The sequence below is a fragment of the Diorhabda sublineata genome, chromosome 5 (genome assembly GCF_026230105.1).
Source record: "Diorhabda sublineata isolate icDioSubl1.1 chromosome 5, icDioSubl1.1, whole genome shotgun sequence".
NCBI classification, from domain to species: Eukaryota; Metazoa; Arthropoda; class Insecta; order Coleoptera; family Chrysomelidae; genus Diorhabda; species Diorhabda sublineata.
Window position 1 is genome coordinate 24328851 of NC_079478.1, and position 144179 is coordinate 24473029.

Sequence of the window (144179 nt, forward strand, 5' to 3'; positions counted from 1 at the left end):
AAACAAATGACAACTATTATATATTTATATATAAGTTTCAGAAAAAAATGTATTCATTTGAAATATTTACTAGTCATCTCAAATTATGAGATTTTCTTCTGACAAAAACTGACAACAAATTTCTTGTATGACTATATCATTTTTATTGACATCAACCATTATACAGTGCTTTTCAGATAAAAGTATCCACCTTTAATAACTTTTGTAATACTGGTATTTAGAAAAAATCCAAAAACACGTCAATTTATGTTTGAAGGGGCAAGCATTATGGCTTATTTAAACTTACTGGAAAAGCCACCCCCTCACCCCTAGCAGCATCCCCTTTATTTTTTTAAATTACTTGTCATATTTTTTATGTAAAATTTGGATACTCCTCTTTGAGCTGATTTCAAAAATGTATAATACTTGTAGGTTAAAGTGGTTAGTTTATGAGATAAACAATTTTTCTTTTAAGAGCACAAATTTTACTTATTATTTACTTTCACCTTATTTGCCTGTACTAAAATGGGTTGTACAACAGTTCAAACTCTTTAATCTTTTTAACTGTGCTATTTATTCTACTTAAAAAATCCAAACAACAAAAAACTCTACTTTTTATTAAAGTTTGACATTGTCAACTAGAATTTGTAGTCACTATTGATAGTGTAATTTGATACATTATTTATTTTGTTTCTCTGAAATGGTTTACTCTTTGCAAGAAAGAATTGAAATTGTAGGTTTATACTATCAAAATAATAATTGTGCAAGAGCTGCTGCTAGAATATTTAACGAATTACATGACGGAAGACATGCAACTCATAAGTATGTAATTCAACTGATGGAGAAATTTACCACAACAGGGTCTGTTTGCAATAAAGTGCATAAGCGAGAGGGACTCGTAAATAACGAAGCAATCCAAGTGGCAATTTTAGGGCAAGTCAGCTTAGAGGCTCAACAACCCCAATCGTTGTCAACAATAAGTAGAGCGATCGGTGTTTCATCTTCTACAGTTTTCCGAGTTCTACATAAATTCAAGTACCACCCATACAAAGTTAAGTTGGTGCACGAGTTGAATGAAGATGATTTTGATCGTAGTCTAGAGTTTTGAGAATCAATGACGCAAATTATCAATAACAATCCACAATTGTTAAACAATATTTGCTTTTCTGATGAATGCTCATGGTCATTAAATGGCTTAGTAAGTAGGCATAATTGTAGATATTGGGCTGAAAGTGATCCACATATTATGCGTGAATTCCATACACAACATCCCCAAAAGTTAAACGTTTGGTGTGGTATCCTAGGTGACCACATTGTCGGACCTTTCTTCATTAACGGAAATTTAAATGATGAATCATATCTTGAGTTACTCAGGGAAGGGGTTGACCCACGTATTACAACAATAATAGAAAATGATGATAACTTTTCCGAAGATTTACTGGTATTTCAACAAGACGGAGCTCCCCTACACTATGCTATGCCTGTCCGACAATTTTTAAACGAAACATTCCCCGCTCGTTGGATAGGTAGAAGGGGGCAGATGATGGAGTGGCCACCTAGGTCACCGGATTTAACACCCCTAGACTTCTTTTTATGGGAGTATTTAAAAACAAAAGTTTATGCTACCCAACCAGAATCTCTGGATGATTTACGAGAGAGGATAGAAAATGAATGTCGACAATTAAATCCAGCCGTATTAAGCAATGTCAGAGATGCATTTCAAAATAGATTATACCATTGTGTGGAAGTGAATGGTACTCATTTTGAACACTTATTGTAACTTCATAATAAATAGCACAGTTAAAAAGATTAAAGAGTTTAAACTGTTGTACAACCCATTTTAGTACAGGCAAATAAGGTGAAAGTAAATAATAAGTAAAATTTGTGCTCTTAAAAGAAAAATTGTTTATCTCATAAACTAACCACTTTAACCTACAAGTATTATACATTTTTGAAATCAGCTCAAAGAGGAGTATCCAAATTTTACATAAAAAATATGAAAAGTAATTTAAAAAAATAAAGGGGATGCTGCTAGGGGTGAGGGGGTGGCTTTTCCAGTAAGTTTAAATATGCCATAATGCTTGCCCCTTCTAACATAAATTGACGTGTTTTTGGGTTTTTTCTAAATACCAGTATTACAAAAGTTATTAAAGGTGGATACTTTTATCTGAAAAGCACTGTATATTAGTCTGTAAAAAACCCAGTGTTGCAGAATTAACTATAATTTTATAAAAAATTTCTAGATAACCACCCATTCGATTTGACTAATTTTATCACAGATTTCAATTCGATGATTATTGTAATTTTTATTGAGAAATAATTAGAAATTCAGATGTTTTCCTTGTGGCAGTGATAAAGGTGGTTATAAAACCTATATTTGTTGAATCAAATTATAGCCCTATTATAACTGAACATTTTTTGTGTTTGTTTCACAGTTATATGATAATGACAACGGATTTTCCAGAGGCGCATATTTAATCGAGACATACTTTACAAGAATGAATCACAGTCAATGGTGCGATTTAGTTCTATATATATATATATATATATATATATATATATATATATATATATATATATATATATATATATATATATATATATATATATATAGTGAAGAGAAAGTTGTACTTTGTCCGTATATCTGATGGTACTGTTTTATCTAATTAGTTCATAACATGTATAATGGACTTTATCGAAAAAGTAACAATAGGACGAGAAACAGAACAAATTATACTTAAAAAAGGCCATACTATAATAGAAGTAGATTCTGTACATTCATCATTAGAACATTACTTCAAAGTGTTATGCCCGCCGAATAATATGTAAGCAGAATGAGACAGGCGAGATCTACATAGCCTTATGTGATAAACAATGTGGATTACTCTACTTTTCTTTAAACTTTGAGAGCCTTCCAAAACATTTTTTGGTAGTCTCTTCCAAACTCAATCATAGCGGTAAATGGCTCCAACGTGGACCAATTCATAATACCAATCCTCCAAAGAAATTGTACAAGGAAATCGAAAAGTCAAAGTGAAATGAATTGCTGTGACATTTAAAAAAAATAAATTCTACAATATTCGTGTGAAATAATTAATAACCATTATTATTATGCTTGAGGAAGATTGTCGATTCTGTTATTCATAAACTTCATTGAATTTCTTGATTTATTTCATAAAAATAAGAAATGATTTCATTGTAATACTTTCTCATGCTTCTTTAGTTTCCAAAAGCAGCTTTGTGCAAGTAAAAAACATCCAAAATTCGCTAAGTGCTCACCAAATAATAAAATATTTTCCATACAAAACATCCGATTTTTAATTAGAATAATGCTTTGAAAAATAAAACATCAATAATTTTTTTAATTCCTCATTCCTTATTTGTATATTGGAAATTAAATAATTTGGTAATAACGTTATTTGTGTACCCTTAAAATAATGGTACGTAGCGGCTTTTGGAGGCGCAACGACGATTTATTTTTACTTGAACTTATCTATATTACCCAGCAATGCAGCTCTGGTTTTCGTTTATGTTCGATATATTATTGTCAACATACGTACAAGAACTTCAGATTGTGAAATGCTGCTCTTACCGGCAATTACATCAAATTATTTCCTCACGAAGCAACAGTGCTAATCATTTTCTTTAGGTGCTCTCAGAAATTAACCAATTTAATAACTAAATCATATTTTTTATAGTTTTCCAAATGTATCTACTATTCGAATTGAATGAATCAATTCATATTAGACTAATTTTAAACTCAAATCTATTTTTATTCATACACCACTCGTTTTAATAAAATCTCCATTTATTGTTCTTTTCGGTTTTAAATTTTTGTCAGCTTTTCCTGTTCGGTATTTCATATACTATAAATTGGTTCTCTTTTCCAGTTACTAATATAAATATCACAAATTTAATAATTTTAAAACTCCTCATGTCAACCGACCATTAAACTTTTTTTACACTTTTACATCAATAAATCATTCCAAAATCTGAAATCGCAGATAACGTTAAACAATATTACAATATGTAGTATAGTATAATAGTATAAAAAGAGTGGGACATTCCTTGCATTTTATAATGAACAGTTGAATTGTAATCAGTCTCGCCGCAACCACGGTTCAAAAAGCACGCCGTGACTGTTTATACCTTTCGCCGAGAGCGATGTGCGCGATTCTAAAATACAAAATTAGGTTATAACTTAACTTATCTATACTCGAGTGATATCATGCCATTTAAAAGTGAAACCTAGAATATGAATGCGTAACTCTTAACAAATTTGACATAGAAATGCCTGAAAACAACCTTCTACAAAAAGCAAATAAAATGGAGGATTGCGGATTGGTAATGAAAGAAATAAAACCAAACAATACGATAATGAAGAGAATGTTGAAGAGTGAAATAGAAGTTATACCAGTTGTGGAAGAAACGGAAGAAAACGACTGTGATATAGAACCTGTAGAAGCAGTACATAAAGAAATTAAAGAACCTTTAGAACGTAAATTGCCGTCGCCGGCTGGGTCTCTGCGTAAAGCTTCTAGAACGCACCATTCCGATATATCTAATCACAGTTTCAACTCCATTCCTTCCCATCAAAGTAGTCCTAATTTCAAAAGAAATAACAGTATTAGATCTTTGAAAAATTACTACCATTTAATGAATGATTTGGGTCAAAAACCTCCAAGCAGTGAGTCAGGAATTGTTTCAAAATCATCTGATGCAGCATCGCTGAGGTCATGGTCATCTGTATGTATGGGGTCTACGGATGGAAAGAAAATGATTGTGAGAAGAGTACCAACATCACCCGTAGAGTTGTTTAATATTGTTAATCCTCCAACGTAAGTTAATATCTATTACTTGAGTTAGTTAAAAAAAAAATACTTATGAATCTACCCACCAGTCACAACAAGACTTAAAATAATAATATGTACAAGATTTTTGTAAAAACTTACATTAAGTAACTGTGATATATAAAAATGCGCGTTATAAGGTTTGTTATCGGAATTTACACGGTATGATTTGATTACTACAAGGTTTCGTAAGTACGTTGTAACAAATCTACATATTCGAAAAGTTGACTGACACAAATTTGTTTGTATCATCGATTCAATAATTATTTATGGACTAGTTTACAAATGTAATATGTTTACTCATATGACGCTTATCAGTTGACGGTTTAGATCAATCCGAATATTTGTGAAAAAAATAGTTATTCTTTTTTCAATTTAATTTGTTCCAGTTAATAGCTTTTCGTTGAATTTTGCAACAGTTGAATTATAATGCTTTCTTCTCAATTTCTAAAAAATTCTTATTGCTAACAACTATTAAACAATCCAAACAAGATCATTTGAATGTTGAACATAGTACTATTATTCAATACCGTTATGGAAAGTGCGAATCCATCTGTACAATATATTGGGAAACGTTTTGCATTTCGAAGTTTTGTTTTAGATATGCGTTTCCCGATTGTTTTATTAAATTCACAGTATTTTTTTTTCAATTTTTGGTACTTACGTATGTTTTCTTGTGCTTTTTTCTTATCGGGTTTTCTTATATAAACGGAAAATTTTAAGCTTGTGACGTAGCTAAGTACATTTTAAAATTATCTATTATTTTTGAAATTCAAAGTATTTCCCAGGTGAAATTGGAAACTTTCATTCTTAAAGTGTGCATGAATATTTAAGTTTTAAAATTTCTGATAAAATTTTTGGTTGCAAAAACGCTTTTACCATCAAAATTAATTGTAAAAAATTCGAATTAAACGTATAAAAGGTGCAACAAATGATATCTTTAAATATTATTTTAGTATACACATTCAAGAATAGAGGCATATTTCGTATAGTTTTCCTTTCAGTTGTGAAACTGTCGACGTTAATTTATCCCCGCTCAATTTTAGTGATTAACAATACGCATTAAATTATATTGAACGTGGAAAAGCATAGCAGTGAAGCGATCATGGTGCACATCGGTTTTTTCTCAATAAAGTGAGCCCCTGTTCTTGTGGAAGACGATAAATTGTTCACACATGTACATGACCCGCTTAATGGTAAACATATTTGTTAGTTAGTCAAATTGTCTATATTATGTATTGATGATAAACTTGATTAAATATAAGTTCTTTCTCTTCTACGTTCAAATCGATAAATAACTCGTAATTTCTTCAAAATTAGAAAGTTCACTGAATTACATGGTGCTTTTATGAATTACATGCTTAGTAATTTTTTCAGAACGAATTTATTCGATTGAAAACGGTTGTTTATCAGTAGAGAAATTTTGTGCGCATTACGACATACTATACATATCGAACCAAAAGTCAATGTGTCAACGTCAGAAAATAATAGTTTGAACAGTTGGAGGAAGTTTATCGTTTATGTACTATAAATGAGCAGTATAATATAGCTATAGCTATAGCTATAAATGATTTTATAGTTTATAGCTTTTTCGTTCTTATGAATGTAAACAATTTCTAAAAATTCTCTTTTTCCTGTATTAGATTCGGTTCCAAGTATTTTTGAATCTTTATAATTGAATTTGTTTTTTTTTGATACGTTAATGCAGTTTTATTTTTTTATCGTATGTATGACCTTTTAGACTATTTTCTAAATACTGAGATGTCTTCTCTATGTAGACAGTGTCACAATTAGTACGTTACTAGATATATAATATTATTTCTTTTATTTTTTGATGTTAGGTTTTAGTTCAGTGAAATATTTGGATAATGTATTATGTCCTTTATCGAAATAATTTGACAGTTGTTGGGAAAGTCCTTGTACATATGGTAAGGAGAAATGTTTTATGTCTGATGTTTCGTTTCTGTTTTGTTTTTTAATTGATTATAGTATATCTGTTTATTCTTTTCTTGAATATATGTTTATGATTTTTTCCGGATAATTTTTTTCTTTTAATGCAGTTTTTACTTTTTGAATAGTTAAGCATCTAAATTCAGGATCTGGATTTATTATCACTGATCTTTTTTGTGACATTGGATGACACGAATCGAAGTTCAAATATCTTAGTACCTAGATGGTTTCGTGTATCATTCTGGATTTCTACTATTCACAATTACAACTCCTCTGAAGAGCGTGATGTTAATCGACCCTTTTGTCCATCTTTATATTTTTTTTCAAATTTTTTTATTAAAACTTTTTGAGCTCATACGTTGATTTCGATTTTATTTTATCTTGACGTTTCGCTTCTGACCAGAGTTATAATGAAAAAATGTTATATAAACTCGACAAAATGTGAAATATAATTTTTGTTAGAATCGTTTTTTAAAAATGTCAAAAAGTAATATCAGAAAATGACAGATAAGAGTAATATTAGATATCAGATAGATATCTTGGGTGTTTGTTACTGAATCATGGAAAAACTGCAGAAGGGATTTGGATAATGTTGGGCACACAGATAGTTCTTAGACTACTTATCTTCTTCTATTTCAATTTTTAGAAAATTCCGCCGTAAGGATACTTCTGATAGCATCAGAAATACCCGATAATGAAATTTACTGTTGAAATTCTATTTAAATCTGATCTTGATAAACATTTAATTTTCCATAGAGGTCGATTCAATCCCAATTGACTACAATCACTGTAGAAATACACCAAAAATCAAAAACATTCCTTTAGGGTGTGTTTTAGTAAGATATCAATCCATAACTTCATTATTATGCGAATTTTTCACAAAAGTTATCGAGAAAAAGTGGAGGCAATGACATGCTTCTTATCTCTACAATATACTGATAACTACAAATTGGATGGTTGGACCGCAGCTGCGTCACAAAGCAAATACACGATTTTTAATTATTATTTATAGTATTAAATAATATTTCAATCATTTATGTTATTGTTCTACAAGCAATGTGTTAATTGCATGATCAGAATTGGTGGTTCATGAATGTTTGGGGTGGTATCGTAGAGTACCATGTAATTTGACCACATATAACGGCTGCGTGAATTGTGCTGTGTAAATTTTCCATCTAATATGGACACACAAAAACCACTTGTTTCTTAATCTTCTTGATTTTAGGTCTTTTCTGTTTCATAATTAGTTTTTTAAATAATTTTTGAGAGATAGATAAAATTGACGTTTCGACTTTTCTTTCTTTAGCAAAATATATTTTTTTAAAATTTTTTTAAGATACAGCAAAAAAATAAATAGAAACCTTAATTTTCACACCTCTACGATTAACTCCTATTTTTTCATCGCGATTTTTTTTGTTATTTTCAATAATTTCCTTTAATTATGATTTTTTTCACAATTCAATATGATCTTACGCCTTAGCCGGTAGATAACCAATCAATTATTAATCGATCAGTTATCCCCGCCAGATGTCTACCACTGTCATCCAGAAACGTCATGAAGTTGAGATGAAAACGAAGCCGTTCTCCTGTCTTACTCACTATACAGTCTTCAGCCATTTTTTTGGTTTTATTTGTGAAACGATCGTAGCAGTGATTGTTATACGTATTAATTTTTTTTGCAACTATCATGTTAATTTTACTCTCAACGTAAATTTCTGTGATATTTATTGGTTCGAATGTAAATGATAATCATTTTTATAGGCTAGGTCGTTATAAGTAAAGTTAAAATTTATAGGTTAGGTGAGGTTATTTCTTTCAAAATCTAAAAGATATGGATAAATTACACTAAGGTGATTAAAATCAGTTTTGGGCCATCTATGTAGTTTCTAACAATAGACATTTTTTTTAGTTTTTCTCAGTCAAAACTTCTCAAAACTAGCAAATTCATAATTTATATTGTGTCCTTCACGATAGACATAAATCGCTAATGAACGAATTTTTCAGTGCAATAATTATTTATTCACAATTTATTTACAACTGATAAAGACACTTTTAGTTCTCAGTTAATTAAGCGATCTCATGTAACACGTGTTGTGAGCTCCCGCATTCATCCGCCGAAGTTTTCTCTAAACAACTGTTGGATATTGGTGATGGGGAAGTTGCTGTATATGAAAATACTGGATGCATAAAATTACAGACGGACTTCTGCACAATCATCATCATATATAGGAAAACTATAAGTGGCTGACAGAAAGAGCGATTTTTGCAGCAAATAATGTGGACGTTAATGGATTAAATTTAAAGATACAACAGTTGTTGCCTGGGGACTTGGTGTCATACAAATTCATCGATGCAGTTTGCGATACCAACGAAAGTGTTAATTATCCAATAGAGTTTTTAAATTCATTGGATTCGCCAGGCATGAGGCATGTCACCATACCATTTACAATTGAAGGTTGGATCTCCGATCATTCTGCTTCGCAAATTAAACTTACCACGGCTGTGTATTGGCACACGATTAGTCATTAAATAATTAATGAAAAACCTTATTGAAGTCATCATTTTGAATGGAAAATTCCAAGGCGAAAATGTGCTGCTGCCACGAATCCCTATAATTCCTACATGTTAACTAACAGTTATAAAAGGTTATCTACGTGACTCACCACTATCAGTATCTTATCTGTAAATGGACACAAGTGATCAATTTGCTCAAGCGGTCACCCGTTAGATATTTTCACCAAAAAAATTATTTTCGATGTTGTATTTTTTTTTGGTTCGAAGAAAGAATTTTGCCAAGAAGATGTTTTATAGATGTTGATAATTTTAAATGATGGTATTTCTATGATGTGTTTCAAAGAGTAAATTATCCAGTCAGTTTGAGTTCAAAGTTTGCAAAGGGGCCGTTCATAAAATACGTTCGCACTTAAGGGGGGGGGGGGTGGTCTCTTGCTGAGTGTGACAAATAGTGACAAGGGGGGACGGCGGTTGTATGACAATGTGACGTTCGCTGCTCATTAAAATATTTTCAATAAGTATTTTTTTGATTGTTTTTATTTTTAAATTTTCATCATGACAAAAAGTCATTTATTTTCTATTTTATAGTAAATATATCGACTTTCAAACGTATCCAGTTTTATTACTATAAATTATAACTTAATATATTTATTTTTGTTTATTTTTCGACATGAGCGCTGGCTCTGCGGGTTTAGCCTTTTGACTTGGCTCTAGGGGCATTGTGATCGGTCACAATAAATGGTTTTTTTTGTTTTTCCGATACTTAAAAGAGTAACGTTTCCACGCACTCTGTGCTCTCACCGTAGTAACAAATGACAATACTGTTTCTCATGGTTTTATTATTATATAATTTCTTCATTCGTCATTTAGTGGTGAACTAATTCGGACGCTTTTTTTATATTTCTCAATTTAATACTTTTTATTACGTGAACTACTTCACCAAAATTTATAACTCTTGAATTCAATAGTCGAAATATTTATATATATATATATATATATATATATATATATATATATATATATATATATATATATATGTATATATATATAAAAAATGACATCGATAAGAGGTTAACTTTATCAAAACTTATTTAACACGGATAAAAAATCAATGATCGTTCAAGAAAATATTAACAAGATTTGGAATGATCTGAAACAAGAATACAAAAGTGATGGCAAGCAATTTGAAGTGAATATTCAAAATATCATTGAATCTTTAAATCAAAAGATAACTCAAAACAAAGTAAAAAATTTACAAGTCTTAAGGTAAGTCAAAAACTTTTTTTTGTACCTAGTTTATATATTTACTGTTATCGGGGTTATATCAATATTATTCGCGGTATATATTATTTCATTATCCTGAATAATTTCTATATATGTAGATATATACTGTAAACTAGCCTGTATAAGCCTCTATTTTATTGAATCAATTTTATTAATCCATATTTATAATCAATTTTTTGTTTTTCTAGCCACAAAATACAGTCAAAGATGGGCCTAAAGCGTCAACGAGTAAAGAAGATCTTCCATCACAAAAACCAGTCTCTACTGAAAATATCTTGCCTTGTCAAGAACAAATGTGCAGTTCAACTACACCCGACTAAGATGAGAGCAAAAAAAATTTCAGTTATGGAATCAAGTTTAAATTCATTACTTTTGCAAAGAGATTCTGGAGTGTCTACAGCTGGACTTGATAAAGAAATAAAAAAACTAAAAGACAAAATAGAAACTGAAAAAAAAATCTCTCAAGCGTAAACAATTAGCTCAACAAATATCATCGAAATCGCGTGCAATAGTAAAAAGGAAGCTTGAGGATGTTTGTCTTGAGCATCCGGATGTAGCAGAAAAATTAAAAATAGGAAGCAATCCAGGTCGGCCGAGCTTAGAAGAGGATCAACCAGCTTTATTGCAAACGATCATAAAAATTGCTATCTTTGATAGCTCTGCTGACGAAAGACGTAGAACTGAGACAGTAAGAAGCTGTAAAAATTTAGATCAGTTACACGAACAATTAAAAACTTTAGGTTTTTCCAGTGAAATTAATTCGTGCTCAAAATGACTTGAAGAGAAAACATATTGACACTGAGTTTGCTACAGCTTCAATTAGATATTTAGAGAGTCTTGCTTCTTTTCTTGGACCTAATGAAGTATTTTTTTTTCAAAACAAGCACCATTATTGATGCATATGCAATATAGGTTTTCTCTTCCAGACCATGACTGGGTAGTGGCTGCTGGACATAAATTGATACCATCTGTATACGCGGGTACTGTTATTGAACCGAATGGTTTTGGAAATCCTTCAAAAGTAACTTATTCAGGACCAACATTTATAGCTATTCGAAATGGCAAACATTATAGTTCGACAGCCAAGACACATTCTGATGATTTCAAAAAAATTTGTGAACTGGAGTCATTTAAAAGTTTGGCCTACAACAACATTGCATCGCCAAACCCTGTAGTGATCATTTCTGCTGATGGGGGTCCTGACGAAAATCCTCGCTATGAAAAAGTAATATTCTATGCTATCCACCATTTTCGTGATTTTAATTTAGATGCTTTATTTGTTGTTACAAATGCACCAGGCAGGTTTGTTTACAATCGTGTGGAAAGGAGAATGGCTCCATTAAGTCATGAGCTTGCTGGCTTGATTTTGCCTTACGAGCATTATGGGTCGCATTTAGATTCTTACGGTAAAACTGTAGATAAAGATTTGGAGAAAAAAAACTTTAAATATGCAGGGACAACTTTAGCTAGTGTTTGGAAGTCATTAAAAGTCGATGGTTATGATGTAGATGCAGAGTATATTGCACCAAAGGAAGATAATAGTGATGATGCACAAATATTAATTAATGATTGGTACTGTAAACATGTTCGTGAATCACAATACTTATTACAAATTTTGAAATGCTCAGACAAAGACTGCTGCGGCCAAACTAGAGGTAGTTTGAGAAGTTTACTTTCAAACGGATTTTTGCCTCCACCAATTAAATTACAACAAACTTAAAACGGATTAAAGGTATCTCAAGTGAATTCTGCAGATGGTAAATATCTTAATTTATTTGCTCGCCTTGCAGTGAAACTTCAGCGTGAAGCTGAAGATTTTCAACAAATTCCTTACGATTGGTTTTGTCCGTCAATTCACGATAAATTATCAAGCAGAGCATGCGAAGAATGTAGTCTATATCACACATCTAATAAAACTCTACTACAGCATTTAAAAAATTTACATCCAAAACGAAAAAGAAAATATGAAGTAGTTTGACGCATACAACCAACTCGCATCGCAGCTGGACGAGCTCGAGAACTATTATGCGTATTAGGAGATGAAAAAGATGGCACGGAAAATGCAGAATGGATAGATGATTATAAAGTGGAAGGTGCGTTCACAGAATCCTTGGACTTCTGATTAATAAAAATATCATTTATTTATTTGTTATGAAAGATATTTATTATATTTTATTATAAAAACTGAATGAATATTTAAATTTTCAAAATTTGTGTACTAAAGTGTACTAAAGGGGGGAGGTTAGTTAGTTTGTCACGATATTTATAGCGGGGGATCACAGAAAGCGTGACATAGCGTGACAATGGGGGGAGGGGGTCAGAAAAAACTGATTTTAGCGTGAAGTATTTTATGAACGGCCCCAAAGCAGTATTTGGGAATTTCAATTAACCTATAAATGTTATGTTGGATAATATTTTGTCGAACTAGCTAATAATCAGTTATTGATAACTTGATAATAACTTTGCATCGTTTTCTCACAAATGCTGCGCAATTAGTTTTAGAAAAATTAGAAGCAAGTTACAAAAAAATTTTTCTACACCTTAGAAATGGTTTTAATTCTGTCATATTTGTTTGTACTATTACCTATCTCAATTGTTTCATTTGAAAATTCACGGTAATATTTTGTTTCTCCATTCAAATAAACAAACAAGAACTATTTCCAATTTGATAGCGCGGCTGAGTGATAGCACTCCGTAAGGATAAGAAGTTGATAAATGATTATAAATACGAACGCTGATACACTTCAGGTCTGAAACTATTTTTCATACAAAGATAACAGTTAACCTTTTGATAAGCATCTCACAAATTACAGCTCCAAGTGAAGCGATATTCTCTTGCCTTTGAAGCTATTTTCAAAAATTCCCATAAAATGAAATTCCCCAAACAGTTCATATACTTTCAAGGTAAAGGATATTCGACGGTTTGTTGTTCGTTTTGTTTAACAATGGAAGTATAACATCTGGATGTGCAAGGAATGAAAAAGGAAGATAATAAAGTTTCGTTTAGTTATATATGATCTCCTAGGTATTTGTGGGTAGCTATGATTTAATAACCTTTAGTCCAACCACTACTTTTAATCTTACTAATATATAAATATATATCTATATTGAAAACTAACTAGAAAAATCACATCAAATCTCCATTCATTCAAACATGAATATAATATGAAAATCATAATTACTCAAGTTTATGATATTATAAATTCTATTGTTGTTACCTCTCACAGCAAGCAATTGATGATTAAACATTATTTTTATCCATAAAAATGACTTGCTATTGAAAATTGGAATTGATAAAGCGTTACTTGTGAAACAACTGTCTATAGTTCAAAGCAACATCTAATATGCGTGATTTATACAAAAAATCTCCAGAAACACCCAATAATGCATGCTGAAGTTAATGCGAAACAAAAAGTAATTTAAACATCTCTTAAATAATAATAACAATACGGAAAAATGTTTTACATCAACTTCATATATATTTTAAAAACTAAATTTCAACAATCTTAAATCTAATATTCATATATTTGTATTTTTATATATATTGAACAAAATGTCTTCCAAATAAACTCCTATTTAATTATTTTCTTTGAAATTATGAAATTGATGTAATTTATTTTTTAAATAAAAACTTTCAAAAATCCTGACTGTTTGTTTAATGCAGGATAAGACCAATAAATTTGTTCAAGGTTATCACATTTAACAAGTGTAATTCTATGAATATAACGTGTGGTATTGCATTATTACTTCTGATTCAACGGAAATATTAAAGTATTATGATACATTATTTGATTAACACAAAATCGTATCATTACAATACGAGGGTTGCTACTCAAGTTTTGAGATAGACAAACAGAAACAAATATTTATAATTATATATGACTTCATTGTTTTTTTTAAATATTTTCCTTTCAGATAAATATACTTTTGCATGCGCTTGAACCAATTGTAGAAGCGCATTAACCGCTTCTTCAGGTGCAATTTATTTTTAATATGAAGGAATACGAAGAAATCATTAGATGCCAAGCAAGGACTGGACTGTACGGCGGGTGATCCATCAATCCGATAATTGTTCAAACAGGTTTTTGTTTGAACTAATGTGTGTGAGAGCTCGATTTGTCGTGGTGGAGAATGATTCTTCTGCGATTGATTCCATGATTTTTTCGAACTCTTGTGGCAAACAAATGTTGATGTACCATTTAGAATTTATCTTGCAATATGAGTTCACGCATAGCGTCGATGTTTTCTGTCAAAACAGCCGAGTTTGTACATATATTTATGATAATAAATGTTCTTGATTTTAGGTCTCTCTGTTTTAAAATTAATCATATGTAATTTTGAAAAAATGTAACAAGACATCAATCATTTGATGACATAAGTAAAAAAAGCAAATTATTATGTCATACTTAGTTGGATCCATATGGAAAATTTTTTATTAGTCGTTTTAGGAAAAAAAGTTATTCCTGATAAAAAGTTCAGCATGGTCCAAAAGTTAAAATGTAACCATCAGATATCAATTTTTTAAAGCAGTATACGAGGTTTGTAAAAAAATTTCAATTTTGTGCAAGAGTAAAGTTTCTTTATTTTTCACAATTCAGAAAAATGTTATGAAGTGAAGTTTACTACTGTTTAAGTAACCCCATAAAAAGTCAAGGGGAGTCAAATCAGCAGACTTAGGAGGCCAAAAAATATCTGAATACCTGTGAATCACCTTCCCATTAAACATGTTTTCAAGGAGTACTTCAACGTTTAATGTACTATGGATGGAAGCACCGTCTTGTTGAAACCAAACTGTCATACTTTCTTAACGGAAGGTCGTGCAAAAAAACACTTACTTGTTTTTCTAATAATTGTCATATTTTGCGACATTTAAGGAATGTCGAAAAAAAAAACAATTAACACAAGTTCTATTTTTTCTTCACGATTTAGTAAATTTGCCATTTTCATTGTAATTTTATAAACAATAATTCACTGGGTCATTCACTGTCACATACTTCATGTCAGGGTATCATAGATTGCATTGAATTTTATCCCGCCAGTATAATTAATACGGAATGATTAGTAAATAATCACAAAACCTGAGTTTTCATAACAAATGGCTGTAATTGCACATTTGAATATAACTTTTAATTAAAAACAACTTTACTTTGTAACACTTTTTGCATTGTAAAAAATAAAGATAATTTACTCTTCCACAAAATTCAAATTTTTTGACAATCCTCGTATACTGCTTTAAAAAAATTAAAATCTGATGATTGCATTTAAATTTTTGGACCATGCAGTATTTTTTATCAAGAATAACTTTTTTTCATAAAACCACTAATAAAAAAGTTTTCCATATGGTTCCAACTTAAGTAGACACACTGTGTGTTTTTTAAATAGGAAGTTTTTTTTTAATTTTTATGATATAGCTTGTTGAACTTTATATTGGCGAAATTTTTCTTTCATGAAAAACGACTGAGTAACATTTTAGATTATGAAACATCCATCACGTTTTCCGATCCATTGAATTTTGCAAAAATTCGTTTTACTCTGCTTCTAGCAATTGGAGGTCTTTCAAAATATGTTTCGTTAAATAAAGCAAATACTTTTTCATGACTTCGAAGGTGAACCTGCACAAGTATGCAGGTATACCGAAAATTTGAAAAGTGCACTTGCATTTGCTAATCCTAAAGCCAACCATTAATTTGTATTTGATTATTATTGAATACCTAGGTGTATTAAAAAATGTGTGTTCTTGTATCCGTGCACTCTTTGGCGGTAGATGAATTCAGGTTTTGTTATTCACAATTTATTTTTTTTCCACATATTCCATTCATCTTCATATAGAATCCTGCTATTCTAATGCAGTTGACGTATATTTTACATCTCAAATATCGTGATAAAAATTAATTTAAGTGGGTGTATTCGGATATCAGAGAAGACATTCAAGAAATCTCGGTCTAACCCGATCTCAAAGAACTCTTTCATTTATGAACTGGTTAACCGCAAAATGAGTGGATTTTTTCAATATTAGTTGTTCCTCGAGTCTGCAAGGTATAAGTTAATATTTAATATTATGTCTGTTAACATTTGATAAAAATTTTCATCTGGTAATTCCGAATACATAACTCGATCAAAAATGGACCTTCAATGCTATAGTCATTTATTTTAACCCAAATATTCAACTTTTCTGGATACTGAGTATGTACTTACTTGTAGCTAAAAGCTTGGAATGGAATATAATCAGTACCGACAGTTATGTTGATTGATAATTCCGTTGAGATAGAAACTGTTTATAAAAAAAAAATTGAATAGGAAAAGTGGATTTTGTAGTCTAAGTATAAGCTGTATTACCAATCGTCTTCATTAAGTTCTATATTCTAATTTATAGATATTGCACATAACTAGTTTTTACTGATGTAGATTATTAAACGTTCTCCAAGAAACAATCAATTTCAGTTTAGCTCCATAATGAACAAGCATTCAATGGAAAAAGAAGGCAAATTGTCCTGAAAATGCTTCTAATTGTATGCCTATGCAGATAATCCTATGTCCTACATTTCTCAACATAAGGAATTACTGGACATCTCATTAGGTGGAGAAGCTCGGAATATTTTTTTGTCAATTCGAGGGCTAAAATATTCTTTAATCATAATTTAATTAAAACTTATCTTTAAAATGTAGGTTTGAATCACTAGTCTACTATTATTAGTTTCTAATGCTGTTGAATGCAGAGAAAAGAATAAGAAAATTTATATTTCATAAAAGTTAATTTTAGAAGTTTGTAGCGTTATATGAGCTAGGCAACATTGGACCTTTTTTCTATAAAACGAACGTTCAATCAGCATAAATACCTACAATTTATGAAATTTTGAATTTTCTAGAAATATTTGACAGAATATTGCAAGATCAACATGACAACAGCCCTGGTCTTTCTACACAAATGGTTACTGATTTTTTTTGTATAGAGTAAGGTCAAGCAAAAACTAAACTAAATAATATCAAATTGTTGAACTTTGAGCACATTAAACAGGATGTTGACTATCTGTTGACATAAGACAAATTCTTAATGCAGTAGCAACAAAAACAATTTCTTTGTAAGATTTCATATCTGAATTGTTTCAACATTATTATAATCTGCTGGTCTTCTGTCTCAAATTTGCATTGTATAAAAGACGGGGCGAAATTGATTTCAACTAAATTTTAACTGAGATCCTAAGTCCAATAGATCATTTCTCAGGTGATTGCAGATATCAACTCAGAACGAATTTTTATTACAGTTTCCGAAGGCCGCGTTCGTTTTTCGATTAAAATTTCAGTTATAAAACTCAACCCTCCTAAACTATTATTTTTTATTACTTTAGATTCGGCGTCTATTTTACCATAATATTTCTATAGCTTTTCTGTGTTCATGTATCTCTATAATATAAAGTATAATAATAAATTATAGGTGTTTAATGATTAATATTGAGCAGTTATTGGCATTTTGCCCACTCACATGGATAAAGTTTAATACCAGTAAGCTACTCTTTGGTTTAAACTCAAAAAAGAATAACAGCCGCATGTATCAGTTGCCAATATTTATCAGAATTAATCCCAATAACTGTATAAGGGGAATCAGTAGTTTTCAAATTCAAAAAAACACATAAATAAACAAAAAACTTATCAGTTGATTGATTTCACTTATATACAATGTTCAAAAGGGTTCTATGATATAACTTTATTCCCGGGTAACAGTGAACGTGATTTGGATTAGTTTCCTATCACATAGGTCATAGATCATGATCAAGATAATCGTATCATAGTTTCCGAAAAGCCGAATTTAATTCCTTCTTCTATTTTCTGTTGTTTGAACGCTTTGTTCATATTTTAAATTCAATGTATTAGCTAAGACATTATGCAGTACTCACATAATAGAAAAAGAATGAAATATGCCCGAATAGCACAATCGTCAATTTGATATACGTTGGAGTGTGTGTTAGCTTTGCATCTTCAAAGTTCTTCTTGAGGCGTTTGTATGCACTTGATTTTGTCTCATTCGTCATTCAAAAAATATTGAAAAAACATATATAATTATGTTTTAATAACTACTCATAGAAGCATGTAGTTTAAGTAGTAATGTGCCAGTTTCCTAGATATGTCATCGAACGAAGAAAGAAAAATGGTTTCCGTAAAATCGAGCTATTAACTAAGCAATTCCGTTTAGATTTTATTTACTATCTTCACCTAACATTCTAATTTAAATTTAAACTAGTATGCAATACTATTATAGTCATAGCTGGATTCTATTCAAAACTGAAAAGATATATTTGTCGTCCATTTATTAATAACGTGCTTTGAAATTACAAACTAATGACCGGCTGTTAATACGAGTGTAGTTCGCTGTTGGCAAAAGTAATGTAAAAAATTTGTAACTTGTACGAATTGATGTACATACAAATTAATTATTCATATTAAAATGCGTTTTTGATCAATCAACTTAATATAATCCACTTCAATCAGAGTGTTTCTACTATAAATTAATAATGTATAAGAAAAAATCAAAACTATTCCCAATTAATCTTATGAAGTTGGCTCATGTAAAAAAGGCGTTTGGCCGAGTGACGAGGAATAGGCCTTTTCACAACAGTTTATCGCGCAATAGTCAGCTCAAAAACTTTAATAATTTTCTCATTAACAAGCATATAACCAGTATAACAAGCTAAATAATTTACGGTGTAAATATGAAAAAAATGGACTGAACTTAATATACATTGTACTTAAAGCCAAATAGAATAAATTCATCATTTTGGTTACTGTATATATTTATGATAAATCCTGGAACAGACGGAATTTGATTTATAAATTATCATTCATAGATGTGAAAATGCGATCTTTACCTTCAAACCCATTCCAATGATAGGTACGACTTCATATTTTTCAAATGGGGTGTACCGGCTTATGACATATTTTATTCGTTTCTGAGAAATGTTTAGATTAATGAAAACTGTTTTATAAATTACTGGTCAAGGAGTTAAAATCCGAACACAAAAGGAAGTAACTCCCTAATTTCATGAGAAATATATTTGATGTAAACATAAGGTAAATTATCCTGAAATTCTATGGTTCTAATTTTTTACCTTTTCTGTTAACCCTTTCCCAAAACACTAAAATTTACTTTGTAACTATATTTACTATTCTTCTTGAAGTGACGGAAAAAAATTCTGATCATAATCACTACTCTACCATTAATTGTTGGTTTCTAATGAAATATGTTCTTTCTTAATACGGGGAAAAATGTGAAGATTATAGCATATCTTTCTATAAATCTGTTTCCCCACCCAACTAAAAAACATCAAATTATTGGTCTCCGAGTACTTTAAATGAGATATTGACTACCTGTTACCACAACCCACATTCTTTTAAAATTGGTGACCAAAGAATGTTTTTGTATATTAATAGTTTCTACATTTTTTTATTATAATGATTTGCCAATCTCCGTTTTTTTAATTTCTATTCTGAACAAACATTTCAACAAAATTTTAGTCATGTACAAATCTTGATAAAAATCAGAAAAATAGATCAATAACAAAAATAAGCCACAATCTTCAATTCTATAAATACTCTTATCATTCTGACCTTTTCAGTCAAAACCAGTGGCAGTTTATTAACAGTGTACATAAAGGTTGCACAACACTGTTTATAAAACAGTTGATTTGATTTGAAGGTCAGTAGGAATAAATTCAATTGTGTGATAATTTAAACTCATTATGTATTGTAGATTTTAACTCTCTGTGTGATACAACTGTAGCATCAGGATTGTTTCAGTATCACTATAAAAAGCATATAAAACTAATGCGTACTAGCATTTTCCACATTTTTTTTGTATAATTTAATCATTTGTTCCTTTAAATCATTGGTCCTCAAACTTTTTTTATTAATAGACCAATTTCAAAATTTGGCTGATCTAAGCTATATTACTACCAATTTCAAAATTTCCCAAAAGAGTGGAGATTAGATCTATGGAAACTTGCGTTGTGGCCCAGTTTCAATGACGAATTTACAGTTTTCGAAAAAACTATAGGTTAGAATTGATTCCTTGATAGAGTTTTGTTTGATGATAAAGTCAAGTAAACAAATTTTCAAATAAATTTTGATTGATTGCATAGAATCAAACATGTTCATGCAAGATGGCAAACACATATACCATAAGTCATATTAATTTGCATGTCTGAACAAGTGGTCTGAACAAGCGTTGCGGGCGGGACGGGAATATGAAATATGCAAGTTATTACAAGTATATTTGTAACGATTTATCCTATTTTCTAGATATTGTAGAGTCAGAAATGATTATATATAATATATAATAATTTTTGGTACAATTTACACAGAGTATAGAGTGAATAAATTATCGGTTAATTATTAACAAGATATCAAAAACTTGAGTAAAATGCATTATAATTTAATCAATTGAAGTTTCAAGCTTATTTATATAGTTAAGTATCTAAGATATGTAGAATGATATTTAATGTTACTCTTGTCTTTCACATTGTGACATTACTTTTTGACATTTTTAAAAAATAATTACAAAAATAATCTTATTTTATATATTATATTTATTATTCTTATATTATATTTATTATTATTATATTATATTTATTATTATTATATTATATTTATTATTATATATTTATTTTATATGTATAAAACTATTAGTTAAGAATTTCAGCGTTTTAATTTTCGTTGTTTCTTCTAAAAAATTTCATTCAATTTTATTCATAGATTTAAAAAATCAATATTCAAATTGACGCTTGATAGAAATATTAAGGTTATAGATTGTGGTTATTATAAAAATCGCTGTTAATTTTTATTAGTTAGAGTATCAATGCCATCAGTTTTTAGTCGAATTTTTCAAGGAAAAATTAGACTATTACGGTAGGCATGACTAGAAGAAAAATAAGGGGGCACATCATTTTTCCCATGTTTTGAGACCTACTGAATACGATTATGATTAAACAGATATATATCTATATATCTGTTTAAGCTACAATTCTTATTTTTGTCTCTCGAGTAATTGCTATGGGTCCGATTTGGTTCAAAATTAGCATACATGGCTTTTTTGGCGGCGGATTGATGTTATTAGAGTTTGGTTGAAAACAAATGAATATTTCGAGGGGTCGCATTACAAAAAAAGTGGTTTTTGACCTTTGCTCACCTCTGCAGGTCAAACGAAAAGCGACTGTAAAATGAAATTTCACATTTAGGTTCAATTAGTTGCGAGATGATTTTCTGTCTAAGGTCGAAACTTTCTATCTCCACCCCTCTCCATTTTATAGTCATTTTTGTTACATTTTCTTATTTTTTGGCCAGAAAAAGTTTAACTAGAGTGTTCGAACTTCGCATGCAAGTAGGGGTGATATTGAAGAATTGTCTTTCTCAAGTTCAAAGTTTTCTTCTTCAGTTTTTCTAGCACAAAGCGCCTGAAATGATTTTGATCGTTGTAATTGTTGAACTGGACCGCCTCCTATTTAATGAATAATACGAGTATGATCGTTACTAGGGTGATTTTTTTTACTTCCCATTTTTGAAATTTCTTGTCATAATGACAATTTTTTCTTTGTTGTCAATTGGAATTGAACAAGAGGGTTCTATTGAAATTATGAATTTTCATTCGAGAGAGAGAGAGAGTTATTTTCCATATAAAGAAATAACATTGGGAATTGATATCATTTCCAAGAAATTCATTTTATGGAAAGATTTGTTTGTGTATTAGTTAAATTCTTCATTCGACGAAAAATTCGACTTTCGTGATGGAGCTCAGCTGCTCACGGCTTTTTAAAACTTTGGCTAATGAACACCTGTCAGGATATAATCTGCTATCGATTGTGTGAGAGGTATCCGATTGGTGAGTGACCCTTTCGACTGACTAATGTTCTACTTGTCATAATTTAAACAAGTAATTTCATATCCTATGTTAGACAATTTATTGGATGGTTTATACATAATTCGTTTCAAAAGATATGAAGGCTATGAGTTTTCGTAAAAACGTTTGTTTTTACGAAAATTATTTGCTTGATTAAATTAATCTTAGTATCACGTAGATTATATGAATAATAATTTATATGTCTTCCAGAACTTACTATTTTCTATATCAGTCATTTGAAATTTTCTCTTAACTTCTAATAAAGTTAGTGGCAAGAAAAGGCAGCGATTTTTAAGTATTGTCCTTTCCTATATGAATTGTACATAAGGATCGAAACTATTGAGGGAAAATAGTAAATTATCAATTTCATTATATAGAAGGGATAAAATTATATCATCCACATACTTTTCAATGAAGAATAATTTGAAGGGTGAAACAGATATTACAAAATTCAATATATAATCCACGGCATAATCTGATGATATAGGGGATATTTAAGATCCTATTGGTGTTCCAAAGATTAGATCCTGATAGGTATTCATAGCGTCATATCTATTGTGAAAGACATAATATGAATTAGAAATTTGTCAAAGTTTTGACAACTGAGAAAAACTACAAAAATGTCTATTCTTAGAAACGACATAGTTTCCTAAAATGATCAATGCATTAATAAGATTTAAATAACCTTAATGTAATCTATGCCTATCTTTTAGATTTTGGAAAAACAAATAAATTTAAAAAAAATGAATGTCATCAATCACCAACTAACTTAAAGAGAAAGAGAGGGAGCAAGTATTTTAATATTTAGAAAATATAAAAACAGATAAAAATGAAATAAAAAATTATTATATCACGTCTCTTATTTCTTGGTATTATAGATTTCAATTAAGTAATATATTTTTATAACTTAATCTAATATCTTACTTATTAAAATAATTTGATAGGAGTTGAGATAGTTCTTGTTCATATGGTGAGGGTGTTTGATGTTTAGGATTTGTTCTGTTTCTCAATTGATTAGAGGATTCATTCATCTCTTGAATATTTTATTATTTATTATTTTATTATTTTTTCGGGATAATAATTTTCCCTGAATACAGTTTTAGCTTTTCCAATAGAATCTAAATTCGAAATATTATAGTTGAAGTTGAATCAGATAAACTGGTAATTGGTTAGTTAAGTTTGCTCAAGAAAGTTTCCTCAAATCTTCTCTTACTGAATGTGCTATAACACTTGACATGGATAAATTAAACACAACAGCAACTATATCTTATGAAATAAATACATATTTCGAATTTTTTAAATTTTTTCTTTGGAAACAACAGAAAATAACTACAAAAATCTTTATTTTAGAAACAACAATAACCAAAGTTTAATATAGGCATATCTCTTAGATTTTGAAATAACAAATTTAATAAAGATTCAACGTAATTCGTAACGATTTTTAATTGTACAGATTTCAATTTTAAAAAACAAACTAACAAAATATAACAAACTAAATATGAATGAATATTATATTTTATAACAAAATTGAAGTACAATTTTCTGTTGATTAATGTAAATAATTTTTAATTTTTTAAAACTTTTCACTAATATAATCTAATTATTATGGTTGACATATTATATATTGGTGATTGATCTTTTACGTTTAAAATGTTTTTATTCTTGAATTCAATTCGGAGGTGTATTTTCATACTGTCATTTGATATTCTTTTGTCTTTTCAAATAAAATGATATGTATTCAATATTAATTTTGACATTATAATTTTACCTCCAAGAAAATATATATTGTCTCGATTCTATCAATAATATTTATTGAATTTATCTTTCGTTCTCAAGGTTGTCTCATATTATTTTTATATTGAAAGTGAAATGTTTTATCTTATCTTTATTTCTTCTAAATATTGATTGATTAACTGGTAACACCCACAAATAGTTATAAAAAAATTCAAAATGTTCTGTATGTTATTGTGCAAAAGGAATCATTTGTATCTATCCAACACCAGCCATTGATTTTAGGAGATTTTACTGTTCATTACTCATTGAAGGTATCGGTTGCCAATAGCTACAATTATTGTAAGATACTACTGAATTTGTTGTGAACGTGGCTTCGTTGGTGAACAACACATTGGTTACAAATATTTTATCTGATATAGTGAAAAATATCCACATTCGAACTCGTCACCTTGCAATGGGTGTACAAATTCTCGTTTGTTTTGAGACATCGGCTGATGCTTTCTTGATGAATATCCAATTTATAATGGTATCGGTGTAACACACTCGAAAAATTTTGTGCGTGAAATGAAGTTTCCTTGCGACTTAGAATTTGAATTTTGTCGTTGAAAAGATCTCCAAGGAAAACATTGCGTGATCCAATAAGAATAAGAATAGACGAATTGGTTCGAAGGATAGGTTCGAATGATTGGTTCGAATGATTGGTTCGAATGATTGGTTCGAATGATTGGTTCGAATGATTGGTTCGAATGATTGGTTCGAATGATTGGTTCGAATGATTGGTTTGAATGATTGGTTGGAATGACTCTACGAGTTGCCAGCAAAAAAATAATATATGATAAGACACGCGAGCCGCGGAGATGATTATAGAGTTTATCATATGAGAAAAAAGGCGTTTGTGCAAAATTCCAGAAATCTAAAGAAAATCAATTCCAAAAAAATCCGGAAGTAATCAATAAATAGTGAAAATCAGAAAATAACTTGAATTTAAGAATTTATGGAACAAAACAAACATATGAAATTTTTGAAGCAGACAGATAAGTCAATTTGAGATATGTGAATGTGATAAAATCATAGAATGATGAGAAAACTCTATAAATTTGTATCAGAAACATGACAAAATTTCCTCAGGCCACTCCTTTCCGAGGTATCACCCTCCAAATGTGGTGACTGAAACTTTTTTCTAAAATTTCAGTAACGCTAGAAACTTGAAATTCTGTAACTCTCGTGTACTCGCAAAGGAATAATTACAGGTATTTTTTTTATGTTGCAGCTATTAGTTTTGGGAACAAAATTTAGAAATAAAAAATATTTTGGAATAAAACAAGGATTTTGAGTTATAATTGTATTTCGCATTTTGAAAAAAAGTTTTGATATGAAATTAAGAGTAGCTTATTTCACCCCCTTATAATGTAACAGGAATATTAAAATATTACCCGTGGTTACTCCTTTGCGAGTGCACGGAAATTTCAGAATTTCAAGTTCCTAGCTTCACTGAAATTTTAGATAAAAAATAAAAACTCAATTTTAGTTACTACCTTTTGAGGTTGATATCTCGAAAGAGGTGCGCATCTCTTCAATTACTAATTTCACTATTACGAACGGAAATAAATTATATATCCGGGAAAATATGAAGTCCCTATTTTATTTTGAATTGTATTCAATTTTCTCCTTCCCGAGCTTTATCAATTCTGTCCTTATAATGCTGTCGACGAACGTGAAATATTAAAAATGAACTCACGATATTGCTTGTCTAAAAATAAATATAATGAAGGCGGATGTAGGTATCTGATACATATGATCATTACTGGAACTCAACAAAACAAAAAATTTAACACGTTTTGTCATTAACTAATGTTGAACTTTTCAATTAATTAGGATTTATCTATTTATAGAAAGCGAGAATCATGAATCATACTTCGATGTCACCACTGTAGGGGTATATTATATACTTTTCGTTTCATTCGGTAATGAAACATGTACTATAAATTTGCTATCTTCGGTTTCAATAACTAACCAAAGAACAATGAGATTGTAGATCATTTGTGTGAATGGACAATGAATTAATTCAATGACCCTTGCTAGCGCTCACGACGCATGGAGTATTGAATAATGTTGGAACGTTTCCTTCCTAAATTGTGTCCTAAATAATAATTTTCCATAATCCGTATCAAAAATGTTATCTTTATATATACATAACATAAAGTTTATTTCTTTTCATAATTGATGCATAATCCAAAAGGTAGAATAACTATTGTTGAAATAAAAAGATCAATATACCAATAATCTAACAAAATCGTAAACAAAGGTATATATTATTTGGTTTCCTTAGACTTCTCTGCACAAAAAGGTTATTTTTGGATTCGATTTTCCAATGCATTTGATTTCCAAGTTATACAATAATTTTACTGAGTAAAATCTTTACAGTGAAACTTTAAATAGATGTTGCAATTAATGGAAGATTGTATAATATGAACTTCGGAGATATTTGGAAAAAAAAAGATCTCAATTAACTCTATGGAATGGAGGAATGGTATAGGATCTCAATTACTTAAGTTTGAAAACAGTATATATTGAGAAGTAATCAGATCTAGCAATTATGGTAAATTATAAATCACTGTTGACCAGCCTGTTTCATGATTTAATAAAAAATAATTGTATAATATCCAGGAACTTGAATTTAGTAACGGACTAGCATAATTCCGAATAAGCTGTTTGTTTATATGTATATTTATCTCTGGGATTACCATTCCACCTTTTGTTCCTCCATCAAACTTTACTAAACTCACGTGGATTAACCGTTAAGTTATATTATTCAATATCATAGTGAACCGTATAGTGAACTGATAATGTGAGTTCACAATCAATTTAAGTAAATTTGGTAAGGCTGATGTGTCCTCATATACTTAGTTTTTTTCTTATTTTCTCCATTTTTTGCCTCACCTTGTATTAGTATTTCAATATATTAATATATACTTTCATTTTTATATATTTATTTTTATGAATCAACTGAAATTGATGCTGTAATAGTTGGTATAAAAATGAATTATGTACCCCTCAAATTAAACAGGCTCAAGGAATATTCAGTAAAAGAGTTCCGGTTGAGAACTAATTATTTCATGCTTCTTAAGCTTCTAAAAACATAATATTGATAACTAGAGAGAACCATATCAAAGTAGCTAGAAAATTATCGAAAACTCACATTATCATATCATATAAGGCTCATTTAAAGAGAAAATGTTGAACATTGATGCATTGAATGTGTAAAATTCCACATTGTAGATATATGGAATGAGTTGGCAACAGTCAGCGCTCAATTAAAGTTGACATCGATAAAATTAGTGAAAATGCTGAGTCCCTGCTTAAATTCCTACATTTCTGGAAATGATTAATACAATAGTTGTTTATATATCACACCCAAATTATCTTATCGAACAACTAACATATTAACATGAGATATTTATGAACGAATTTTATTACAACGTGCGGTTTCCGGTATTAGTAAATTTAATTAATGTCGGGATGTCTTTTCATGTCAAATGCTACATGATATTTTAAAATTGTATAATGACTCCAATTGCAAAAAAGAGAGGTATTTCAAATCTTTTCGCTGTCATATATTCTAAGATATAATTTATTATTTGCACAACAATAATTTACAAACTGTGTTTGGAACCACATCGATATATTCACATCAAATATTTTTTTGGTTGTAATTTTTTTATTTCTATAAACCTGAACCACTATAAGTTCATTTAATTTCGATGGAGCCTATATCGAGTATATGAAAAATAATGTGTATTTTGTATGTGTAATAAAATATATAATTCTTACTTCAATAATGGTTCCAAATCACTTAAAAAAAGAAGAATTGTAATGTTTTTAGCGAATTCTATTCTATCTATTCTATCCAAAGTACTTTTAAAATTCATCTTTCGTTGATTTGAGATGAATATATTTACGAATTTGTTTGTGATTTTCTAGAAACTTAGAATAAAGATTTTGAAGTTAAATAATGCTATTAATTAGGAAGAGAATAATTACATCATAATGTCATTACAAATAAATGTTTTTTCACGTTTATAATGTAATTTATCCTGTGTTAGTTTTCACGAGAACATTCTTGATCAAAGCCAAATCATTATTCTCAGAACACGATTAGGAGTTTGCTCCGAGACAAATACTTTTTTTATAATCATGACACACTTATCGGACGTAAGCTGAAGGTGTAACTGAGTTCAGCGTCGTAGTTGAAAATTTTAAATCATATAGGTAAAAATTCTAGGACCAAATGAATAACCCAAGGACATTAAAACTATCCAAAGTTAAGGACTCTTCAGTTATCAATTTCTTATTTGTTTCACAATAATACATTATATTATTAGTTAAAGGTTACGTGGACATACATTATGAAAGCTGAAGATTTCCTGCCCTTCTAGCTTAGGATATCAGCAATGAAATAAACAAATTGAATACAAACGAACAAGTGGAATAAAACGATTATTTCCTGTTGAGGATACAACAAAATGTTTGACCTTGTGCGATAATACGACCTCCCATTTACTCATATAATTTAGGTGAAAGATTAAATACTTGGTTCAATTGCATGATTACCTAAGCAAAAAAAGGAGATCTTATACAAGGGCAAATATGATGATGATTCAATGTTCCTGTCAATGTCAAATGAACATTGAATCATTTTTAAACGTCATTTCTAACATTTCTACTCCATCTATTTTTACACCTTCACCATATATAAAATCAGTTACTCATAAACTTTCTGGAATCTTTAAACAACAAAATATTAAAATAGCATACAGTCGAACACTTAATATTCAATCCATTTTTACTAAAGTGAAAGATAAAATACCAATCAATAAATTGCCTAACATAGTATATGAAATACATTGTTTAAATTGTGACAAAAAGTACATTGGTCAGTCGAAAAGGTCGCTGATCAGTCGGCTACAAGAGTGACAGCAGATTATATCCCGATAGATGTTCTTTAGCGACTCATGTCTATCACGAAGGACACAATATGAATTATGAATCTGCCAAAGTTTTGACAACTAAAAAAAACTACAAGAAACGTTTGTTTTTATAAACAACATGTATTGCCCAAAGTGATCAATACATCAATGAGAAGACTGATTTGAATAACCTCAGTGTATTTAATGCATATCTTCTAGATTTTCATTAAACAAATTCTATAAAAATTCAACACCATAAACTAACAACCGACCTCTTATAACCTATAAATTTCAACTTCACTTATAACGACCTAACCTATAAAATTTATTGTCATTTATATTCTAGCCAATGAATATTCAACTACATTCATAACGACCTAACCTATTGAAATTTAATGTTATCCATAAATTTACCAATCAATATTAAACATCATTCACTAAAACTTATCCTTATCTAACCTATATAAATTCAACGTCATTCAACATCAAACTAATCAAGAATTAATAAAATTTCCTATAGTAACCAGAATAAATATTTCAATTAATCAATATTTCTATCAAAGTCAATTTGAATATTGAATTTTGAATTTCATGAGATTAAAAAATTTTACAAGCTCTAATAATATCAAAATCTTTCTTAATTTTAGATCTCTGTTGTGAGATATAATACGGGAATTGTCAGTGTCAATAACATATTTTGATAAAGACTTAAAGAAAAGTCGAAGTCAATTTTATATACCGGTGTATTAAATTTTCTTCTGGCTGCTTTATTGAAAGTTAGTGAGTACTATACTCCGTTAGTAAAGTCTTAGATAAGAAAGATAAAAAAGAAAATATATTTTGATTGTAAAGACACATCATGAAATTGCCGGATATCAACTACCATCTAATTTTTAAGTACTGAAATTATTATCAAAGTACAAGGCAAAGATATTATGTATGTAACAGGCGTTTTTGTAGTTGTTTTCTGTTGTCATAACTGAAAAAAGTGTGTAAAGTATTTTTAGGTTATTCTAATAAAATATTGGAGTATAAATTTCGAGGAATATGTTTTTCACCTGTTTGATTAAATTCATGTTACGTGGGTGATATAAATGATTGATATATCTTTCAGCACTTTCGTTTCCTATACGAGTCAATTAAAATTAAAACTTTTCCTATTAATTCATTAATTAATTAATTACGATGATTGCCACTTAAGTTTTGAGATATGGCAACACTGATGTGAATAAATAAAATCAGATATTTTCATCATAAAATTTGATATTTTTAATGGTGAACGTACACAGCACGTGTTGTCATACGAGTGTTATTTGAGATACTTGAAACATTCATCTTTGTCAAAAAATGGAATTAAATCGCGAAAATTTTCCTTGGATGAGTTTCTATGACTTTCGACGTGGAATGAACCAACAGCCGATTAAATTGCTTCGAATTTGGTGATAAAGCACTATATTAAACACCGTGTTTCGCTGGTTTTTCTATTTCAATCGTAGTCGCACTTCGCTATAGAATTAATTTCGTCCAAAATCCGTGGTTGTGCCAGAAAACATACATCCATATTGCATGATCGACATGTGACATATGTGAGGTTAAGGCACACTTGGGCATTGGTTTCACTTGCATACATTCAATATTGCATGAATGATTGGTTGTTTTGAAAAAATGTGTTTGTGTTGGATACCGCATAATTTGACAATCGCATAAAAAATATCGTATCGAGTGGTGCAAAGAAATGCTTGAAAAATTCACTGGCGCTGCTTCAAAAGACGTCTATAATATTATGAAAGGTGAAGAATCATGGATTTATGCATATGAACACCTGAAGAAGAGGTTGATGCATGCAAATCATATGTTTTGAAGATCCTCAACCTGAATGAGAAAAATAATTTGCAAAAGTATATTGATTTTAATGGAGAATATTTTGAAAAAACATGAAGCCATATACAATTATAAATATTTGATTTTATTTGTCATCATTAATATCACTTTTTACTAATGTTCCCTTAAATATATGTTTAATGGATGTTTACAACACAAATGGAGTGATGTAAGTGAAAATTACAAACTTAAAAAAGCAAATTAATTAGAACTAATACCATTCATTCTTAATAATACATATTTTTCTTATTAAAGTATTACCCCCTATATAGCAGATTATTAAATGGATGAAATTTTGGACATTGTTATATTTGATTTACCTTTCAAATTATTCTTTATTAAAAATATGTAATTATGATATAATTTTATTTGCTATTTTACTTCAATAATTTCGATTTTTATTTACAATACACTATAGAAAAAATGAATACTGAACGATCTTTTTCTTCCTTGATACCAAATTCATAAGGAATGGTGACAATAAAATTTCAATTGACTAGCATAGAAAACCTATAGTATATGGATTATCATTCATATTGCCCTAATAAAGAATAGAGCTCTTAAAATTTCAAATCCAATCTTTCATGCAAAGAGCCTAAAAATACTATACAAACTGTTAATGCAAACTAATATCTTTCATATCCTTTAAAATGATTTCTATATAATATACTCGTATATGACAGTCCCTTTGACATCATACCAGTCTTACTGTCTGACACTTATTCTGACAGTTTTATCTTACCTACACACCTCTACCCCTATATATAAAATCAGTGACTCCTAAACTTTGCGGAATCGTTAAACAACATAAGATAAATATTAAGATATTGTACAAGTCTAAATCATTAATATCCAGTTTTAGTAAAATAAAAGATAAAACACCAACTAATAAATAAAATAGAATAGAATAGAATAAATGAAACTATAATAGTCAATTTGACTAACATAGTTCATGAAATTCCTTGTTCAGATAATGATAAAAAATACGTTGGTCAGTCTAAGAGGTCACTTACCAGTTGGATACCCTCTTACAAAAATGATAGCAAATTATTTCCCTGCCAAAGTTTTAACAACATCTATAATAAAAAAAAAGATACAAATAATCTTAATAAATATTTATAAAAACCGCAACGCCATAACCAACTAACCTTACCTAATTAATAAAAATTAACTTTACTTACGACCTAAACTAATCAAGCCTATAAGAATTTAACCAATGAATATTCAACTTCATTTATAATGACTTAACCTAATTTTGAATAGCAACCAGAATCAATCTTTATTTATGACATGTGTTAATATGAATATTGATTTTTGAAATATTTGAATTTGATAGTATTGTTAAAAGATGTCAAAATCCTCTTCCAATTATTGTAAGTAATTTTTAATATTGTTATAAAAATTACATATATTAAAATGAAATGACGTTCCCCAGCAATGTTTGTTCAGTGCCTTGTTTTGTGATGTGATTTAGTACTCGTAGTATGAGTCGACATGTATCTTGCTAATGTAAGTTTAGGTGAGAAACATTCTAATCTTAGGGGTTATCATCCTTCGTCCTGTGAATGAGACTTTTTATTCGAAGGAATTTCTTACACCTTTATACTAACTATGTACATTCTCCTGTTCGCTACAATCTGATCTGATCTTATCTAATATGTTTTCTTCTTGTATTGTCCTGTCTCCTATATGAACCAAAGTTTCATACGCTCCATATCTACACAGTAGTCAATATATCAACCAATCTTTTCGTATGAGCATCGTCATCATGCAGTGGTAACGTAGGTCAATAAAGGACGAGATTTGCTCTCTGGTGTTGATAGATTAACGAATCTAACTTACATTCCCTTCATACTTAAATACTTCGTCACCTTTTACATTAAGTTCTTTAGGTGTGATTGCTTCAAGTGTTTTCGATGTTCTTGGCCACATCGAGTGTCTTATTAATTTTTCTACATCACCAAGTGACAAAAATTATTAAGTACATATTTATTTATGCAGCTCCATACATACATGTAAACTTTATATACTTACTAACTTATATAGTATAGGAATGATTTATTTTGGTTTACATTTATATAACTTATTCATTTATACTCTTCATTCAACTTACATAATTACCGACTTACTTACGTACAATTCCCAATTTATAGTCACCGTCGTTTATTTCTACGATTGTTATTCTCACTGTGCAACTGATGAATTCACATATGCTTAAGTCCTAAAGAAAATTTTTTATTTCCGAGAAACATTTCCGCATGCACTTAGATTTGATTATTGAAAATATTTTATTGAGGAGAGAAGGTTCAAAGTCTACAAAAGTATGTGATTCAGTAACAATGTTCTATAGAATTTATATATTTCCCAACCCATGTGTACTATTTTGAAAATTATTGTGTGGATCACGATTATTCAAACTTTATTAATAATTTATATCAAGTGAACATTATCACTGGCGAATAGCGTATCAGGACTATGTTAGTATGTTTGTATTTTATATATTATAGAATCAATCATTAGAATAGTCGTTAATGAATCACTATTTTTTACAATGAGCGGAAATGTGAGCTTTATGCTAACAACAATTTCCTCTATTAATAACAATTTCTCACAAATAATTACAAATATAATTTACACCAGTCATAATAAATTGGTTTACTCATGACAATTATTTATCATGCTCATGAGTTCGTTCAATATTTATCATCATGGTTAAAAACAGATAACTTTACATACTTATCGTGATTTTTTGTGTAAATATGAAAGGAGATGTTACAGTATGAAATTATTTTTCGAATAATTATGCTAACAAACGTGATGTTGACGTAAATTTGTCAAAATCTGAATTGTGCAAATAAGTAGATTTATTTGTAAATTTTAGTGTGGGTTCAATCTACACGAAATATGTATGAGAGCGAAATCATTTTCTTCTTTTCCAAAGATACAATCCACATTATTTCTTAAGGTAGGAAAAAACAACGAAACTTGATAAATATATTAAACAATTTCATTCCAAATTTTGATAAATAGTTGTCGAGAAAAAATTACATTACATATGGTCAAATGTTGCAAATTGAGAGAACATTTATATTTAAGTTTGTAATGCAATTACGTTTATAATTAAGATTTACCTCAGTCTATTATTAAAAGGTATTTAGTTGAAAAATACTCCTCCCGTATCTTACAAAAATAATTTTCAGTATTTATCTATGATTGAACATTACCATGAAGCATATCCTCAAAGATCAGAATCTCTGCGAGAATATTAATCTTACACATATTGAAGAAGAAATCCTTGCAATTGAACTGTTACACACATAAGCAAACCTTGTTACATAAAATGAAATCAATATAAAAAAATTTATTTAATATCGCACCTATATTCTTTCCAAGTATTCTTTTCATATTTTTAGTTAGTTTAACTATTTATTTAATTGCTTCTTCCATTTTGTTTACTTCATTACTTGTTAAGATGATACGTTTTGCCTTCATCGTGTTCTATCAATCTACATCTCTTGCCTAGACTCACTACTATGATATAAAACAAAGTTTGGGTGCTGGACTTAGTAAGTATACGGCGACAATTCATCATTTTTTTCTTCATGTCTGTTCCGAATTCACTGACCAAATCGCCCAAATAAATTGTTTTATTATATTTTATCTTTTATTTATTTATTTTTATAATATTTAGTACACAGGGGGGCACTGGTTCTAGATCGTCTATAATTAAAATATGATTTCCACGCCTAATAAGACTTGATATTTAAGAGCAGTTTGTTTTGCTCTTCCTGTTCCATAATCAAGTAATTTGTTTTGAAAAACATTGTTAAAGTGGATGTAATTCCGAAATAACTACCGCTATTATAAAACGACCTTCAGAAAATATAAATTATATTTCTTCTCTTCACTTTCAAACTAAGGTAGTTGTGATAGCGTGCTCAAATATAAAAATATATCTGGAATCTGGATAAATAAATGTAGAGAAAATAGAACAGAACTGAAACAATCAATATAAAGTACTAAAAATGGAAAGGCGTAAAAAGGCGATAAAAAAATAACCAAGACGTTGAAAAAATTGAGAGAAGTGAAGAATTAATGTAGGATTCATATGAAAAAATAGATGATAATGCTATAATTATAGACAAATATAAGTTCATGCTACCACAATAAAAAATGATTGTTGTGGGGTAGTGGCAATCAAATAATACCAGAGTGTATTTTCTTTCTATTGACAATAGAACTTTACAACTTCACTATGACTAATTTTTTCAAAGATGTTTGCTGTGGCAATAAAATATCAAAGTACTCCCTTTAATATTTATTTCGACTTCTTTAAGGTATTAATTTATTAAGAATTGTTATTGAAAGTTGTTTTTTGAACCATATTTTTTTTATAAAATTGAATAACACAATTTACGGTCGAGTAATTCTCCAATATTTTCTATATAAATATTCGAAAAGTACACTCTGATATTTTATTGCCACAAACCCTACAACTATCATCTTTATTACCAATTTCGTTATACAAAACATAAATCGAAAGAAATTATATTCTGGAAATTTTAAGTGAATAATGTCACATAAAATTTCAGTGAAAAACAAATGAATAAATTAAATTATAATAACTTTAACTCAAGTTTTCTATATCTTTTATTGGATAAAATTTATTTCGTTTTATATAAATCATTTCCTTGATAGCTAATTTTTGGTAATTGTCATCTTGTCCCAAATTTATGTGTTTTCACTCTCATAGGAATCATTGACGATGTAGCTCAATGGCCACAACATTGTCATAACATAAGATATGCTGATATACGTACTATACATAGAACTGCTATAGTCTCAAGAGCAAACTATCAAGGCTGCAGAACTCTTTTACATAACTCGGGGTTCTGAATAGAGACGTCTTTTCAGACGCATATTTCGAAGGACATAGAGAAAGTTGAAAAAACGAGTAAAGTCTTCTTAAATCTAATGCCCAGAGCAGGAGGCCTCTAAATAGCAAAAAGAAAGAATTCTAGGGAGCGTCGTTCATTCTTCATTCTGTACGGGTTTCCATCTTGGCATACAGCATCAATGAGCAAAACTCTTCTGACCAAACTAAAACGAGTACAGCGAGTTGTTGCGCATTGGAGTATGTAATACTTGACACAAGGATGGGAGTTAATTCTGAAGTCCCCTCTATAAAACTTCAGATACTTTGACGCAAAAAATACTTTTGGGGGCCTAAACATACTGCCAAATTGAATTTAATTATCAAATTAGAAGAATAATGTGATACTGTAAGGCGCTGGACTTATTCTAAATATAGAAATATGGCAAAAGAGACCACACGGAGAGCCAAATTATTTTGATCCTAAGCGCTTTCAGGCCATAGTTGTTTTAATAAATACCTACATGATGAAGGCAGATCGAGGATAAGTGAACGAGTTTCCTGTAAACTTGTGGACTAAACACAACATACTCCTTTCGAGTAGTTCCACTGGAACCAAATTAGAGAAGCCTATGCCCAAGAGAGGCGTAGATTTTTCACTGCGGAGGATATTATAAGTTCAACGACGTCTGAGGAAACATAAAACTATGCATAAGAATTATACTTACCCGAAATGGAAACTCGAACTTCATTTAATAAAATTCGTTAATCGAAGAGTCCGGTACACAGTGGTGAATAATACGAGAGCGATTTTCTTGTGCTTTTTGAGCTATCGATCGACTACGCAAAACTAAATGGCAACGACAATATCTGAGCTAAATTTTTTCTCTTTTTAATTATTACTGCTTTTTTCATAGATAATATTTCTGACGTTTAGACCTTATTTTGGTCTTTATTAAAATTAATTCGTATAATTATCTAAATCAAGGACCACGAAATTTTATGACGCCTGAGATTAATGAAAAAATAACCATCCTAACACCCTCTCTCTTAATGTTTTAAAGTGGAATCTGAAACGTGGAAAATTACTAATTTCTAACTAAATCCCTCAAATTTTATCAAAACATTAAACTTATTTGAACAATATCGTGTAACTATAATTTCAATCAAACCTAAATTTTCCTATGAAATAGTCATGAAGGCGAAAAACACTTTCACAAATATTACCAATATTTTTATAGGGTATGGATAATTTTTCACAAGACCTAAAGAAACTTATTTTCTAGAGTAAATATTATGAATACTTTTCAAGATAGTTCATTGCTGAAAAATTGGTAAAAACCACAGAATGAGTTAAATTTAACTTAACTAAGGATATAATGAGAGGCATTATTTCTTTTCCCGCAAACTTTATCGTGATTTAACAATTTATATCATATTGTTGCATTTGATGCTGTTAGCTATCTACATAATTTTCTTGCAATGCATTTTAGAACGGTTTAATACTCGTACATATTTGAGGTTTCACCATTAGAATCACTTCATTATCTATTATATGGTTCTGGCAGAACCTCAAGCTTAGAAATGTGGAAGTCACTGAACTTGGATTAACACTAGGTCAAGTTATTAGTAAATTAATAGATTCCAAAAATTATTTCGACATGAACTTGCTATAGAAAGTGTAAAGAGTTATATTATTGTGTGTGTTCAAATCAGAAATGTGAAAAAAAGAAGAATGGTTGGTGGGATATAATTAATTATCGAGCCTATGGTAATTGATCTCAAAGTAATTAATGAATTTTCTTTTGTGGTACAAAGTCATACCTACGTAATTTATTAGCATACAAATATTGACAAATTCAGCAAGGTTGATTAAATTCACAGGAAATTTTCAATAAAATATCTGAAAATTAATTCAGTACATATCTAGCTCCAAAGAATGTCAGAAGCTTTGAAAAGTAATATTTTTTACATTCTACCTAAAAGTAAATCCATTGGGAAGAAAGACGAAAATATATTTCTATTCCCAACACACACGTAAGTAGTATAGCAATCAATCATACTTTTATACTTAGATTTTTTATAAGAATAACAAAAATTCCTCTTCTTTTATATGATGATTCAATTCAATATGTTTTTTAAGATCAATTTATTAAAAGTTCATATTAATGTGTACTATTTTCTGAACAAAACATTCTAAGCTATAAGAGGAACTTCTCTTATGCACAGTCCTAGAGATTTCACGAAAAAAATTGTTTCGCTCACAAGATTCATTAAAAATGTAAAAAGTGTTCGATAAAATATGAATAAAAGAATAAAGAGCTACGGATTTTCTTTGGGTAAAGACAAACTGTAAAACCATTACACTATGTACTTAAGCACCATGGTCATATTTCTAGAAGTACATCGAACACTTATTTGATCGTTTAGATTTTTCCCATTTCAGCAAAAAAAATTTGAGAGCTGATAATAAAGTTTCTTCAATCCATTATTGAAATATCACCTCTAAAGTATGAATCAAGACAGATTTTAATTTTTTTCTCAAATCCATGTAGATAGATAACGATACCGCAAAGCAGTATCCATAAGAGAATGGTCTGAAATAAATGGATTTAGGAGTTTATATAATATTTTCATTGTATGAGGATAAGTCAACAACCAAATGAGACAAATAAAACAGTACAGAAATCTGGAACACTTTTAAAAATCACATTTCCAAAATAATCGAAAAATACATTAAAACGACTCCAAGATACAAAAAACAACAATTGATGACGACGAAATCCTAGAGTTGATAGAGCAAAGAAGATGACAGAAAAATCTTAGGGAAACATATAAACAGATACAGAAAATAATTAAACAAAAAATAAGAGTGGCCCAAGAAAATTGGATGAAAGATAAATGCAAGTGGAAGAGTTACAAGACAAACATGGCACGTTTAATATGTTTAAAAAAGTCAGAGAAGTAGCTGGCCTATACAACAAAAAGACTCCTCATACTTTAAGGGATTCAAAACGAAAGTTAATCATAGATGAAGAAGAAATTCTAATAACATGGTATGTGTATATCAAAGAATTGTATAATGACTCTAGATCAGAAGAGCAAATGGCATTTGATGAAGACGAAGGACCAGAAATACTAAAATCAGAAGTGATACATGCTACAAAGTTGGCAAAAAACAAGAAAGCTGTTGGACCCGACAACATTCCAGCAGAGATGCTAAAGCTTATAAATGAAAAAAACATAGGAATATCAAACTCTTCAATCATGTTTATTCAGCCGCTGAAATTCCAGAACACTGGTTAAAATCCGAATTCATAACTTTGCCAAAATAAAAAAAAATCTTAAGAATCATCCACGCTAGAATCAGAAAAAAGTGCGAAGATCATGACAAAACTAAATTCGGCTTCAAAAATGGGTTGAGAACACGAGAAGCACTTTTTGCACTGAATATATTACTACAATGCCGAAACTAACTGAAAGATGTATTTGCAGTCTTTATCGATTACAAAAAGACATTCGATCGAGAACAACACGACAAGTTAATAAATATATTAAGGGAAAAAGGAGTTGATAGTTCCGACGAAAGAATAATCGAAAAATTATATTGGTGCAAAAGAGCGGGCGTTCGAATAAACGGAAAATCGACAGAAGAATGCAAAATCTTAAGAGGAGTCACACAAGGTTGCATACTTGCATACTCTCACCTCTTCTGTTTAATTTGATAAGATCTTTAAGCAAGCTAGCTAAAACTTATCATATGGGGTAATGATTAACAGTAAACTTATAAATACAATTAGATACGTAGACGATACAGTTGTACTGTTCTGAAAACAAAATATATGGTATTTAATCGCTTGCCGTACCATGACACACAACAACAGGTAAACGGACAAAAGATTCAAAGAGTGTCCAGTTTCAAATATCTTGGTTGGTACATTACTGAACAACTGGATCTCGATAAGGAAATAAAATGTAGAATTGAGGTAGCTGGTACAACATTTAAAATTTCAACTCCGAAAACGGATGATCAAATGTTACATATGATCAGTTCTCTTATATGGTGTCGAAGCATGGACTTTAAAAATATCTATCATTAATCGCTTAGAGGCTATTGAAATGTGGTTATATAGACGTGGACAGCTATGCAAATAACAGTAACAGAGCAAATGCGGTTCGTCAGATGGTGGATAACATCAAATATAGGAAAATAGCTTATTCGGGACACAAAATATATGGTAACCGGTTTAGTATCCTCCAACAAGCCTCTTGGTTTAAGAATATTAGAGGATGGACTGAGATAAGAGAAGCAGGACAATTATTTAGACTAGCTCAAGATAGAGTTTTGCCATTTACATTCATTGCAACCACTTTTTTCTTCAAATTAACATTTATATTATTATTAATTACTTACAGTCATCTTTTTTTTCAATCCAATTGCAAATTTTATATCTATTGTTGACGAAAAACACGATGGTGTTTTTTGAAAGAAATATCGTTGTTGCTGACGTGGCAAAACTTGATTACCGACGTTGGCTTAGCGAATAGGTGGGTGTTCTGTTTATGGAAAAAGATGCTGTTTGTACTTGTTCGACATTCCAATTGTATTATTAATAATAATAAGGGTTACCTCGGCTTATTGAGTTCCTCCACACTTGCCTCAGGTTTAGCACAATTGCCCGTACTTATTTTTTATATTATTTTTTTAAATAGAATACTTCTATCACTGATCGTTTTTGCAGATTTCTACTGATTGATAAGCGTTTTCTGATATCCGGACAATACGGGTTTATTGTGCGGAATTCAAACTGACAATAATTACGTGAATATATACAATTTAAATCAAACGTAAAAACGCCCTTCTCTAATAATACAAAAAAATATATGCCTCTACACCACGTCTATAAAACTCACAAAAATTATCTGATACATGGCGTTGTTAGCAATAACGTATCTTAAATTTGCGACTTAATTGATCTCATCTATTATCTACTGCTGGAGAAAGATATGAACTACAATCATGGCAGTACCTGCAAGTTGAATCATAGGTACCGGCAATGTTTCATGTTGCATCGAATCCGTTTAGAAGAAATTTAAACAGTACAAAAATCAAACAAACAAATTAACGAAAACTTGTTCGGGAAGTGAGTAATAAACAAGTAAATCAGTTATTATATAAACCTAGCGATTGTTTAATTTTTTATGAAATTACTTAAACGTCTTTGGGGACTAATTGAAAGAAAAAGGATTTGTTTAAATTTGTGAAAGATTAAAAAAAATTTGTTAGAACCTTCTTAATTTTTTAGTGTGTTTTTCTCTCAACGAGTCCCATCCTCTTAATTTGTAGACTCGTATATTCTCATAATCATGTAAACATCGCATTTTGAGTGAAATGTCATAATTGATTAATATATAAATATTCTATTTGTAAAATAGATCCTCATTTTATTGTTTTGATTGTATTTCAAAAGATCATTTAGTGTGTCATGTCACAAATCGTCTTTAATTTGGTTTTGTGTTTATTCTCATAAATGACGGCCACCTTGGATCTACATCGTTATGAAAAGTGATTTGGAGAGTTTCCTCTAGAGTAAGACCTCTTCTTAAAATAGAAGTTACTTTGCGTTGTAGCGTTGTATTTAATTAACCCAAATAAAACGAGAAAAGAGATAGAGATTTCATTTTGATAAAAATTGAATATAATAAGATAATTAAAACAACGAAAGCAGTATTTCGAAAGCTAATTTCGAATTTCGGACCAATATATAAATTTTACAAGAAGGAATCACTATAAAACAAATGGATTTATCTCTCAACGCAACCAAAATCTCCAAGACGTGCTTCGTACTTTCCATGAAACGAACAAATATGTGAAGATATGTAAAGATACAAAATTATTTTTTGGCGTATAAATTATCCGAAGGTTTCAAAAAGATGGGAGAAAAATACTTTAAACTCAATGGCTTTCGTCGTTAAGAAGATCGAATATTATCAGGTGAATATGGATGCAAAACATAATACTGCGTGCATCATTTTTATCGATATCCATTGTAGTTCAACACAATAGAACTTTTATAGCCTTGAATTAAGAAAAAAGTGGTAAGGACCAATGTTAATTTTCAATTAAATGACGTCAAAAATCTGCTTACTGTTGACGTCAAAAAATGTGAATACGTACCTTCCCTCAGAATGTCTATGGTGAAAGTATGCATCAATTTTCATAGTATTTACTAGTTATGGGATATATTATTCCACTATAGATAAAAAACTACGGAAAATTACATAAGTGAAGTGTGTATTCCATATCCAAAATCTATTAACACAAAAAGTGACTCAAAAAAACCTTTCGAATTATAACGATTTCCAAACCAATGCTGTTAACAGTAAGAAACATACTTCCTACGTCACCTATATTACAGTAGCTAACGTTCCATGCTAGTAAAAATAAAGTTCCTGGCACACATACGCAAAACAGGGCTTTTTATGGATTAAGGTGTGATTATTTGCATATAGATTACCACAACTAACAACATCTTTTTGAGAATAAATACGTTCAAAAATATACTATTGTTATCATAACTCTCGAAACAAATGTTAAACTTTAAAATCCATATATATTTTCCAATTTAATGTTCTTTGATCCTCATGTGTTACGATAATATAATAAATATTCCAACAAAGCACCTTTGTGTTCACATAATACGTTCTATAAAAATCTGAAAGAAAAAGCATAGTGTTAGGACCATATTGGAAAAATCGGAAATTATAAGTTTATTACCAATTTTGAGTTTATATGAGAATCGTTATTAGGGGCTGATACAAAAGTAATTTGATATATGAGAGAATGTAAACGTTAAAACTGTTAAAAGCTTTGTACATCCAGAGAAGCTCGAATATATAATATCCGCATTGTAATATATTGAACTTTTGAATTTGGAAAATCTTTTTGTTTTTCACGTTTTTCAAGTTCAATCTAAATTTAAAATTCAAGGAGAATTGAGAATTCTTTGAAATTTTAGCCAAACATACTATTCAAATCAATGCGAACCATTACTAAGCTGGAATTTCTGAAACTGCTGGTGCTGCACAGTTTCTACACTAACACTAAATCAACATACAACTACACTGTGTGAATTTACCTTCATTGTCTAAAGACGATAACTTGGTTATCGCAACGCGCATCAGGCAATGTGATTGTCAGTATGCGAATCATATCAGAGCATCAATTAGTGAGTTTCAGTGATTGTAATAATTTCTGTTAAAATTCGAATATTGGGATCTTTTGAGATCCATTTTAAGCTGCTGCCGAAGGTTTCTCAAGTGGAAGAAGATAAATGTTAATATTCTTCACTGCGAGCGTCGAAATCTACAGATAATTTTGTGATAAATATGTCTGATTATCACACGGAAGTGAAATTGGCTTTTCTGCGGTGATGGCTGTGGAGATAAGATATAAGTTTCGACCAAAATTACGTCGACAAAAAAATAAGAATTGCTGTTTGTAGTATAAGATATATTACTATTGGTACAACAACTGGGTGCAGAGTTTGAGATATGTTTGAGAGTTTACGGATAAAATAAAAACCACAGAAAAATCCTGAATCCTCAAATTAAGATGGATGTTTTTATAACATAATATTAGTGGAAAATCTTATATACTTAATATGCTAAATATGAGTGAAACAACATTCTATAACATAAACAATGAAAAAATGTCACACTAAAAAGAAAATAAATCATTTATCGGTCGAATTAAAAATTAGCGAGAAGGGAAACAAATAACAACGTTACAAGAATATCAAATGTATTCAGATATCTATCAAAGATCGGTCATCGATTTATTTTTCCACATTTAGGAAGCGTACAAGCATTTATTAATTATAGTTTGTTTGTAAATCGAAAAAAATAAGAATAAAGATATTCATATTTTAATGAAGAGTTGGTTGCGAATCTTTGAACAGAGCCGATCGATCTGGAAAGAAGACTGTCATCACATAATAAACATAGCTCCAATTCAAATATTTTAAAACATGTTCTCCGAGCTTTTATGGACGTTGCATACTATATTCGAAAAGTTAATTAGCATAAGATATTAATGTACCGACAGTTGATGAAGGATCACTAGATCTACTAAATTGAAAAGACAGGCTACATATCGAGTTAACACTCGCTATTCGATCAAGACTATTTAAAGAGAAAATTGAATAGGACAAAATCTTCAGTTATGTGAAAGTTCACAGATAACTTAATGACACCGATGTGTTGTGTTTTGAGAATCTTATTAATAATTTAGAATAAAATAATATTTGTGATTGGTCGATTTCGATCATTTTTAATAAAAATTTCTTTAGACAGAAATTGTATTTCTAACTTAGATAGTCAAATATAACAATTATATTTCTAATTCGTACTGTATATGATGAGTTAGATTATTTGGATGAATTTAGAGAGTGAAGACAAAACTATATTGGGAAATATCCCAAGGAGATAGTCTCTTATGTATGTGACTAATACAAACACACGTACATATATGTGATTGTTGAAGAGTGACCATTTATGATTAAGTTATAATTGATGGAAAGATTATTTCTCGTTAATACGCAATTCTTCACTGAAATCGAGTGTGAATTCATAAGAATAATTCTATTTAAAATTGGTTTCATTCACGTAATATGTTCTCTTTGTAGACCTCCAGAAGTATACAATAATGTAAATAATGATACAGATAATGACAGCGACGATGAAGATATTGAAGAATTTGTCAAACCAAGAAGGCAGCAATGGTCAAATAAGTTACAGTTTGTTCTTGCTTCTGTTGGCTATAGCGTTGGACTTGGGTCAATTTGGAGATTTCCTTATTTATGCTACAAAAGTGGAGGAGGTAGTATATTTCAGAGTACCATATTATGATAAAATTTGAAATCACTTTTAGGGAACCATGGGCTATTATTAATTCACAGCTAATATGATTTGAGTAGAGTTATATCTTACTCATAATACGAGAATTGCCAATTAAGTTTTGAGATAGACAAATAAAGACAACTATTTATAATTGGATATAGCTTTATTGTGTTTCAAAATATTCTCCATCGAAATCAATACACTTTTGCATGCGTTTGAATCAATTGTCGAAGCATTTTTTCCATTCCGATTGAGGTACCTCCAAAGGATGTAATTTGAACGCCTCTCTTGAGGTGTAGAAAACCGTTGACCTCGTAATTCATTTTTATTTTTTGTTTGACTGTTCAAAAATGTTTTTGTCTAAATTGATGTATGCGAGCTCGCATTGTCGTCTTCTGTGTTTGGTTTCCGTGATTTATTTGAACAAAAATCGACACGAGCTTTTTTTTTGAGCGATTGTCAAATTTTGCGATATCCAACGCGGACAAATCTCTTCGACAGCCAAAAGTTTAGTAAATATTAGATGTATGCGATTGGAACTAATGCCTAAATATGCCTCAATCTCTCACATGACGATCTTGCAAGGTCAGTTTACGCACAACAATAATTGACATTAGTGTTGCCATATCTCAAAACTTAAGTAGTAACCTTCGTATGGATGTGTACATTATTTTTTATACCCAATCTTTTGTTCATATTTTCATTCATATTTTATTCTTATATTATGGAGTGAATAATCAAAAATCTTTTTTTTTTGTTTGAATTGAACTAATTACCTGATGTAGTATGTACACTGATTTTGGAAATACGAAATAACTATTAATTTAATGTTTTAGCGGTTTTCCTTATTCCATATGCGATTATAATGGTTTTTATTGGCGGACCAATGCTGTACATGGAGTTAGCCGTAGGTCAGTTTACAGGAAGGGGTCCGATTGGAGCTCTTGGATATTTATGTCCATTACTTAAAGGTTCGTTTACATATAAAAGCTAATTAATTTGCAATACAAATAAATTTACAAAGTAACACGATAGGTATTGTTCTGGCTTGAGGTTATTAAAAAATTATATCTTGAATATATTTTATAAGACATTTATCTTCATATTATACAGTGCTGTTTGAATTAATTGGGACAAACATGTTTTTCTAGTTTGTGTAAGGCTGCAATTGCTAGAGGTTGTGTGTAGAATTCACCTTGATTATAAAAAATTAGAATTTTAAGAACGTTACAAAAGATTAAGGGAATGTGAACATCTGCTACGACATCATATCCAACAGACTGTTAAACATCTTTCTAAACGGAGATTTAGGGTTTTTTCACAAGATATCGTACTAGAAGTTTAGTTGTTATTCAACGCATGATGTATTCTCTAAATTATAGTAACTGATGAATAAAAGCTAGGGTTTAAGTAAATTTTTTTTTCATTTGTATCAATTAATTCAAACATTCATCATCGTAGTCACTCCGGTTTTAAGATCACCTAATTATACACTTGTTAATATTTTGGTACCATATTTTTCCGTTTTAGACGTTTAAATGTTTAAATAACCTTGTATATAATTACTTTGCACGTAACTAAGTGAAAAAGTATTTCTTATTGTAGGAACTGGTATTGGTAGTGTTGTGATTTCATTTCTTTTGTCAACATATTACAGCGTGATAATAGCATACGGCATTTTCTATTTCTTCACCTCGTTTAGAGTGAATCAACCATGGGCAGATTGTGGACATCGATGGAACACTCAGTTTTGTTGGGATCAAAGTAAACATTATCGCAATGAGACAAAACCTCTATATACTCAATCGCCAGCCGAAGAGTTTTACGAGTAAGTTGTAATAAAGTAAGGTTTCTATGTTAAAATTCATGTACCTAACATACTATATATTACTACCCTACATCAACTCCATCGAATATTAACAAGACACGAAGAGTCGCTCTCTTAGAAATAAGCTGGGCTTACAAAAGCGTGCTAACACGACCAGACGTTCGCAGTTATCAGTGTTTATACGAGATTCTTGCAGAGTTGTGGCGCGATTAGAACGAATATATATTTATTTAACGGGTTGAATGAAAGCTTTGTGTGCATTAAAAAACCAAAGGGGAAAATTTTAAGTTATTCATTTGGTGGATCTTAACATTTCGAAATATAAATAATAATTTGCGAGATTTATAGTTATAAAAATTCACAAAACAATTTATACAGGTTTTTCCAAATTAGCAAAATGCTACAGTGAAATACAGGTTACGTAAACAAATGAATTCAATAATGTTTCCCCAATTAAAATAAACAGATTTTTAAAAATGTTATAAAATATATAATTTGATGTTGGTTTTATCAATTTTTTGAAAGAATAAATATGTTTTATATTTTGGGTTTGCAAATTTAAGTTCAAAATAAATACGCAGCATGATATAGAGTCTTGAAAAACATTTATGAAGAAACTATCCACAAGAATGTATAAAAGGCACATTTTTATATAACTCTTCCAAGTTTTGCTCCGATATTTCTGTGACAATTTATTGAATTTTTTAACAAAGAGTGTTTCTAATTGTTTGATATATTCTACGATATTACTTGGCCGTTAAATCAGGCATCCAAAGTTTTTAAATTTAGAATATGCTTTATGTTTTAAAAATTTTCATCATATTTTCATCATTAATTATTATAAAGGTAGTAGTTGTAGAATACATTTTTTTAATAGATAGCCAGTAATATAAACAATAGCATTGCCGTCCGTATGTAAAAGATTTCTATAGTTGCATGTAAAAACTTTTAAAGAATTATAACTCGTTATCATTGGTACAACGATATTTACATATATTTTTTAGAGTTATTTGGAGCAGAACTGTATTAATATCTTTTATGCAATTTACACTTTCAACCTTATTAAAATATTTCAAAGTAAATAATTTTTTGAAGGTATTATAAAACCGATTTGGGGCTGGATTTCTCGAATTTCCACAACAATTTCTTGCCCATCCAAAGAAATTATTTAGGCTCTACCGACTTAGGTTCCTTGTTCCATAAAGTTAAAACAGAACTTACCAACCATTTATAAAATGCATAGTATTATTTATACATTCTTTTACGTATGTCACTTTCCTATCGTTCTGTTTTACCTCTATAATTTATTTGCCTTTAAGTTATTCAACAAACATCTTATTTCTTCAAAAAATTCCAATTGTTTGTCGAGATAGACGACAGCAGCAGTTTGTAGTCAGGATGTTTGTAGTCACATTGGTGTATTCGTAGGGATGCCAACAGTATTTTATTTATATATTGTTTCATTTTTTTCTTAGAAATACTTTCGAGTCCAAGATTGTGAATCCACTATCCATATACCTAGTCATAATTTTTGGAATTTATATGGTTTGTTCTAAAAAAATTAAAAACGTCGTGATTTTTGTTCATGGCTATTAATGCTATCTCGATACTGAATTTTATTTTTTTATTGCCTTTTGAATTTTTACAATTCATAGGGATTAAAGACATAATAAGTTCATAACGTATAAACAAACATTCAAAACAATAAAACTGGAATTTATAGGAACAACATTTGAAAAAAAGCAAGAGCTGAATGGAAATAATTTTTTTCTCGTAAATCGGCACGAATCCGCGTAGGAGAGTAAAGAGTAGGAGGTGGGTTTCCTAGCGATTTTCATTATGAATGTTTTTCATTGTAAAAAAAATTTAAGAGTTTATTAAAGTTCAAGCTGCATGAACTTAAATTATTCATTAATTCTGGTTCATCAAAATAGTTGTGGTAATTTTAAAAAAAAGGAAATTTTCCATGGAGGGTCTTTTTAATAACATATTCTATGGGGAAATTTTTGATTAACAAATAAACTGATGATGATAACAGAAACTAAGAAGCATAGCTTAACTAGAAACATATGGGGAGATCGAAATTTCAGATATTGGTCCTATATTCACCAAATGCATAGATTCGCCCGACTGTGCTGCTTGGCAGACATCTTCGAGACTCGAAAAAGTGTGACATCCGATATCCAAGTGAGATAGGCATTACAAGGGGAGGTACATAGAATGACTCTTTTTATCTTTTCAATATTCGGTGATTCCAATTAGACTGCCTGACGCACCTTTCGATAACCTACTTTCTGAGCTAAACTATCTAAGCATACTAAATTTTCTCGACAATGTATTTTCTCCAGCGGGTAAATCTACTTCGGCGGAAAATTTTTAATTCCTATCTAATAAAGTCCCTTTTTGTCCGATTAAATTATTTGCAATTTTTCAAATTGTTCCACAATATACTGTTATACACATTTATTATCAATTTTTCATTCGATATTTATACTTATTGCATTATTATAACTGACATGCTTGCAAATATCCGACTGTTCCGTCCGTCCATACTCGTACATTGTAGCTAGATTAATAGATCGCCTAGTCCACTCAGTACCTCTTTTTTCCATTTCCAGTATTTTTTCTTAAGTATCACAATTGGATTTATGGATTTAAAACTAATTTCAAACCTACTTTTTTGAAACTATTTACTATACTTTTTTTATGAACAGGATTGAAAGATTGGTTTAGTGTTAGTATGTTTAGTATAAATATTTTTTGAAAACGATTCAATGTGTTGGTAGTATACTACCTATCTAAGTGAAGATATGCAATTGAAAAGATAGCTTCCATTAATGAGGAAGTTTTTTTCCATTTGTATACATTACGGGAAATTAATAATTAAGATGAAGGCTAAGGCGACATATTAGCTATTTTTTACTATAATTTATAGATTCATAATTACATATTGCTCGTAAATCTACAAATATTGAATCCTCACATAGTTATTGCATATTATTTAATATTTATGAATCATCGCTAACTCAATTACTTTTCGTTTTTAGCATTAAAGTTCTTCAGATAAGCAAAGGGATTGAAGATTCAAACTTTCTTAGATGGGAACTGGTAGCATGCTTGATCTGCGCTTGGGTTTTGATTTATTTTGCTATTTGGAAAAGTATAAAATCTTCAGCTAAAGTTCGTTATTTCACTGCAACATTTCCCTTTGTTATCATAATTATTCTACTCATTAAATCTTTAACCCTGGAAGGAGCTGATCTGGGTATGAGATATTTCTTCAAACCTAAATTCGAGTTACTCCTTAATGCAAAGGTAAGTCATTTCAAATTTTTCACCTAACTATATTGTTACCTATATCATTTAGTAATATTGATCATGAGATAAAACTAGTCACGAGTAAATCATCTATCATATTCCAAGATAATACACCAATTTTTGTTTTTTCAGTGAAAATTATTTCCATTGACATTAGAATTATTTTGTTTCATTTCATTGGAGTGAGTAAAAAAACTTGGCAACGATTTATTTATCATAAAAATAGTCTCTCGTGAGAACTATGTTCATCTTTCAAGTTGATTATGACAAATGCTGGTAAATTGAAATTGTGGACTCTTTCAGTACATTTCTACAATTTTATTTCAATAATATTCCATTGCTGACAGTAACAACATATTTCGAATTCACGAATTGATGGTATTTTTATTGGTAATATCCAAAGCTGTCGAATCTTTTTTTTTATCAAAAATAAGGGAGCAAGAAACTCCTATCTTCTGATTTGAACCTATAAAAGTAGATGCGATTCATGGAAGAGGGGCTGCAACTTTGGAGAAACTAGCTGAAGATGAAGTTTTTTATTATTGTGAACCAGCTGTTAAAGTTGATATAAAACATTGATTCTGGATATAATTTTATAACGATGCACCTTATCCTGTTATATGTAGAAGATTATTAATTAAGTTAATCAAGTTTTCCTTCGAAAACCCTGATTATGAAAGAGATTCTCGTGAAAATAGTATCTGAAAATGTGATAGCTTTTTTAAAAAATAGAACTTATTTAATTCACATTTGTGATAGTAGTAGTAATAATTAATGTTCCAAAATTCAATCCACCTGAACCAGAAATAAGTGCGATATAAATAGTAACCTATCTGAGCAGTGATGGAACCACTACCTAGAAAATGGAAATTGCCGTTTTAAGTGAAATTGCAATGATTATGGTATTCTAATAGTTAATACTATAGCATCATAAACTTTGGTTTAACCCTTATCGTTCTATACAGGCAAACAGGTAACAAAATTCAAAAGTTTGATTGACTTTCTTTTTACTATGGAATACCATAGTATCTCTTATAACCTTACGTCCCGGGCAGGAGACGTAGGAAGTGATATTCAACCTCAGTTAAAGTATATATATAGCTGGTTCTCAGATGGAGTAAACAATTAATATTAAATTAGACACCACCAGCTTTTCAACGAACGACGTTAACAATTGGTAAAAAACGGAAAAGCTGGTAATACCTTATGAATTAATAATAAAAATCAAATAATCTAAAATTATCCCCGGACACGATTATTCAAATTAATATTTATTGCTAAGTACAGTAAAAAAAGTTTCAGCATTAAATAAATTTATTAAAAAAATAGTAACTTCGCATTAACTGTGTATTCAAAATAACACAACGTCTATATATTAAACATAAGGTTGGTACTTATCTATCCGGGATAGTTGCAGCCCTCAACTGGATTCCAAGATGTTGGAGTGATTTGAATTTGTAGTTTGGTCGTTGGATCCTTTGTGGTTGAAACTTCCAACCGGGCAGCTGTAGAACTGCGGCAAAAAATAAAGTGAGGAAGGAAATTGCCGAAGAAGGAACAAGTAGAAAGAACTGACTTGAACCAAACGAGCTTATGCTCTAACATGGAAAAAAACTAGATTTATATTTTTCAAAAAATAATCAAATAGGAATATGTTCAATTCTATACATTCTAAATAAATAGAAAATATGAATTTATATGAAAACTATCATACTTTGTCTAAAAACAAAAGGAAATCTATAAAGATATCCGGAATTTTTGTGAGCAAAATGATAAAAAAAATAAGAAAAAACTCACAAGCGAATATAAAGAATAAAATTACCACAAATTTACTAAAACTCACTCCAGAAGGGAAGGGCGTATCGGAGATGCGACTCAATAATGGCATAGTAACTGTTAGGGAGGTAGATAAGTTCAGTTCTTTGAAAACTGATCTCAGCGCAAAACAGCAGGAATTTTATTTTTTAGATGAGGCGGCAATATGCAACTTCCATTTCAAGCGCTAAGAGTTTTAAAAATTCAACCACGTGGTGGTGTTATTTAATAATTATTATATATATATATATATATATATATATATATATATATATATAATTATATAAAAATTATTTAATAAAAAAGGCTAAATCTTTTTTCATTATAAAACTTTAGTTATAGAAACGTTGATACACAGAAGATTAGAATCGTGCCATGATTTAAGGGGGATTATGTCACTAGATTTGAAGTGTCATGATATCAGGGTTGCTCCTAGAGAAACTAGTATTGTCTGCAAAAAGACATATTTTACCACTGATGTCGAGAGAGGCGATGTCGTTTATAAACAAAAGGAACAAAATAGGGCCTAGTATTGAGCCTCGGGGCACTCCACATTCTATTGGCTTACAAGAAGACATCGTTGTATCAACCCTTACAAACTGACTTCTATTGGTAAGGTGTGATTTAAACCATGCGCGAGGTGTTCACCTGCAATTTGTTAATTAAAATATCATGAGTAACACAATCCCAAAGCATTAGAAAAATCACAAACAATTGTTGCAGTGGAGTGATGGCTGTTTATGTTGGAGTAGACATTATTTTGGAAGGAGAATATAGTATCATTTGTGCATTTAATAAATGCACTTAATATCCCAAATTGATGGGTAGTATTTCATATTTAAACAGAAATGATAAAAGCCTTTTTTAACCTATCTTTCTATGATCATAGATAACGTGGGTAGGAGTGCAATTGGGCGAAAATTGGATGCTTGATTTTTATCTCCTCCTCTATGCAGTGGTATAATTATAGCCGTCTTCAGTCCCATTTTGCAATGAAATGTAATTGAAGTGGTAAGGTGATTTAATGTGGAATCGGGAAGACTCGAAAACATTTTTAATGTAAGTCCATCAGTTCCAGAAGAGTATTTATTTTTGATGTCATCAATTGTCTGTAAGTCTGCTAAGAATACGGACATAAGAAGGAGTTATAGAATTTGATAAATTTTTGGCTACATTCACAAAGTAATTATTAAGGTTATCAGGTGAAGTAGAGATTAAACTCCATAAAGAAGCCTTATTTCTAAGATAATTCACAATGGACCATGTTTCTTTAGAAACATTAGGAGAACTGGCGAGTCTCCTATTTCAATAAATATCCTTTTATTGTCTTATGATCCATTTTTCTGTATAGTTTCACGTAATTTTTGAAGAAGACACTCTCCGAGAATTTCCTTAGGTGAGATAAAGATCGCATGTTCTTTGAAGATATAAGTAAATCTTTAGTGTACCAGTGTTTATTTTGCTTATTTTGAATACGCATGAGGGGAAAAGAAGTGGATACCAGAGTAGTCAGTGTTTTCATGAATCTAGAAAATTTGAAGTCCACATCATCAAAGAGAATGTTCTAGTCAGTTGTTTGACAACGGTGCTTGAAGTTTTGAAAGATTTTCTCCGAAAAGATTCGGCATAATTTGGGAGAAGCATTTTTTAGTACTGGATTTTACCGAAAATTTTGTTAATATTGCTTCATAATCGGAGAGACTTGAATTGAAGACAGTATAGTCGGTGGATTCTGAATCATACAACACGACATAGTCTATAGTACTGGAACTGGTTTTGGTTAATCTGGTTGATGCCGTTATATGTATGATCATACCAAATGAATCAAAAATTGGTTGAAGATATTCTTGACCAGCACACACACTGGAATAATCGTAATATAGAATTAATTTGCTTTTTATAGGTGAGGACTCCAGGGAGGAAATTTGTGACCGAAAGTATGCACGTTAGCATCTGTGGTCTGTGGTCTGTAAATACAAACAATATAGAGGTCATAAGTCTTGTGGTAGAAGATAGAAAATCGAATACTTTCTCAGATATTAAACCATTGAACTGTGTTATTTCGGAAAAATCGTTGTTTGTGAACATGCATAGTACCTCCATGAGATGAATTAGTTCTATTGAGTCTGGCTACTGTGGTTTAGTTCTTGACAAAAACAGACTCATTATTCTTCCATAAATGTATATTATACTAATATCAGGTATGCTGAACATGTCACAGAACCTATAGCGAACTCCATATTATACGAATGTTGGAAAATAAGGTCAAGGCAAGAACAGCGGAACAATATTATTGAACTTCTGGACGCTACGGCGTACCTGCAGTAAAACTAATGAAATTTGTGAAGCTATTGAAATAGACAGAAAAAGATGAGGATGGTATCAGTTGGAATGACATTTTAAGATTTATTAATTGAACAAACAATATTCGAAATAATATAAAATAACAATTCTTACCTGTCGGTCTTCTGTGATTCAATTATTTATTTCAAAAAATAATAGGACATTTTGATTATTCGGTGAATTATACAGAAGTTTTTGATCATATACTGCCCTCTAACGATTTTTATATTAAAATCAAACTTATCTTTATTCATGTTACTTTATTACCTATGAAAATATTGTAAAATATGAACAAGTTTGAATCGTCTTTTTTTGACTTTCAGGTTTGGGTGAACGCCGCTAGTCAAACTTTCAACTCTATGGGTTGTGCCTTTGGATCAATGATCTGCTTCGCAAGTTATAATAAGTACAATAATAGTATTTTACCAGATACTGTAGCAGTGTGGGTTGTAAATAGTATAACTAGTTTAATTGTGGGCATTTTTGCCTTCGCAACGATTGGAAATATAGCTACAGAACAAGGAACATCCATCGAAGATGTTGTAGATGACGGTATGAAATATTTTTGTATGATACCTAACAAATCTTCAGGAAGAACAGTAATATTCAATCATTTGGTTCTATTCATAAGCTGACATTGCTATGATTTTTCAAACTATAGGTATTATTCATTACTGGTGTTTCTATTGTCAATTGAGAACGAAATATTATAAAGAGATTATAAGAGCGGTATTTGAGACGGTAAAAATCAACCACATATCCTAGATAAAAAAAAATTATTTGGAGCAACTTTATAATCACTAGACGGCATAATATATTTAGAATATCTTCAGTTATTCATTTGTCTATATTCATGGTTTGTAAAGAATAACATGAGTGTAATTTTCTTGCATGTGCGTGTGCAGTAGTGAATCCATACAGCATCGAAACAAAGGTCTGCTCTAAGCTATAATTTGAAATCGCATCTCCTGAGATCAGTTGTGGTGAAGCTTTATCCATTCTTTCACTGTGAAGAAATTCGTGTTCCTCTGTATACAAAACAGTGTTAATCCTAATCTATTAAACAGTAAAGTTGAAAGTTTATCGTAATATCAACACAATAGCACGCCATAAACCATAACTATTGTTCATCCTGTTTATTGTTCTGTTGATCCTGCTTAAAATAATTATAACAGTAGATTGAATATCCGTTTATTAATGGAAATGACGGTTAAAGTCAAAATAGTAACCTACTATCTATTATATCAATGTTCAAAAACGATAAATGGTTAGAAAACTATTTAAACTTCATATGATGAAAAAATAGTTTGTTTCAATTGGAGTACTTCGTTTATTTTATAAGTTCATCAATTATTATGGGCTCCAGAATAATGTTGCTATGCAATAAATTTGTTTCGTCCAAACAAAAAAAAAACAATTGTGAATTCTTGGGAATCTGTTCAATAAATGAGATAATTAAAATAATCAATTAACCGTGTATGGTGTAAAAACATATTTAAGAGATATCCAATCAGCGTTTATGTAGAAATGAATCCATTTTAAATAGTACTTAAAATTAAAAATCAACTCTTTCAATAATTATTCACTTAATGTTTTGAAACTTTCCAAATTTGCTAGAGCTTTCTAAAATTAGTATTTTTATATTTCATACATATAGGACCAGGACTCATATTCGTCGTGTATCCGCAAGCTATAGCTAAGATGCCAGCAGCTCAATTATGGGCAGTGTTCTTCTTCTTTATGCTGATATGTTTAGCTCTAAATAGCCAAGTAATTGATCAAATGATTCTAGATAAATTAGCTGTATAAAGTTTCATTAAGATTTTTTGTAGTTTGCCATAGTGGAAGTTGTAGTGACATCCATACAAGATGGTTTTCCTGGTTGGATATCTAGGAACCTGATGTGTCATGAAATTCTGGTTCTGATTATCTGTGTTGTTTCCTTACTATGCGGAATTCCCAATGTCACAAGAGTAAGTAATTCTTAATATTCATATCAATGAAACTAAATGTACGCACATGATTCAAGCTGAAGGCCAATTTGATGAATTATTCAATATCAATTTAGAATCTATTCTGAGACCATTTCATCTCAGAATTTACTATTAATTTGACTACAGAGTAAATCAAAAAATTATAATATAATGATCCAGATCTCTTTCAAATAATACTCATAATTTTAGCACATAACTGTTAAGGATGAAGTTGAAGGAACCAGAGTAATAGCTGAAACATGTAACATAACTCGCTTCAATTTAAATATGTAGAATAAGCATACTGTTGTATGTTATAAAATATTGATAAAATATTTTTCTTATTCAAGTGAAATCTTAGCAGAAACAGAATTTCAAACATCCAGTTCATTGATGCGACTCTTGAAATTAAACGACTATTATAACCAGCTTTGTATAATTATCAATTACTAAGGAATGTTATTATTGGTATCTTTTCCTATCTAGTGAGGTTAAATTTTTCATTACTTATTTCCTTCGATACTCAGTACTTTTGTGCATGAAATAATTTGGTAATATAATCATTACAGTTCTAAAATGAATGCAAGTTTTTTTAAAGTCTCTCAGTAGACCCCCTTTTATGAAATTGTGTTTGCAATATCGGTCCTGACACCTAACCTATATACTACGAAAAGGAGAAGGCAGATGTTCTAGCAACACACACACGCGCGCGTGATTAGTCCCGTCCCTCTAAGCATCCCCCCCGCGGATAAATCCGCGGGTGGATGCGAAGAATATCATTTCACCATTCCCTGTCATTTCGACAGGTCCTCTTCCTCTTTCATGTCGCAGCTTCGCGCCTAGACTCCTTCCTATCCCCTGAGATTTATGTAAGATTCTGGGAAGTCTAATTTATAGCCTGTTGGCTGTACACTTTTGTCTCCTTATTACGTCTTAATGTGTGCGTGTGTGTGTGTTCCCCTTCTTTACAATTGTCCCCGATGTATAACTGGCTTATGAAGTGTTCTCTTGTCCCTCTTGGTAAAAAAATTTGTTGTGTTGTTGTTTTTTTTTTGTGTTTTTGTAAATTTTTTTACTAACCTAACTTAACCTAGTGATCCTGCTGTTCTCCGTAGCTGCCTCCAGCTTGATTGGTGTTCATTTAGGTACCCTCTGTAGTTGACCGGGTGCTTTGTTCCGCAGTTATTGCGCTTTGGCCCTGTCCTGCTGTAGTCCGCCGCCCTGCGCGCTACTGCGCATCTTACGCAGTGCACATTCATATTGCACGTGCTTTGCCCTTGGTGAAATCCTTGGCATCTGTAACATTGTAGAGGTATGTCGTGCCTTTCTGCTCAACCACACTTATTTTTGTGTGGCATAGATACCTAAGCTGTTTACGACGCGGAGGGATTTACTGCTAGTACTTTTACGACTAGCTTCCTTTCCTTCTCTTTGTTCAGTAGGTACGTATAGCATTCAATATCTTTATGCTCGCTCAGGAGAATCTTCATTTTGTTGAAATCCTCTTTTGTCGTTGTGGTTCTTTTCCTAGTGTGAATTCCCATTTTACACTGGGCATCGATTTTCGAAGTTTTGGTAGGTTGGCCTCCATCCATTGAATTGTTTCTAGCAAGCTGTTAAATATTTCGATGTCCGCCATCAATTTCCTATTTTTCTCATTTGCTTTATTTTCCTAATAAATTCTTCCATTTTCTTTATTTTTTCCTCTTGTTGTCGTATTCTTACTTCTAAGTTTTTGTTCATAGGGTTTATCCCTATTACCTAGTACCTTAAAATAAAAGATAAAGCTGTACTGAGAAGTACAGCTATTTCTAAAAATGGGTAAATCTGCACAATACAATTTGTGTTAGTAATTTCTTTCTACGTATTTTTATTCATAATATAATGAAAGGTTGTGTCTAAGCACAGCTACCTGCAAAAGGAAAAAGTTTTATCAGGGTCTTACCATACCACCTGAGTCAGTTTTCACTACAATTCACTGATACATGTGCTCAATCGATAAAATCTTTGAATCAACTTTTTCTGATAAGGACATGAAAAAGGGGCCAAACCCCAACTCCTAGGGTGGTCGGATAAGCGCATCCTATGGTAGGATGGCCTATGTAGCTATTTTTTTACAGAAAAATTATTTTTGTATTAATGATATATCGTCGCCTTAGAGTATAAATAAGGTGATTTTGAAGAAAAGAGAAAAATTCATAGAAAACAAACAAACATGAAAGTAGTTGTTGTATTTAGCAAAACTTTAAATGAAAATGTCTACTTTTTATAAACTATTTTGTGACAGGGTTTTTTTGACGTATGTGTGTGTGTCTACCAATAGAACTGGAGAATAAAAACGAGTAAATTTTTTAACTAACAATCAGATAATCTCTTACCAAAACAAAATACCTAGAATCAAAGTAGATTAGTAGAAATTTGAAAAAAAAAACAGGATAACGAACTTTCATAGTTAATATCAATAGATACTTTAGCTCGCAGTGCATACGAGACCCCAAATCCATACATACATACATAGTTATGATTCAAAAATACATTTTTTCTACGACCGTGCGATTTAACCCACTTTCCCGCACGCATTTTAGTTTTGAAAGTGTCACTTTCCCGCACTAGTGCGGGGAAGTGACATTCTTCAAAGGAGAAACAACTATCAAACCACCCGGGTTTGATATCAGTTGCTATGACAACCCAAGCGTGTAATTGTTACTAAAACGTCAAAGTTGTTCAAAACGTCTTGGAAGTGACCGAATAAGAACAATGTTCTTCTAAATTAAACCACATTAAACCGAATCCGATACAATAATATTAATGGATTCATCCGACGAAGAACTTCCCGAAGCCATTTTGAAGGCTGCAAATGAAGCTAATTCCGAGCTGTTACCTGCCAAATCCAGACTAAGGTATGAGACGCAATACGACCATTTTGTTACATGGTGTAAGGAGAAAGGGGCCAAAACTTATAAGGAAGAGGTATTTCTGGCGTATTTTTCAGACCTAAGTAAGGTTTTGAAATCTAATGCATTATGGTCCCGCTATTCGATGGTAAAAAGTTTAGTAAAAATAAATCAAAATTTGGATATAGGAAACTTCCATAAGCTAACGTCGTTTCTTAAACAAAAAAATATTGGTTTTCGAGCACAGAAAGCACAAGTTTTTACCAAAGAAGATATATCCAGGGTTATGATAGCTCCAGATGAGGTATACCTGATGATTAAAGTGAGTACCATTTTTGCACTGGCTGGCGCTCTCCGCAGATCCGAGCTTGTAAATATCACTGTCGACAACATTCAAGATAAAGGCAACCTAATTGTTGTGAAAATTTCTGATTCCAAAAATCATTCGTCAAGATTATTTGTTTTATCTGAAGAAATAAATGATGGAACCTATTTGAAAGTACGCAGATTTACGACCACCTACCATTTTTTATTCATTATAAGAATGGAAAATGCTCAGTTAAATGTATTGGCGTAAACACTTTTGGTAAGATGCCAGCAGTGATTGCCGCATATTTACGCCTACCTAATCCGGAACGTTATACAGGACACAGTTTCAGACGTTCTTCGACAACGTTCCTAGGAGACTCCGGCGAAGAAATAACCAACCTAAAGCGCCTGGGTGGCTGGAAGTCTACTACTGTCGCTGAGGGCTATTTGGAGGACACCGAGAATCAGAAGAAAAAAATATCAAATAAAATTCTCTGTACTACAAATGACTTAAAACCGTTGCCGTCACCGTCATCGTCATCTTTATGCGACCTGCAACCGATGCCATCCTCACCAACGTCATCTACCTTCCAGTTGAAACCAAATAACTCCACTGGGCCGGCAATTCTTACTAGTCTACAGAATGCAACAAATTGTGTTTTCAATATTAATATTTATAATAATTAGTAGTTTTTAGTTATATTTTTGTAGTTTTGTATAAATTTTGTATATTATTATGTTTGTTGGAATAAAATAATTTTAGAAAAATGGGTTGGTATACTTTTTTGTACATACGGTCGTAGAAAAAATAATGTTCCTAACTCATGCGTAAAGTGTCTTTCCCGCACTTGACCGCTTGCCCGAACTCCGCTCCGCGTCGTTCGGGACAACTGCAATCGCGTGCGGGAAAGTATCACTTTCCGCACTTGTTAGGGAAATAACTATTTTACTTAAATATCTATAACCTTACCAAAATAAAATTGCACAGATATTAAAGGTACTTACCTATGTTCAATAATTAGCACGAATTGTGTATACAACTCGAAATAAACAAAGAAACAGTCAATTATTGAGAGCAATAAGGGACAGCAACAAAGACAAGTACAAAATGACAGTGGCGCTGGATTTAGTTGAGAAGTTTGAATAATACGGATTTAGTGGTTTTACTCATCACACATTTTCATACGTTCTGTCTTGATTTGAAGTAACCGTTTTTCTCAGACGATAAGGTGTCTCTTTTTCATTCGAATAGTATAATAAGTAATTTGAGACCATACCACAGACCATAACTATTAGGTTATTAAATAGGCATCATTTGGTCAAGGTTAGGCGAAATCAGTCATAATATGAATGTGATGAAATCACTCATTATAATAATATAAAATAAACATTGACCTCATTTGAGAAGTAATTTATTAATATAATTATTACAGGTAGGTACTAGCCACATTATAATATAATTATGCTAAAAATGGTACATTTACCTAAAATTAAGAGAGAAATTATTACAAAACAGAAAAATTATTTTTAAGTGAAGAGAATCTATTCGTCATTCTCAGAACCATTGAAATTGTCAATTTCACGTTCAAGATTTAATTCCTTTCTATGAATTGAATGACTGGTACCAAGTATGAAATTGGTAAAAGCTATTCACACAGCGTGTGTATGTGAGGAAGTATTGTAACATCCTTGTCAGATTACCAAATTATTTTCTTCCCTGCTTTACTAATATTCTTAATAAATGTTACATTCTACTTATACATTGCTCCTGGCACGTTTGGAACTGGCATTTTATTAATTGTTTATCCAGACATGGACACTATATACAGAAATTCTTTTTTTCACATATGTACAATATAAAAAAAATGTTGCTATATACTGATTCCGGTTCGGTCCGGAACATGTATTCGAGAAAAGAGATATTTCTCGAATTTGTTTCAGCCAACAATGTCGTGCCAATTTCCCAATTTCCTTCCCTACTATTAAGTCCATGCTTAGCAGTGACATTTGTTGTGAAATGCGGACTCGAATTTTGTAAGATTGATTGTACATACACAATTCTCTGCTGTAGTATATCAACTAAACTTCTGAAGATGGGACGCTATGATATCTAGTATCATATGCTTCATTTTGTCTTCTTAGGCATCTGCATATTCATTGTCATTATTGTTTGCATTAAGGTTTCCATATAATGAGCACTGATATATTTTTGGCTTAAAAAACATCGTTGTAGCTGGTCCAAAATGTTCGGCGATATACGGTTTCAGAAACATACTTCTTATTCTTCAAAACTTACATTGCTTAAATCTAATAAATACATTTTTCTACATCCGTTATAATCACGTTTTTTTTTCATTCATTTGCATTCATAAACAATTCACTTTCTGAATCGGTCAAAAAGCATGGAAAAAAGTAATGTAGCGGTTTTGCGTTTAAAAAAAAGTGCCGTAACGTGTCATTTTTTAACGCAATTATAAAATTGTTTTATAAAAATAATGGGCTGTGAATGCTTTCTTTTTCATATCAGTTCGTTTCTCCGATAAACTCTCACACTTTTATTTCTTGAACTGCACACCAGAATATGTTGTTGAATCGGCAAATACAGCGACTGTGAATCTTCTCTCTGAGAAATCCAGGGAACTGTATTTAAAGGAATATAATTCTTTTATGGAGTGGCGTACTAAAAGGGCATAAACAGCTTCACAGAAAAAGTGCTACTGGCTTACTTTGAAACTAAATCCAAAATGTGGAAGTCTTCGGTCGACTCGTTAAATGTTGCTAATTCAAGTACCAGTAGGAATGTAACTTCTTCTTCACTTGAAATTAATGGTTCACAGTTGTACTTTTTATATTACTAGCACAAACTGATAATTGATAAAAGTTTTGTCGAATTTCCTCAAGTCTAGACACGTAGAAAAATTTTTGTATAAAGCTCGTGAGTAAAGTAACTTTTTTTCACTCTTAGGAATTGCCGCCAGTCAAACCGTCCTACTCCTGAAAAAATGTATTACTTCATACACTTGTTGCATAAATAACTATTTAGCATTCGATACAATTGGATGTAAATATTCTCTCTCAATGGATTTCCGGCTGTAATGAGACTGCGCTAGAAAAATTATCAATATGAGATTAAATTTTTCCAATAAGTTTGCTTGATGTTTTTTTAGCAGGTGGTTGTCGGCCAAGGATGTCTGGTTTGTCTGAACCTGGATGGATAAAGTTGTTGCAGGTCCTTATTTTTCGACCTCTCCTAAATAAATAATAGGATCTGTTACTTACCTTTAATTTCTTTACACCTGATTGTGCTTTTTGCATTATGGGATAGATAACTACAACTGTCTACAATTATGGAGCTTTCGAATTTTGAATAAAAATTTAGACGGATATTCTCGATTTTCCGAACTTCGTAACTTGGATTTGGAGCAATCTATGATTCGCAATTTTTTCCCGTCTCTTATATTTCTCTTTCAATATTTGATATCCAACTTTCTTCACTACGTTTTGACCTACGTGTTCTTCTCACTTAAGAAGTAGTATGCTTCTCAACATTTGTGGAAGATCATTTGCTGAAGCGTTTCGCTCGGTTTTTTCTATAATTCTTTTTTCCTACATAAAACCTTCATTAAAAAAATAAGAATCTTGAAATTTACGACTTTTAAATCTGGGGACAGAAATATCCAAAATACTCATTACAGTAGATATATTACTATCAAAAGGGCTTATTAAACATACACGTAGTTTATGAGAAAGTTATAGTAGGTACATACATTCAAGTTTCATAACAGATCTGGTTGGGTTTATCCCTAATTACATTAATTCCCACTTCTTGATAAATATAATTGGATACTACTTCATTGTTTGAGGAAGTCTGACCTCTATGTAATTAGTAGTGACCATGCACCTACAACAAATCTGGTTTAACAACTCCTAGAGAATTAATTAAAAATATTGTGTCTAGTAAATTAGTATTAAAATTTACTTTCACATCTTAAATTAATTTCAAATTATTTACAATATATTGTGACGTATGGTAAATTTCATTTGGCTTGCACAACTGAACAAGTATTTTGTCTCTTAAAATCATGTTCAAAATTATTAATCGGTCAAACAAATATTATTGTAGAGTACCAACAAATACCTATTTGTTGATTATTATTAATTATTTTTCCACAGAAACTGAAAATAACACAGTGTAAATGATAAAAACAACAATTACCAGCAAGGGTTGAGTTACAATTTATGATCAAGTCAGGTATACAAACTGTCACCTAGAGTAAACAAATATTTCACCTACTTTAGAAATTGACCTAGGCACATAGTCAGTTTTAGTTGCAATACTCAATTCTCACTAACTACAAAGAAGTGACCATGTTACTTAGGCATTTTTTCTGTTTGTTTAATGTAGTTATTGACTTAGACATTGCTCATCAATAGCAGCTTCGTTGTCAATGGAGGAAGAGACTTTGACACTATTCCCTATATACATCTATGTATTAACTATAAACACAAAATCCAAAAATTTTGACTTAGTCACTTCTCTCAGTAAGCTGTATAACTACTACTTTCAAAATGAATCAAAATGAAAATCCCAGTTTCTTGTTATCTAGTGATGTAGATTTATGGTTCCATCATGTGTGAAAAAAGATTGCCAGTATTTTTCGTTTAATAATATGCACACTGCAAACGTGTCATATTTAAACTGACAATCTCCCTATCTAGTCTTTCACTACAAGTATTACTTGAGTCACACATATCGTATCGTATACCTATAAACCTATAAAAAATACCATAACTAATATCTAGTCATATGAATTTTATATTCATATTTTTTAAAGGAAATCATGTCTACGCTGTTTTAGGGTGGAATATACTTTTTTCAACTAATAGACCACTATGCAGCATCTATTTCCATTATGTACCTCGCATTTTTCGAAGTAATAGCTATAACATGGTTTTATGGAGCTTGGAAGCTTAGCAAAAATGTGAAAACTATGACTGGAAGGCATCCTGGTTACTTTATAAAATTTTGCTGGTTGATAGCAACACCATTAATGATTTTTGCTTTATGGGTGTTTCTAATAATTGACTACGAACCACCAACTTACAACAATGGAGTATATCATTATCCCGTTTGGGCAGTGGTACTAGGATGGATCATAGCTGCAATGTCTATTCTGTGCATTCCTGTTACAATGATGATTGTGTTTTTAAAATCTCCTGGATCCACATTTAAAGAGGTTAGTATATTTATTCATGTGATAGAAATTTACAAAAGACTAATAGTCAAGAATGTGTATTTACTCAAATATCAAAATATTGAGGTCTCAATTTATTTGATCAATTCAATCGTAACTAAGCTGGAATTTCTGGAGATTCTCACTAAACACACTGTTTACACCACTACTTTACCAACACTCACAATTACACTGTCTGACGCACGTTTCGATAATCAAGTTATCGTCTTCAGAGACTGAAGGTAAACAGTTTTCACGCGTCAGGCAGTTTAATTGTGAGTTTTGGTGTAGTGGTGGTGTAAATAGTGTAAATTAAGTCGTATACAGAGAGTAGGAAAATATCTTGAAAAATTTTCTGGGCGGGGTTCAAATGAATTTAAAAATATGTGCAAATTATTTATTGACAACTAATTGAACAGATTCAATTAACACTTTCCAACATAAAGTTGAGTAGTGGTTATTTTAAATTTAAATAGCATAACTGAATAACTAATAGAAAAAATATTTTTTTTAGAAATTGAAAAACTCAATCAAATCAGATATTTTGGAAAAATGTCCTAAGTGTAGTGAGATGGATTGCGATTGTACCTTAGATGAAGATGAAGGACCTATGCTTATTGTAAAACCAGTAGTTGAGATGAAGAATATTAAAGAAGAAAAGACTGCAGAACCATTATTTCCTACTATCGATAGTAGTACAATTCTTCAGAATCATGTCGAAACTGAGCATGTAGAACCAAGTGAAACACTCAGCGAATATGATAATGTTGCAGAACATGAGAAAAAAACTGAAAATGATGTAAAAAATGAATGATATTGTGTTAATAAAGTATAAATACAAATTTCTCTTCTTCTTTTACCTTCTTATATTCAATCGTAGAAAATATATTTCTGGTTTTAAGTTGGTCTCTACAAATAAACTATGATTTTTCATGGAAGAGGCTTTTGATCTTAAGACTCAATTTAAATCTGAATTAAAATATCACATAGCATTCACAAATCTAATATACGACTCAATATATCACCTACAACATGAATATGAAAATATAATATATTCCAAAAAGTATTTTGAATCCTCAATTCTTAAATTCTCATATATGAAAAAGTTGTGATTACAAGTTAAAATTATCAACTTTTATTAAAACTTAGTATGATCAATCAATATTCCTATCACACGTCATTTTATGTTTACAAAAATTAATACAATTTAAAGCACCGAAAATCTTAATTGATTATTGTAAGTAAATTTTATTATTGTTATACCTTTATACATATTTCTTATATTGTACTTGACCATAATGTCAGACCCAGACGATGAACACATAATTATTCGAAAGCTCGTAAAATATATTACAGTTAGTCTACTTTGGTGTTCCTTTGCCACGTTCCCAATAAGAAAACGCTTATATATATATATATATATATATATATATATATATATATATATATATATATTTCTTTTCTTATTCTATTATAATGAGAAAATAAAAAATAAAAATGATTTCGAGTGTTGAAAAAATAGTATATCTGCAAGAGAAATCTGATTTTCAATAAAATATTTCGTAAGATTGAAATTTATTCAGGATTTCTCATTTGTCTCCAAATTTGATATATTTTTTACTTTACTTTACTGCTAACATCGGTTTGTTTTCAGAAACATGTTTGTAAAATCGAGTTTTATCATTTTCTGTTTACAGGGCCTTTTTTTCTACCATTCTATTATAATAATATATGGGTTTATTTGGATATGTAATATACTTAATATTATACATGAAAAAATCGATTATCACAATTGATTAACTAAATCATATTTCTCATTCCTTATAGTTGAATTAAAATTTTGAAAGCAAAAGCAAGAATTGTATAGTAGTGTTGCCGAGATCTTAACAAAATTGAATATTGTTACTAGCAATGAAATTATACGGTACGCAAGGAAAGGGAAATTAGAATTATCCGAATATCTCCGTAAACAAAAAAAATAAAATTATTACAGGTCATATTATTAATGCACACAAAAGATATTCATATTTCAAGTATGAAACGACATAAGAAGAAACTAAATAATTTATTAAAGATTTGTCTCTTTAGATTAAGGAAGAATAGAAATAAAAGATATTCCTAATAATCTATTGCCTTCACAAATGGACTGATAAAAAAATGAAATAAGACAGTTTTACATTTCTACAACTCAAATGTATTACTAGATAAATATAATTCTCCAAATATCACAAATAGGATATCAACCAATATCTATTTCTTACAAAAAACAAAGAACAAATAACCTTCAACATGAAATTTAAATGTAATACAGCGTCATATATCGAATAATAAATAATCAAAATCAAAACTATCTATGATGTTCTAAATATTAATATAGAAATAAAAGATATGCTTGACTTTCCATTGAAATATGAGATACTCATTTGTTTCAAAAATATATTGAATGAAATTGTAATTATACTCGTATATAATGTAATATTAGATGTTATAGAAATTGTTTTGAATTCTCCTATCTTCCAATTAAAATGGAATGAAAATAATTATTCAGGAGGTTGCAAAAAAATTCTTCGTATTATAAATTACAATTAACCTTGGAATTGATATATGACAATATTTTATATTTTAAATATAACATGTAGAGTAAGAAGAAATCCGCTGTTAGAATAATTCAATAATCAAATAAATTGAATGGAACGAAAGTAACAAATAGAATACAGAGCTTCAATGAAATGGAATATTCATATGAATTCTCAATTTTAGAAATGGTGGGATTTATATTTATTCTTCAATAATAGCTTCGAACTAGAAGCCGAAACGTGTAGAAATTTGAAATTCTTAACTCCGTTGAATCCTTCTTTAAACGAATTGTAGGTACAATACAGATAACATTATTTTGTTGACCCTCCATTTGACTTCAACTTCTATCTCATCTGAGGTATCTTTTACCCATTTGGGGAACCTGTAGGAAAAATAATTTCAATTGAGTGTAAATCATGCAAAAAAAATTTTGAAAATTTTTTTTAATTATGGGTATCTCTCACCAACAAATGTTTTACATGAAGAGTTGGAGATACCTAAATTAGAATCCTTATTGCACCTTGTACAATGTAAACTTGTTTATAAAATATTGAATAACCTGCAAAAATCAAATACAAACTTTAATTCAAATAATGAAATACACAGTTACAGTACAAGGTCAAGTACAGACTTATACCTATCGTAAAATAGAATTAATATAGGTTTAAATAATCCTCTTCAGCTCACATCCAAAATGTTTAATAGTTTAAGTTATGAAATCAAATTTAGTAGTTTTTATCAAATCTTTATTATAATATGTAGAAGCTTCTCAAAACTCAGTAGATGATGTCAGAAAATAGAAATAAATTATATTATAAAGCACGTATTTCGATAACTTAAGACTTATTCTTCTCCATCATCGTACTTTAGGACTTAGTCTTGTGTTCGTATCAATGGTTGCTTAGCTGCATCTGGGATTATGAAGCTTTAATACCATCTTGTAGGTGGTATTCCTGTTCGTCTGGATGTATTCGGTGTCTTCGCAATATTTACTAACCTGTCATCTGACATTCTGCCCACGTGATATCTCCATTTCCTTCGCCAATTCCTCGCCCATCTCACTAAATCCTGTATGTCACATATCACACTTATTTCATCATTTCTCTCAAGTAAAATAATGTATATCTCGCTATTGATCTCAGCATTCGCATTTCAGTAGTTCTTAAAAGCTACTAAGTTATGGTGTTCTCTGCTCTGGTCTCTATGTATGTCATTACTGGTCTCACACAGGTCTTGTATATTCTGACTTTGCTCTTCGTAGTCATATGTTTTTTTCGCTAAATTACATCTTTCAGGTACCCTGATATTAATGACGCCTTTGTTGTTTGAGCTTTCACTTCATTCTTTACATTTCTATTACTTGTTATATTCGCTCCTAGATATTTGAATGACATCACATGTTCTACACTCTGATCGTATATTGCGAGTTTATATCTTCTCGGTTCTCTGGATACTGTAGAAGATTTAGTTATCTTCAGGAATATTTGCATGTTAAAAGCTTTTGCTATTTGTTCACACTTATACAATCGTCTTTGTAAGTTATCTTCTTCTTTTGAGATGATCACTGCGTCATCAGCATAAGATACTATTCTTATTTCTTTGTTTTCCATCCGGTATCCTCTTCCAGCTTGCTTTACCTTGTTTGTAATCTCAGCCATTACGATTCTGAACAAGGTCGGTCTGAGGCTATCTCCTTGTGTGATACCGGTGATCAGCTCATTTTTCATTCTGATATATGTGTAATTATCGATGTTCAGGTCTTTGATTACTTTTATTATGTTTGGGTGAATCTTCCTTCCCTTTATTAGAGTTGTTACATCCCTCAATCGTACCCTATCAAATGCTTGGGTGGTGAGAGCGATGAAGCACATATTATTAAACTCTATAGCCTTTTCCGTAATTTGGCAGATCACAAAAATAGCATCTATAGCAGACCTGTTCTTTCTGAATCCCAGATGATATCACTTTTTCCGCTAAAAATTTGGTGAAATGTTTTTGTACTGCACTCATCAAGCTAATACCTCGATAATTTTGTGGATCGTACTTTTCACCTTTTTTAAAAATTGGATTCAAAATACTTTGTTTCCATTCTGATTGTATACTCTTGGTGTCATGTATTTTATTGAAAATAGTGCGTAGTTCTTCGTATAAAGTGGTACCTCCATACTTGATCATCTCGTTTGGTACTTCGTCAATATCTTAAGCTTTTCTGTTTTTCAGTTTAGTCACCATTTTTCGTATTTTCTTCAAAACTATGGTATATCTCTCAATTTGTTCCTCATCTTAATGTAAGTTCTGTGTTGATGTACTTGTTGTTGATGAGTCGTAGAGTTCTCTAAAATACCTCTCCCATTTTTCCATAGTGACTTTTGTATTTACTCATTTATTTGATTTTTTCTATTCCTAAGTAGGTCCCATATTTTTTTTGTCCCCCCTAGATATCATTCTCTATATCCCTCGAAAATTTTTCCCAATGATGTCTTTTGATTTTCCGAATATTTCCGTTGACCCTATTACTTACAGATTTTTACTCATTATAATATGTCTTTGCTTTGGATTTATACGGCAAGAACGATTTTCTCGTCTCTTCAGACGCATCTTAATTTCTTTTCTGAATCAGGGTTTAGTATTTGATCTTCCCCTGTTCTTTATAGTTATTTTTCCAAACGCTTTCACTGCTGCTTCCAGTATGTTCGCCCTTAACTTTGCCTATGCCGCTTCGACGTCGTCGCAGTTTGCTACTATTTTTCCTCTGAGCCTTTCTTGATAAAGGTGTTTAGTTGAGCCTAATAGGTATTCCATATTGAATTTTGTTCTTTCCTCGATTGATTTCTTACGGAGTCAACCTAAACATGGTACTGCCGGCTTAGTCCTATTCCCATAATTTTATTCATACGTTATTAATACTGTCTGAATAAATTTTCTCACAAATTCTAATATGAATGAATTTCTTTCCTGCCAACATCTATGACTTATTACCGGCAATATCATACAACTTTAAAAATGACAGTGAACGTGAATATGGAGTTTATCATGATTATTTGTCGAAATCGAGAAATTAAAATGAATTTTTGTTTATTGCGTAGAAATAAGAATTTACCAAGTATCGTCATTATCGCATAAAAGATAAAGACTTTTCAAATGAGGTATTACAGTACATTACAATTTAAACATAATAGCAATCACTCTGTATATATGATCGCAATGAGCTTTGTTTGTAGGATGGCAATCGTTTGTTTAACTGTTTGCTACCAATTGAGAAGAGAAGAAAGGTAATTCTGTCATATATGTACAGTTGATGGAAAATATTTTAGGAAGTGTGGATTCTCTTCACTTTCTTTGGAGTTTTTTCATATTCCTCCATCAATACTTCATCCAAATTACTAATACATGTTCAAGAAATTCTTGACAACATTCATACAGTATATTTTCAAATTCTCTTTTCTAATGACGTTTGAAAATTTAGGAGTCACTTAACAAAGAGAACAAAACATAAGCTCATACTGAATACACTGTTTACACCACCACTATATCAACACTCACAATTACACTGTTTGACGCGTTTCGATAACCAAGCTATCGTCTTCAGAGACTGAAGGTGAACTAAAATCTAATTACTTGACTTACCTGATTTATACTAAATTTTCACCAATAAACCTCCTCCCGCGAAAATTAGTTCCAGCGGGAAAAAATTCATTCTTTGACTACTAAACTAAAGAGTGGGCTATAAGGAATTGGCTTTTTCTCCCTATTTAAGCTACTTTTACATCTAGCAATTTCGATGCTCTCAAATGTATCCAACAATTTATTATTGGATACATTTTCTAACAATTTTACATTTTTAATATTTTTGTCAGGATTATGACTGGTAGCGTGATAGGGAATACCTGATTTTCCGGTCCGTCCATATCTCATATGACTTATGTGCTGTTTAAACTGGACCTTAACGGATCTCTTAGTCTGCTCAATATACTTTCGGTCACAATCACCAAAACTTATTTCATATATACCATTCTTTTCCAAATTTAGTATTTTATCCTTTGGGTTGCCCAACAATTGTTTCAATCGAAATTGCTAGATGTAAGAGTAGCTTAAATAGGGACAAAGGGCCAATTCCTTACAGCCCACTCTTTAGTTTAGTAGACAAAGAATGAACATGAATATTCCCGCCAAGGAGTTTTTTCCCGATGGAATTAATTTTCGCAGGAGAAGTTTATTGGTGGAAAAATTTAGTAAAAAACAGGTAAGTCAAGTTATTAGATTTCAGTTAACTTTCAGTCTCTAAAAACGATTGGTTATCGAAACGCGCGTCAGACAGTGTAATTTTGAGTGTTTGTGTAGTGATGGTGTGAACAGTGTATTCAGTATATATGTATATATTAACATTCAGTAATAATCCCATCTGTAATATAGAACTGATGAAATTATAATTTTTCAAATCTGCTATCATATGACATATTTATATAAAAAGGTGTTATCTCTTAGCATACAATGCTTTGGTCGGAAATGTAGAGAAATTGATTCAAATATGTGATTTTTTATTTCCTTCGATATGATATCAGAGCAATCAATTTTTTATACATTTCTGGAATGATGAGGATCTACAGGAATATTAGAAGCTGCGACTCTAAAACCGTGGTTGACATCTGCAATATAGTGAACATTCTGCAGTCTTCCATTGGCGTCAATATAAGAGTATCCTCCTCTAGTAACACCATCTTCTGATCTGGATTCTGAATGAGCACTATGGGGACCTGAAAAAATTATATTAATTATATATTATTTGAAGTATCTAGGTATTTTCATGAATTTAAAACATAGCAGGAATTGGAAAATATGCTCGAATATATGTTATTTGAAAAAAAAAACATTGTGATATAAAAGAGTAAGACTATGTTGGTCACTTTTCCATTTATTTGTGAATATATACCAGTTGATTATAAGGTTATCAATGAATTTTGATCAATTTTTCCAAATATTATTGCAGTAAATATTCAAAAATGTCCTCCTACCTTCACGAGAGACATTTTTATCATTAATATGTATGCATCTTTATTAAAATTAATGGTTTAAAAGTTATTCTGAAATTGTGTGTTTTAGGATATAAATTACATATAAATTAGAGTATATGATTTTTCTTCTTCCCTCTCGAGATCTAACCTGAGTTGGATTTATAAAACTAAACTTCCTACAAGACATATGTCTTAATAGCACTTTATCAAAGACGATAAACATCACGAGATCCAAAAGCACTAATGGTTTCAATATATTTGAAATATTCATCACAATCGTAAATTGTACTAACCTACATAACCATATGAATATTTGCCAAAATTTCTAAAATCTTCACTTTCAGACGGTACAGGATTATAAGAAATCTCCTCAGTTTGAACAACAGCATGTACGGGAGTTACATAAGTACTGGTCACAGTTTTCACTGGAATAACTCCATTTTGAATAGCTTCAGGGATATTGCTCAAACTAATTTGTTTAGAAATGGATGCGTCACGAGTTTTAATTTCTTCTACTGCAGCTAAATGCTCTGCACGCGCTTTTATAACTTCTGGTAAATCTTTAACTGATTCTGGTAAAGCTGGTGACACAATAGCTTTTGAATAAGCGGCATTTAAAATTGCCAAATGTTCATTCCGAGCCTTTACAACTTCTGGTAAATCGTGGACCGGTTGAGGGAGCTGTAAAAATTAAATATTTTACTATTAAACTTTCTTTTTAACAGATCAAATAAACTTGATGAATAGAGGGCAAAGACAAATTCCGTAGCACTCATACCTTTTGTTGTGCTATTTATGTTATACTATCGATACTTGCGCCACAGTCTGACTTTGTGAGACAAGGGTGAGATAATATTTGCATTACTAAGCTTATAGAGTTTTTAATGCTTTTAAGATTTATGACTCATGCACCTGAACCTTTTTTTTCCATAAGACCCAAGGCTAGTTACGTGGCCATAATAAGTAAAGAAGTAATAACCAGAGAGAATAAAGATTATTCTCCATTAGAATAACTTGCCAGCCTTATTGGATACCAAAAAGTCAAAAAAGTTCTGATTATAATAATGAAACAGATTTTTAAATCATTTATTATTAATTTAACCTTAATTGAGGAGCACAAAGTAATTGCTTCGATATAAGAATGGATAGTTATTGTAATGATTGCTTTTTCTACCTAATTTGATTAATAAATCGCCTTTACGAGATGGTACGAGAGAGTAGGCCAGTTTTTAGATATGCTACCTCTCACACTCTCCCGGACGTCATATGAGCTATCTGGTTGGTGGTAGTGTTTTGTTCTTCTTTTGTTGTTATTATTTCTATTGAAATTTTTGAAACATGAATCTATTATTGCTAGATATTTTTATTGTTGTTTAAACTGTGTCAGACGCTAATTTTGAATTAAAAAAAATTTATTATCCAAAATATTTTACTATGGTTAGGAGTTTTATATGATGTTAATCAACTATCCAAAAACTTAAAATTAATTTGTCAAACATTAAATCGATTGTTAAACCTTCAGCCAGACCGAAAAATTGCATTAGAAGTGAAGTTTATTTGATATTGACTTCTGTATGTGAATTTTGACACGTATTATCTGGCAGGGTTTTGCTTACATATGCTACAATATTTGATAACGAAGTTGAACTAGATGTGCTTGGAAAATCTACTGTTGACTACAACAGTTTCAGTTTTTCACTAGCCATTGTAATACAATTTTATCAAAAACAACAACAACGAATAAACCATGTGATTAAACTAACGCTATCTTCATTACAAACAGCTGCTATCTATCTCTTGCGTCACGAACACGTGATTGTCTGTATTGTTCCAACATGCCCAATCACTTTCCACTTATAGATGTTTCTATAACATCGTATAAAAATTTCAGGCCCACTAAAATATTTTGAAAAAAAAATTCAAGATTAGCGTCTGGCACAGTTTAAACAACAATAAAAATATCTGGCAATAATGGAAATAATAAGAAAAAAAAGGAACTTCTTAAAATGATTTGAACCAGCCAGATAGCTTGTATGACGACTGGGAGATTGGGAAAGATAACATATCACAAAACTGGCCTACCTTACCTGAAATTCTGTCTCAAAAACGTTGCCAGCTTTTGGAGTAAGTAGTATATAAAAATTTTTGGGAGTGAACTTATTTGAAAATTGGGAGAATTTATGAAATAACACGTTTTATCGCTTCAAACAATTGGCAAACTATAATTGAGTTTAATCGCACTAGTATTTCTCTAAACATTCTTCGGTCGACTTTATGGAATGGTATTCAAGTTATAAGCAAATACGTCGAATTGACTTGAGAGTATTTATGAAAATATCATGCGAATTTGGTCTTATTCGATTTTATTGAACACAACCCCAAATGTATTTTATTCTATTTTTAATGTGTTCTGCTACTATGAACACTTGTACAAACGCGGTTATAATATATTATAACGTACAGTCATCATAAATACATTAATAATACATGTTGCATGTGTTGTAACGAAATTCCAACTGTGTTCCAATTCTTTTGCGGTTTGGATACAATTTTAAGATAAAATAAATCACAAAAAAATTGCGAAAAATTTCAGGAAAATACTCAAGAAAATATTGAGGCTAGCTGTTTACACCACCAGCATAAATATGTATTTTAACCACGAAGAATTTAAAAAATAAATAATTATAGCTAGCCGATAGTCACATCTATTTCTCATCCTTATCCAATGTGGAAAAAATTAAACGAAAACATTTTTGAAATCTATTCCATAGATAAATTTCTAGTGTAGTTTTACAGAGAACTTGGTACTAATGAATTTCTCTCAGTGTAACGGTTTTCGGTTAACGATTTATGTAGTACAAATTTTTTGATTTCCATAGTTATATTACTTTCAAGATTTTTCACGAAGAACAGTACTCCAACAACAACAAGAAGAGAATAATATTGTGTCATCTATATTTTTATAGCCAAATGAGCAAAATTATTCTATTTAATCTAATCAAATATTAGTCTGCTGTCAATATAAAAAGTAATTGACACATGTATGTTTAAGCGCAATATAATTGGTTTCCTCCATTTATTTCTTTTAGAATTAGGTAAGAAGAGTAATTCAATGTATTTGTACTCAAAAATGTTTACCTGTTGATGGGGAGAAATATTTGGAACAGCACCAATAGGTACAGCTATTGGATTGGAATAAGCAACTATAGCAGTAGCCAATTTGGCGTTCTCTGATTTGATTGCTTCGTACTGTGCGATATGTTGTTCTTTGGCCCAAGCAACATCTGGTAAATCTTGTGGTAAATTTGTGGCGGCAACTCTGAAACCGTGGACAGGATCGACTACGTATTCGACTGTTTGCAAATGTCCATTGGAATCAATGTACGAATACCCGCCCTAAAATTTGAAGGAATTTCCGTGTAAGATTCTAATATTTTCACTAAAAGAAATACATATACAGTGGAACGTCGATTATCTGAAGAAATTAAGACTTAAATATGTTCAGATAATTGTTTTGTTAGACCTTGGATGACGTAAAAGAAGAATGTAGTGATATACATTTGATTAATTAATATTAAGTTTTTATTTTCGTATAAACAGGAAAAAATAAAAAAAGGTAAAAATAGATTTTTGTTCCAACGAACTTTTTTTTACATCTACTCCAAGGTTTGTAATTAAATAATCAGAGCGATCAGCGAAAAAAGTACAAAAGTCTTCAAATTAAAGATCTTACTTAATAGAAGCTTCTTGAATTGTATTACAATCAATACTAACACTAACATATAAGATTTTGCACCTTGATCTGCTTTTAGACCAAGCACTCAGGTAAATAACTCAAAATGCTTCGTCCTCTTCAGTCTTCTCTCTAGGTATGTGGATTGCCTCGGTGCTCACGTGTTTTGAGAGCCTCTTGGCAAATTTAGTGGTTGGAAGTCACTATTTCGAAATTATCAGGGTTCATCAAAGAACTTTATTTTGGAATCTCTGGACTATTTGAATGTTAATTTGGATGTACGTCCCCAAAGATGAATCCTGTAAGCCTTTATCGGTTTCTGGATTTGTTTATATTCATTCAATTTATTATAAATTGATAATATAAATACTATTCTTAGCAACGAAAACATTTCCATTTTTCTAATACCTTGTGCTTCTCGTTTCTTTTTTCTGTGAGGTTTCAGACGTAACTCCCCACTTAGTGTTAGCCCTTGATGTTTTGCTGCATTAGCACTTATTTATGAAAATGACATATAGCGATTTTGTCTTGTCTAAGACCATGCTTGGTTCAATAATTAATTTTATTAATTAATAGCTGTGTCATCGGTAAATGTGAGAATAGTGTAATTTTCTAATTGTGGGATATCCTTATGAGATATTTGCATTGATTTCCTTCAAGTCTGAGATCAAACTGTTTTTTATATTGTTTAGGTAAAAGTTCGTTCATTTTGTCTTTGACCGGTACATGCCAAGGTCTGTCAAATGCATGAAACACGTCTAGTGAGTTTTCTTTGACATCTGTTATCCTGTGTACTGGATCTATCATGGAGTGGTTTTCCCTTATGTCAAACTAATGTGAAGGTATTAGCTTTCTTCCTTCATGTATATAACTTAATCTTTCCAGTAGTATTTTCTCAAATAGCTTTGATATAATTGATATTAGGTATATTGGTCTATATTGAGAAATAACAACGTTTGTTGGTTTTTTTGATTTGGGAATCCTTATGCCTTTAGCTACTTTCCACAAGGTACATACTAAAGTCAGGAAGCTACATAATACACATACACATGCGTATATTTGTGGTTCTGTATATGTTGAAATAACTGTTTCTAATAACAAGAAATAATCTGAATTCATAAAACAACAGTAATGGAACTAGTATCACCTATATGATAAAAAAAGCAATATGTTATTTAGTTTAGTTGAAGGCAGGTGATCAAATCTCTTAATTATGATTAAGGGAACATGTATAGGATCTATATTGAATGAATTGATGGATGCAACATTCGAATGAAACTATGATGAAAATTGTTTCTAAAGCGACTTTTGATAAAAAACTAAAGTAATGATAAAAATATGTGAATAATTATTATGATTAGTTCCCAAGTTTTCTTGGACGCTAAATCGCTCAATTTGTTTGCTATGGCTTCTTCATAGCTCATGCTGAATCCCTCATTGGGCGAAAAACGGAAAGTTGGATTTGATACGGTTATCTAGAATTTATTCGTTCAATTCCGCAAAATCTACTTTTAAGTGTACCAAGAGTCGATTATAATCTGTGGGTACCTCAAAAGTGTTCTGTCTCCCTTCTCTTTTTCTACAAGGATCTACAAGAACCTTCAACCATTTCGTCTGAGTGACCTTATCACTTCTCTACTCATTTCTGTCCAATCTATAGGCTGATTAATGTGAGTCTATTTATACCCTGTTGTACTTTTGTCCAATCTTTGGACAGTCTTGTGAAAACGAATTCATCAGAAGTTAGGTTCATCATTTATTTCATGTATCAATTTCTCGAAGAAAATTATGAATATTTTCAGTTCTACCTAGAATTTTTGCAAATATACGATATCTATATGATATAGATCGTTAAAATCGGATCATCTCTATTAAATTAAATACCCATTTAAGTGTCAAATAGAATATCGGGTGTTATTACCTTGTCCTTGCCTAGTTATTGATTGGTAATAATAACAACTCTGTTGTTATGATAAAATAAAATTCCATAAATTGGGGGAAAAATGTAACACTTAATAACTAGATTAATAACTTACTAAATTCAGATAAAACATGAAAGTCTAGTGTGTCTTAACTTGTATATTCAAAATTATGCTCAAACTGCGAGTTATTCATTTTCAAATTTGATGTGTTTCAGCATTTTGTATAATTCTGTAGGACCTAAGCAAGTGTAATCATGTACTCTACACACTGTATATCAGAAAATATGTATGCGAGAACTAGTGATATTTTTAATGATGATTCAAATTCAAAATAAATAATAAAATCAACAAAATCAAAGTAATACGTTAATTTCTAGGAATACCACATGTATGTAGTGCAGAAACTAATTTTCGGTATTACATCAAGTAACCTTGGTCATTACGGCTTTGAAATCTATTTGTTTTAAAGGCCAGGATAAAAACAGTTTTAATCCTCTATCAATTGAAAACAATAACCAAACAAAAGGAGAAAATTGAATTCCACGTATGTGACAGAAAAAAATACAGCTCCTAGAAAGAGACCGAAGAATAAACATTGTGATATTCCAACCAGCATTTTACGTACTCCATCAAATATTTCCAGATAGAATAGATAGAATCGTTTAGAAGTGTTCTTAACTCAGAGACATTACTGTAAGTAGAATCTCATACATTCATATTAAAACAGTGAATTTGTTACACACTGTGCTACCAATTTTACACCGCACCGGTTTGGAAGAAGAATTCGCAAAAAAAACAAACCAGCTCTTATCAACTTGATATGAAGTGGCCTGTGCCAAAACAGGTCCGCACTCTAGAATCAAAGCGGAATTATTTCTAAAATTAATGATGCAAAATACAAATGTTGGGACTTCTGACTACAGAAACTCTCAGAATATAAACCCTACAAAAACATACTCATCTATACTTAGTCAACCACAATTTCCTACAAAACATCAAGCAATTGTTTTTCCAGCAGTTGATAACCTGAAAATTCAAGATTACCTGATATCACTTGGAGAACTAATCGGTCCAAAAAATATACTATTCACATCGAGGCTATCAAACAATAGAATATGCATGTACCTCGCAAATGAAGATACTGTAGACCGCTTCATGACCTTTCATAAAGGGCTGATCATTATCAACAACACTTCGATCCAAGCCCGAAAGCTTATAACACCTTCCGAAAGATTGATACTCTCAAATGTATGCCCCACCATACCACACTCAGCTCTAATCGATGAACTTAACAAAATAGGTCTCAATACACTCTCACCAATGTCTTTCCTCAAAATTAGCTCTACAATTCCGGAATATAACCACATCTACAGCTTCAGAAGACAAATCTTTATTTCATCATCCACAGTCCACTGTCTAATGATTACACACGAGAACACCAGCTACAGAATTTACCTATCCCAAGACCGTCTATTATGAATTACATGTAAAAACCAGGTCATACTGCAGCAAACTGTAAAAACTCCCAATCACAAACTTATGAACAACCCCAAATAGCTGAACTACCACAAAACCTCACCCAACCTTCCCAGCAGCCCCAAAATACCGAAGCCAATACTCCACAAGCACACACCAAGATCCCATCAGAAACCCCTATAACATCTCACTCCCAGAATGTACCCCCCATAAACATAAAAGAAATTCCGCAAAACAGCACCAAACGCAACTACGAGCAAATAATTACGCATCCCCTCAAACAGAAGGAATTAAACTAGAGAACCCTAAGAAACCGTCTTTCCCCAAACCAAATAGGCAAAGTAAAAAGCCTAAAAATAAACCAAACATCTCTACACAAATGATTTTACTGGATTAATAGACATGCTAACAAAAATTTACCCTTTCTTTGAGCATAGATCTATCAAAAGCAGATGCACTAAACTCAAGAAGAAACTGTTTTCTCACCTACAATTGAACATACCAGAAACGAACCTCTCAGAAACAGAAAGTGAATCATCTCAAACAAATATTAACTAACTGAACCAATAATTTACTTTAATATTTTTCTCCCCGTATTCTCATGGATTTTACATCTATACTACAATGGAATATCAATGGCTTTTATAACAACTTACCAATGTTGCAAACCATCCTATCCAAACAGAAATGCGAAGTTATTTGTCTTCAAGAAACCAATTTCAAATACAATAACAACGAACCGCTCAGGCAATTTAACAGCTTCTACAAGAACCGAATAAATGCTGAAATAGCCAGCGGAGGAGTACCAATATTTGTGGAAAAATCTCTCCACGCTGCAGAAATCACGATCCTTACAAACCTTGAAGCCCTATCGAACTACACACTAATCCAAAAGTAAATATATGCAATGTATACATCCCTCCAGCATATCAAGTAGATGCTAAAGAATTAAATGAATTATTGGAACAAATTCCTTAACCTAGAATAATAGTCGGGGAATTCAATACCCATAACACCTTGTGGGGATCAACATCAATAAACCACAGAGGTCGCTTACTAGGAGGTACTCTTGATGACGCAAATCTCTCCATCTTAAATGATTTAACATACAATCAGTACAGGGTTCATGTATTGACCTCACTATCTGTGACCCAACTTTGACTTCAGCTCTTTCCTGGGATCGTCTGGACTATACCTACAACAGTGACCACTATCCAATCGTCATTCATAACAATAGAAAACCAAATCACAATCACGACTTATATCCAAAATGGAACTTAAAAAAAGCAGACTGGGTTCTTTTCAAAACAATTATCTCAGAAAGTTTGACAACTTACATAATTATAACAGATATAGACGAAGCTTTAGAAAACCTTATTAGTATTGTTCAGCGAGCAGTAAACATATCAATCGGAAGAACTACACGTTTGAAACGACGGAATCCTGTGCCGTGGTGGAATAGTGACTGCGAATCAGCAATAAAGAGCAACAAAAAAGCTTTCAATAGATATAAAAGACACAATACATCAGCAAACAAAATCGAATTTTTGAAAACACGAGCCGAAGCTAGAGGTACAATAAAAACTGCTAAACGCAAATCCTGGACAGAATACGTTTCTACAATAAATTCTGAAACACCCATGACGGAGGTATGGGAAAGAGTGAGAAAAATATCAGGACTTTACAAGCTTTACCTTACTTTACCTTAAACAGATCTCTATCATAAAATTAATTTAACAATTATTCATAGATTAAATACTTAATCTTTACTAAATCGCTAATAACCAGTATACGGTTGATGCGAATTTTGTAATAAAAAAAAGTTGCTAGATTCGAAGCGCAAGAATACAAAACTAAGTAAACTATTCTAATGAATTTTTAACGAAAACTCATTGCGCCTTCATATCCTTGTGAGCTTTTTTATAAATGTTTTTTGATTTTTATCTCGATTACCTTACTATAATTTGTGATTGATGTTGTTTGCAATATTTATATATGAATTTTACTACGCATGCGCTATCTCTTATGTCATAAAAATTAATATCTACAGTCAAATATTCCAAGGGAATACCAACATATTCATCCAACCAGAAAAATTCTCAGCTTTAGATTTGATTTATTTCAAATAAATTTAGTAAGTTTTCTGAAATATATTTACTCTAGTTACTCCATTTTCCAATTTTTCGCTCTTCAATGCTGAAGGTGTAGCATAACCATATACATAATGTCCCAATTTATCTTGTGAATGGTACAGAGAAAGAATTGGATGATATTGAGGATCATTTCCGTATTGTGCAACAGCAGGCAATAAGTTGAGTTCAGTTGCCGTGGCTATTGATACTATGAGAACCAAAAATGGAATTAACATCTGAAAAAAGAAGATAAGGATTATTAGCAAAATGTGGGATATATATACAAGTCATGACGTCTGTGAACATTCCATTTTCTGTACGTTTGTTTGATGTAGTTCAATAAGGTCGATCTCATAGTCAGTGACACCCATACACCAGTGTATGTATGTATATGTATATAACTAATTCTTTGTTGACAAATTAAAAACGATCCAGAATTTGAAAATTTACATCAATTTATTTAAGAGTTTTTTCTCTATTTATAAGATTTTTACCTAAAAAAATTGAGTAATACAAGAGGCATCAACAAGGCTAAAATTTTCCGGGCTTACTCAGTTTTTCTAATAGAGAAGATATTTTGAAAAACACAAATCAAAACGATCTAGTAAAATGGATTATATAGCGATAGAAGGCACTTTCGGTTATATCGGAAGTAGACGTCAACTTTGTTGTTTTAAGTTCAACCTAATATTTATAATTTATTCTTGACTATATGAAATTTTAAAAAAAATTGTCCGCAATATCCTATAACAAAAATAAGGTATTTTCGAAATATTTCGATTTCTTTTCAAATCAAAGAAATCAAAAGCTAACTTTTATCGTTTTTTTTTTCTTGCCTAAATCCAACAACTTTTAAGATTTTTAATTCTATTGTTAAACCTTATTACAATTTATCTTAGCAGATTGTTTTTCGTAGTAAACAATGGCGAATGTAGGATTCAATGATTTTTTTAATCTTATCATTATTATAAAAATAAACAAAGGAAAAAAGAATACAAATGTAATACTTGGAAATAGCTACTTGAAACACTCAAATTATCAATCGAAAAGAGATAAAGCTGGAAAATGAGTTTGAAAGATTGAAAGTGGGCATAACGGAAACAAAGAAAAAGGGATCAGGAAGAATCAAACTGAACAACGGATATACATATAATACTTCATAGTGGTGTACTTCAATGTAATCACTAATGGGAGTCTCAATCAGAATGGATAATGACAGTAAAATTACATAAGGAACAGAAAACATAATAATAAAAATAACAAAGATATATTTTGGAAGGACTAGTCAGAAAATTTAACAGGAAAAATATGTCTACCAGGGGATTTTAACAGAAGAGTAGGAAAGCATGAGAAAATTATGGAAAACCATTACTTGACACTTGCCTTTTACATAACTTGATTATAACAAATAGAAGATTCCAACATAAAGATATACATAAGTACACAAGGGAATTTGAGAGCTGAGAGGACGGATCTATTATTGACTACGTTTAGTGGAGAAAATAAATAGATTGGCCATAAATGACGCTAGAGTCAAACCTAATGACACTAGACTCAAACCTAATGACATTAGAGTTCAACCTAATGGATCTAGAGTCAAGTCCGGAGCTGAGATTGGTAGTGATCAATTTCTGTTAGTATGTACGGCGAGGAAAAATTACAAAATGAAAAAAAAAATAAAATGGATAACTAGAGAAAAGTCAAATTTGAAACTATAAGGACGTCTAAATTAAAAGAGGAAGAAGTAGCAAATACATTTACAGAAAATATACGAATCAAACCACTGGAAATCGTTTTGGGAGATTTAGAAGAAACGGGGAATGTTTTCAAAGTAGCGATAAGCTAAGCATCAAAACATATATGTGAAATAAGTAAAACAACTACCAACGAAAAATTGACAATACCTTGCAAGCAGAACACTAGAAAACTATGACAAAGACAAAGAACAGAGAAAAAAATGAAATATGTGGTAGCTGAAGCAAAGTAAGCGAGCTGGAGAGACTTCCTTAACAAACTGAATAGAGATGGCAAAGGAAACAAAAACTGTTTTACAAAACAATTATATTTTCAAGGAAAGATAAGGAACAAGACGAAGTATACATAAAGGTTAAAAATTGTAGAATTTTAACAGAAGAAGCAAACATAATGGAAAGTTATATTTTATGCAAGTACTGATAGGAACAGAAGAAAATAATGAATTAAATAAAGAACCTAACGAAATGAGTGAAGAAGAGAACCACGATGTACACAGAGAAATGATAACGAAGGAAGAAGTTATAATAGTGAACAAATGACTAAAAAATGGAAAAGATGCGAGATGCGACAGAATAACAGCTAAAAGCTATGGGGGAAAGTAGTATAGATCTATTTAAAATAATATGTAACTGTAAACTTAGACTAGACACCACTATGTAGTATATGTTGATCCGATTAAATATATTACTATCATAATTATACAAATATAAAAAAAGTCATATTTCGATGAGGAACGAAGTAGACCGCAACTTCAATTTCTACCTTTTCTTTGAAACTAATTGATATTTGAGCTTGGTTTGAAAATCAAGTGTAAAAACTTATTTTTAATAATATTACTAACGATCCAACTACACATACATTGATACAATCGGTAGCTCCCCAGTCATCACCATTAAGCTTTCAATCGGCACCGCTACGGCTTTAACAATTTAACAATTGCGAACTCACTGACGGCATAATTAACTTTTCATTGTATTCAATGTATTCTGGTGTAAAATTAAACAAACAGTGAAAATGCAATCAATGTACTAAGAGCTGTATCTGTTTCAATGATTTTTATCACTATCAACAAATCTCAATTTTCATAGTTTTCAGTTGCGTTTAATCAGACCGAGTTATAAATTTGTAGCACTTATATGATTTTTTATTTATCCTTGGATATAAGGATATAAGATCATACATTGGAAAATATTCTTTTATTTAATTTAGGTACAAAATCGTTCTCCAAAATGTTAATATTTTCATCTACAAATTTTCTATTTATCTGATAAGGGTGAGTTAAATTCAATTTATATATTATCTTGCGTTTGTCAATTAATTTCTGTGGTGCATACAGCCATTAAATAACTATTAAATAAAACTACTAATTGCTATAATCATTCAATCATGAGAGGTCAAATTCCTTATAACAAAAAAAGAAATAATACTTGTCGTGAGTTTTCAATAAAGTATGTTTTTTACCGTCGCTTAATCTATCATTCCATGACAACAAACTTTTTGTATAAGAAACGAACTAATTAGAATTCACGTTACCATTCCTTGCCAACAATTTTGTTTCATCTACCATAGGTATACTCATTTTATAAATTTATGATTTTTCTAAATACTTAATATCTTATGCGTTAATAGGCAATTGAATCATTATAAATTGGACGGCATTATACGCCGTTATTTAGATAGATGCACTTGATTGTAGTCTTACTTGGAATTTAGAAAAAAAAATCATTATTATATCTAGCTAATTTGCTACAAGTGAATATTAAATTATAAAACGTAAATATACGAGTAAAATGTAACTACCTTCAAGGGAGTTTGGTTTAAACAGGGTATCAGACGTGAGCTGACCCCTCTTTGTACGTCATTCGTTTTTCATTCTGGAAAACGAAATTTCAAAGCAGAAGCCATAGAGTAAAATGAGTTCTTTCCACTTAAAACAAAAGAAAAAAAACATTTTAATCTCAAAGTATCTTTATAAATAATAATGGTAGTCAGAATCGTATGAACTAGAGTCATCATTTGATTTAATTAAGGGCTTTGAAGAGGGTAATACCACATCATCATCTTCTTCTTTGATAACATGTTCAACACAGTTTTTCCAAAGCTCTTGACGGTCTGCTGCTTGAACTTTATTCGCGAGTTGTACAACTTCTTTACTCAGCTCTGGAGACTGATTACATTTTCGTAATTCTTATTTTACGTTTGCCCATATTAACTTTCTAGGGTTAAATATGGAATAGTAAGGAGGTAGTCTGAGAAGAGTATGACCCTGTTCTTTGTACAGCTTGTCAATATAATAAATTTTCTCCAACTTCAGACCTTTAATAATAGTAAGCAATTCTTTGTTTGTTGAACCATTTTTACGATCGCTGACAGGAATAGGAATATTTTTTTCAGACACTACTACTATTCAGTATCTTAAGGAGTTATCGCGAGTGGTAGCATGCGTTGTTCAAAACGATTACTGACTGTCGTGGAATGTTACGTAAAAGCTGTTCATTAAACCACTTTTCAAATAATTCTGCTTCACATCCTCATGATAATCAGCTGAACAGTTTCTAATTTTTTTAGCAGATATTAATAAAGCATTAGGTATGAAACCGTCTTTGCTTCCAGCGTATACTATTATAATGCGTTTCCCTTTAGAACATGGCCCATTCAAACAGCAATTTTTACTATTGTCAACCGAACCGAAATTTACTACATCGTGAATGACGGTTTGTTAGATGTTTATCGAATTTTACACGGGGAGTAAAATTATTTTTCATTTTTTAATTTGGAAAAGCTATACTATCCGTTGAGAAACAAGTATTACATAGAAATTTCTGCTTATGTTAATATCAACCATAAATGTAATCAGTATATAATTCTTATTATAAAATATGTGTGAAAATAAATCTTGCCGTACAAACTTATAAGTGTTTATTGTTCAAATCGGAGAGTGTTCAACCTAATTTATTCGAACGCCACTCTTCCACTGCATTCGACATATCGGTGTTAAGGAATTACTTTATTAGGGATATCAAGTTACACTTTGTCAGCAATGAAGTTAAAAGGACTAGTCTGCCTGATTATAATGGAGCTGCTAAGTTTGTAAGTATAATAGACTGAGAGCCAGTTTTCATCTTAACTAATTATTTCAAATCATAGAAGATGAATTGAATTGTACTTTTTGTACTTCAAATTCTGGTGAATGTATACATTCTTTTCGGAAAAAAACATTCAAGAAATGTTAAGCTTTTTTGCAAATGTAAAATATAGTGATGTTATTTTATCACGTGAACATTTTAATAGTGGCTACAACAATTAGTAAAATAGACAAGCAATTTATGGAATTTGGTCATGAAAGTAGAAAAAAAGCGACTGTGGATGTACACCAATTAGATATGATGCTTGGATTTGAGGAAAACCCATATACATCAACTAGACAGGCAACTACTATATTTGATCTCAGCTATACATCAATAGTAAACATACTAAATGGGAATAAAATGGATCCGCACAAAATGAGACTCATGATTTCATGGAAGACGATTTTTATAATATAACATATTCTTATGATCTATGATGGAAATATTATCCAATAATGATGATGAATGCACTTAAGGGTCATATGCTGATAGGCAAAATTGCTACTATTGGTCATCGAAAAATTCCCTCAATACCATTAAGAGGTTAATATTTCGACAGAGCTTATTTAAAGCCATATCATTAATTCCTTTTCCATTGGGGACAATTGAGGAGGTGATAATTATTTAAAATTATTTCAAATTAATAACACTCCAACTCCAGCGGGATCATCTTACATTATTACATTCATTTCTATGGTAATATATATAGGACATTATGTACAAAACAGAGCTACTTGCTCTGACTTAGAAAATAACTCTTGCGATTAGGTGGATGACGTGTGATATGGTGAATGTTACAAAGTCATTCGAGGCGAATATACCTCATTAATATTAGTAAGATATTTCGTATTGCTTTCCATTTCATTACATCATAAGATTTTATTTCATTGTATCTCAATTTGTACAATGAACTTGACAATAATATAAATTTCAATAAAGAAAAATTAGCTAATCTTTTGTCAATGGTATTACCTATAACGCTTTATTTAGCATCGCACATAATTGAAGAAATCTTCAGGGAACTCAATTTCAAACTTCATTTCGGATTCTTTTCCAATTTCATTCAATTCAATTTAGGAGTGATTGTTTCTTATATTACAGTCAAGTATTCACTTGTATTTTTAAAAAGGCAATTCTACAATTGTTGTCAGATCATATTTACTTCACATTCTTACATTCTTGTAAAAACTGAAATTGAATATCTAAATCACAAAGCGAATTCAAATCCAATTTTTGAATATAAGTTCGATTATAAAACAATATGTTTTGAAATTTCTTCATTTCAAATGACCTCAAACTTGCACGACTATGTTAGCAGATGTAGTAATATTGTACACTCCTCCCAACAGTTTTCTTATTTCTATTATTTATAATGTATTTACGACTACAAAGGTCGTAAAAAGTTCTAAAGTTGAGAAAGATTACTCACCATTAAATGCATTTTATACACTTCAACTAACTTTCGATTTGATCATTTCTGGCGAGCGTTGTCTGTATCGACCTTTAAAATTTACAATTATTCACCCCGCCCAGCCTTTGAAGTATAAAAACATACATGGTGCGTTCAAATTTTATAAAAACTGGAATATATCTATGTATATACTATTGCTAAGTAATGAGGTAGTGAGTGTGTGTGTGTGTGTGTGTGTGTGTGTGTGTGTGTGTGTGCGTGTCTGCACATATTCTTATATACAACTGAAATGGAGCATATAATAAAGACATAGCCACTAGCTATAGTCAGATTTACGAATTTAATCTATTTGAAATCAAATCGGGTGTTCCCTAGGGATGCATTTTGTTACCTACTCTCTTTCGCTTGAACATCAACGATCTATTAAACAAAACTGCAACTGATTGATCTTCACTGACAGACTGGTCTCGTCGTTCATAACAGCCGTCCCAATATCTGACATCCAAATCCGTTGACATCAACAGATAACCACCATCAATTGCGTTTTTGAAATCATTTTGGTGATGAGTGGAGGCAATCTCATCGAGTGAGAGAATGCAGGAAAAACACAGGATGTATTCCTGTCTGGACATAATATACCACCATCAACGCAAATCCGCTTGTTGGGTGTTGAGGTTGGGGCAAAAAGTCCTGGCATGTTTACATGGCCAAACTAAGACAGCTTCACAAAACCTCAAACCCTCTTTAAGACATACTACGCAGATTCGAATTCACAACAAGGCCCAGATTCATCCATTTTTGTAGTATTGCTTGCACATTTAGAGCTCGGTTCTCAAGCATACCCTGAGGATGCTCGATTCAATATAGAAGAGATCCACTCGACTTAATAGGCGATCCAGAGTGGATCAGAAACTTGGAAGGCTTATAGCATAGAAAAGCAGACTAACCTCACTTTGTTTTATTGATACTACATCGGCAGATACTCTGAGCTGTTCAACATAACTTTATCTTACCATAAGCACCAAACAACAACAAAGCAAGACTATTCGACAAGCATACGTGGCTCATGTACACCAAGTTCGCCATGTTTTGAAGAAGTGTAGGCCTGTGGAATCAGCTACCAAGGCATGTTTCTCCCGAACAATACAACCTACAGAAGTTCAAGATCAATGTCTACAGTTATATCCGCACGGTAGGCACCACTTGAGCTATTCGAAGGTTATGAGGCTTACCCCCTTGTGCTTCCTTTTATCATAAAAACAATCTATTTTTGATGGCCTTAACTGACAAATCGTATAGTACGAATGAGGAGGTAGATTTTGAAAGTGAGGAGTCAGGTTCATATTAATAATGGGAATCGAAATTATTTTCCCACGAGAAATGTTTATTTGAAGTTAAGTGATATGATCTATTGATGTCCAAAATTCTCTTACCAAAGGTGTAGAGGCTCCATTTATTGCTTTTCTTTGCTTATTTCACAGTTTGGCATCTATTTAGTCTACCTTTACTTGGTTATCCGCTTGTCCCATTATTTTTTTTTTGTTTCTGCGGAATTTGTTGTTTGATTTTTATAACTACACTTCCTATTTTCAACTTATGTCTGATTTTATTATTTGCATTCTATTTAGTCTTTTAAATAACTCTTTTCATATGTATATTTTTTGTTTAATTCTGTTGTTGATAGCCACGTCTCCTATCCGTATATCAATGTTATCAAGAAGACAACTACGTATAGAACTTTTTGAAATATTGGAGAAACGTTTGAAAGAATATTTCATGAATGGTTTGAGGAAAATGGACATTTTCAACGGACGTGCGTTTTTGACTTCACTCAATGTATCTATATCATATCAGTGATATCAATATCAATCAATATCGATCTATATCAGTGATTAGTGAACTAGTTGCTTGGGAGAGGGTAGAGGGACTGCTCTGATTCCATAAAGAAGAAGAGGAATCAGTAAACTTTTCAAACATCTGGCAAAAAGTGGAGCTCACTGTGGTAATTCTTGGTATTAAGATATACCGTACTCTGTGAGAAAGGGGGAAAGAAAGAAGCTTGAATCAAGTCAGATAGGTACAAACAACAAACAAAACCTTCATAAGAGATAAAACCTATGGATTAAGAGGCGAAAATATTGTTTTTAAGTATATGAGTGGCAAATATTCTGACAGGTCTAGTGTCAAGGCACTTGAAAGCTGGTTATCACAGATACGATACTGGCAGTAATTTACGTAATCTTCCTTATTTTGTTTGAGATATTTTCAACTTTTGCTTCATCTAATCATTTCACACTTTGTTTGTTGTCTTACTTGTTACAAATACCCAAGTGACCACATTTGTAAATGTAGTTTTAAACCTCCTTCTGAATTCATAACTCCCAATTATGGATATTCTTCAAATATGTGTATCGTTATTTATGTCTCCGTATTGGTAGAAAGTGTTGTCCACCACTAATTTGTTTATTTCACATTGATCTATATATACTTAGCCATTTCGCTCTTTCGTTGCTTTACTAATAGAAATGTTTTATTCGTTTCTTCTACCGCCTTTTTTTCCTATCAATATCTCCTCTTGTTATTCAAATACCATACCTTTTACACTACACAAAAAATTAATCGTTAAATAAGTATATGAAATGAAGATACCCTGATCAAAATTCCTTTATGAATTTAGTTTACCCCGTATATGTGTATAATAAGGATACAACATTGAGAAATTCTAAAATTACGTCTCAGATGTACTTTCTTGGTGTTGATGGAATGTTTCCAGCATCCTTGAATTCGAATCTAATCAAAATTATTCTTTAATTATAACTTGTTATTATTTTGAGAAAACGAAACTATTTTAAAATAAAAAAAACACTTGTAATGCTGCTAAAGGTTAAATCATATTCGTGTTATTTATACCTGCAATTATTCTAATTATTAAAAATGATTTTCAACTGGAATAAAGTATTTAATTGAAAATCAATTTCATATATTTTGTTGATTCCAACTGATAATTTATTGATTGAGGATCTTATTCTTCTTCTTCTGCTATCCATTAATGGATGTATGCGATTAATTCTGACCATTTTATCCTGTCTCTGGTGGTCCTAATTAGTTCTTGAGTGGTTCTTATCCCTGGTTAATTTTTATTATCGTGGAGCCTCGACATCCTCTTTTTGCCCAATCGCTTCCTTCCCTCTCTCTTTCTCTCTATCAAGAGTTGAAGCAGATGGTACCTCTCGATCCGTATCTCATGTCTCAGGTATGCTTTTTTTTCCTCGTGCCCAGCAATTTACATTTTTTTCTTATTATATATTATTATTTTACGTAAGGTAGAAAAAAAGCAGCTGCACAGGGTGATTGAATCAAATTAGATACGAAAATCCACATACATCGAGTAGAGAGACATCCACTACATTCATTGACGGCCATACATCGATAGTAACATATTGAAAGAGAATAAAAAGCATATCTACAAAATAATACTTAGAAGGTCATGGAAAACGATGTGACTTATCTTTGGAAGCGAATGCTAGACATATTGGAAGAAAATATCATCCAATGATGTTATTTTTTCTGATGAGTGCAGAATTGGTGAACGAAAAATCTTCACTAGATAAGAATATAAGAAACACCCTTAAAAGTTAATGTTGGGCAGAAATTGTTAAAAACTATTAGTACTTTTCGTATCAAGTGCAGTTTGTATAGCGATTCTCATTTGAAACTACTTCGAAATGATCTCATTCCGACTTTGGCGGATTAAAACTTACATACGATACATTTTTGAATGAAAAATAACTGAGGTATCAGAAGCGTAAGCTTTTAATTTAGAGAATCGGTGGTTGTACCTGCCATTCGAAGAAGGATAAAGGCAGAGATCTTATTTTCAGAATGTTAATTTATGATTTAAACTTTACGTGTTCGGGACTTCATAATAAATTTGTATGGTACCCGAAATAATGAGTCCAAGGAGGATGATCTTAATTCGAGTATATGCATGTTACATGAATATATTGCCAAACCAAAAGTTTTTTTTTGTTGCAGAGGTGGTTCCACATAAATTTTATTGAAATCGATTCAGCAATTTCTGAAATAATAAAAAAAAACAAAGTATATACGGAATTATTAATACTTTGCCTATTTCGTTTTATAATCAGTTATTATCGAATTCGTACCATCCATTCGTCCGCACCCACTTTTTTGTTTGAGTTGGTACTTGTGGGTTTTGAGGTTGATTTTTGCTTATTTTGATTAATGTTATTCATCACTAATGAGAAGATTCCTTATATGTACAAAGAATCTCCCTTTTTCTTGGAGTATTCTTCTGTTATTATAGCTATAAATCACATAAAAATCCTCATCAATGAATATATTTTTATTTTTGTTAATTCTCTCAAGAAGCGCTAAATAAAGTTCTATAAATTTCATTGAGACCCTCTCTATTGGTGCTGATCTATCAAAAAAAAATATTTTAACAGATTTATAATTAACAGAAAGATCTCGTGATTTATAAAACAAAATATACAGTCAAAGTTTTAAATATGTGAACCAAATCTACAAAAGCATATGTAAATGTTAATGTAATCGGATGTAATTAAGATAATCATTTCGATATATTCTGGAAATGCAATACATACATAGTTAGACCTATCGTGGTAGATATTTGAATTTCATATTTGTACTGTTCACTCTCAGTAGTTACATAACATTCCTCACAGCTTGCAAATATTTTAATAATGTTCATTCAAGCTTCTCACTATTTTCACATTCTGTTTAGCATAACATTCCACCGTGTGTGGTTTCAGAAAGAAAAATAAAGAATTTTAATTTTTTCATTTATTTTCAGTGAAGTAATTCACCTTATACAAAGTGCTCCATTATTGCTGTTAATTCAGTGCCTGCAGTTAATGTGTAAATTTTTGTCACATAGATTCATTTACGTCTGCGATATGATCATGATCGATGGATATAAAATTTAGTGATGGACATCTACCAACGCGCAGACCAATTTCTAGTAGTTAAATATATCCTCAATCAAATTATTTGATTATCAAATCAGTAACAGTAACTGTATATTTTGGAGCGCTGCACCGTTGAATTTTTTGAATATTGAATGTGTTTTCATTGGAAGGATGTACAGAAATTAACATGATTATTAGAAAAATATTGAGAATAAGATTTTCATCAAGTTTTTTGTAAATAACTTGAATTGTTTCAAGCGGAAGCCGTTGTAAGGTATGCGTAATTCAATTTAGTCAAGAACTATTAGTAATCATCTCTGCCAGGCAAACAGCTATAGAATCTATTAACTTACGAATAATCAAGTTTATGTTGATCGTGGAATGTTTAAATAAACTAAGCACAAAAGAATGTTCTCCTGTCTGGGTACCAGCACACTTTAAATCATACGATCGTACGCCCAATTGCTGATTTTTATTAGAGGAATGCTTACAATCCTTAAAAGGAAAAAAATACTGGGAAAATCTTGTTTTGAGGGCATTTTACAACAACATAACCACGGATGGAGCACTCAATATAATGTGTAGCAATTTGGGGTTTATAGGTACTGAAAGCAGCTATTGAAATACAACCCATTTTAAATGTGCTTGTTAAAATTATCAACATAATACGTGCAAAGGGTTTGACGTATACACAATTCGCAGATTTAGCATTTTACACAGATTTGATGTCACTTAAATAAATTGAATACGAAACTTCAGGGCGAATATCAGTTGTTAGATGAGCTTTGGGGACATTTAAAAGCCTTCAAATTGCAACTTAAATTGTTTTGCAGTTGTGTAGAGAGGAATGATCTTACCCATTTTCCCATACTGAGCAGTATATCACCTGTCTCAGATGACAACTTAAATAGGTTCACTCAACAACTAACGAACTGCACGGGGAATTTGAGAAGAGATTACCAGATTTTGAGGAAATTGAACCGTCATTAAATATTTGTTCGATGCCTTTTAATGCCAAACACCCGCTAACCTCAAACTTTAATTGATTTTAATACAATGCAATACCAATTTGAAGCAACTATTTCTTAACACCAGTAAATTGGGACACAATACCCAAATATAGTTGCCAACTCACAGAAAATATTTGCTATGTTTGGTACAAGCTGTTTGTGCGAACAAAAGTTTTCAATAATGAAACTAAGAAAGAATTCTCTTCGTAAGAGGTTTTCGGATAACTACCTTTTTCCATTGTTAAAAATTTCAGCATCACAAATGGAGCCTTCTACTTCGCAGCTAACTTAAATTCAATTAATTGCAATTAAAAATGTTATTTTTTAATATTGTACAATAAATTAGTCTTTCAGCAAAATTAAAGCAATATTTTTATTCTAGTAAATAATTTAATGCTACAACTTGGCCCGCCAAATATTTCGTTAGCAAAAATTGGCACGCGAAGAAAAAAGTTTCCCCATCCCTGCATTAGAATATCGAAAATATTTTTTGATGTATCTAATGTCTAGCTAATACTTATTCTATTATTGGGAATTCATACTTCCTATTTTCCATTTAATAAAATGAACTGGATTTAGGCGCTGCACTACAATATATCACTGAATCAATCTCTCACTTGATGGAGGTGGAGGGTAAAAACTCAGTATACCAGTATAGGTCTTTCAAAGTTGAGAACCAAGTAGCTTTGTTCTGGATTTTAGTCCTCGTATGCTCATAAGATCATTTTAATCAGTTTAATTATTTAATAATGTGTATTTCTCTCTTAAAATAAAATATGTGAGTACAACATGTGATTGTATTACATTACAGCTAAAAAAATGTTAAAAATATCTGAAAGCAAAACATTTTTCAATGGAAATTTGGGTTTTATGAGGGCCAATTCAATATAAATTTCTCTGTAAAAATTTAGCAGAATCTTTAACATAAGTCATGACAAATATTAGCGACAAACTTTGATTAGGGGTTACTTAGGAAAACTGTCGATAGCTATTACCAAAAAGTTTCAACATCAAGCATAAAATTTCTATATTCTGATGTTATGATCCAATTATGATAATCAATAGTTATTTATATATATATATATATATATATATATATATATATATATATATATATATTTAGTTGTTTAAATATCCAGGTAGAAAAGAAAACAGAATCCTTCCTATCAAAAAGCCTATTACTGATACCAGCAAAGTCAATTAGAGTATACTAGTTTCTCAATCTCTCATATTTCAGCAATTTTTTGATCTGGGAACTGTTACAAATAATGCGTTGGCAATTAATATATATTTTTTTGTTTCACCGCACACTTGCACGTTACGTTATCTGAATACCGAAATACATAGATATTACTAGAAAGCATTGATTCCTTGTTGATAATACATATAGTTTTATTAAAATATCGATCACGCTTCACTCGACCAGAACTACGAACGATTCAATTTAATAGGTATGATTATGTTGGTTTATACTTTTGATGTTAATTTGGCCTACTTTAAATAGTGCAATATGCAAAGGTGCCCATTCAGAGAAAAAATGCGAAATGTTTTGTTCCGCGATTGTTGTAGCAGTTGTCTATTCTTGGTTACCTTGTACAAAGAAAAAATGTAGACATGCCTATGTTCCTTTGGTTTAACTTTTTGCAATTAGATCATGCACCTTTTGAACGAAACTATTTCTATTAAGTTTTTGATATTGTTTCTTTATCAAATTACAGTTTCCGTATTCGTATAATTTTTTTAGTATGTACCAATGGGTTATTGAAGGTTATTGTATCATGTTTTGATATATTCATCAGAAATCATTAGAATTTTGAAAGAAGATGAGACTGGAACTATGATAAGTCTATATGCTCTATAAGGAGCTGACGAAGAGTTATTTTTATTATATTATCGAGTTTTTCTAAATCTGAATAATGAACAAACAAGCGTTTGTTTCAAATGAGAAATTTCTTGTATCTATTCGATATTTTTAGAATCTAAGTGTTATTTTAGTGTATTCTTATCGATACATAAACTTTTCAATTTTTATAGTACGAATCGATTGGTAACAGGCATTTCAAATTTCACCGTTGTCTCTTCATTTATATCGCTTATATTCAGATTATAGATTGAAACCATGTCACTGTCACTCTCTTAGTGTATTTAGTTACTGAAAATATGGATGATTCTTCGACAATTTTTAGGGAAATGTTGGGTTGAGATGTAACAGGGTGCGCCAACTATTGCTCTACAGGATGATATTATTGAGTTACTGTTGGTACCTTAAAGTTACATGTTGTATTCCAATATAGATTTTGAAATAGTCTTGGTCACGCTTCGTAAATTAATGTTTCCTCATCATCAGACGCTTATCCTAGTGTATATTCAACTATATAGCATCTTCTGAATTTGGTAATAGAACTTCTATTCGGCATGTTTCTCTTCATAAATTAAATGGTACCATTATTGAGTTTATTCTTATCTTTGATATACCAAATTATAATTGATATACAGCTGTTTTCAATGTAAAAGAAGCCATTGTAAGATCAGTATGACTACAATGTTGTCAGTCAATATAGAGTATGGATTTGGAAGTATATAAATCTGATCCTATAGAATAGTTCCTAAATCGTTCCCTTGAGGAATGTTAGGCTAGGAATTGGTATTGTTACAAAACGGTTAAATTTATTTCAACAACACTATTCAGAGCTTGACAAGCTCATCAAAGCTTTTAGGTTCATCTATTCACCTGAACCTTCCTATTGTCAGCTGCTTTTATAGCTAATTCCAACCTCTCTCGAATATTCTGGTGGGTTTCTTAAACACCGTCAAACATTATGATATTCGATACCAGCCTTATCTTAAGTTAGAAATTTACAGGGAAAAAAGAATAATCTAACTAGTTGAACAACTTATGTAGTCTTGTTACAGTTGCGTTACAGTATATTATCTAAGGATTGATAATTCCAACTCTCTAATTGCGTGTATATATTCCATTTCCAATATTTTTTCAATTCATAGTGGGTGTGCTAGTTTTTATTAACTTTCAAACAATATTAATACGAATAATTTCTATTTTGGCCAGTAAGTCAAACGCTGAATAAAAACTGCTAGTTATTCGTGCGTGAACTGTATAAATATTTTACTTTCATTTTATTTGGCAAATAGATCTATGATACGTTTTGCACTAGAAAATATACGTCACCTCTAATTAAATTTACGATGTAAATAGAATCAGTAAAATTGACAATAAGTTTTTTTTTTAATTTGTCACGTTCAGTTCACTTTAAGTATGGGTCGTTGACATTATAGATTTCATTTCGATGAAATAAGGGGTGTGTCAAATATATCAAAATATACGATTCCTACTAATTACCTCTGAAAATTGTTTCGAAATTCAATATTTCGAAAATATAGTCTGCAGTTCTCTAAAGGAGAAAACAACTACTTCCCAAAAAGTAGATTGGTGAGTCGAAGAGATCACTCACCAATGGGATAACCTCTCATAAGAGTGAAAAACTTCATTTGTTTAAATGTATGTATGTATATATGTGTATATATATATGTATATATATATATATATATATATATATATATATATATATACGATAGATATATGCAATAGAATTGCATTAACCTTTTTTATTTTTTTATAAAAAAATATTGCACAAAAAATATTAATGCTTCTTTGTCAAAGAAATCTTCCAAATTTAATTTTACAGTAGTAATGGGCAATTATATTTCTATAAGTCTTCCTCTAATATAGTTCTTGCATGTACCCAATAATCTATTTATTAATAAAACTAGTGTGTATTCATTAACTCAACATTTGTGCAAAGAGGAATGCAGAGCATCCAAAGAAGGATCACTCGTGTTTATTCTAGATGATAATTCAGATTTTCTATCAGGATTTTTAGGTAGGGCTTTAGAAATATGTGAAGGGGCTAATGGCAATATGAGGAATAGGTGCTAAATGTGAAAAAACCTTCATCATTACCTATAAATACAGACATTCATAATAAATGGAATTTTAATAAAACTGGTTTACCTCAAAATTTTCAAATATCATGTTCAGCTTAAAAATATTTTATTTGCTTTGTGTTTTCATTGTAAGTAAGTTGATCACTTATTCTCTTAAAGAGAGAAGTTGTTCATCTAGCACTGAAATTATTTTTCAATTCGAATATATCTATAGATTTGTCCTCGAAATCCTAGCATAGTACAAGAACAGTAGAGCGACTTGTATAACTCACTTAAAAGTCGATTTTTGCTTGTAGAGGACTTCAATGCTAAACATGTCCAATGGGGATCGATGCTTAGATCTCCAAGGGGAAGACAGCTATCAAACATCAGAAACAGTTGACTTACTAAGGTATATCTACAAAATATCTAGAGAGAAAATCCTTTCTCCTACCTAATCTCACACAATTCGCATGTACTATTAGATCTTAGTTCTCAAACAATGTTAAACTTAAAATCTGCCACCGTAACGAGCAAGAACACAGACTGTAATACCTTTTTCAGTTAAGTAAATGTTAATATTAGCCTAACCGAACCATTTAAAGTCAATGAATACATAACTAAAAAAGTGGTTAAAGAGTTAATAACAGTAATTCAAAGAGCAGGATGGATAGCAGCGCCTAATACATTTATTAAATCAGTTAATATTTTCAAATTGCACATTTTTGTTTCCAATATTACTGTGTCCTTCTCTATAATTGTCACTAACAAAAAAGGTCATTGGCGTGGTTTATCTCAAGTAACCTTTGTATAGATACTCATTCCTAATATCCACAAGAGAAGCCTCTACTTGGGATGTGAGACGGAGATGGAAATGCTTGACTGTAAGAAGGGCTCGGTGAAGTTTTTGATTCTGGTTATTTCGCATTTCCTATCTCTTTCTTTGACAAAAATGTTTCAAATATGTCGAAAAATAGATAAATTATGAGTGATTTGAATACTTATACTCTTGATATTGATGATATTTGATTGAACGTTACTAATTATAACGATATTATTATTGTAGGAATGGCTCCACCTAAAATTAATTGTGGATATTATTTGATTATAATTAACAAGTTCATTAAATGAATCGACGGTAATGGTATAAATTTGAACAAAGCTATCATTAAATGTGATAATTTATTAGAGTCATATGGAAATTTTATGATTTCATGGTCGGTAGTAGAGTAGAATCAAACACTTGCTATTACTAGACGTGATATAGTAACACTTTATAGGTGTTGGTGGTAGTTAACTCTTAGTAGTGTAAGGGTAGGGTGAGGAAGGTTTCAGATATAAACACGCTTGGAATAAGTTTCCAAATATGATAAAACTGCATTAAATACGTTCATTGCAGGTTGAAATAGAAAAGCATTAGAGAAAACTTCCTTAAAATATGCCAAGATGTATATCTCCGAGTTCGAAAGTTTTGAAATACTTCACACATTACATGATAAAAATTTCCGTCATAATTTACCTCAATCAATAATAATAAACCACATTATTCAGACGAGCATAAAATGTTTTAGCCCAAGTCAAGTTTAATTAAATCAAGCCGAAAACCCGTCAATGATAATTGATTTGTGCAATTTAATCTGTATAACGGCAAACCAAAAAATTCAGTGTGACTAAAATTTTTACATGATCGATTTTTCCAAGAGAATGTAAGAATAAACGTTATTTCAGGTAATTATTTATTATATACAGAAATAAAAAAATAAAGCTAAGCTATTAATTAAAACCGGTAGATGAAGATTGATGAGAAAAGCTTATGTAATAGGTAGAATTTCCCATTCAGAAACCGTATTATCCAGTATACTGGTAGTAAAAGTACTAAAATTTAAACTCGTTGAGATTTGGCCAAAAACATATACAAAGATGAAATGAAAAAAAAAATGAAAGTCGAAATACAAGGAATAGAACAAAAAACCAACAAAAGGAGAATCCAAATAGATCGGAAAAGAATTAGAAAATAAGAAAGAAACCGGAAGGTGGGAAAAAGATAAGATGAAGATAATTATTAAACTGATAACGAGAAAATTAAGATAGAATTTAAACAGCAATCAATAGTCAAGGGTTAAAAACATTGTTTGGAATATTATACTTTGGTGTGGTGTAAGATACAAGGGGTTATAAAATGGTAAGAAGGCAACACTCGACATTTCTTATAGGATATCAACGAACATGAGGGCCCTGAAGATGTGCCTGATTCCTCATATATTGTACATGACTTGGGTTGGAGACATAGAAGCTACGAAAATTTCAAATTTTCCTTTACCTATAGAATTTTGGATAATTTTTGATGAGTAGTAATTTTCAAGTTGTGAAGTGCGTTTCATTATTTCAACAAATGAATGATTTAGTTATACACTTGAATTTTAGAGATAAAATTACTAATTCCTAATACTAATCTTCTAATCCCATGTCGTATCATTTTTTGGCGTATGTTAATGCAATAAAATATTAAATCAAATTAATTCAGACGAAAATTGAAAATTTGAACTTTCAACTAGAAACCACATAAGGGTATTAAATTGTATTGATAAATATTGGGTGTTTGTAATCTTGATTTAGATAATAAAATCAAATATAATGATCCACTTCTTTGGATAAATACCAAATAAATTTTGATAATGACCTAGTAAAATTTTCAGAATCCATGTACAATTTAATTAAATCTTCGAAAACTGCTTGAGCTTCCAAGGCATGAAATCAATTTAATTTTTAGATTGTCAATCAACTATAACGTTCAAAAATAACATTAAAGTTCTAATGGTATTTTTAAAACTGAATTATATACCAAGTTCTATTACTACTATTTACGATAATCTGAATTATTTCATAAATTGAACATCGTAACATATTATCCATTTTTATGCACTCAAGTGGTAACTTGAAATCAAAATTTGTCTTCGCTAATCACATTTCGATATTTGATTCAGAATCAATAAAATGTAGACTTCTAATTTTCCATTTCATTCCCAGAAGTAAAAAAGCCAATGTTGTTCATAATTTCTCATAACTGTGGAATATGGGTCAATAATGGATGATATATTAATGATATTTCAATAAACTATACTAAACCATTCATTCTTTTTAAAATACAAACAAGTGAAGTTTTAACAACTAAAGTTTTTCATAAATTTTTGAAAAAGGACCTAAACGATCTTTTCGAAGTAATGAGGTACCGAGAAAACTGAAGCCCATTCAATAAATGGAAGTTTTCTTGGAATAACAGTCATTTTCATAATCCTGAGTGCAATTATTGAGTTAAGATACAATATTTCAAGGTACAGAAGGAATAAAATTAAGTTGATACTGGAAAATCAGTCCATGCATTTCGATACTTGAAGAAGAATGGAGAAAATATATAGTTTAATCATACACAAATTATATATGCAAGTAGAAACTTCACATGAGCCTGAGAATATTTTATCTTGATAGAAAAGTAAACATTTTAAAATCAATTTATTTACTCCTGTTCATCTCTCGTATATCAATGTTTACACTTATATTCAAATAAATACTTTCCTTTTCAAATATAATTTAAAAAAAATGATATAGCAAATTGAAATTTTTTCCAGGTACTTGAATATGGGAAGTTTATATTAACACAATGGGAAGTAAATTAAGGTGAAAAGTAGTAATAGTAGAAGTTCATTAGTAATTTTCATACTTTTAAATATTTGCTTGATGGTATATGGTTGATAAAATATTCAAGTAAACAATGTGTTATAGCAAGTATCATATTCTCATTATTATTAATTAGGTAGAGTACTCTATTTCTTTTGTAAAATTAAAATTTTTTATTTGAAATAGACTTACGTTATCGAAATGATTTTACCGATTCATTATAAAGTTACTAATAATGATATCTAGAAATGATTCCATTTCATTATATTCCTTTTTCAATTTCTTACCATGATTTTACCTTAGATAACAGATTTTGCAGAAAAAGTTACAAGAAATTTCTCTTAATAATAATAAGCAACTTAATTCAATTGAACTGAATGCAGCATTGCTTGTATTCTAGTTCAAATTTTTTCATAATAGCATATGATCAAATGAATCAAATATTAAAAAAATTCAAAGAAACTGTATAAACAGTAGTTTTACGAACAGCATGGTATATTAAAAATAGAAAGATTGCACTGATTCAATAAAAAGATTAAACGAAACGGTAAATATTTTAGAAGCACATCGATTTCACACAGCTGTTTTCAAGATAGGAAGAAAAACTAAAATATCCAAACACCTTGAAGAACTTATCGAAATAATACAAAATAAAATATGAAAGACTTAATTAAAATTATATTGCCACTGAACAAAAAATTACCAAGAACCTGTTAAATAAATTATTGTATTGTAAAGAAATTGAATATGATTCTGTTATTATTTGAAAAACATCTTTTCAATATAATGGCAAATACGGAGGATAATCCAAAATTCTTTGAAGTTGAAAAAAAGTGCTATTAAACAATATTAAAAGAAGCTTTCGATATTCATTGAGCACATCACTCATGAAAAATGTGTTTTAACCTCAAATTTCCCGGCTTGAAACTGTTTTAAGCAATATAGCATTAATTGAAGGATTTATAATTGGTACTTGATTTGGGTAAACAATTGATATCAAATTAGATGTCAGCACAATCTTCCAATAAATATCTAATGAGTGTTGATATGGTAAGGTTGATATTATACAGATTACTTTGTAGGGAAATATTTATGTAGATTCAATAACGCTATACCAGTAATCGGAATCTAGTTCGACTCTGTGAGTTATTTTTTGATTGAAGTAGTCCTATAATAAAATATAATGCTGTTTGATTCCTGTCACAATATCAATTTATTGTCAGATAAGTCTTGTAATGGTTAACAATCGGTATAAAAATCCTATTTTATAATAACTGATATATCACTTCTGAAACCAACAAGCCTATGGCTATGTGAAAACTAAAAATTATTTTAGATCCACAAACTCCACTTGCTTTTATTGAAAATTTTAATTTAATAATGATAGTATCCCGGATGTCCTGATCTAACAGCTTGATGGGCAGCAAAATGGGCGGCCTTAGCTGCTTGTACTTCAGGTGTTTCTAGAGGCTGGCCATCATGTCCAATTTGTGCTGGTGGACCTCCAGGTCCTCTATAGTAGGAAATTGGAGCATGGGAGTAGACAGCAGGAGCAGACTGTGCAGCAGTATAATGTCCAGCACTTGGACCGTAAGAGTATTCAGCAGTATCGGGAATGTTTTGTCCTGGTCTGCTCAAAACTTTTGCATATTCAGCAAAATGGTGAGCTTTAGCGGCTTGTACTTCTGGAGTTTCTACTGGGACTCCGTTATGATCAAGAACAGGAACATGGAAATCGTAGATTCCACGACGTCTTCTGTAGTGACCATGTCCGTATCCTGATCGAGAAGCAGCTTCAGCATAAGCCGCAAAATGGGCAGCTTTAGCGTGTTGAACTTCAGGCGTATCTATAGGTAGACCTCCGTGAACAGCGGTATAAGGTGATAATACAGCGTTTCTTTGGGCAGCTACTGCGTAATCATGGAAATGTTGAGCTTTGGCTGCTGCCACTTCAGGAGTATCGGCGGGTAGAGCATTGTATGGAGCATAACCATAATAACCCACTTGAGATCTTGCTGCCGCATGTGCGGCTAAATGAGCGGCTTTAGCATACTGGACTTCAGGTGTTTCTATAGGGTGACCATCTGGACCTATAGTAGCCTGTGGCTGGAGATAGTAGTACGGTGAAGCATATCCTGCCAGAGACAAAGCGAATGTGCAGCAAAGAACAATCTGAAAAAAAAAGAAAAGAAAAATCAGTTCCTTTTCATATCACAATTTTTCTATATCAACACATTGTTCTTGTAATGAGTAATGAATTGAGTAACAGTTTTTCAATCAAATTTTTTCCAAACAAAAATGGACCAACGTCAAACACAAGAAATAGGTTTCTTTCCTCTTTTTAAGTAGTTGTAGATCTGATGGATCAGCTGAGCTTTCGATATAGACTCGAAATTTGTTACAATTCAAAAATTCGATATCGCACAATTATAAAATTTGTAGTTTTGAAAATACATCACCGAAACGAATTAGAAAGATGGGCAGATGCATTTTAAAGTGATGATAAAAGTCTCAAGAATATTCATGATAATGATAATATATAATAATATAAGATCGTTGAATTACCGAGGGAGGTTTCAAATCAGCTCAAGGCATCTTTGAGATATTGTGGCAAAAATCCAGCACAACGATCTTAAACAAAATCGAGAGGCTAGGGAATGCATAGAACAAAGAGATGATGTTGGTCTTTGAAGCGTATTTAAGGAGTCTTTAAAGATGGCTTCCATAAATCAAAGCATCTCTGGACACTGGACCAAGGGCATGGAAGTTGAGTGTATATTGAAGAATCGCTTTTAAACTATGAAGTCTTCTTTTCTTTATCAAACGACGAAACTTATTATAAGATCAGGAATATAAACGAGCTTTTGAGCGACAAATATATTCAAAGATATAACATAACCGGAATGTACACAAAAATCCTCTCAACGACATTGTTTTATCTGTTAATTCGGGTTATAGAAGACAGATTAAAAGTCGCTGCGTGCTATGGAATTTTATTTTCACTTTCGTATCGAATTGATTCATTTCTTTGGTAAATGAGACACCATTACACGATTGTATGGAATAATACGATCGTAGTTACTCGATACTTACAGAAGAGTCGAATTGCTTGCATTACCACAAAACCTTATAGGTCAATATTGTTTTGTGTTCTCTGAGGTTACATTATAAATACTTTATTTATTCTATGGTAGTATGTTACATTTGTCTCATTACTTTTTTTTTGAGAGAGAGAGAGAGAGAGTTTATATTTCGTTGTTTCGCTGTTCAATTGATTTTTCAATAAGCTATATCGTCTGTCAATGATTTTTAGATGGGATATTAGTAGAAGAATACACACACAAAAAAACAATATTTTAGGGCTTTGTAGACTACAAATTTATAATATGAGCTTCACCGACCATAGCACACTAGTGTTGTCGTTCAAAACAGCCGCCACAACAAACTCGGCAACACCCAAATCCGTAGGCATCAACAGATCACTACGATCAATACCAATCCTGAAAACATTCTGAAGTGGAGTGGGAACAATCTGAGTTTGATGCTTCAAAGACCCAAGACGCCCAGAACGCCAGTTTATTGGGATTCCTTCCTTTGGAGAAGTGAAAGCTTGTGGAATCAGCTAACATGGCACATCTTTCCTGAATACTACAACCTACAGTCACATTAGGAAATGTGGAACAAATCATGGAGCTTCAACTCGTTATTAAAGTTGATATTTCGAGATTTTTAGTATCTGAATATATAATTGCTGATAATGATTTATTTAAAATTGAACTACTTATATTGTCATGGTACATTATGACTTATGCAAAGTTTTTTCGAAGTTCCATAGAAATGAAATTTCCATCAACTATATAGAATTTGTTTGCGTGCTTATCACTTTCACAATTAATTATATTTTCTCTCTAAATTTAACAAATAAAACATAATATGCATTGGGTCGAAGCTTTTACCTGTACGTGGATCGTATATTTTCTGGTTCATTGTATATTTATATATTTAAAGGAGAAATTTTTTCATGTATCTAATTGTAGTGCAATACTATTTTTAGGAATTATATATTAGAACGTACATTAGATAGGTTCCCGGATAAAATTCTACAACTCCCACAGAACGAATAAAAATATATTAGACGTTATCTCTTTGTGAATATATGAATTAATATCACATTTTATCACATACCCGAGTTACAAATATATTTTCCTGCACGACACACATGTATAAAACATTATGAGAATGTTATACAATATTTATTATTCCTTCTCAGCCACTAAAAATGGTTAATTTTTCATTGCGACACCTACTGCTTTTGGATAATTTATACTGAATGTAGTCTGTGTTACTAAAATTCAAAGATAACAAACTCATAGATATTTAGCAAGTACATCTATGTTAGATGTTTTGAAACTACTACTAGTTAGATTCAATTCTGTTTGATTTCAGTTAGGTGAATTGTCTCTCCAAAACATTAAAATATTATTTTTCTTATGATTTAGAGTAATGGTTACTTATACTAGTATACGTTCTTTCTGTTATGATTCCAATTTTTACACCACTAGCGCGTTTCTTGCGCGTTCTTTATCTGGAATATATGATGTTGAAACTGATAGATCTAATAATATAACAAGTTAATGTACAACCATTAGTTTTTTTCGCCCAAACTGTTAAAGAATGAATAAAAGATTTCCAAATTAGTTTTTAGGAATATGTGGAATTGAAGTCATTAGAATTACACTTTTACAAACAATACAAAATCCATAAAATAGGCATGAAAGTAGAAATGTTCTGTTTCTCGTTTCTATATTACAGATAATGTATACTGAAAATGACTGTGAATGCTTTCGATAAAAACTATTTCGAACTTTTTCTTTATTTTAGAGTGAATCATTTTTGATTGCCAATTTTCTAGGTTGGTTTTATTTTAATCTGGAATTATTTAATTTAAAATCAGCTCAATCATGAACACTTTATATTTATTGCTTTGTTTTGTTGATCTTATACCACAAGAAAATGAAAATATTTGATACATTATTTGAGTTCCTATTAAATCTAATATATCATTTTCAGTTTTGAAATGGGAGAAAAATTTCGGATATGTTATAAATTTATCATAATATAAAAACTGATATCTCCTTTTAAATAATTAATTGACATCTAACTATTTTATGATCAATCCTGTACAAATCGATGATAAATCGAACAAAAGTAAAACGATTGACAAAAATTTATTGTTAATTATTGAAACATTTTGAAAATTTGTGTGTTGTTGAACAGAAGATAAAATTATCTGTATGCAATCTCATTTTAGTTGTAATTCATATATTCTCCAAGGGAATTTTCCAAATAAACATTATAATAGTTGAACCCATAAATTGATTGACAATGCTTCCATCCTTATAACTATTGACTTATATTTGAACGTAGCTAAACTTCAGTAGCAAGAAAATTTTAACTTTTCCTTTTTAAGTAATTGTTAGAATTAAATGGATGATTTACTTAGAGAAAATGAAAATTGAGCTAATTCCTCAGCTGTTACATCAATGTATGAGAAATCTGGAAGAGTGAAAAAACCACTCCCAATTATAAAAGTTGAAATCACAGATAAAATTTTGAGAATCGTGCACAAGTACATTTAACTGATTTTCAGGAAAGGTTACCCAATGTTAGGAAGAAAGTCATCAATTAAAAAAAAATTCATCCCCCTGAATTTAGAAGGATACAACACTAGCACACATTAGAATGGAAGCATCATTGATAATAAATAATAATAAATAATAAATAAAAATAATGAGATATCTAATTTTACTCTTAAAATTTTGTTCTGTCCTTTATTTTGTGTTTTGCATTGAATTTCAATACACCGAAAATCCGTACAAATGTGATGCTAAGTTCAATAAAGTTATTTTGATAATATTTTAAAAACATTACTATTTTCATTAGATGTATAAATATTGACAAACTGCATATTTATAGACTTAAAAGTTATTTCAAGTTCCCACGGAAACGGAAAGCTAAAAACAACAAATATTTTAATTCCAGTGACCTATTGTTTTTCTAATATTATAAAAATTACTAATTATATCCAATCAAAAGAGTGATTTACTAGAAATTATCTAAAAAGAATTCATTTATATCAATACACCTCATGAATTTAAGCACTAAAATCACCTCACAATACACTTTGATTTATTTTGCACTAGTACTCACCAAAATTTTCATTTTGTTGTATTTATATTTGCGTAACCTCCTAGGAACTAGGACTGTTAGAAGACTATGATTTACACTTCAGCCCCACGCTGTATATATGAAGTCCCCCCAAAGCTAAAAATCCCCATACATGTACCTCCTCAAGAATTGCAAGGTCCCTTTCACATTTTGTGGGTTCTTGGAGCTTGCAAAGAAGCGAGCGAATAGATATAGCATATGAATATTTTTTATGATTCAATCTAATGCGTTCTAGTACAATTTATTTTGTGAACTTCCTATTACGGTACTGAAAACTGGAGATTTAGACTGAAAGCCTGCTTTTGTTTGTTTAGAAATTTATTTCTTAGATCTTTAACTTTTTGTGATATAGTTTTGTTTGTTCATAAAATGTGTACATTTATTGATTAAATAGTGTTTATCTACTTAACTGGATACGATCAACAAAAATACCCATGTCTGTCTGGAAATAAATGTTAAAGTATTGGTTCCTATAATATTTAGAAAATAAAAAATGAAAAGTTTTATTGGATAAATTATAGAGTTATACAAATCAAACAACATTTCTAAATCTAATTTTGAAGGTTATGTAATTTAAATTTTACTTCATAACAAATTACGAGGATATATTGAAAAATTCTTAGTCTACTATAGAACCAAACAAAATTTCAATGTCAAAATATTTTATTACTCAACAAATTTTCCTCTTAATTGGATACATTTATTACAGCGAACCTGCAACGTCTCTAGACCTTTAAAAAAATGTTTCTTCTTCCTCTGCAAACCAGACCTCCACAGCTTTTATCACGGAGCCAAATCTGGTGAATAAGGGGGAAGTTCTAGTAATTCAAAGCCCAAATCACGAATTTTTTGCATGGTAACATGAGATTTGTATGCAGGGGTGTTATCCTGCAAAAACAAAACACCTTTGGATGGCTTTCTGTGTCTTTTCTCTTCAATTTTTTCCCGTAAAGAGATCAGTGATGTCAAATAGTAATCTCCAGCTATTTTTCTACCCAAAAATTCAATCATGATTATTCGATGGCAATCCCAAAAAACTGAAGCAAGAATTTTTCCAGCAGATTTTTGTACACGAAACTTCTTTGGTCTTGGAGAACCAGAGTGTCGCCATTCCATCGATTGTTGCTTTGTTTCTGGATCGTAGAAATGTACCCAAGTCTCATCCATAGTAACAATTAGGTGTAAGAAGTTTACATGTTTTCAAATCGAGTATAAATCGAACGCGATGCTTCTACCCTTGCACGCTTTTAGTCAACATTCAAACATTTGGGGATCCATTTTGCAGCAATTTTTCTCATGTCCAAATTGACGTGAACTATATGGTGAACGCGTTCGTATGAAATATTCAGTGCTTCAGATATCCGTATTAGCCCAATTCGACGGTCTGATAAAATCATGCGATCGGTCATCATCTTCAACGGAAAATTTACCTCTTTTGAAGCTTGCAGTCCAATTTTTCACGGTCGCATACGATGGACATTAATCACCAAGGGTATTAAGCATATCTTCGTAAACCTGCTTACCTCTTAACCCTTTTAAATACAGGTACCTGATGATGGCTCGATACTCCAATTTTTCGATTTTCACAATTTTGGTGGACATCTTTTTTCTTTGAATTTATTGGGTAACTCTGGTTCACTTTTTTGACGTCAAACGTCTAGGCTAACTAGATATCAATTCATCCTCGTATATAAAATTGCTTTGAATGATATTTCATTTATTTGTCCATCTTTCTGTACGTTTTTGCATGGCTTTATCAGATTTTCTTTCCATTTTATCCATTGCAATTCTCTGGGAATTAATTATTCATTACTTTAAATGACTACTTTTTCTTATTTATGGAATTTCTTATTAATGGGATCCTTCTAAATGTTTTCTTTGCTGATTTGTTTTTATGGCTTCTACTCATTTCTGGGGAAAAATAATTTATCGTGGTTGAGACAGATATTTATTATGATATTGATGTCGTAGGTGATCAATTGATTAATATAACTATGCAACTTGTCGCTTTTAAAATTCGAAAAAGGGCGAGTCGTAATTTTTTTTAAAATAATGTTCAATAAAAAAATAAAGACGACTTAGCTGCAGAACTTTCATCCGTTTCATGTTTGACAACAGAGGATTACACGTCAACCAGGTTACAAACTTTCAGCATTACGAATAATTGAAACTGTTCTATTACCAATTATATAAATAAATGAAAAAAAAAATAAGATTTGCATGCCAATTTTTGAAAAATAATCATATTATTCAGTTGTGTAACTAAACGCGGCACTCATAACCTATTCTGCTCTCCTCGTTTCCAAATATTTTATTTCCATTCCATTATGTAACTAGGAGTTGAAGGCTATCATTATTATTGAGCCCAGATTCTTGAACTCCGAGGCGTTAGCCGAGGCTGTGTAAAGTGGGCGTAACATATAATGGGTCTTCTGCTCCAAGTAACATATACTATTTTTTCTTCAAGCGGAGGTGTACATGGAAATTCTTCTTCTTGAGACGTTTTTGCAATATACTTTTCAAAACTGACAAACATCAAATTAAATAACAGTTCCTGCCTACGTGGTTACAACCCCCATAATAACACATTATTTTATTACTAGTACAATAAGGAGCGTTCATTAATTTACTAGTAAAAGAATAGGTCATTTCCATGATCTGTGTTGCTGAAAATAATATAGATATTATTATACAATTGAAGAAAAAAAAAGTCTCTTCATGTTACTCGTCTAGTTAGTTGCCTAGCTTCCGTAACTAATCTCCAGCTAGGTAACAAAAAGGATAACTTTAGTGGTTCGATACATAAATAACTATTTTCTTAATAACACCTACATTATTTTATGAACCTTTTTAAAGAAAATATGAAGCTTTTTGTATATATAGAATATTATTGCAAATAAATTTTCCCTCAAATGTACATATTATGTTTGGAAAGACTATATGATATTTATCATGCCCTTTTTGCAGAAATTTTAAAGTATAAAGAGATTTCTCAATCCCAATACACAAAAAGTAATTTCCACAATAAATCAAACATAAAAAGTACTCTCTTAAATAACTACCCAATGAATTTAATAAATAAATTATCAATATAGGAAAAAGTTAACCTTGAGTTAATATTTCCAAAGCAAATGAAAAAAATCACAATTTGCAACATACTATGAAAATATCAAATATATTATATAGAGCATTACCATCTATAATATATTTTCTTAATCAAGAATATTTTAAATTAATTACAAGGTCATTATTATTCATAATTTATATGGATTCTTGGTTCCATTATACCTTTGTTATTTAATACTTTTCCCAACACCTATAAAACACACAACTTGTTACAAATTTATAGTTCTGATTTAATTATGATTCTACTTCGAAAAATAACGGAAACCAATTAACCCAAATAGTATTGACAAGCTTTCCTGTTTACAAATTCAATAAAAAAACATACACTTCATAAAATATAATGGATTGAACATGTTGACTCAATTTCTATCATATTATTTGACAAATAACGTACGTTATTGTCATATTTCATTAGTTAAAACTTACTTAAAAAATTAGTATGTACATTAATATCTCTTTATTAACTTATCAGTAACAAAATATATTAGCTTTCTGTAATAGTATTTTGTAATCTGCGATTGCATAATTGAAGGTTCCAATATGAAGTAGGTAACTTATTTTGTGAGTGGAATCAGAATAGGCGAAAATTAGCTTTCAAAATATTTCGTCAGGAAATGTGTTAACAGTAATTTCATATTTTGTCAGAACAGACAAAATAACATCCATGAATTCGACCACAAAAATAAGTAAAAGATACCAGTCACATTGGTATAGTTATTTCAAAACGCAACCACCATTGCGTTGAAGTAAAACAAAAATAAGTTCATATAATCGAATATTAAAAAGAGAAGAAGGTTCACTGCCGACGGAATATTCGGGCTTACAAAAGCGTGACGTTCGGAATCATCAGTGTTTATACGAGGTTGTTCAATACTTTGGGTGCATTGAAAGAACAACGGGGAAAAAACTTCAAGTTGTTTAATTGAAGAATCTTAACAAAAAGTAATAATATATGTGTTACTGAAACAAATTAATTAATGAAAATGATTCAAATAGAATGTTACGAAAATAATATATTATGGCAATATAGGTAGACTCTTCCACTGATATACCTAACGTTTTCACAGATTTGCACGTTATTTGGATGATACTTGAAATTATCTGCTAATTTTCTGTTAAAATTTTGCTTAATCAAAAAGTTCGGGAAAAAAAGTAGTAATTTTTTAACCAAAAAAATTATAATGAGTGTTTGATGAGTAATTTAAGCTAATCACCAAAAATTTGCTCATAATGGTAGTGCTAACAAATCGTGATTTATTGTGTAGGCAAAATAATTATATGAATTGGGTAGTAGTATAGAGATTTTAACAGCCGTAATCCTCTGATTACACAGATTCAATAAGGCTTCTACAATCGATAGAAGCGTAGGATGGAGGACTTCACAACTTGCATTGGAAGGTCCTAAGCTGAAAAGACGAAAGTGATTAGCAGCTTCGAAGGGTGAGGATACATTAACTATTCTACTTGACCATTGATGCAAAGATTACACAATCCTCAGGGATAATGGTGGTGAATTTCATAACAGTCTAGTTCGAAAAATTCTAAAAAGAATATGGTGTTATACGATGCCTAAGAGCTCCCTATACGCCGGAACAAAATGGCGCGTTAAAACGTGAGAATAGAACTAGCGTATAAATGATCCGATCCTTCTAGTATGCAAATCCTTACAAAATTTCCCGCAGCTATTTGGGCGGATCTAGTAAGTACTGCTGGCTGTGTGTTGAACCGAGTGGGAAAGTTTTGAACTCTGGGTCAGTCATAAACCGAGGATCAAACATATTCACTTTGTGAGCTCTGAATCCTACATCTATCTTTGTCTATCGTGACATCATAATCAATGAGAAAGTAGGTGATTGTAATAAAAAACTAGTGTGGCCTCTCAAAAGAAACGGAAACTCATGAAAGTTGAAAGGGTAAGGAAAACGAAAATGTTGAGGAGCCCGACGCCGTAGGTTTGCTCAAGTCGGCAAAATCGTTGCTCTTCCAGGAATAAAAATAATCAATAATAAGTGGGTCTATCGTGTCAAGCGTAATCCAGACGGTACGCAAGAGGTTGTCCACAACTAACCGGCGTTCACTATGCAGTCACCTTTATCTCAATTGCTCGGCTAGAAGTGATTCGATCATTGTTATCAGTAGCAGCTGAGAGGATAGTTCTGCGGTATTTTGATGTCTCGACTGCATTCTTAAGGAGTGAAATCGAAGAGGAAATCTTCATAAAACAACCAAATGGGTATGAGGATGGAACAGAGCGTGTTTGCCGTCTCAAACAAAGTTTATATGGTTTTAAGCAGGCTTCGCGCTGTTGTAATGAGATTAAGTTAAGAGGATTCTTGTTTGTATATTTTGCATATGGAGGGTGGTAAAATCATTGTTATGCTGTAGGTTGATAATGAGTTGATAGTTGCAACAAAGCCAGTCAATATTAGACAAATGCGCTCCAGATTTGAGTTGTTGCAAAAGCATTTTCTTTTTTTTTGTGTTGGCAATGTCACAGTGAAGCAATCGACCTATATTAAGATAGCTCTTGCCCGACTCAATTTGAAACGGATGCTTAATTTTGCCTCAGTTTAACCATCAGTCCAAAAAACCAGTCTTCATCGCGTTTGATGTCCTCATGAGTTCCTCCAGAGTGAAGGTGGGTGCAGTTAGAGTCTCAGTATAGCTAATCGCGCTCGTTAGTATCAGGTGTGTCGGGAAAAGTACGTCGATCCGTCCTATCGTTTGGGCATCTTTGAGATCTGGTGAGGATCGATTCTCCAGTTTGCCAGTAACTATCTTATAGCCCCACGTGTCCTTGTTCATCTCTTCACAAAGCTCCTTATAACATTGCGTTTTGATGTTTCCGAGTGTTCCTCTTGCCCTCGTAGCTTATCGCCAGACAAGCCCTACGCTGCTCAACTTTTTCGTCGGTCCATCATTATTGTGATCGTATTTTTTAAAACAATTATGGAACGACCCCAGGCAAGTAGGATAGATCGTTCAAAATCTTGTGCTGAAGAAACTTCAGTCAGTCCCATGGATTCTGGGGGGGGGGGACAAAAAACCGACAAGCAAATCAAGTAGAAACACTAAGATCTTTAAAATCATAACCTACAATGTAAGAACATTATCGTCAAGTAGTAAACTTCTAGAAATGGAAGAGGAGATTAAGGACATAAGCTGGGATATAATCGGTTTATGTGAAACAAGAAGAAAAGAAGAATAACTTCTTAAATTGAAGTCCGGACATATCTTTTATCAAAATGAAAATCCCAACAGCCCTGACGGTGGTATAGGATTCTCAATAAACAAACGACTTGAAAAATCAATAGTCACTCTAAAGACTATATCAGACAGAGTGGCATATATAACACTTTCCATAAGTAAAAGGTATGACATTAAAATTATTCAAGTATACGCTCCTACGACAGCCCACACAGATGAGGAAGTTGACATCTTCTATGGTGACATAGAAATAGCACTTAAAGAGAATCGATGCTACTATACTTTTATTATGGGGGACTTTAACGCCAAAATTGGAAAACAAACAGATATTTCGGAGGTGGCAATTGGAAGCTTTGGAATAGATGGTCGAAATGAAAGAGGACAGACATTGATAGATTTCCTGCACAATCAAAAGTTATATGTAATGAACAGCTTCTTTCAAAAGAAATTGCATAGACGATGGACTTGGGTAAACCCAAATGGAAGAACAAAAAATGAAATAGACTTTTTTATCACGACGCGAAAAAGATTTGTCACAGATGTTACAGTTCTAAATAAATTTGGTATAGGGAGTGATCATAGAGCTGTAAGAACAACTGTAAGAATAAACGCCAGAAATGAACGACAAAAAATGATAAGAAAGAAACAACAAATAAAGTGGGAGACCCCAGAAGATATTGATGCGTATAACACTTTCTTAACTGAATCCCTGAACACGAACCAGTCACTAGACATAAACATATTAAATGAAGAAATCACTGGAACAATATTAAAAGCACAACAAAAATACTGTAAAAGAGATGGAGATAAAAAAGAAAAAATAAGCAAATATACAAAAGATCTAATTAGACAAAGAAGACTTCTAGTAGAACAACAAAAGGAAGATACAAGCGAAATAAGAACACTAAATAAGACTATTTCAAAAGAAATTCGGAAAGATTTAAGGAAATATAACACAGAAAAAACCAGACAAGTAATCGAAGAAAATAAAAGTATGAAGGTGCTTAGAAGGAGACTAGCTGATTGGAAAAAAGAAATCGTCAAACTCAAGGATAACAACAAAAAAGAAACAAACAATAGGAGAGAATTGGTAAAAATTGTAGAAGAATTCTACAAGGAACTATATAGCAGCAGAAGAGAAGAATTAAATATCACAGAATATAAAATGAAAGTCGTAAACCAAGGTTCAGAACTTGTACCCGAAATAACAATTGAAGAGTCAAAAAATGCCCTAACGGAAATGAAAAACAAGAAAGCGGCAGGAGAAGACCAAATTGTGATAGAAGCTGTCAAAGTTGGGGGTGAGAAACTTTTAAAAGAAATAATCTCCCTCTTCAATCTATGTCTACAAAAGGGGGAAATCCCGGAAAAGTGGAGAAATGCAACGATAATTCTCATCCACAAAAAAGGGGATATAACGAACCTTGAAAACTATAGACCTATAAGCTTGCTCTCTCACCTTTATAAATGGTTCACTAAGATCGTAACGAAACGCTTGGAACGAAAGTTAGACTTTTATCAGCCCAGAGAACAGGCGGGGTTCAGAATAGGGTATGGAACAAACGACCATTTGCAAACGATTAAGATACTGATAGAAAAATCCATAGAATATAATAGACCCCTCGTAATGATATTTATCGATTTTAGAAAGGCGTTTGGCACAGTTGAACTTCCAGCAATTTTATTAGCCCTGCAACAATGTAGGATAGACTACAGGTACGCAAAGCTCATTAAACACATATATGAAAACTCTAAATGTAAATCTCCACGAACCAACAAATAAGATACATGTAGGACGCGGGATTAGACAAGGAGACACTATCTCTCCTAAGCTCTTCACATGTGTGTTGGAATACTCTTTCAAAAAATTAAACTGGAAAGGGAAAGGTATAAATATCGACGGTGAGTATCTAAGCCACCTGCGTTTCGAAGACGATATCGTCATAATCACCGACAATATGCAAGACGCTCGGCAGATGGCCACGGATTTGAAAAGAACCACAATGAATGTTGGCCTAGAAATAAATCTAGACAAAACCAAATTTATGACAAATCTGGTAACAAATGATAACATAATTATCGATAGAGGTGAGATAGCGCAAGTATATAACTATAAATATCTAGGCCATGAAGTGAGGATAGGAAGAGATAACCAAACGTGTGAGATAAAGCGTCGAATACAGTTAGGATGGATAGCTTTTGGCAAGTTGAGTAATACCTTGAAATCAGACTTACCAATAAGCCTAAAGAGAAAAGTATATGAGCAGTGTGTTATACCTGTGATGTCCTATGGGGCAGAGACGCTTACCCTCACGAGACAAACTGCAGGAAAGATGAGAGTGGCGCAATGGGCAATGGAAAGGGCAATGTTGGGAATTACGAGAATGGATAAAATTACAAATGAGAACATAAGAAGAAGAACAAACGTTGAGGACATTATTGAAATTATAGCCCAAAAGAAATGGAAATGGGCAGGCCATGTAGCCCGAATGACGGATAATAGATTGACGAAAAGAATATTGGAGTGGAGGCCAAGAATGGATAAGAGAAGTAGAGGCAGGCCGCCAACAAGATGGAGTGACGATGTAAAGAAAATTGTAGGAAATTGGATACATAAAGCTCAAGATAGAGATAGATGGCTTAAACTAGAGGAGGCCTATATCCAGCAGTGGATGGAAGATGGCTGATAGATGATGATGATGATGATGATTTTACTCGTCTGTCGGATTGTTGACTTTATGTTATTCCTCTGCTATTTCCATCTGCTAGTTTTTCTGTCTTCCACTGGCTAGTCAGCTCAACAAAGATATTGGCCATTGGAGCCGGTAAAGCCATAACCCCCTCGGGGTTTGTGGTAATATTCTATGCGATGTTATTTTAACATCAGGTATTGATTATGAAAGCTCCGGTTTTCTATACGTTGGTGTGTTTCCCGTATTTAATATACTATCCCAATATTTAGTATTGTGGCCATTTTCAGAATTAGCCGACCACGTCTATTATTTTACGTCCATTTCTATTGCACTTGGATTGAATTCTTCCGCGACTACGACGTCTCCGAGTATATCTCTGATTCTGTTCTCAAGGAGATTCCCCTTCCTTTCAAAGTAAGCTATGGAACAGTTACGGCCAAGTAGACACTGATGTAAGTGACAGGGCCCACCCTAGCCCAAACATGATCGTCACATTCACCGTTAACAGTCTTGTGAGGTTTGGCGGCTTCCCTTATCCAGATAGCTATTGTTTTTGTCTCATTCGTGACATACGTTCGTGTGATGTGTGCTGCGTTGTCATGCCTGGCCTTAGCGCACAGGGGACGTGTTACCTCGTTTTTACAATCCGTTGTATCCTATTTCAGCGCATTTTCTGAAACTTTTTGTCTGAACCATATTGTTACAGTCGCTCTCTAACACGGCAGCATACCTATCTGATTTCAATATGTCCCACCCGCAGTAGCCTATTGGATGACTCGAGTTCGCTTACCGCCATTTACCGTTCGGCGCGGTTCAGGTCGAATATGTCGATTTATAGTTCCCGTCTCGTGCTGTTACCTATTTCAATGTCTGTTTGACGACTTCCACGGCTGTAACGAAGTCCAAGTTCATGATTTTGAGATGGGTTTGGGGTGTCACAGACTCACCAACGGCATGTTGAACCGCGCGTTGGAAATTGTCTCGTCCTTCATCTGTGTTGTCCGTATTTTCAAGAGAGAGAATCCGTTTTTAGTCTTCCTGAGAGTCGTCACCTGCACATCATTCTTCGTTGGGTCTACAGTTGTACATATCTTCCGTATTATATTCCAGTACATCTTATCCGACCCGGATTTGACCAAAATAACCGTTCCTTGATTTAAGATCAAAGCTAATGCGTAATTGATCGGAAGTTTCCCTCTGTACATACCAATTGATGATTTTATAATGCAGGATTCAAAAGAGTGAGATCTAATATTTCCTCTCTAACTGCGTTACGGAAAGTTGGTTGGCTACTTGCATTTGCAGCTGTTATCCCCTTTGCAATGGAGTAATTGAAAAGATCCTCACCTGTTTTGTAGATGTTAGTGCTAGCCTAGCTTTTGTGGTGCTCGTTGCTGTCACAACATATGATATATTATAGATGTAATTTTTGCAGTTCATGAAGCCAGAAGCCAGAGACATATTTTGGTGGTGACGTATGCTCTAAATGATGATAGGTTGAAGCAATTGCTAGTTCAAACTCTACCCTTTGCAGATCCATGTCAATTTCCACTGCTGCGATTGTATAAACCTAGAAATACTGTGACAAGAAATGAAAGCTATTAGATACCTTCAAATAAATCTCTATCTCGCTAAGACTGTAACTGAGGTGGTCATTTGGAGATTTAGAAAAAAATATAGGCATACTTTCTATCCAAGAACCCTAAGTTCTAGATAATAAAACTCAGGGTTCTTGGATAGAAAGGACGCCTATATTTTTTTCTAAATCTCCAAGTGACCACCTCAGTTGGCGCTTCTAGGGTTTTCCCCTATTCTTTGAAAAAGGCAAAGCCATTCGCTCCTCATATGGTAGTGACTATTTGTTGAGCCGAGCTCTGCTGACGTTTATGGTATAAACCTTATGAAAACTTTATAAGCAAATCGGGAAGATCTGATTACAACTGTTCAATGCACATATATGAAACACTTATTCGCTCAAATATAGACTAGGCCTCTATAGTATATGCAACTGCAAAGAAACCTACTTAAAACCATCTATAAATTATTTATAATACTGCAACAGGAACATACCTTTCCAGCTCAATAAAAAGGCTGCAATGCGAAACCTGAGAACCCCTCTACAATTCCGAAGAAAAAACCTTGCCGCTAACAAGTACTCGGCAAAAATGATAATACCCAGATTCTTTTTAGATATTAGAATGAAATTAACATCTTTACAAATATATAACCCATTTATAATTCTTGTCACTAATTACCCCAGTGTTGTAGATGCGATCTGCTCGCAAAATAAAAAAAAGTAAAGAAAAAAACTTTATATGACAGTAGATATAAATACTGAGATTATTGAACTTTGTAGATTTCATTTGCTCCTGAAATTGATAAACAAGATATTGTAGTTGTTCTGACAAAAGTCCAAAAAGACACTTTTGCAGTAACACAGTTTGAAGGTTATAAAAATAAATTATAAATTTGTATATTTATTCTAATATTTTGCGGTGTAGTATGAGGTACCCTTCTCTAGTGTAACTGAAACTTACAGTAGAGAAATTTCGATTTCAAAGTCATAAATTGATTGGAACAGACTTAAATACTTTTGATAGTTAAAAATTGGAACCAATTAGATAGAGTTATTATAGTTAATTCTGCTTTATGTTAGGGACATATATTTGTATTCGCATTTATTGTGATAGCTGAATATTGACTGTCATGCTTGTATTTATATTCTATCTCTCCATGTTTATGTTTTTCAAACCTTGAAGCTTCAATTTTCAACCAATTCAAAGTATTACCTTTACAATCAGTAATTAATTTCTCAGAATGTTTTTAGAAAAGCTATTTAGATCAATTTTATCATCATAATCTAGATCCTCAATTTTATGGGAATCATTTTTGTTTTAACCGCGTTTCGATCTAACCATTTTGAATATTGTTATATAATTATCTATAGTAAAGAATCATCATTGTATAACCTTTTTCCAAAAATTTCTGTTCTATTACATTAATATGAATTATATACATAAGATTTTATCCACTACAAATATCGGAAAATAACGTCAGTTCCTACACATAATAAGGCAATTGAATTGAATATATTGTATCGACAATTACAAATATGTACAATAACTCTTTTACCAATAATTTCTGTTAGAAACAGAAGGCGTTACATGTTGGGGCTCCTTTTGGTACATGGTTAAATTGTAACAACATAATTTTCTGCCACAATACACGAAAACACTTTTCAGGTCAAAAGTGGCTGTAACAAATGTTTTTTCTTGAGGGTTTGAGGAATGATTTTAGTTTTTACAAAAATAATTCTAATATGTAGCTTGGGAGCACTTCTTTGTAAAGATCGCATATCATTGAGATGGATAATTTACCATCAAGATAACGTCTCATAGATGATTTTCTAATGTAATGAGATTCAGTGAATGGTAAAGACTCGGTGTGTTCCTTGACATCTTCTAGCTCAACTCCGAAAAACTTATTAGAAGAAGGTGGATGTTTTCCACCCCAGGGTCTCTAAAATCATCCAATCCATGTTTATTTTTTGAGAGTTGTTTGAAAAGTTGTTATGAGTACCGTTGCTAATGAATAAAGTGCTCAAGAAAAAATTACGGCAAACTCTAATTCCACTTATTCCACTTTATTCTTTAATAAAAAACTGATGGGAATTTTCTTTTGTTTTGCTGTGTCCTGGTCTAGGTTTTTTTCTATTTGTCGATACTGTTTTCAAATTATTCATGAAAAATCTTTGACTTACATATCTGTAGTCTATAAGCACCACATTTAAATGGACATTTGCATTCCATAGGATTCGGTTACTTTGCTTAATAATGACGATTTTTGGTTGCATACGCCTGTCTAGAAATTATTTACTTTTTTAGTTGTACTTTTGCCTAACAACACTTTCTTCTGTTTCATTTGTTTCTTCACTAGTATTTGAAGATGTCGATAGAAAATAATTTTTATCTAAGTTGCTGTCATCGGTGTAAGATGCTTTTTCTTGGAAGTAATGTTTTCTCTTGTTCAATATTTGTGATCACTTTTGCTTGGAGAAGGCAAAACTATATTATGCAGTTGCTATATAAATACAATGAGAATCAATTTAATGCTCTTACAACGCCTATTTTCTGACTACTTACGGGCAAAATTGTCTCGTCATTGTTTAATTTTGATATCACTTCAAAAAAATTATTGTCGTACTTTACGGCGTCATTTTCTTATTGCTAAAAAATATGAAGTATAAGATACAAAACAATATAATACTTGTTGTTAATTAATACCTGTAACAGAATAACAACATGATTTTTAAACACGATTCAATGAAGCCAACAATATTTCACATAGTCTAAAATTTAAATATATTATTTAATAATTTATTTCAACATATGTGGCACACGGAAAACTCATCTTTATTACTACATACAACAAGCCGAAAAGACAAGTGATAGTAACTAACGTTGGACTTGGCAAAAAGTAGATAGAAATATATTCTAGATAAACCAATGTATTTTTTGTTAGAAATTAAAGTAAAAATTTCACAACATGTGTTAGTTAATTTATTAGTTAGCTTTTCTATATTCGATTTTTCTAGAAGGGGTTGTACGTTTTTGTTTGCAACCCTATTATTGTTTGATAGCTCCAGAAAGTTTGGAGTTTTTTGATTTTATATATGAAAGGGGTAAATAGAAAAGATATTATTGTTAGATTAATATTAGATATAAAAATTAGTACAACTAGATTATGATCTTCTTCTACTGGCAGTAACTATCAGAAGTATTATATAGTTTGTTCCTAATTATATGGAGAATATGATTTATCACAAGAAAATCACATGGATTATTTTTAGATTCTTTGTATGAAATATTGGATTAGAAGTTTTTAGGACTATTTTTCTTCTGTTAATTATTCTTACTGTTATGTAGGGTTTAGGGATGATAATTAATAACCAGAATTTATTGGTTTCCTATTTCAATCTATTTAAATTTGCCCGTCCTCGTTTTTAATGAATCCAGTGTCAACAAAAGGGTTTGATTTTATGATTTTTCAACATTTTCTTTTCTATAGTCAATTGTGTAAGAACTGTAAGAGAATCGAAACTATAGGATTAAAGTAGTAGATTATCAATTCCATCACATCAAAGGGACGAAATTTTATCATCTAGATACTTTTCATACATAATTTGCTTGTATAGGAGAGTCTACTCGTATGATAATTCTAAACAACTGTTTATTATTTGTATAATTATTATAAGAAACAGTTAACCAAAAGAGTTCCATTGGAGTATTTAAGTTCATGAATATAATTAGTTGAAATGAAAGTTTTTTTTTTAATACCGACTTATCACACTTCCACAGCAAATAGTTTTGCTGGGAAACTTTCACCTCCACTGCGTGTTTCTGCGTCGCGGCGGGGCTCGGACGGATTGTATGTCCTCTGTTAGTTGCTTTTATCTGAACTCCGCTCATTAATCATTATGGCACCATTAACAAATATTTTTTCATAATGATTTCTTGTGATTTCTTCTTTTCTGTTTTGCTCCCTACGTCTCCCTTCCCCTGCTGCATGCAGGGATGAGGAGTTCGGGTCTATCTATTATCTTCTAATGTTGCTGTGTGTTTGGACCTCTTTGTCTACTGTCCTGTTCCTTTCTTTTTAGAATTTTTTCCACCATACTCTCAACAGCTTTCCATTTAAAATCTGCTTCCATCATGATCTGCACTATATTTTCTGGTCGTAACTCAGCTCTTACTGTTATTTCAGACAAGTTACTAATATCCGCCCACGCAGGACATCTGAAAATTGTGTGCTCTGCATTATCTATCTCCGAGCTACAGTATAGGCAGAGGTCATTTTCAGCTTTACCTATTCTCCTAACATAACTTTGGAAGGCCATGGGCTGTCATTGTTTGGGTCAAATAGTATCCAATTTCACCACAGGATCTCTCATACCACGGCCTAATATCAGGTAGCAGTTTGTGAAGCCACACGTCCTTGTCGCTGGCGTTCCATCTATTTTGCCATTTCTGTACCGTTTCTTTTCGAATAGCCTTTTTCTCACCTGCTGTCATTCCTATCGCTCTCGATCTCTCTTCAACTAGAAGATCTATAGGTATTATTCGTGCAAGTACTCTTGCAGCCTCGGTTGAGATAGTACGATAGCCCCTGCATATTCTCAGCGCTACTCTTCTTTGTACTCGGCTGGCTACGGTGTTATATTTGTTAATCTCTAGAACACTACCCCAGATTGGAGCTGCGTATAAAAGTATAGATTCCGTCACGCACCCCAGAATCCTCTTTTTTGCTTCACATGGGCCTCCCATATTAGGCATTAGACGACTGAGAGCAGAAACTGTAACGTTCGCTTTGTTACTCACATATCTGAGGTGTTCAGTGAACTTGAGCCTTCTGTCTATGATTACACCTAGGTATTTCACATGGTTCTTTGGGTGAATGGCGAGACCTCCGATCTTAAGTTCTATTGGGCCATGACGTTTCTTCCCAACTATCATCACAGCTTCTGTTTTCTCGGGAGCTATCTTAAGTCCAACTGACCTCATCCAAGCTTCTGTTTCTTCCAGAGCATCATTACACCTTTCCATTAGAACTTATTCTGTTTTGGCTTTGATCATGACTGCGAGATCATCTGCATAGGCCAATGTCGATACTCCTTCCATTAGTCGTAAGTTTAAAACCCCATCATAGATAATGTTCCACAGCAATGGACCCATAACACTACCTTGTGGTACTTCACCTGTAATGGATACCATCTCATCCTCCTCTATACATAGAGACCTCTAAAGGTCTTCCGCAGCTCTTCTCTCGCAAAGTTGCAAACACTTTCTATGGTATTTACTGTAGACATACCCTTTCGAAAACCAAATTGCCTGTTGGAAAGATTTTGCTTGTGTTCAAGCTCTTTGGGTATCCTTTCTGATAGTAAGTGTTCTAGGAGTTTCCCTAAGGTGTCCAGTAAGCATAAGGGTCTAAAGGATGATGGGCTAGGCCCGTCCTTATTAGGTTTCCGTAGTAGTACCAGTCTAGCCATTTTCCGGCAAGTAGGGAAGAGGCCCTCTCTAAGAAGCGTGTTGAACATTTTCAGTAAGTATTCGGGTGCTAGTTTTACCACTAGTTTGACTACCTATGAAGGGATGTCATCTGGACCTGCCGCTTTACCTGGTTTCAATTTATTTGCTGCCTCTTTAAGTTCTTCTGTGGTGAACAGGTCAAAAGTTCCAGCAACGTACTTCTTCCAAGTAACCTCTTCGTGCTGCGGGAATAAAGCATTTACCACTTCCTTCTTCTTTTCAGGATCTATTTTTGTGTATACTGGGAGCTTTTTACTATCTTTTTCCAGTGGAGCTCTTTTGCTTTCTGAATGGCCCTGTTTAACTTTTGTTTTTCCAATTTATAAGCATTGGTGGCTTCTTCAACCGCCGCTGATGTGCCATTTCTTCTTTTTCTTTGCATGGCTCTTCGCATCCTGATACATTCTGTTCTCTGTTGAGCTATTTCATTTGACCACCAATATACCTCTCTCCTGCAGGACACCCCAGTTTCTCTTCTTTTCGGAATTGCTTCGTCACATGCTGCTGTAATAGGAGCAACACAGGCATTTGTGTCCTTGGTTCCATATTTTTCAATATTTTGAATCAGGGACTTTTTAAAGGCCGCTTCATCAATCTTACTTAATATCCATCTTTTGCTTCTTTTGGATTTCCCAAGGTGATCTATCGCTGTCGATTTCTCCATTTCTAGGTAAATATACTGGTGGTCACTGAGTGTCTCCTTCTCAAGTACCTCCCATAACTTGACATATTTACTGAGTCTTTCTGAGGTGCATGTAATATCTAAGAAAGACTGCGAGTTTCCTCTTATAAATGTAGGATGCATACCATCATTATGGAGAGTTAAGTTATGCACAGCTATCCACTCTGTCAATAGGCGTCCCCGAAGGTCTTCCCTAGTGGACCCCCACTCTGGTGATTTGGAGTTAAAATCCCCCGTCAGAATCACGTTTTGAGCTGTTCTCGTATCCCTTTCAAGCCCTAGAAGGAAGTTTTCATATACCTCGGTACTTACATTTGGCGATATATAACAACTATACACTCGAATTTTGTCAACTTCGCCCCAGATAAAACCTTGCCCTTGGCCATGACCATTTGTTACCATGTTACTATTGCGGATTTTTATTGCTACATCTTTATTATTGTTTGCAATCCACTGACCATTCTCTATAATTCGCATGTTCGGTTCAGATAATGCCAATATATCAACGCCCATTTGTGTTGCAGTAGCTTCAAGCAGGTTATGCGCCGCTGAGCTACGATTTGTGTTTAGTTGCAGTAGTTTTAGATTGAATTCTTCCGAGCTAGTGCCACCCTGTATTTTGGACAACCGGTGTTTCCTGCTCTGTGTCCCGGTTTTTGGCATATAGGGCAGAAGCTTTTGTTAGGACAGTCTTTAGCCTGATGTCCATCTCTTGCACATTTGACTCAGGCTTTATTTCTATCAGGTCCGGTACAGTCTTTCGCCAGATGGTTGTAGCTCCGGCACTTGTAGCAGCTTTTCATGTCTTGTCGTTTTTCTACTCTACAACTCGTTACCCCAATTAAGATTCGTCCTCTGCTAAGCAAATTGTCTGCTACGCTCTTGGACGTTTTAAGAGTGGCTATCTGGCATTTTCCAAAGGCTGGTCTTAAGTTGCTCACTACCACTGGAATATTTTCAGTTTTGTCATGTCCCAGTTCCTTCATTACTACTTCTTGTACCTCATCCGCAGAAGTAACTGCGTCTATACCTCGAATATGTAGAATACTTGGTTTTTCTTGTCTTTAATGCGCTCCGTCAGTGTCTGAAAGTTGGTTTCGTTTTTGTCTACTGCAAGCAATAAGTCTCCACTGCGTGTTTGTCTAAGTGTTTTAATATGTACGTTTAGCTTTGCGTCTAAAATTTCGCCTTTGACTCTTTTGAGGAGATCAGCCTAACTTTGGCCTCCACTTCTAACTATGAGTGCATCTGTTTCCCTATTTGGAATTGTCTTGGTATTGTTACCTTGCCCAGGAGTATGGTTTGGCTGATTGATCTTTTTCTTCGGTATACAAATTACAATCTTCTTAGTGGTATGTCTAAACGAAAACTCCAGCAGCTTCCTCATTTGTTTTACGTCAAAATTCGGAATGCTGGGTATCGCTACCACCTGCCTGGCATGATCCACCATATATGTGCATAGAGCTTGGAACAAACTTACTACGTCACAGTTATCAGTTTTATCCATAGTTAGTTTGTATATATAGTTTTCATAACATACTTCCGCATTTTCTTGCATAAATCTCATTTTTTGGTTAATAAAATTGACTTTCTGATCTGTTGATTCTTGCATGTCAACTAATTCTGGAAATCTATCAGCATACTGCCTGTGTATTCCCTTTTTCATCTTCCCTTTATTTGTCAACAAACACACAGCTAGGTCACAATCTCTTTTGAGTGACAGCGGATTTATCTCCCTTACTTCTGTATTCTGGTATACTTCTTCTGGCCAGTCACTAGCAATGAGATCTTGTCTGACATGCTACTGTTCTGAGTTCTTTCTTTGTCATCCCTGCGAAACGATCTGTCCTAGGCATCTTTTTGTGTCTTTCATGTACATGTTTTGCATCTGGCTCCTCCACTATGCTCTTTAGAAATTTACTCACTCTATTTGATGTCAGCTTATTTGCAAAACCTTTCAGTCTGGTTGCCAGATCCTTTATTTCCTTTTTAGTGTTCACGCTGTTCTTCACCAAGTTATCCATGTCTGCAAGACCTTTTGCCACTATCATTAGCAGGTTTTGAGTGTATTCTAGCTCGGTTTGATTTGCTCCTGTATTAATTTCACTTCTTCTCCTCTTTCCCACCTTGTTCCACTCTTCAGGTGAACCTTCAGATACAGCAGTGTTGTTTTTCTTATGCTCTTCAGAGAAATCTTCAAAAGTGCTTAGCAGCAAGCCTGCATTTTGGTGTGGTGGAGACCGTCCTACAGAACTTCTTCTTTGAAAAGGGTCGGTTACACCCATCCAGTCCGAGTCTGAGACCTTTGTTGACGCCCTTTCATTTCAAATTCGTTTCATAAGTTGACCTGCCTCTGTCTGTCCTATCGCGCTTTCGAGCCTTGCTGTCGCATTTAGATCAGCAGCTATACCCACCTCTGGCACTGAATAAGATCTGGACCTCGGAGGGGTCCTTGGGATTGAGTCTCTTCTTGTAAAGGGGCTATGTGTGGATATACTTCTTTGGGCCTCCTTACTCTCGCTTCCAGTAGCAATTATGCCCTCAACGGCCTGGTTTACCACCGTGTGAGTGCCGCAGTCGCTGGCTGACGGTCGGGGGGAGCCTGCTCTATCACTCCCGACACCGACCGGTACTGGGGATCCGACCCCCTGCACCGTAACCTGTTCGTCTTTTGTTTGTTCCATATCATATGATTTGTTTTGGGGGGCTTCCCCGGGTCCGTGTTCGTAGCCGTGTTGTCATAGAGAAGTTCCATTGGAAGAAAGAAAATAGTTAGGAAAGAGAGAGACCCCTAGCCCTCGGAAACCTAATAGCATCGGGGTCGGAAAAAACAAGAGTTGGCCAAGGAAGGCCGATAGGAAAGAATAAAGGAAGAGGACTCCACCCAAGACTAGTTGAAGAAAGGTGGAAATCCAGCTCGGGTAACCCCGGGATTGCCAATTCCCGTATTCACCATTTGTGAGCCCCTGGGTGGTGAAATGAAAGTTGCTTCAGCTATAACGACATTTCTTTCTTATTTCATATGAAAGAGGATATGTATTCAACATTGGCTAGCATAGTTGGAATTATGTGTTCATCAATTTATTCAAGATCTAGTGATAGAAACTGTAGAAAATTCTAAGGTATCCCTAAGTTGAATTGATTTTTTGTTAATAAGTTTATTTTTTGCTGATCTTTAATCTCATGAAATAATTCATTGAACTGCTTTCTAATAAAAAATTTTTTTCAATATTTTCAATTCATTACTTGGATTATTTATTGGGTTTTTCAAGTTCAGAATCTCATTCTTCAGTTTCAATATTGCTTTTTAATTACAAACAATTTTATTCTTCAAAATTTCATTTACAAACCTATTACACATAAAATATTTATTGTTAATATAGAAACCGAAAGTATTTTTAGACGTATTATTTATTCATAACAAATTTAAATAACTATTCACATTCGATGCCGAACCTTGAAATTTTATAAAAAATAATTATCTATAATTCAAATTTATCCGGCAGAAAACATCACGATAATTATTTATATGTATAATCCTACCAAGAATGTCTGTATCTAGAACTTTTATTTAAAATAGATTACTTCTTATAGGAAGTTTTAAAAATAACCAAAAATGATCACGCTGACCAACAAAATCGTATTTATTTTAAGTTGATCATTTAAAGTAACATGAATATCATGCAATACATTGACAAAACTACAATCATTGTTAGTTTTTATTATATAAAATAAGATTTATAATTCGCCAAATCCATCTAGTTTAATGATTGAATAAATTTCACCAATTGAATGGAAGTTGAGCGGATATTCTCCAACATGAAATGGCATTTGTACATGCTACTCTTACGAGACATCTGCTTCCTCTACCTGTCCATTTCGCAAGATTTCTTCTTATTTCGATGCTGTATATCCAAGCAGATCGATCGGTGAAACTTCCCAGATCCCAATACGTTGCACTACTTGAAAAGACAAGACAAATAGTCAGTGAATATGAGCATTTGCTTTATTTGAATAATTGAATCCAATTATTTGATCAATACCTAATCATAACATTTTCAATCTGCATCTTGTAAATAGTTAGAAATGAAAATCAGATTTTTGTTATATAAAACTTTATTAACCCTAAAAAAGCTAATAAAAATGAAAATATTGTCATTTAATAAAATTAACCATGAAATCCCATAACGAAATCGGGAGATTCCGCATTATACATGAATACTCTTCATATCAATAGATGGGTGCAAATATTTTTAGGAAAAGAAATTAATTATTTTAACTATTGAATTTATTCCAATTAATAGAACCTTTGAGGACTCATAAAAAATATACACAAAGAAGTGCATTTACATCGAAAACGTATCTGTCAATATGGAGTGAAGAAAATAGAAATGAAATACAGACAAGCTACAGACGCATCGAGCAAGTGATACATTTTGTTCGCAGTCGACAAAAAATCCGGTATTGGTATGAAGAAAAACTAGAATGGATGTACGGCGCCTAGCACAAAGTTCACGTAAAATGATTGCATTGTAAGATATACAATCATCGGTAAAATTTTTTATGATAAAAACTGAGCTGAATCTATACTGTTTTTAGACATATAACTTCCTAGGCTGATTAGGAAGAGGAAAGTGGAGTTTGCTGTTATATCATGTAGTCTTAACAGAGTACCTTTTATGGACTGATTTCAAATATACACTAACATACCTTACAATATCCGTAATTTTACAGTTCTAATCAGACAAGGAATGTAGAATGTAGAAGGAATGCCACATGATGTTAAAGACGAAATGATTACCAGGTTAAAACAATGTTTAGTGTTCAATTGGAGAACAATTTAATATTACTTTGAATTGCGTGATACGATATTGGCTGACAGTTGATCGCAATAGACAAACAAAAATTGTCTATAATTTCGTGAAAATAACTGAACAACAGATATAATGACTAGTAACTGCCGCAAAAATTGGGCTTTTTAAATAGTGTTGAAACATATATTTTGCTTTTTACATTGACTAATTAGAAAGGACATAGCGGTCGCATATGGATCTAGAACCGTAGAAGGATCTCAAAGAACATACTGTTCTGTATCGATTACAAAAAATTCAAAACTTATAAGTGTCGCATTTTAGGGATTCAATCACACAAGAATTTATTGGGAAGGATCATTAATAGCTAATACGTACAATTAGAATAGAAGTGTAATTCACGTAAGGAAAATGTAAAATGAAATGAAAAAAAAAAATTACTTACACAGGAGACTTGATATATTTTAAAATCGGCTAGTATCACTATATCAAATCTTTAAGATATTTCAGTTATAATACACCCAACCCTTAATCTAGAACTAGAAAATGAAGGAACAACTATTGAATCGAATGCGGATGAAAATCCCGACGTTGGCATTCCTATGAGCAAAACACCTGTTATTTATGGTCAAAACAGAATAATTATGCAATTTGTTTATCGTACACCATCAGAATCAATGATTACTATAATTACTATTTGACTACAAGCAAATTATATCGCTAAAAATTTCAGATGATAATTTCAAGATTGATATGATTAATTTCATAGAAAAATATTTTGCCCTAGAGGTTTACTGATATGTTTAAGGTAACAAAAACTAGGAAAGCATTGAAGGGTATGGTATGAAGGAAACGCAGGAATGAAACATAGATTCTTGTAACAAAAATTATCGAATATGGGTTGATAGTGAATGTTTCCTCCTTTATATCCTATCAATTTAGTAACTAGCCTATGCATCTATTATTGATAATTGCTTGAGAGATGTTCCTTTATCCTTCAATAGCTACATTCATGGAAATATACACTCATTTTCATTTCTCCTTACTTCCCATACTACTCTAGAACCGTGTGGTTGTTCACAGAATCAGAATGTTCACACATTACGTAAAACAAGAGAATAACTATAGTAATTATTAGATTGGATTAGATAATGAATGAGAGAAAGAGAGACAAAAACTTATAAAAACACAAGAAACAAACACACAAATAACTAAATGAATACATGTATAAAATAGAATTGATTAGACTAGTAAAGCCGGTCCGGTTACAATAGAATTCAGCGAAGACACGGCACGTTTTATATAATTTTTAGAAACCGCGGAATTCGTTTGATGTTTGTTTTTATATATATTTTATTATTCTTACATTGTGTATTTTATCTAATTTCTAGGAAAGTCTTGTCATTTGTTTGGTTTTTTGTTTACTCCTAATCCTAAAAGTGACGTTTCTGCTATATATATATATATATATATATATATATATATATATATATATATATATATCGAGTTTAATTTATAATGAGTAGTCATAGTGAACAGAGTAGTTTAAATACAAAATGTGAAGAAGTAAAAGACAATGTCAATAAATTCATCCCACCAGTATACATTAATATGAAAAATATTACATTCGCGTTAGGATTCTCAAAGACATTTGAGGAACATCTTAAAAATTTACAAGACGTATTAAAGCGACTTCAATCTGCCCAGTTCATGGTAAACTCAAAGAAGTGTCAGTTATCCCAAAATCAAGTCAATTACCTAGGCCACATAGTGGGCACTGGAGAAGTGGCAGTGGATCCAGAGAAAATTGTCTCCATCTAGCGATGTGCCTCTCGGGATTATTCAACCAATTGAGTGCTGCGTAGTCCGTTCGAATAAAGAACTTCCTTCCATAAAGATACAGATGAAAGTATCCCACGGACTTCACAATCGTCAAAAATTCTCTTCTCGTGACGCAGTAATTCCATTTTGGTTTCAAGAGAACTTTACTCCGTGTCAATAATGAAGTTCCTTTTAGGTAATGGATATAGATGTGCGTTAAATGTATCTTCAAGATTTCGAATGCCGTTTGATAGTCTTCATCCCAGTGGAAATCTCTTGCTTTGTCAGGGAATCGAGTCAGCGGTTTGGCATCATCTCCAAAATTTCTTATGAATCCTCGATAGTACGTACAAAGTCCAAGGAAACTTCTAACTTTATGTTTATCGGTTGGTTGCGGCCATTGATGTATGGAGGTGAATCTCTCTGGATAAACTACCATTCCTTCATTGCTCACTGTGTGACCTACATAGCTGACCCGGTTTTGGAATAACTGTCACTTGGATACGTGTTTTGAATTCTTAAAATGTTCCTCAAATGTCTTCTCCAATACCACGATATCATCCTAATATACCAGGAATTTTTTCAAGATAACCCTCTCAAGACCTTTTTCATAAGTCTTTCAATTGTCGTAGGCGAATTACAAAGCCCGAATGTCATAACGTTGAATTGCCATAGTCCAGATCCGGTAGTGAAAGCAGTCTTCTCCTTACCTTCTGGCGCTATCTCTACTTGCCAATATCCAGACTTCAGGTCCAAGCTAAAAAACATCTTGCTGTCATCTAAAGTGTCTAATGTATCGTCAATTCGGGGTAGAGGATATATTTCATTTTTCGTGACGCTACTTAACTGGCGATAGTGCACGCCGAATCTCGTTGTTCCATCCTTTTTCTTCATGAGAACTACTGCAAACACCCATGGACTAGTAGATGATTCTATTGAAGAAGACCAAAACAACTACTTTACATCCACAATCAGATGGAATAGTCAAGAAAATGAACAGAATGACCATTGATAGATACCCCCATGTACTTTCCATTTACTAAGGAGATTGTGATCAGTATATATCCCTTATTTAAAATATTTTATCGATCCGCTATTAATAACTGGTGAATCACCTAAAATTCTGTTTGAGCGTGAAATGATGCTTCCTTGTGACCTGTGAACCTGGAGATGACCCAGTGGGAGAAGATTATGTAATCCAATTGAGAGAATGGATGACATACATGAATTGGTTCGCTCTAATCTTAAAGTTGCCATTGGCAGAATGGAAAAGAAAAAAAGATACGAGGCGGGTCTAAAGAGAGGGATAAAATATGGCTGTACAATCCAACGAGGAGAAAAGGGTTTTCTTCAAAATTACAAAATCTTGACTATACTTAATTAAGTAATGGATCAATGATGTCATCTATCGCATGAGCAAGATGCCCAATGGAAAACCGAAAGTAGTCCAACAAAATCGACCAAGAAGACCATGACCTAAAGGAAGGAGTGAACCATTTGCGAGAAGAGCCTGACCCTGCCCTCGACGAAACTATGGATTTGTAAAGAGGCACAGACAAAGCTAGATGGAGTTAGATACAGAACCACAACAAGATTTGTTCACTCGGAAAATCATTCGCTTGCAACATTCCTGCCCGTATTAAGAACGCATGATGATTAGCAACCGTCTTCCGAAAGAAGTTTGGTGAATTCCAAAATCAATCCACCTATCGCGATGTGTGAGAAATGCTACAAAGCCTCCGATGGTAGAGATTATATTCCAGGATACCGTGCAGTAATGAGTCTAGTTACCAATTCAAGCATCCAGTCCCAGCTATCCATGAGTTCCATGAGAAACTTCCATCTAAGGAAGGGGTAACATATCCAAGACATAGGTTGTGAGTCGGTTCTGTCCGGTTATAATAGAATTCTAAGATTTAGCGAAGTCGTAACACGTTTGATATACTTTATACGTTTGAAGTTTGTTTTTATATATGTTTCTATCATATCAGGCAGTTTGGTTGTTACATTGTTTTTCCATCTAATTATTAGGAAGTTCTTGTTATTTATTTGTTCACTTTTTAGAATTCTCGAAATGTGGTTTCGTCTATATATATATATATATATATATATATATATATATATATATATATATATATATATAGCGGAGTTTATAATGAATATTCATAGTAAACAGAACGAAATATAAGAGTAACCATTTAATTGAATCTATGATTAATTAAGTTATCTAAGTTCAGTGTTTAAATAAATTGGATAAATAAATGGCAGTGTATGTATATTCACCCCACTAGTATGAATAAATAAGAAAAATATTATAATAGGTTATCAGTAATCCCACAACAGTTTTATCTGAAGGTTGAAGTTTGTAGGTTGTGTGTGGGGGTATAGAAATAATTTCAACAAATGCTTGAAACAATCTATGAATATGTGCACTCGTATCTACTCTGATAGATATATAATAACTACGGCAGCTGGAGGACTGCCTCTCATTAGCTGTTCACTCATATTTTCCCTGGGAAAAATAATGTGAAGAGACACGAAATGGCCAGTAACATTCATATCAATAACTATTGTCACTAATGAGCCTTTTTCAGCTGAAGTGAGTGAAGCTATTTGTCATTTTCCTTTGTGACCGATAACTTGGGGTATCTTGCTTTGAACTATTGTCAGTCCTGATTCTTAGTATATTTGCCCTTAGTGTAAACTTCTTTAAGAAGATCAAAAATAGCGTTTATTTTTTCTTTACCGAAACCAGAAGCAAAAGACTTACAGCGATCTCCAACTTATACCCCGAGTGCCATATTTTCTCCACCAAACACTTCGGGGGCCAAGAAGGTGACAAATGAAAAGATAGTTATGTAATTAAAAAAATATTTATATTAACAAGAAAACTTCTTAATATATTAATGAGAACATTGTGGTCGTAATTATTTGAAAACAATATCTTTTATGTCCACATGAATGTTGTGGCAAGTCTAATTATATCTTCAAGAGTGGAATCTTTCAAACTGTTTCTATATTTTGATTTTATATATTTCAAATCTGAGTTAGCACGCTCGCAAATATATGTACTTCCGAACATTGAAGCAATTTTTAAAGTCCAAAATCTCTCAAATTTGTATATTTCTCTTCATCTAAAAATTCCAATATTTCTATTCAAGTTACTCCACAAGATGTAAGAAATGAGTCAGCCTGCAGGTCGCATAATTCTAATTGAGATTTGAGAGCAACGGATTTGAATATATATATTAAATTCTTGCATTGCAAGATTCAAAATAAATCAAATTATTTTGCTCCAAATTAAACCTTTAACAATTTTAATTTGTTTATAAATGGAAAAACAGATTTATAAAGGCAACACACTTTTTGATCTTGTCCTTGCAAGAATTTGTCAAAATATTTAAGTAATTTGTAATGTCCGTTAGAAAAGCAAGTGAACAAATGAAATTTTTATCATTGTTATCATAACATTTGCTGTAAAATTTTCATCGACAGCAATTTCTCTGGGAAAAAGATGAACTTCTTTACGAAGTTTAAAGAATCAGCACTTAACCAACGAACGTTACATGTCAAAGCAGATCTCCATTTCATCCCAATTCATTCCAACATGTGCTCAAATTTTCGGTGTGTAAGATAGCGATTTCCTCCGTGGATTAAATTACTAATTTTGCAAACCTTGTCTTTTAGTTGTAGGGATAAACCACATAATGCCTCCTGATAGATAATACAGTTTAACATACAACATGTTCCTTCCTTCTATTTGACAAAGTCCCACGAGCCCAATATTTTTGCCCGTCTTAGCTTTAGCAACTTCGGTTACAATAGCAGTGCACTTGTCAAATCCGCCATACTGCTCTACTGCACATTTTAATTGTTTGTAAATATCTTTTTGTTCCTTGAAAGTTCTTCTGAATAATTATAGTTTTCATTTACAGTTCTCATAAAGATAAGCATTTGACTAGTATCGGAAATGTCTGTGCTTTCATACAATGCTACGGAAAAATAGCAGCAACTATTGATTAGTTTTTCTAATTTTTTAGTCGGCTTATAGTCTGGTGAGAAAGTGACTCGAAATTTTATCACTATTCTGTTGTCATTTAATGCTTGAGCCATTTTTATGGCACATTCAACAATGGCTTCTTTGTCTTCTATTTCTGAATTAACTTCAAACGATGCAGCTACAGATGCTTCTGCAAATTCTGGTACTTGATTAAAATAATCCATTTGATGATCCAACTGCTTTTTCATTTTTTTCACTTGTATTTTAATGTTTCGCATGTAGGAATGATACTTTTTTCCATGCATGGAAAGACCATGGCGCCTCAAGTTATATTCTTCACACACAGCTATGTTTTGCAAACATCTCAAAAATTGTGGTGCACCATTCTTGTGTAGAATAAATAAATAATCTATCTTGAAATTCTGGATTCTCGAGGTCTATTTTCCTTTTATCAATAGCACTCGTATCTAATATTTATTTTGAGTAATAAATAAATATGAAATTAGGTTGACTATTTCCTTCGAAAAATTTAAGCCAACCAAAAAGCTGTAATATTTTATGTTTACCTAGCAACGATCAAATTTCAGCGATAATACTGCACTAGTGCAAATTATCGATAATTTGCACTAGTGCCAAATTTTCGTCTAGGATTAATAAACATCATTTGGTTTTAATTTTATATTTTAAGAAAAGGAACAATTATTGTTTATTTTAAATTAAATTTTTCTCAGGAAATAGTCTGCCAAAATGCCCTCTCGTGCATGTCAAATTGTCTCATAATTTCCTCTCGTGCGCATTCGCGCACTCGAGAAAATTAAATTATCGACAATTTGACATGCACTCGGGACATTAATATTGATAATATTATACACAATCACCTCTCAACAAATTCTATACAAAAATAATTTGGCGGGTAGCCAGTTTGACAGCCCTGCTATATTGTAATGTTCTTCTTATTTCTTCTAATTTATTTAAACCACATTTAACGGTAGGGTAAATTTATACACATTGTCTTTTATTTACTTAGTTTGTTTAAACACCTACTAGACTTAACTAACTTATATGGTAATTAACTTTTCACTCCATGTATAATCAAATATTCGCTACTTCATAACTACTTTTCTAATTCATTCAAATTTACTGATTACTTTTCTATTTCGTTCCGTTCACTATGACTTTTTTATATAAACTAACTCTCGCTGTTAAACAAACTCGAATACATCATAATGGACATTTCTAGAGTTCTGAAAAGTAAACTAATGAATAAAATGACCTTCCTAGAAATAGGTTCTAAAAAAATAACAGAAACAAAACGCCGTTCTTTAGAAAAAACATACACCAAAGGCGCCGACAAACATCAAACTATACGGCATATTCACCAAAATTTTAGAGTTCCATTATAACCGCCAAAGGAATGGTTCACGGCTCATGTCGTGGATAAGTTCGTAACAATATAATATCGAACGGTAAATGATTATTATCCTGTACGATGTTCCACTTAGTAATACAGAAGATGGCAACTTCTTTTTCAAAATATGCGTTTAATCAATAAAAAACAAAACTTATATAGACAGGACTTGATTAGAATTCCAAAGCTAGTATTCCATACTTTCCATACTCTTTATCAACAAAATTATTGTGGAAACCTGATCAGACAAAAAATAATTTTCTACTATCGTGAATTTCTACAGCCTCTAAACCTCTTCAATATTGATGAACTTTTTGTGAAGAGTCTCGAAATTTATTATTATGAATACTTATTATTTATCATATTATAGAATACAAAAACATTTCGTATTTATTCATATATTTATAAAGCTGTTAAGATAGCAAAAACTTGATGTCCTTTTAAAGCGTCAATACAATCTGAACCAATTAACTCACCGCGTGAATTTTTTTGCCTACCTATGAAACGACACGACTTCTATGGCATAGCTTACATAAATAATAAAGCCATATAAATTCCGCAAATAACAAATATGAAAAATTATAGCAGTATTTGCATTTAAGTATGTGCTAACGGTAGTAACTTCAATTTGTTGTTGGTTACTGTGCTTCGGTATGTCCGTTCAGGATATGCTTAATATATCCACTCTAATAATTCATTAATTTTCAACTGAAAAAAAAATGAAAGGTCGGTACGCGGTTCGTGACTTATTTTATTTTTATTTCTATATTCTTGTTGTTGCTAGTGTATTGATTTATACAATTTGCAAGTTATCAATAGCGAGCCGTATTTTGATGAAGGAAGAAATAGAGAAAAAATATTTTATATATATATATATATATATATATATATATATATATATATATATATATATATATATATATATATATATATATAATATATATATATTGAATAATTTTTATTCCATTGAAATGAGAAAATGTTCAAATTTCCAAACAAACGGAGATTGAGGGAGCCCTCACTGAATAATTGCTCCAATTTTGTTCCATTTTTCTAATAAATTGAAATTATATTCAATTACCTTCTGAATATTTTTTGCAGAAATTCGACACAGATAATACTTTGTAAATATATAAAAAAACAACTCTGAGGATCATTATATTTTTGCAAATTATCAACTTCTTATGGTGGATTGCACTTATAATTAATTATTATGATTTTCTTAGCGCGATTGTACTACTTAGATATTTGTCAATGACTTTTTTAGGTTTTATATTTTCTTGAAGTAGACATCGTCGTCGTTTGCGTGATGTGACATGATAACCATTTAATTTAGATTTTGGTTCATTTTTCTGGAATGCTGAAACGGTTCGAGTAAATCTGTTTTATATCATTTTTCAGTATTGTCAGGAATAATTTCACTATGGACAATAGTGACATATCAAAAAGATTGAGCAACAGGCTTAACAATAGATACTTTCCTCTATGCAGTAGCAATTATTGCCTTATAATCTTTTTTCCATTGGCCTATTAATTTTCTATGTATCTGTCCGCAATCTACTGGAGCGCTATCCTTAAAAATGTTTAACTGCATTTATAGTAGTTCTCGAATCAACAAGTAACGTAGCACTAGTTCGTCGGAAACAATGACGGGGTTTCGTGAAGGTATTTGGCATTTTTTTATTTTTCCCAATAACTTGAAGAGTACATTTTCCATTAAGATAATTACTAATCAATTTCGGATTAATAAAATCTATAGGCATCGGATTGATATAGTTTTCCACTATATTAAAGTAATCTTTTCAGATTATAGAAGTGCGAGGATAATCGTCTTTAACTGTGCATATATATAACGTGCATGATCTCCAGTTTCCATTCACTCATCCTCAGAGCATCGAATATCCTAAAAATAAGAATGGCTTGTTAAATAAATGTTTGGTCGTCAACTGCTCCCCCGAGTTTTTAGACGACTGGGATTTTGTGATATTGTGCATATTAAACATTGTATTTAACATGGATCATATATTTTATAAAGTATGTAAATGGTATGCAATTTTCTGAGATTGAAGTAGAATAAACAAGAATCACATTTTTTGAAAATGAGTTCAACTTTTTGTTTTCATCGATATAAAGTCGTTATATATATCAAATTGCTCCTTATATTTGGTATGGATTAGGCCCTTCTCTCACTGAGCGTCTGTCAAGCGATTTGTGTTTCATATTTTCATTTACATCATTTGGTAAAACGGAAGGTGAAGGTGTGTTCAGACTGGACTGCTCTATCCAGTATTTAATTACTGATGCTTTTAATATACCCCCATCACTGTTTCTTCCAGCATAATTTGTTTCGGTAAATGTGAAAAGACTATCGGTCCTACTGCAAACCATTAACACAATAGAGTAATAAGACTAATTAAAATTGTTTGAACCAGTGTTAGGTAACTTCTCTATCCTTATATGCTTGCCATTCAAAGAACCTAAACAGGTGAATTCCATAATAGAAACATTCGGAAATCTTTTTCTTATCAGTCCTGTTTTGTATTTGCATATAAGAATTATAGATATTGTACTGCCCCCTCTCACGATATATGTAGCAAAGCTTGTAAATGTACATCCTTCACCTTAATTCCTAAAACCAAAACCATAATTAAATCTTTAATTACAGGTGCCGACTGTAAAGAAAAATGGCGAAATGTCCGTAATGCAATAATTCGAAATATGAAACCCAGCAAAAGTGGAGGTGGAGCAAAAAAAATAAACCATATTACCTAAATGAGGTGATGCAATTCAGGTTACCATTTATTAAAATATCGACAGCGTCTGTTTTTGGGAACCTAGAAACACCACCATCGACGAAATCAATCAACCTGACACTGATGAGTTAACCGATGAATAAGATCGATTCCAATCAGTACTGAACAATTTTTGTCATAAATTTAATACCTAGATAAGTATAGAACATAGACAACGCTATCTCCATAATCTCGACCATTACCAACGCCAAAACAATAAAACTCCATAATTGAAGGCATTCTTGATTATTTTAAGGCTAAACAAGCTAAGGCAAAAATAACTAAATATCATGTACAAAATCCAAAAAGAATGTTTTTGCTGAGCTTATTGCCCTATCTAGAACCTATATCCGACAGACAAATGAGAAAATTTAAAAGAGGTGTAATGAAATTAATAGATGATATTTTGAAAGAAACGCCTAATACATTCTTTTATTTTTTCCTCCCAATTACTTTCATTGGAATCGTTTAAATTAATTTTCAAATCACAGTCATGTATATTTGGGCTTTAAGAAAAACTAAATCTCGTGTAAAGCAAATTGCCATCAAGAATAAATATTTTGATAAACAAATCTTTGCTACGACACCGAAAACAGAGAAAAAGTTCTTATCAGGAAAGAATGGCGCACTTTTGTCTGGTATACCTAGAACCATAAGCGAACTTTTCATACTGGCGGGAGAGAAAATAGTATATGTCCTTGGGGAGAAAAGGAGTGTCCACGATTTTGTCGCGGGTGAAAATACCCTACTTTTATCTTTAGGGACGAAAATAATGTTTATTGAGTGCACATGATATTAAATTTTGAATAATAGGATTTCAGTTTTTGTTTCTTATGAACTAATTCAAAAACCACTGGAAATTGATCAATATATATGTATAATCCGAATATTGTATCAATTCCAAAGTTGATACCTTCATTATTTTCATTTCAGTATTTATTATTTTTCGAGGTGCTCCTGAATAAATTAATCTATTAACGGTAGATAAGGAAAAGTTAGGGGCGGAGCCGATTAATATATACATCATGACATAGTTAAATAGTTTTTATTAAATTGTAACCTCTAAGTATTTAGTATTCTTTAGCTAGTAGGTGTTTAGATTTGAGATGGTAAATGTCTCTGTCAATAACATTTATTAATTTGAATTTAATGCTAACAGAATCTCTCATTGTGTTCTAATGGTTACACCCCGACTCGTAGGTGCTTGCAAGGTTGATAATTAGAATAGAATTTGATAAATGACAATGGTAGCAGTTTTTTCAGCAAGGTAGGTTTGATTTCTCAAACAACGATTTGATTATAACCTTGGTTATTATCTTTTTATTTTTCTGTTTCGGATCTACTCTAGTTATATAAACGATGAATATATTTATTGGTTAATAGGGAAAATATAAATTTCCAACAGAACATCAATAGCAGCCAATTTAAATAACATACATGTTGAACTCGATTTTGTATATAAAATAAGTCATATAGAAAAATGAATACATCCAATTGTTCACAATAAAATTTTGATTTAAACTTTTGGCGTTCTCATAAAATAGTAATTATGAATAAAAAAATTAGTTACAAATTAATATCTCTATTTTCTTCATTTTCAATTGCAATATTTTCTGTTTCTCTTCAAACGAGTACATTGAAACTTTGTTGTTTCTGAAGTTAACTGAAAAATATATATCAATATTTTTCCAACATTTCAGTTATAAATTACTCCAATTGAAAAGCAAAGCCTTGTAATGAGATACAATTCGTGTTTAAGTAAAATAAGTGTAAAATATTTTTTCATTTCATAATTATATGAATAATTTGTCAGAAGTGGCAGCATGATCATTTATAGCTTTTTAGTTCTTATGCATGTGAATTATTTCTAAAAATTCTCTTTTTCGAGTATTAGAATTTTTAAATCTTTATAATTGGATTTATATTTTTCGATATTTAATGATTCGTTAATGAACTTCCTTTTTGACATAATATTTTTGAAATTGCGAACAACTATTTTTCATCTATCAAATATATTTTCTATCCCTATAGATAAAATCTTCCCAAATTGAGGATAGTAAGTTGTCAGTTTAAATAATGTTTGAACGGTCTAAATACTCCTAGCAGAATTGAAGAACAAGTCCGATTTACCATTCTCATTTATATTAAACGATTCACTATTCAGGATGTTAATAAGAAGCCACATTTTTTTATTGAAATCACTTGTTATCATTGACTGGTACCCGCGATCCTTTATGTAGCCCTGGACACACCTATATTGTCAAGGTATTTTTATTGTAGTGTGTTTATCGTGAATATTTAATCATTTTACGCTTTAGGTTATATATTAGGTCGCTGTATGACATTTTTATTGGTTAAATAAAACGGTTCGTTCGAGTATTAGCGCATTAATACCAAATATAAATGATAATTCGATAACTGTATAAATACATAGCTAAGAGAAATATGTATGGTATTCAAATATATTTCACAATGATTGATATTAACTGCACAAATTCTATCATGAAGTTAATAAATATTAAAATCAATTTAAGTCCTTCCTGAACTTTTGTTCAAGTTTGAGTTCCTTGAAAGAACTATTGTTATTTCTTTTTCCTAAAGTCTAGTTAGATAGATATTTTCTTCAATCACATACTTAATCCTTTTACAGTGTACTCTCACAGAATAGAATTGTGTGGTAAGGGTTGAGTATGTTGACATTTCTTTATAGCTCTCTCTCCACTCATTGTTTCCTGCATCAGCCTTTTAAGAGTTTCTTACTCGCTTCCCGCTTCACTTCCTCTTAGCGTCCTATTCTTGTTCTTATTTTGGATTTCAAATAACTATTCTTCTTACTTTCATTTGTTATATTTATCTGAACCATGTCATATGAATTCCTTGTATTTTCTCTTCCATTTTTCCAAACTTACAAGTTTCTTTGTATGTTGCATTTTCTCATCATATTATTTTCAATTTTTTTCTTCCATGGCTTACTTTGCTAGTGTCCTAATAATGAACATGTTTCACTTCTTACCTAAGTCTCAATAAAAATTCAGTTGCATAATTTGGACAATGCTATGCGTCTGATTTTAGCGTTCGCTGGTATTCACTTTTATATAGATTGAATAGATGCTTATCCATCAAGCACTGCATTCATAAACTTTGTTAATTAACTCCCTAGTTTTTTAAAATGACGGTTAACTAATCCGCAATTATTTTGTCATATCTCAGTGCCTTCTTTAGTTTTCTATAATCTGTTTTCTTCTTGTTACTTACAAGGTATCCATTTTTATCTTTTATCTGTCATCCTGGGTTGTCACAGTTTTTAACAAAAAATAATTTTCGGTTATCTCAGTGAACTATTTCATCTTCTTTCATTCTTTTTGACTTTGTAAAGTCCTGTCTGTTATACTCAAATTACTTTTCGCTACCTCTTAAATTACGGTTATACAGTTTTACCATGTCTAAGCGTCCATTTTCATTTTTCGGTTTGCATTAAGTTTTAGCTAGGCATCACTATATGCGTTTGCTCGCATTTCGTATTAGTAGACTTTATGTTTTCTAGAATTCTATTTTGATCAATAACATATTGTTATAGTAATTTTTTCATTTTCTTCATTTCCTTCCACATACACCGTCATGAGTCTTTATCAACTTTTTGACCATGTTCCAAATTTCATCTTCTATTAGCAAAGACACATACATTCTGAAATTTTCTTAACATCAGATCAATGCATTCATCTTAAGTCAATTAAAATGATATGTATTATTATGTATTTCAACTTAATATTTCTTCTCACTTTCTTTATTATTCCCTTCGTAATCTCTCATTTTTGTATCTAGATATGTTATCTGTTTTCTCATGTTTTTCAGATTGTTTCTGATTATAGGAACGGCTGTTTTGTGAGTAATGTAATTGTTTCTATGCTACAAATTGTTATGATTAAGAAATAATCCTTAATTGAGTTTCTAAAATTTATTTAAAAAATTTATTCACGATCATAATTTCCTATTTGGTGATGACGACAACCAATGATTTATCTATTCTCCTTGTTCATCTACCTCATATTCATACTAATTGACAATAATAATCTGATCATTTCATTCGGATGTTGACCTCTGAAGATAGAGGGATTTCTTGTCAATGAATTACATTATTGAACAACAATACAATTTGATATGCTAGGATTATGAAAAAAAAGAGATATCAAATAGAAAAAGTGTGAAATCATTTTCAAAAGATCATACCAAGTGAAAACAAGTTTTATGAATTATATGAGCACGTACTACAACTGTTTATGATAGTTTAAAAAATTTAAAGATAAAAAAGTTAAGTTATTGATGACTGCCATAATTAATTTCACCGTTCAATGATCACATTTCTGCAATAAATAAAAAGTTTATTAACAGGAAACAGTATGAACCAAAACTGAAATAATTATGTGTGAAATATCGAATATGAGATCATTCATTTGAGGAAGGATGTATGTGCAACAAAGCGGAATACCAGAATAACTTTTATTTGCGCATTATTTTCTTCAATATTTGATAATGCATAAAGAGATTCACGCTTCAAAGAATATTTAAATTATAAGTTTACAACTTTTTCCTATCAAAAATAGTGATAATATACTCTTCCGAGATCCTTTGGAATACGTAACCATCCAATATTTATTTAATTAAAATTTGATTTGACAGATAGAGTTTCTCTGATAACGTCGTGCTGCGTACTGATCTGAGCTTACTCTATACCACATAGATTGATATGATTTTTATACTTGCGCATTATCAGTATAACATCACGGTAGATATTTTTAGACGATTTCCTAGACAAGCTAGGGAAAACCATAAGTGACGAGTCGAGCTAATAAAGGATACTTATTACAATCACAATGAATATTGTTTAGATGGAACTATTACGTCCAGTACAGAAAGGAGCCTCTTCAAGTTTGAAACTTATTTGGATGTTATATTTCTGGTGTTCGTTACATAATAATGAAAAATAAGTCTTTGGTACTTTTATTTCACCCTTAAAAGTAGTAGATTAGGATATTAATCTAATAACTTTTTCTATGAATAATATTTGGA

The 144179-nt window shown here is 31.6% G+C and overlaps 5 protein-coding genes across 6 annotated transcripts in view; 1 reads left to right on the top strand and 4 right to left on the bottom strand.

The window, feature by feature from the left end:
* The first annotated feature begins 4046 nt into the window (after positions 1 to 4046).
* Positions 4047 to 65373, top strand: LOC130443739 (sodium- and chloride-dependent GABA transporter ine). Of its 2 annotated transcripts, none has more exons than XM_056778515.1 (10): positions 4047 to 4817; positions 44604 to 44797; positions 45654 to 45788; positions 46423 to 46645; positions 49693 to 49960; positions 54445 to 54673; positions 55779 to 55891; positions 55954 to 56094; positions 64157 to 64534; positions 65046 to 65373. In XM_056778515.1, the coding sequence occupies exons 1-10, from the start codon at positions 4270 to 4272 to the stop codon at positions 65343 to 65345; spliced, it is 2529 nt and encodes an 842-aa protein (XP_056634493.1). In that variant the 5' UTR covers positions 4047 to 4269; the 3' UTR covers positions 65346 to 65373. The 2 variants fall into 2 exon arrangements, with proteins under 2 accessions (XP_056634493.1, XP_056634494.1); XM_056778516.1 differs by lacking the exon at positions 4047 to 4817 and adding an exon at positions 37834 to 37953.
* Positions 65374 to 68385: 3012 nt separating this feature from the next.
* On the bottom strand, positions 68386 to 68979 carry LOC130444672 (uncharacterized). Its single transcript, XM_056779948.1, has one exon. The coding sequence runs from the start codon at positions 68977 to 68979 to the stop codon at positions 68386 to 68388; it is 594 nt and encodes a 197-aa protein (XP_056635926.1).
* A 2649-nt stretch (positions 68980 to 71628) lies between these two features.
* On the bottom strand, positions 71629 to 87768 carry LOC130444065 (uncharacterized). The gene is made up of 5 exons (XM_056779040.1): positions 87696 to 87768; positions 81410 to 81619; positions 75259 to 75516; positions 72414 to 72801; positions 71629 to 71862 (listed from the first exon to the last, which is right to left on the bottom strand). The coding sequence occupies exons 1-5, from the start codon at positions 87705 to 87707 to the stop codon at positions 71684 to 71686; spliced, it is 1047 nt and encodes a 348-aa protein (XP_056635018.1). The 5' UTR covers positions 87708 to 87768; the 3' UTR covers positions 71629 to 71683.
* Positions 87769 to 102450: 14682 nt separating this feature from the next.
* Positions 102451 to 107528, bottom strand: LOC130444054 (cuticle protein 18.7-like). The gene is made up of 2 exons (XM_056779028.1): positions 107467 to 107528; positions 102451 to 103428 (listed from the first exon to the last, which is right to left on the bottom strand). The coding sequence occupies exons 1-2, from the start codon at positions 107476 to 107478 to the stop codon at positions 102631 to 102633; spliced, it is 810 nt and encodes a 269-aa protein (XP_056635006.1). The 5' UTR covers positions 107479 to 107528; the 3' UTR covers positions 102451 to 102630.
* Positions 107529 to 138899: 31371 nt separating this feature from the next.
* The window catches only part of LOC130444673 (craniofacial development protein 2-like), a 10410-nt gene continuing 5130 nt past the window's right edge, over positions 138900 to 144179 (bottom strand). Inside the window, exon 2 of the mRNA XM_056779950.1 lies at positions 138900 to 138949. Within this exon, the coding sequence (XP_056635928.1) occupies positions 138900 to 138949 (50 nt within the window). The remainder of the gene's footprint in view (positions 138950 to 144179) is intronic.

Excerpts from the sequence above, each read along its gene's own strand:
- LOC130443739 (XM_056778515.1), top strand. The coding sequence starts at position 4,270 with ATGCCTGAAAACAACCTTCTACAAAAAGCAAATAAAATGGAGGATTGC. Across the intron at positions 54,674-55,778 it reads CGAAGATGTTGTAGATGACG|GACCAGGACTCATATTCGTC; the intron begins GTATGAAATATT and ends TCATACATATAG. Across the intron at positions 55,892-55,953 it reads GTTTAGCTCTAAATAGCCAA|TTTGCCATAGTGGAAGTTGT; the intron begins GTAATTGATCAA and ends GATTTTTTGTAG.
- LOC130444672 (XM_056779948.1), bottom strand. The coding sequence starts at position 68,979 with ATGTGCTTCATCGCTCTCACCACCCAAGCATTTGATAGGGTACGATTG.
- LOC130444065 (XM_056779040.1), bottom strand. Across the intron at positions 75,517-81,409 it reads TGGAAAATGGAGTAACTAGA|GGCGGGTATTCGTACATTGA; the intron begins GTAAATATATTT and ends TTCAAATTTTAG. Across the intron at positions 72,802-75,258 it reads ATATTTCTCCCCATCAACAG|CTCCCTCAACCGGTCCACGA; the intron begins GTAAACATTTTT and ends TAATTTTTACAG.